General features: G+C 48.1%; 1 protein-coding gene and 1 pseudogene across 3 annotated transcripts; both read left to right on the top strand.

Annotated features, from left to right (window-relative positions):
- The first annotated feature begins 26,105 nt into the window (after positions 1 to 26,105).
- On the top strand, positions 26,106 to 28,750 carry LOC123448342 (annotated as a pseudogene).
- A 21,862-nt stretch (positions 28,751 to 50,612) lies between these two features.
- Positions 50,613 to 107,992, top strand: LOC123448341. Of its 3 annotated transcripts, none has more exons than XM_045125180.1 (9): positions 50,613 to 50,954; positions 61,679 to 61,722; positions 61,872 to 61,935; positions 62,028 to 62,835; positions 89,019 to 89,076; positions 89,149 to 89,267; positions 96,261 to 96,351; positions 106,368 to 106,415; positions 107,404 to 107,992. In XM_045125180.1, exons 1-9 carry the CDS (start codon positions 50,927 to 50,929, stop codon positions 107,443 to 107,445), a joined length of 1,302 nt encoding a protein of 433 aa, XP_044981115.1. In that variant the 5' UTR covers positions 50,613 to 50,926; the 3' UTR covers positions 107,446 to 107,992. The 3 variants fall into 3 exon arrangements, with proteins under 3 accessions (XP_044981115.1, XP_044981116.1, XP_044981117.1); XM_045125181.1 differs by having other exon boundaries at positions 50,614 to 50,954; positions 61,679 to 61,754; positions 89,016 to 89,076; XM_045125182.1 differs by having other exon boundaries at positions 50,614 to 50,954; positions 61,679 to 61,790; positions 89,016 to 89,076.
- Positions 107,993 to 144,179: the final 36,187 nt, after the last annotated feature.

Raw genomic sequence — 144,179 nt, 5'->3', positions numbered from 1 at the left:
ATGGCCTCGGAACACATGAGACCGAAAGGTCGATCATGAATCATATAGATGATATGATTAGCATAGGGATGCTTACCACTGAAACTATACTCAACTCACGTGATGATCGGACTTGAGCTAGTGTAAGTGGATCATGAACCACTCAAATGACTAGAGAGATGTACTTTTTGAGTGGGAGTTTAGCGAATAATTTGATTAAGTTAAACTCTAATTATCTTGAACATAGTCTAAGTCCACTTTGAATATATTTGTGTTGTAGATCATGGCTCACGCGACAGTCACCCTGAATTTTAATACGTTCCTAGAGAAAGCTAAGTTGAAAGATGATGGAAGCAACTTTGTAGACTGGGCTCGTAATCTTAAGCTAATCTTACAAGCTGGGAAGAAGGATTATGTCCTAAATGCTGCGCTAGGAGATGAACCACCCGCTACGGCTGATCAGGATGTTAAGAACGCTTGGTTAGCACGTAAGGAGGACTACTCAGTAGTTCAATGTGCAGTCTTGTATGGCTTAGAACCGGGACTTCAACGTCGCTTTGAGCGTCATGGAGCATTTGAGATGCTCCAGGAGTTGAAGTTTATCTTTCAGAAGAACGCCCGGCTCGAGAGGTATGAGACCTCCGATAAATTCTATGCTTGCAAGATGGAGGAAAACTCGTCTGTCAGTGAACATGTGCTCAAAATGTCTGGGTACTCAAACCGTCTAGCTAAGCTGGGGATTGAACTCCCGCAAGAGGCTATCACTGACAGAATCCTTGAATCACTGCTGCCAAGCTATAAAGGCTTTATGTTGAACTACAACATGCAAGGGATGAACAAGTCTCCCGGCGAGTTGTTTGCGATGCTGAAAGTCGCAGAGTCTGAACTCCGTAAAGAGCATCAAGTGTTGATGGTGAATAAGACCACTAGTTTCAAGAGAAACGGCAAAGGCAAGAAGGGTAATTCAAAGAAGAGCGGCAAGCCTGTTGCCAATCCGACGAAGAAACCCAAAGCTGGACCTAAGCCTGAAACAGAGTGTTACTATTGCAAGGGTATGGGTCACTGGAAGCGCAATTGCCCCAAGTATCTGGCAGATAAGAAGGCGGCCAAAGAAAAATCAGGTATATTTGATATACAAGTTATTGATGTGTACTTAACCGGCTCTCGTAGTAGTGGCTGGGTATTCGATACCGGTTCTGTTGCTCATATTTGCAACTCGAAACAGGAACTGCGGAATAGACGAAGGCTGGCGAAAGATGAAGTGATGATGCGCGTAGGAAATGGTTCCAAGGTTGATGCCATCGCCGTCGGCACAGTTTCACTTTAGTTACCATCAGGATTAGTTATGAACTTAAATCATTGTTATTTAGTGCCTGCGTTGAGCATGAACATTATATCTGGATCTTGTTTATTGCGAGACGGTTACTCTTTTAAGTCAGAGAATAATGGTTGTTCTATTTCTATGAGTAACATCTTTTATGGTCATGCACCCAATGTGAGAGGATTGTTCATATTGAATCTTGATAGCGATACACACATACATAACACTGAGACCAAAAGGGTTAGAGTTAACAATGATAGCTCCATATTTTTGTGGCACTGCCACTTAGGTCATATTGGTGTAAAGCGCATGAAGAAACTCCATGCTCATGGACTTTTGGAGTCACTTGACTTTGATTCACTTGACACGTGCGAACCATGCCTCATGGGCAAGATGACTAAGACTCCGTTCTCCAGAACAATGGAGCGTGCAAGTGACTTGTTGGAAATCATACATACCGATGTGTGTGGTCCGATGAGCATGGAGGCACGCGGCGGATATCGTTATTTTCTCACCTTCACTGACGATTTGAGTAGATATGGTTATGTCTACTTGATGAAGCACAAGTCTGAAACATTTGAAAAGTTCAAGCAATTTCAGAGTGAAGTTGAAAATCATCGTAACAAGAAGATCAAGTTCCTACGGTCTGATCGTGGGGGTGAATATCTGAGTTTCGAGTTTGGTGCTCACTTAAGACAATGTGGAATTGTTTCACAGTTGACACCGCCTGGAACACCACAGCGTAATGGTGTGTCCGAACGTCGTAATCGTACTTTATTAGAGATGGTGTGATCTATGATGTCTCTTACCGATTTGCCGTTATCGTTTTGGGGTTATGCATTAGAAACAGCTGCATTCACTTTAAATAGGGCACCATCAAAATCCGTTGAGACGACACCATACGAACTATGGTATGGCAAAAGGCCAAAGTTGTCGTTTCTTAAAGTTTGGGGATGTGATGCTTATGTCAAAAAGCTTCAGCCTGAAAAGCTGGAACCCAAAGCGGAAAAGTGCGTCTTCATAGGTTACCCAAAAGTGACAGTTGGGTACACCTTCTATCTCAAATCCGAGGGCAAAGTGTTTGTTGCTAAAAACGGAGCTTTTCTCGAGAAGGAGTTTCTCTCGAGAAAATTGAGTGGGAGGAAGATAGAACTTGACGAGGTTGTCGAACCTCTCATCCCTGTGGATGGTGGCGCAGGGCAAGGGGAAACCTCTGTCGTTGCGACGCCGGTTGTGGAGGAAGTTAATGATGATGATCATGAAACTCCGGTTCAAGTTTCTGTCAAACCACGCAGGTCGACGAGACCACGTGCTGCTCCAGAGTGGTACGGTAATCCCGTCTTGCCAATCATGTTGTTGGACAACAATGAGCCTGCAAATTATGAAGAAGCAATGGTGGGCTCAGATTCCAACAAATGGCTAGAAGCCATGAAGTCCGAGATAGGATCCATATATGAGAACAAAGTGTGGACTTTGGAGGTACTTCCTGAGGGCTGCAAGGCTATTCGGAACAAATGGATCTTTAAGAGGAAGACGGACGCTGACGGCAATGTGACCGTTTATAAAGCTCGACTTGTGGCAAAGTGTTTTTCACAAGTTCAAGGAGTTGACTACGATGAGACATTCTCACCCGTAGCAATGCTTAAGTCTGTCAGAATCATGTTAGCAATAGCTGCATTTTTCGATTATGAAATCTGGCAGATGGATGTCAAAACGGCGTTCCTTAACGGTTTCCTTAAGGAAGAATTGTATATGATGCAACCCGAAGGTTTTGTCGATCCTAAGAATGCTAACAAGGTGTGCAAGCTCCAGCGATCCATTTATGGACTGGTGCAAGCATCTCGGAGTTGGAACAAACGTTTTCATGAGGTGATCAAAGCATTTGGGTTTATACAAGTGGTTGGAGAATCTTGTATTTACAAGAAAGTGAGTGGGAGCTCTATGGCGTTTCTAATATTATATGTGGATGACATATTGCTGATTGGAAACAACGTGGAGTTTTTGGAGAGCATAAAGGATTACTTGAATAAAAGTTTCTCTATGAAGGACCTAGGAGAAGCTGCTTACATTCTAGACATTAAGATCTATAGGGATAGATCAAAACGCGTGATAGGACTTTCACAAAGCACATACCTTGATAAAGTTTTGAAGAGGTTCAAAATGGAACAGTCCAAGAAGGGGTTCTTGCCACTTTTACAAGGTACGAGATTGAGTAAGACTCGATGCCCAGCAACTGATGAAGATAGAGAGCATATGCGCTCCGTCCCCTATGCTTCAGCCATAGGTTCTATCATGTATGCAATGTTGTGCACTAGACCGGATGTTAGCCTGGCCATAAGTATGGCAGGTAGGTTCCAGAGTAATCCAGGAGTGGATCACTGGACGGCGGTCAAGAATATCCTGAAGTACCTGAAAAGGACTAAGGAGATGTTTCTCGTATATGGAGGTGACGAAGAGCTCGTCGTAAAAGGTTACGTCGATGCAATCTTTGACACAGATCCGGACGACTCTAAGTCGCAAACCGGATACGTATTGGAGGCGGCTAAGGAGGGTGTCTGGATGAAGCAATTCATGACGGATCTTGGAGTGGTGCCAAGCGCACTGAATCCAATAACCTTGTTCTGTGACAACACGGGTTCCATTGCCTTAGCAAAGGAACCACGGTTTCACAAGAAGTCCAGACACATCAAACGACGCTTCAACCTCATCCGCGACTATGTCGAAGGGGAGGACGTGAATATATGCAAAGTGCACACGGATCTGAATGTAGCAGACCCGCTGACTAAACCTCTTCCACGGACTAAGCTTGATCAACACCAGAACTGTATGGGTGTTAGATTTATTACAATGTAATTCGCATGATGATGTGAGGACTAGATTATTGACTCTAGTGCAAGTGGGAGACTGTTGGAATTATGCCCTAGGGGCAATAATAAATATAGTTATTATTATAATTCCTGTATCAAGATAATCGTTTATTATCCATGCTATAATTGTATTGAATGAAGACTCATTTACATGTGTGGATACATAGACAAAACACTGTCCCTAGCAAGCCTCTAGTTGGCTAGCCAGTTGATCAAAGATAGTCAGTGTCTTCTGATTATGAACAAGGTGTTGTTGCTTGATAACTAGATCACGTCATTAGGAGAATCACGTGATGGACTAGACCCAAACTAATAGACGTAGCATGTTGATCGTGTCATTTTTGTTGCTACTGTTTTCTGCGTGTCAAGTATTTGTTCCTATGACCATGAGATCATATAACTCACTAACACCGGAGGAATACTTTGTGTGTATCAAACATCGCAACGTAACTGGGTGACTATAAAGATGCTCTACAGGTATCTCCGAAGGTGTTCATTGAGTTAGTATGGATCAAGACTGGGATTTGTCACTCCGTGTGACGGAGAGGTATCTCGGGGCCCACTCGGTAATACAACATCACACATAAGCCTTGCAAGCAATGTGACTTAGTGTAAGTTGCGGGATCTTGTATTACGGAACGAGTAAAGAGACTTGCCGGTAAACGAGATCGAAATAGGTATGGGGATACTGACGATCGAATCTCGGGCAAGTAACATACCGAAGGACAAAGGGAATGACATACGGGATTATATGAATCCTTGGCACTAAGGTTCAAACGATAAGATCTTCGTAGAATATGTAGGATCCAATATGGGCATCCAGGTCCCACTATTGGATATTGACCGAGGAGTCTCTCGGGTCATGTCTACATAGTTCTCGAACCCGCAGGGTCTGCACACTTAAGGTTCGACGTTGTTTTATGCGTATTTAAGTTATATGGTTGGTTACCGAATGTTGTTCGGAGTCCCGGATGAGATCATGGATGTCACGAGGGTTTCCGGAATGGTCCGGAAAGGAAGATTGATATATAGGATGACCTCATTTGATTACCGGAAGGTTTTCGGAGTTACCGGGAATGTACCGGGAATGACGAATGGGTTCCGGGAGTTCACTTGGGGGGGGCAACCCACCCCGGGGAAGCCCATAGGCCTTGAGGGTGGCGCACCAGCCCTTAGTGGGCTGGAGGGACAGCCCAAAAGGTCCCTATGCGCATTGGAAGAAAAATCAAAGAGAAAAAAAAAAGGAGGAGGTGGGAAGGGAAGGAAGGACTCCCACCCACCAAACCAAGTCCAACTCGGTTTGGGGGGAGACCTTCCCCCCTTGGCTCGGCCGACCCCCTTGGGGCTCCTTGAGCCCCAAGGCAAGGCCCCCCCTCTCCCACCTATATATACGGAGGTTTTAGGGCTGATTTGAGACGACTTTTCCACGGCATCCCGACCACATACCTCCACGGTTTTTCCTCTAGATCGTGTTTCTACGGAGCTCGGGCGGAGCCCTGCTGAGACGAGATCTTCACCAACCTCCGGAGCGCCGTCACGCTGCCGGAGAACTCTTCTACCTCTCCGTCTCTCTTGCTGGATCAAGAAGGCTGAGATCATCGTCGAGCTGTACGTGTAGTGAACGCGGAGGTGTCGTCCGTTCGGTACTAGATCGTGGGACTGATCGCGGGATTGTTCGCGGGGCGGATCGAGGGACGTGAGGACGTTCCACTACGTCAACCGCGTTCACTAACGCTTCTGTTGCACGGTCTACAAGGGTACGTAGATCACTCATCCCCTCTCATAGATGGACATCACCATGATAGGTCTTCGTGCACGTAGGAAAATTTTTGTTTCCCATGCGACGTTCCCCAACAATAGCATATTTGTTGTCATGGACAAATTTTCAGAAATGGCACACTTTATACCATGCCATACAAGTGATGCTGCTGCTAATGTGGTTGATTTGTTCTTTCGTGAAATTATTCGCTTGCACGATGTGCCAAAATAAATGATAATGTATATAGACTTGAGCTGCTTGCTGATTTTCGGGTTAGTCTCACTTTTAACATTGCAGATTTGAGGACATATTTGGGTGAGGAAGATGAACTTCCGTCGAGGACGACTTCAGTTCAAGAAGGGGCGGATGATGATGACATCAATACCATTGTTACACCCACAGCCCCAGCTGCTATACATACTGGACTAGTTACTAGAGCTCGCGCACGCCAATTCAATTATCGGATACTTTTGTTTCTTGGAAATCCTTCTAATGTTCATGAACATATGATGCTGCCTAAGTTATATACTTTTGTTGTACTTATGAGTGAAGGACCCAACATGGACAAGAAGGATATCCGTTGGAGCGGGATCAAGCATGGAGAAGAAGGTGCATGCGCGGGAAGGAACAATGGAGCTTCTACTCGTGATTTTCGCACTTTGAAGGCACCATAAGGAGAGCATGAAGGTTTGGACGAAATATTCAAGACGCCACTTTATAATTTTCGTCCATAGGCTATTATAGGTACTGCACCACCTTATTTTTGGGCCAAGGAAATATAATTTTGAAATACCATATTATAGGCTATTTTTAGAGTCCGTATGTGTGGGAAAACCGAGTTAGGGTCGGTTTCGGACCCCTCCTCCAAGGAGTCACAAAATTCATCCTCTATTCCCCATATATACAGCTCTTAGGGCGTCGTTTAGATTTGATTTTTTTAGATTACAAGTTCGCCATAGCCGTAACTTCGCGTTCTTCGTTTGTGTTTCACGACCAGACAAATGCGTCACAGAACCATACTTTCATCAATAAAGCTTGCCTCTTATATTCGCAATATCCAGATTGCAATCTTAGTTTCTTGCTTGTTCTTCGTTCGCGTGTAGGAAACAGACCCTCGTGTCCAGGTTGATTGTGCTCCGGCGTGGTCAATAACCTCTCGGAGTTGGTTTAGCGATTGCTAAGACGCGACGTCCTTATACGTTCGTAGTCGGATCGTCAAAGGCTACTCCATCAAAAATAATAACTACCATTTCATCAAAAGAAACACACAACTTCGCCTCTATTAGTGGGCCTGACAGATGACTACTTTAAATTTCATATTGTGGATGTGGCCTAAACAATCAAGGAAGCCACTACATAGCGGCGCCGCATGAGTGCCTTCCCGTGCGGCGGTTTACCGTCATGCATGCAAGCTAATCCATCAACGTGACATTAGCATAGATTATTTTAATGTTGAAATTTTCAAATTTTTTATCTCTTGAACTAAAAATTCAATTGACGATCCATTGTCACCGTTAGTTTTCTCGCAATGAGATTTTCAAAACTAGATTCCATGTCGACATGTTTCGACAACTTTTTTTTCATCGATAGTTGCCAGATTACTATTACTTAGTTGTTAGATTATGAGACACTTAGTAGCCGCATTTAATTAACTTAGTTGTCAACTCGGCAACTGTGTGTATAGATTTTTGTCAACTACACTTGCTTAAATCCGACGACCGTATTTGACAAATGATTGTTGTCATGTAGCAATTTTCATTATACATGATATAAACGCATGTCATAGGTTTGATTTGCCAATTTAAATATGTCAACATGTCATATTTACATACAACTTTGTTAGGATTTTTTTTGTGTTTGCTAGTTTAACTATGCCGACTTGTCATATTTACTAACAATTATAAAAAAAAGATTTCTTATGGTCGTCGATTTTAAATATGCTCAGTTGTCATATTTTTACACGTTATCGTCCTACAAATGTTGTTTGTGCTTGCTCATTCGATTATCTCGAGATGTCATATTTATATGCAATTTCCAAAAAAATATTTATATGCAATTTCCAAAAAAATATAGCGATTATGTCGAGATTTTTTTTTAATTTCGATCATTTATACACGACGAAGAGTGACGCAAGCCGTCACACACTAATAACAAGATACAGCGCAGTTAGTTAGATTTTTCCAACAATCAAACAACTCATTTGCAATCCAGGTGGGCAGTGAACTTTATTTTGAATTTTTTTAGGAGTATTTCGAAAAAAAAATCCATGCACATTCTTGTCCGACGGTTCCGACCCCAACCCAAGCGCACTTCTGCTCGACCTGCAGAAAAGCGATCCCCGCATCATCCGCCCGCCGCCGCGGCGAAGCCCGCCCGTCTTTCCCCGCCTTCCTCCGCCCAAGCGCACCGCTCCCTGCCCGTCGACCTCTCCCTCCGAAACTACCGAGAAGGTCAGCTCCTCCGTCGCCTGGCCTTCGCCCGCACACGCACCGCCGCACATGCCTCCAGTCTCCTTCCACTTTGAAGGAACTCTCTGATCGTCTTCGTCGTGGTTCTCCTGCTCCCCTCTTCTGGTATTGTACTGGCATGGAGCGGAGATCCATCAAGACTCGGGGTTTGTTTCTTTTGCTGTTATTAAGGAACCTGGAACCCTCCCTCGCAAAAAAAACCTAAAAAAAACTGGAACCCTAACTTTCCTGCGAGCAATGATATCAATGCGTGGATCGTTAGGCTATTTCCTTGTGGCCTTAGGGAATCTTTACTTTCTTGTGAGCAATGATATCAATGCGTGGATTCTCTATCTCTATTAGTTAGTTTGGTAGTGGTATCTGACTATCTGGTATGGATGCAGCTATGAGCCATTTCATGGCAGTTGAATCGTTGTTCTTCCTTCTCAGAAATTAAGTGGAGACGAGGACAAGGAACATTCTCGCAGCGCTGTAGTGGTTAGATAGGCCTGCGGCAAGAGATTCACAATTTGTGTGTTGATAACTTCTGTCGTGTTCGTGTCGCAAGCAACACATTCTTTTTGTCAATGGTTATCAGAGCGTGGATGCTTTCCTCTCGCTGATGACAGGTTCACAGCACTATAAAATTTAGATGGAGGGGTGGTAGGCGGCGACAATGACAACCCATTGAAATTAGGGCTACAAGAAAAGCTCGAGGTTTGTGAGACGTTCGAGATCGACTCATTTTTGGCTCAATTCGAGATCGTATCGGAAGGAAATGAGGTGAGTATGAGCGTTTTATGTAGCTCGCTCGATTTTAGCTCGACAACTCGACATAGTATAACTATGGATAATGATCATGGTATATATTAGAAGGAAATAGGATACTTTATTGCCCTATGCTGTGTATGTGTTTTTTCTTCCTAATGTTTGCAAGCAAATATCGAAGGTTAACTGAGAAAATAGCAAATTTAGGCATTAATAGGGTACGTGGTCAAGCCCTGTACTAAATGTTTGTTCTTGTGGTCTACCTAGTTAATTTTTTTTGCCTTAGACTACAGAATTTTCATCGTTTTAGTTGGCTCGAAACTGTCTCGAGATAGTTACAAGGTGAGTGTAAGCCATTTCTACAGCCAGACCTTTAGCTCCACCCAACCTGAGCATGCTCAAATTTTAGTATGAGCTGAGCTGAGCTGAGCCTAGTGTAACCCGCTCGAATTCGAATCATTTGCAGCTCGAGTTGAAACGTTAGGTTGAGCGGGTGCGACGGGTTAGGGTGAGTGGCAGCTACCCTCAGCAGGTGGTTGACGGGAGAAAGGGCATTAAACATATGCACTCGTAATAGGACTCGGCAGTAATTAGAACATGCGGTTGCAGGTCCCTTTTTATAACTTCCTAAGTGTAGGCTGTTTTGGCAAGAATTTATGTGTTACATATGATGCGGGTATCTTACCAAAGAGAACCTGTTTAGCGTCTACCATCTTTGGATTTTTATATCGGGCATTAAATTAGAGAAAATGTTAGGACAACAATTCAGGCTCGTATAACCCTAATCGAGGATAATACCCGGCATATGGAAGTGTTGATAACTTTTTAGTATCAGTATCTTCTGCGAGAATGTTAAGAAAATAAATGACAACTCGTACTTAGAAAATTAAATTGAACAGTTGAGAAGTTAAATTTAACTATGCCTGTGGCAGGCGACTCGTTATTTTGTCCCGATTACTTCAGTCACGTGCAGTCATAAGCGGTATCTTAATTATAGTTGCCAAACAGAAGGAAACTGGACAATATACCATGTCACTATCTAGGATAATAATTGTGTCAAGTTTACATCAAAACTAATTGGACATGTTCTTTTATATTCATGGAACTTTAGCCCAAGAAACCGTGGACCAAAAATGCACAATCATAAATGTTATTTCAAGTTTATTATTGTTTCATTGTCGGTGTTTACTCACAACATAAGCCATGGGCAGGCTAAAGATGGTGGGAACCGAAGTGACACCGGAGGACGCTCTGAACGAGGTTGGTACAAGCATGGAACACACGATGTACCCAGGTTCAGGGCTCTCCGTAGAGATAACACCCCTAATCCTGCCGGAGTGTATGATGTATGAATGGGACTACAAAGTGCTCCTCGAGTTGTATTGTGGAGGAGGAAGAAGGAGCTGCCGGCTCGCGTCTGCCTCTCCTATGTGGTTGGTGTGTGTGCTGAGTTGACCGACCCTCTACATGGAGGGGGGCGGGGAGTTTTATAGACGAACCCACCGACCTACAATATGGATAGAAGGTACAAGGGTGGGACCCTGTTGGCAGCCTCGCTGGCTGGCAGGGGGCCCACGGGGGTCTTGTCTTGTCGCTGGAGGGGCCCGCCGGCTGCGAGGTCCCGTCTGGCTGTGGGACCCGTCGGCTAGCCAATAAGGCTCTCGCGTAAGGTTCACGCAGGACACGTGTGATACGTCCGGCGTCGTCCAGCGAGATTCGTCATGGGCAAACAGTACGGCCGTCTCCACTGTTCCCATGCCGAGTGCTGTAATGCAGTGTGAGTTTGACGGGCCGACACTGTGCAGGGTGATGGATCAGAGCCGGAGGAGGTCAGCGGCGTGGCCGTCGACGCTGGTACTTGTCGTGCACCCCGATCCAGTACCTTTGCCAACGCGTGGCCACCCTTAACCGTAGGGTCTCGTCATGACCTACGGTCTGATGTGACTTGAGATCCCCGGCCGGCTAGCCTGCTTGACTAGCCGGCCTGGGCATGGCCGCCTTGCCCCTAGCCGCCTGGCTTGGCCTAGGTGGCCAGGGGGAGGTAGCCGTCTCGCCTCTAGCCGGCAGGTGCTTCCTGGCCGGCCAGAGAGTTGGCCGCCTCGCCCCCCAGCCGACAGGTGCTTCCTAGCCGGCCAGGGGACTTGGGCTTCGTAGAATTGTTCTGGTTATTCCTTCTTGGTTGAAGGCAAAGGAGCAGGCTCATTGAGCCTACCTCGAGGTTATACCCCCGACAGTAGTCCCCGAAGCTAGGGAGGCCCGTCGCTTTGGAGCGGGTGGCCTCACCGGCTTGATTGTTTGTTGTTGTATTCCTGTCGCCGCCTGCGGCAGGGGACGCCGGCTCAGAAGCCGGCTGGCTTCCAAGCGACGCCTCGGCTTCGTCATAGGCCACGTAAATCGCGTCACGTGCCAGGCCCGGCCTGACGTGATGATGGTTTACGCAGGTGACGGGATTGGGCCTGGGCCCTGGGTCCCGCCACGACGCCCCCTCGGCCTCCGTGCGGAGGATCCTTTGCGGATTTATTCCGCGACGGTTGGGTCTCGGGAAGCGTTACCGCCCGTAATAAACGGGATTAGTGGGGTCTCGCGCGCACCGGATCCCCTCCCCACGATCCTTCGTTGGGTTTAAATGGGGCGCGGGGGTACCGAGGAGGCCATTCGCCCCACTCTCGCTCCGCATCAACGCCCTCTTCCTCCCTGAGCCCAGAGAGAAAGAGACCGTTTGTCTTTTTCTTCATCCTCTCCGTCGCCGTCGCGCTACCTGTCGCCGCCATTCTCCCCAAGCGTCCGTTGCCCGCATTCATGGCGAGCGGCTCCTCCTCGAAGAAGAGCCAGTCCAACGGGGCTTGGCTCGGCAGCGAGATTTGCGACAACCACATCGAGGCGCTCCGCCACCGCCGGATGTTGCCTCCGGCCTCACTTGTGACGGTGCAGACTCCCGAAGCCGAGACCGCCCCGACGCCGCAGGAGGGAGAGATCGTCGTGTTCGACGAGCACTTCTACAGAGGCTTCGGGCTTCCGGCGAGCACTTTCTTCTCCAACTTTCCCACTTTCTTCGGCTTGCAGCCGCACCACCTGGCGCCGAACGCCATTCTCCAACTTGCTTCGTTCGTCATCCTGTGCGAGGGCTTCCTGGGGATCGAGCCCCGCCTCGACCTTTGGCAGAGGTTGTTCTTCCTCAAGCAGCAGTCCAAGAAGATGGACAAGGCCGAGTTGGAGAAACTCGACGGCCCTCGCCCGGTGACGCCGTGCGGAGCCGCACTAGTGCACCATCGGTCGAAATCTGGCTTCCCCCAGTTGCCACTTCAAGAATCCATCAAGCAGTGGCAGAAAGGCTTCTTCTATGTGAAGAAAGCCAGCCCCGCACACGACGCCCTCAACATGCCTCCCTTCGCCATCGAGCCTTCGATGGCGAAGCTGAATTGGCAGGCCAAATATCCGAGGCCAATTCCTGAGGTGGCGCAGATCAGCGCCTACCTTGATAGCCTAAAGAATCGCGGCCTCCAGGGCCGCGACCTGCTTACCACCATGATCACCCGCCGGATCATGTCCCTGCAGAGGCGGCCCCATCTGGTTTGTTAGATGGGCAACCGGTATGACCCCTGCCGGCTCTCCACCAAGAATTTTGCAGCCAGCGCGGTGGCTCGGGGCGTGAACGAGATCTCCACCGCATGCCTGGATGATAATGGAGAATAGGAGTGGGGGCTAGTCCCTTACGATAGGGCCCATCCGCCCCTGATGGTAAGTACTTTTGTCGATGTTGTTCTTGTCGTCTTTGAAGTAGTAGATCTTCTTTTTGAGTCGGCCGCCGACTCCATTGCACAGTTATTCGAGAACTTGCAAGCGCTCAACCCGCCTGCCGCCGACGTAGTGACGTCCGATGCCTCGGAGATCGAGGACGAGGGCATGATCGAGCCGCGCTCTGCCGCCTCCGAGGATTCGGAGGATGCGCTGGAGTCGGAGGCTCCGAGCCGCCTGGTGAGCATCTGAAGCCCTCCATTGTTGATTGGATGGATGATGATGAGACACCGCCCTCCTTATCTGATGCAGCCTTCGAGGAAGACTCCGATGGGGTGGAGGAGGTCACCAGCCCACCCCTGACGCGTGGCCGCCGCCATGCGGCAAGACGGTCGGTCTTGGCGAGGCAGCCAAGAAGAAAGGCAAGGGTGCCACAGCTTCCAGGCCGGCCCCCAAGCGTGTCGCGACAGGACCTCCAACTGGAGGACGAGCAGGCGGCGCTAAGAAGCGTCGTTGTCGTGCCGACAGGAGGCAGGTGCCCATCGTTGCGGGGTAAGGGTTCCTTTGCATTCCCTTTTGCTTTATTTTGCGCAAGGATAGGCTCCTCAACGCGATACTTTGCAGGGAGGCGGAGGACGTAGAGGAAGATACTGCCTCCGCCGCCGAGCGAGCCGGCTGGGTAGCAGCTGAGGCTGGCCCAAAAGGCCCTTGACGATCGGTTCGCCCGCTGCTGGGACGAGGCGGCGAGGAAGATGGCCGTAGGCCAATCTCAGCCCCTCCAGGCTGAGAAGCCCAAGGAGAGGCGTACAAAGGCTAGACATGACCCCTCCACGCGTGCTCGTGTGGAGGAGCCAGCTAGCGAGGCAGCCCCGAGGCGTACCCAGAGGGCCGAGGCGGCCAAGCCGTCCGAGCCGGGCGCCTCTGCGCCAGTGGATCTCGAGGTGATCCCCGAAATGCGGAGGCCGAGGCGGCGGCCGATGCGCCGGAGCTGAACCTGGAGCCGCCAGAGATGGCCATGGATGCGCCGGACGCGGCCACTCCACCCCCTGTTGCGGAGACGACGCCGGCTGGGGCGTCGATGGAGCCGGCCACCAATCAGACGCCTAGAGTCGGCACCATCGTCGTCTCCAGCCGTGGCCCGGCCGCTCCAGGAGCCGGCCCCAGTGCCGGGAGCCGGCCTATGAAGGCTTGGCGGGCGGCCAACCTCGAGCGCCAGACGCTGCCCGCTGGAACCGTGCTCCATGGCATCCCGGAGCTGGTGTCGCTGTTTGCCAGCAGCCGGGACAAGGTGAAGCACGTGGCCCGCGTGGCGGACAACGATCTGGAGCGTCTGTAGGAGTGCACCAGGGTGAGTGCTTTATCTTTTGCGTCTTCCTCGTCTTGGTTTTGATTTTTTCTTCTCTTAAATCAATGGGGGCGCGCAAGCGCACCCACTGGGTGTAGCCCCCAAGAATCGGGCCGACCAAGCATTGGCCAGGCCGAATCTCTTTGAGCTTATTCCTTGTTTTGCTTTTTTAGTGGGGGCGCGCTAGCGCACCCACTGGGTGTAGCCCCCGAGAATCGGGCCGGTTATGATTCAACCGGGCCGAATCTTATTTTGATTCTTCTTTGCTTTGCTTGTAGGAGCTTCACGACGCCCAGGTGCAGGCGTATGACACGCTGCGGGCTCAGAACCTGGCGGTTGACGGCCAGGTTGTCGATCTTCAGGTTCGGCTGGGCGAGACCGTCGCGGAGCGAGACGCCTTGCGCGTGGCGGACCAGCAGCTGGCTCTTCTCTAGACAGAGAAGGAGCTCGAGGCGGCCCGCCGGGATGAGCAGGAGCAGCTGCGCGCCATTCTGCAGGAGAAGGACGATTCCTATGCTGCCGACACGGAGCGTCTCAAAACGGCTCATCTCGAGGAGATGAACCTCAAGGACGCTGCCCTGAAGGAGGAGGAAGTCCTGACCCAAAAGCAGGCGCAGCTGGCCAAGGCGCTGGAGACGGTCGCGGCCCTCCAGGAAGAGATCTCCTGCGCAACTCAAGCGAGCAAGGTGCGGGAGCTCGAGGCCCTCGAGAATGCCCACGAGACTGACAACCATTTCGACCATAAGTCCTTATTTTGTCTTGAATTTTCTTCTTTGTTGCTTCCTCCTCTTATTGTTCTTCGCACCCCTTCCCCTATCCCAGGATTCTTCCCTCAGACACGGGAAGCGGTTGAAACGGCTGTCGAGGTCAGCCGCGAGGAGCGTCGCGTTGCCGGGCAGGAGGTAGACGCCACTGCCGGCTGGAGCGTGGAGGAGATTGGCGTGGGCCTCAGAGCCCGTCTGCGCGCCCTGGCCGAGTCCGTGGAGCGGCTTCAGAGTGCAGGTTCTTCGATGATAAAGGCTCTATGGCCCGACGCCGTGGAGCCGGCGTCGATGAGCCGGCTCTCCCGCGGGCTTGCGGCTGGCGACGATCGCTTTGACGCGTGGCGCGCCTCAGCCGCGTGTGCTGGTGCCTACATGGCCCTGCGCTTGGCCAAGTCCTGGTACCGAAACCTGGACTTGGGCAAGCTCGTTGCGCAGTGCGACGGCTCAGAGGGGTAGCAGGCCATGGAGGAGCAGCTGCGTGTGAGGGCCAGCGACATTGCCTCGTACGCCGCTTGGGATAAGCTCAACTTGGAGCGGGATGAAGACGGCAACGTGGTCCCTGAGGATCTGCACAACTTTCAGCCCTATGACGCCAATGGCAGGTTTGACGAGGCGGCCCATGAGGAGGAAGACGCCGCCTCCAGCGGCGAGGCGTATGCCGACTCCGCCAAGGACGGAGCCAAAAGCTCTCGTGAAGGAGACGACGCCACCGCCTCGGGAGCAGCCGGCGATGGTGAAGCCACCACTTCAAGAGCAGCAGCCGGGGCAACAGACGAGGCCGCCGCCCCTTAGCCGGTCCTGTTTTTGTTTTGGTTGTCTGCAATATATTGTCAGTCCAACAGTTCCACCCACTGGCACGTGTGTAATGAACTTCGGCCATGGGCCAATGCTTTTGAATGTATAAATTCTGCATTAAATTCGTAATGCCATGCGTGCTGTTTTGTGTTTTCATCTTTTGATTCCTGCTTGACTTCTTTTTCTCCAACCCCTTTACTCCCTCTAGCATCTACCCCGACAGCCGGGAGCCGGTCTGTGACTGGATCGAGGTTTCTGCCTTTGGGAATATTGGACTTTGATTTTTCGAAGCCATCAAGACTTAAAGACTCAAACACAAACCAGCAGAGGCCGGCTAGAATAAGATCGCAAAAAAGGATCAAACCAACCCGAGCCGGCAACCCTTTTTGTAGTTTGAACGATGAGACGAAGGAGATTATGCATCAAGTAGGCCTTACCTGGCGCCACCTCGCTAGCCGGACAGCCGGGAGCCGGTCTGTAGCTCTTACGAGACGGCCAAGGTTCGACCCGGCGTACACTATATGTTCTTCTACAACTAAGGTAATCGTTCGGGCGGCTAGCAAGCCACCGAGCCCGTTGGAGCCGGACCAAGGGACTCACAGAATGAGTGAAGACTCTAGTATGAACCCAAAAGAGGCATGCTTCAAGCGTCGGCTTGAAACACCCATTTGTATTCATTGGAAATCCCGAAGAGGGAGGAAGATACATATGTGCATGCTCTTTCCATTTTTGTTACTTGCCTTCTTAGGAATAGAACGAGCGAAGCAACGCCGTGTTCCATGGACGTTCCGTCTCCTCGCCGGAGTCGTCCCTCTTGCGCTTCCTTGGTTTCTGGGCATCGATCAAGTAGTACGCATTGTTATGCAGTGCCCTGCTGATGATGAAGGGTCCCTCCCATGGGGATGAGAGCTTGTGCTGGCCGGCTGTTCGCTGGATTCTTCTGAGTACCAAGTCTCCCTTTCTGAAAAAGAGAGGCTTGATTTTCTTGCTGTGGTAGTATCTCAGCTTCTGTTGATAAATGGCCGTCCGGCTCAAGGCTAGGTCCCGTGCCTCCTCGAGCAGATCGACGCCGTCTTCTCTTGCCTCCTTCGCTTTTGTTTCTGTGTATAGGGTGACCCGAGGCGAGTCGAACTCGACATCCGTAGGGATGATAGCCTCAGACCCATATGTCAGAAAGAATGGGGTGAAGCCGGTTGACCGGTTGGGCGTGGTGCGGAGGCTCCACAGTACTGTCGGCAGCTTTCCGATCCAGCAGCCGGCTGACCTGACGAGCGGTGCCACCACTCTTGGCTTGATGCCGGCCAGGATTAGGCCGTTGGCCCTCTCCACCTGGCCGTTGGACTGGGGGTGTGCCACTGATGCCAAGTCGAGCCGGATGCCTACCTTGGAGCAGTAGAGCGCCAAAGCACCCTTGGCGAAGTTGGTGCCGTTGTCGGTGATGATGCTGTGGGGGACGCCGTATCGGACAGAGATGTCCGTGATGAATCTGACGGCTGTGGGGCCGTCAAGCTTCTTGATGGGTGTAGCCTCGATCCACTTGGTAAATTTATCAATGGCCACCAAGAGATGAGTCATGCCGCCTCGAGCGGTCTTGAATGGTCCCACCATGTCCAACCCCAGACGGCGAAAAGGCCATGACAAGGGGATGGTTTTGAGGGCCGAAGGCGGCATGTGGCTCTACGTGCCGAAGCGTTGGCAGCCCTCGCATTTGTTGACCATGTCCATGGCCTCCTCGAGGGTCGTGGGCCAGTAGAATCCATGGCGGAACGCCTTAGCCATCAGGGTTCTAGAGGCGGCATGATGCCCGCACTCCCCTTGGTGAATGTCTCTGAGGATCTCCTGTCCCTTTTCTGATTCGACGCGGCGCTTGAACACGCCAGGCACGCTATGCCGAACCAGCTCGCAATTGATGATGGCGTAGGCTGCAGATTGACGATGGATCTGCCTTGCCTCCGCCTCCTCTTGAGAAAGCTCGCCGCGAAGAAGGAAAGCCAGGATGGGTTGAGCGCACGACGGAGCCGACACAAGGGCTGGCTCTGTCTTGACCTGAGTGTCGGGGGCTTCTGCAGCCCCCGCGCTTGATGAAGCCCTTCTAGGCTTGAGACTCTCTGTCTCTGATGCCATCATGGCAGCCGGCTCGCCGTCTACCCCCATGACGTCCACCCACTGGGTGTCGAGACGAGAGGATTCGAGGCTTGGCGGAGCCGGATTTGTTGTTGTAGCCGGCGAAGTAGTCGTAGCCGGCGAAGTGGTTGTAGCTGGTGCCACAATTGGAGTCAGCAGAGCCAGTGTAGCTGGCACAGGAGCTGTAGCCGGCGTAGCTGGCGTAGCCGACGACGCTTGCACCGAAGGATCAGCCGGCACAAAAGTTGATGCCGACTCTGGAGACGGCTTGATAGACGGCTTGTGCAGCTGCTTGAGGGAGACGCCGGCTGGAATGGCTCGTCTTGTAGAGCCAATCTTGGCCAATGTATCAGCTGCCTCGTTGTCCGCCCTGGGAACGTGTTGAAACTTGCAACCCTCGAAAGGGCCGCTGAACTGCTGGATGAGGAAGCGGTAGCTCGCCATGTTGGCGTCCCTGACGTCCCATTCGCCAGAGACTTGCTGTACCATGAGGTCCGAGTCGCCGAAGCAAAGGAGCCGCCGGATGCCAATCTCCTTGGCGAGCCGGAGGCCGTGAGCGAGTGCTTCGTACTCGGCGACGCTGTTGGAGGCGGCGAAGTGAATCTGGAGAGCATCTTGAGCTGGTCTCCTTTCGGAGATGTCAAGACAATGCCGGCTCCCAGACCAGTTCGCATCTTCGAGCTGTCGAAATGCATCCGCCAATGAGTGGAATCTGGAGGCGGCAGCTCAAACTGGGTTTTCAGCCCAGTCGACAAGAAAGTCGGCCACTACCTGTGACTTGATGGCAGTGCAGATCTCATAGCGGATGTCATGGTCAGCCATGGAGTTGGACCACTTGGCGATCCGGTCAGTCGCGTCACGGTTGCCCATGATTTCTGAAAGTGGAGCAGTGCTCACCACAGTGATGGCATGCTCTTGGAAGTATTGCTTCAACTTCTTTGCGGCAAGGTAAACACCATAACACATTTTTTTGGTAGTGAGGGTAGTTTTGCTTGGAGGCGGACAAGACCTCGCTGAGGTATTAGATAGGGCATTGCACTAACAGTACCTTGCCCTCCTCCTTGCGCTCAACTACCAGCACTACACTAACCACGCGAGTGGTCGCTGCAATGTATATGAGAATGGGTTCCCTTTCAGCCGGTGCTGCCAAAATTGGCAGGCTCGAGATGACCCGCTTGAGGTCGCGGAAGGCTTCGTCTGCCTGGTCATTTCAGTCGAACTTCGTTGTCTTCTTCATGAGTTGATAGAGTGGAAGGACCTTCTCGCCGAGCCGACTGCCGAACCGGCTAAGGGACGCCAGGCAGCCGGCGAACTTCTGGACGTCTAGGATTTGAGCCGGCTTCACCATCCGCTCGATGGTGCCGATTTACTCAGGGTTCGCCTCGATGCCGTGAGCGGACACGAAGAACCCCAAGAGCTTGCCGCCTGGAACTCCAAAGACGCACTTCTCCGGATCTTGTATTCACGCAGGTTGGCGAACGTCTCCCGCAAGTCGTCGAGGAGACTGAAGTGCTGCTTGGTCTTTACGACGATGTCATCCACATAGACGTGGATGTTTCTGCCAATCTGTGGCAGTAAGCACTGCCGCATGCAGCGTTGGAATGTCGCACCAGCGTTCTTCAGACCGAATGTCATGGTGGTGTAGCAGTAGGTCCCGAAGGGCGTGATGAAGGTTTTCAGGCGATCAGCTGGATCCAGCTTGATTTGATAGTAGCCTGAATAAGCATCCAGAAATGACAGCAGTTCGCAGCCGGTTGTGGAGTCAATCACTTGATCTATCCGGGGCAAGGCGAAAGGGTCTTTCGGGCATGCCTTATTCAGGCTTGTGTACTCGATACACATTTGCCAGGTGTTGTTCTTCTTCAGCACCAGGACTGGATTGGCTAACCAGTCCGAGTGGAAAACCTCCATGATGAAGCCGGCTGCAAGGAGCCGGGCAATCTCTTCTCCGATTGTGCGCCGCTTCCCCTCGGCGAAGCGGCGCAAAGGTTGTTTCACCGGCTTTGCATCCAGTCGCACATGAAGTTTGTGCATGGCGTACTTCCTCGGAACACCAGGCATGTCTTTTGGGGACCATGCAAAGATGTCCCGATTCTCACGGAGGAAGTCGACGAGCTCGTCTTCCTATTTAGGGCTGAGGCCAGCCCCGATGGTGACGCACTGCTTGGGGTTCGCAGGGTCGAGTGGCACCTGCTTGGTTTCTTTAGCCGGCTTGAAGGAGCCTTCGCCGGCCGACTGGGATGGAGGAGTAGGGATTGCCGGCTGCTCGGTAGCCTAAGCCATGAGTCGGTCAATCTGCCTTTTCTCCTCAGCAATCACCATGGCATCGGCCAGGCGGCTGCTGTCCTGTGCACACTCGAGCGACTTCTTGTAGTCGCCAGCAATGGTGATGATGCCCTTTGGACCCGACATCTTCATCTTCAGGTAGGCGTAGTGGGGGATAGCCATGAACTTGGCCAGAGCCGGTCTGCCCAGCAGCGCGTGATACGGGCTGCTGAGATCCACCACCTCGAACCATATGGACTCGCGGTGGAAGTGAGCCTTGTCACCGAAAAGGACGTCCAGCTGGATTTTGCTGATCGGCGAGCATGACTGTCTCGGCACGATGCCGTGGAAGACAGTGCTGGTCGGCCAGACGTCCTTCTCCTTGAGCCCGAGCTTGAGGAGAGTGTTGAGGTAGAGGATGTTGATGTTGCTGCCGCCGTCGACCAACACCCGGGAGAACCGGCAAGTGAGCCTCTGGGAGGCGAAGGTAGGGTCGAGGACGAGCGCGTATGAGCCCGGATTGGGCATCACCGCAGGATGGTCGGCCCGGCTCCATGTGATGAGCTTTTCAGGCCAATGCATGTATTGGGCAACCGGGGGGACCGTGGCGTTCACCTCGTGCCGGCGCTGGTGCTCGCTGTGCTTGTCATCGCCCTCACTGGTGAAGACGACGAATGCTCCGCCTTGATGGGGGTAGTCGTCGTGGAGACGGCCGTCGTCCCGAGGCGGCGGTGGCAGAGCCGGAGCTTGAGGCGCTGCATGTGCACCTGGGGCAGCCGACAGGCCCTCCCCTTGCGACAGTCGTCGTGCAAAGCTGCACTGTCGAAGGGTATGGGTAGAGGGCTTCACCCCAGAATGCATCTTGCAGGGCGCGTCAAGCATCTGCTCGAAGGACTGCTTGGGCTGCCAGTCGTTCTTGTTGGTCCACCTCTGTTGGGAGCCGGCCTGAGTAGCCGGCGCCTCTCCCTCCACGTTGGCTACCAGCTTGTTGTTGGAGCGCGAATCTAGCTGATCCGCCTTGCGCTTGTTGTTGTTCTAGCCACCTCGGTTGTCTTCAGCCGGCTTGGGAGTAGCCGGCGTCGGGACAACCTTGTCCGAGGCGGTCACCTTGACCTGCATTGCGGAGTCGGCCGTGGCGTATTTGTCCGCCTTGGCAATGAGCACCGCCAGAGAGGTGGGCTCAAAGCACATGAGCTTGTGCTTGAGGAGAGTGCCGTCTCGGCAGCCGTCGATGAAGTACTGGATGACCTGTACCTCATGCACTCCCTCGCAGGAGTTGCGAAGCTCCGTCCAACGCGTGACGTAGTCGCGAAGGGGTTCATCGGGCCTCTGGATGCACATGGCCAGCTCGCGAGGCCGGCCAGGGCGCTTGTAGGTGCCAGTGAAGTTGCGGACGAACGCCTTCTCGAAATCAACCCATGAGTTGACGCTGCCGGCTGGAAGGCTGTTAAGCCATGTCCGAGCCGAGCCGGCCAGCATGAATGGCACGTAGCGGACTGCTACGCGCTTGTTGTCCATGGCAATGACAACGGCGGTGGTGTAGTCGATCAGCCAGTCTTCTGGCTTGGCGGTGCCGTTGTACTTGGGAGTGTCCCGAGGCAGAGTGAAGCCTCGGGGAAACGGCTCCCCCCGGATCCGGGGGCCGAAGCACGCCGGACCGATGGGACCGTCCTCCTCTAGAAGAGCTGATTGGGCCAGGGCGTTGAGATGCCTGCGGGCATCGTGGTCGCCCCGGGGGACGCGAGCGTCGATCCGAGCCGCGATCGGAAGGGCACCTTGTGAGCCGGTAGCATGGGTCCTCCCCGGACGAGGAACCTCATATACCAAATCACTCTCATCGTCTCCGCGACGCCGGCTCGAAGTATGCTCGCTCTGGCGCTGAGAACGCCGGTCGTGGTTGCCCTCGCCCTTCTGGCCGGAAGTGCGATGTGAGGAAGATCCTTTGGCTTGTTGATGACCGCTGGGGTTACGACACGCTCCAGGATTGGGTCCCGGAGACTCCGATTGAGCTTGACCGGGGTCAAGCCGTGTCTGCTGCTCGTTGGCGGCGTCAAGGAGATCCTTGACCCGCTTCTCCTGGAAGGCGCGCTCCTCGCCCTCCAAGCTTGGCATTTCTGCCATGGCCGCCTGGGCCGCCCGTAAGTTGGCCGCAGGAGTCTCGTAGATGGGCTGCTTGCCGCCTAGAATCTCGCCGATGACCCGGCCCCGGCCGCGGACCGAGCCGAGCCGGCTAAGGGCCTCGGAAACCGGAGTGAGGCCGTAGGCGGAGTTATACTCGCGCTTCGTGGCCTTCATCCGGTGTTTAGCCGAGGCGATGGCAATGCCCTCCTCCAAGATCTGCCTGTGAGCCTCCTCCAGCGAGGCCCGTGCGTCGGTGGGGTTTGTGGAGGTGGAGATGGGCGTCTTCAGGCCGCAGCCTGAAGAGTGTCAGTGGTGACAGTAGGAGGCTCACCAGCGTCTGCTGACGCCTTGCCATGAGCCGTGCTGGTGCCAGCGCCGATGACCATCACCTCCAGGATGTTGGAGATGGTGGCGACATGATACGGGGTGAAGAACCCCTAGGACGACGGAGGACCGTTGAAGACGAGTACGTTGCTGGGGTACACGTCGAATGTAGGCGTCTCAGCGATAGAGAGCCTACTGAAGCTGGCGCATAATGCCTCGACATCGAAGTCCTCGCCAAAGTAGCGATGACCATCGTTGAGGCGCAGATTGCTAAAGAGAACGCCGAGGTTCTCCATAGCAGCGACGACGATGCTAGGGAGTGACTCGTCATCGGACTCCCTGTCCGAATCCGCATGACGGACACGGACGTCGATCATCATCGGTGAAGCCTCATCGAAGGCAGGCTCCACGGGCATGCAGATCGGTCCGGACGTGATGCATCCGCCGATGTAAGCGCGGGCCCCGTCCAGCGCGTGAAGCCAGACGATACCGTGGACGGCCCCACGATGGACGCCAAATGTCGGTGTTTACTCACAACATAAGCCATGGGTAGGCTAAAGATGGTGGGAACCGAAGTGGCACCAGAGGACGCTGGGAACGAGGTTGGTACAAGCATGGAACACACGATGTACCCAGGTTCAGGGCTCTCCGTAGAGATAACACCCCTAATCCTGCCGGAGTGTATGATCTATGAATGGGACTACAAAGTGCTCCTGGAGCTGTATTGCGGAGGAGGAAGGAGGAGCTGCCGGCTCGCGTCTGCCTCTCCTATGTGGTTGGTGTGTGTGCTGAGTTGACCGACCCTCTGCATGGAGGGGTGCCGGGGGGTTTTATAGACGAACCGACCGACCTACAATATGGATAAAAGGTACAAGAGTGGGACCCGGTTGGCAGCCTCGCCGGCTGGCCAGGGGGCCCACGGGGGTCTTGTCTTGTCGCTGGAGGGGCCCACCGGCTGCGAGGTCCCGTCTGGCTGTGGGACCCGCCGGCTAGCCAAGAAGGCTCTCGCGTAAAGTTGACGGAGGACACGTGTGGTACGTCTGGCGTCGTCCAGCGAGATTTGTCAGTACGGCCGTCTCCACAGTTCCCACACCGAGTGTTGTAATGGAGTGGGAGTTTGACGGACCGACACTGTGCAGGGTGATGGATCAGAGCCGGAGGTCAGCCGCGTGGCCGCCGACGCTCGTACCTGCCGTGCACCCCGATCCAGCACCTTTGCTGACGCGTAGCCACCCCTAACCGTAGGGTCCCGTCATGACGTACGGTCTGATGTGACTTGAGATCCCCGGCCGGCTAGCCTACTTGACTAGCCGGCCTGGGCATGGCCGCCTCGCCCCTAGCCGCCGCCTCGCCCCTAGCCGACTGGCTTGGCCTAGGCGGCCAGGGGGAGGTAGCCGTCTCGCCTCTAGCCGGCAGGTGCTTCCTGGCCGGCTAGAGAGTTGGCCGCCTCGCCCCCTAGCCGGTAGGACGGGGGGGGGGGGGACGAGCAGGGGCCTGCCCCTCCCCCAACAATCGACAAAACCTGAAGTAGTTAGTGTATATTTGACTGATATGCGCTAGTATGTAAGTATTTGCCCCCCCTATCAGCGGCCATATCCAAATCCTGGCTTCGCCACTACGGTCAGGGGACTTGGGTTTCGTAGAATTGTTCTGGTTATTCCTTCTTGGTTGAAGGCAAAGGAGCAGGCTCATTGAGCATACCCCGGGGTTATCCCCCCGACATTCTTTTTTGCAATGATTGAATGGCGCAATCAATTGCAGCTGTTACTATTCATTTTCAGATTTATTTGACCTGATCTTGTAGATGCACCTTGGTGATTTATTGTAATCATGTATGGACAGCTTTGTGGATTTTAGTGCCATATCAGGTATCATGTAAGTTCTTGGTACGCTACAAAAGATGAAATCATGGTTAGCATTAGCACATTTTATGTTTTTGGAGTACGTGACTTCTCTCAAAATTCTTTGCCCTTCTAGAGTCGTAGTATCCCTCTATATTTCCCACCAGGCTCCTTCCTTATTCCCCTAGCAGTTTGTCTTTCTAATCCCCACTCTTTACCCTATGGCCTATCCCTACCATGTTTTATCCAAACATGTCGTTCTTACCCTACCTTCATGCTCCACTATAATTTATTCCAATGTCAGATTAGGGATCTATTCCAGGTAAATGCTTTATTAACGGTGTGGCGTGAGGTCTGAGATCTGCTTTAGACATATAGTTTTGTTGTTACATCTGGGACTATTTCTTGTCGTGATGTTTTCAAATAATCGTGTTGTCTTTGCACCATACTTTGAGCATTTTATGATGGACCTACTGCTACGTCTCTGACGAGTGGCAACCACAGTGTTTCCGATGGGAGTTCGATGATTGGAGGTAGAAATATGTATGTAAGAATTGGGGGTGCCGGTTACATAGGCTACTTTAGGCTAGGGCAATAAGGAAGGGTGAAATGAGTTCAAATTACATGAGGACATCATATTTTACCATTCCTGAGCCCACAAGGTTAGTAGTTGAACTCAATTAGGTGACCTAATCCTCCTGTGCAAGAGCCCCACTTTAGCCTGACTTCCCTCTTATCGCTTGCTACCGCTGCCAGACTGCCACTCTATTACCTGATGTTGAGTAGCATTCATCCCAAATTTGTGTGTTACTTCTTACCATTGCCATAATATTGACTTACCATCCTAAAATCAGTAATAATAGGTGGTTAACCATTGCATCAGGAGCAGGCAAAAACAACGATACCGGATACGTGAAAAATCCTAGCCTCTCGCTCCTAGCCAATGATAGCAACCACTACGGCCCTGGCCTCCACCCAATCTCAATGGCCGCTGCCACTCAGGTACTCAGGTCAAGCCGCTCTGCGCCTCCCCCCTTATGTGGCCTGCAGGGCCGCTTCCGGTGGAGGTCTACCCCGCGAGGCCGGCTGGATGGAGTCCAACCCTTCCTTTGTTGGCTTCGAGGCCCCCGTGGCCTGTCGTTTTGCTAGGTCCTATGCAGAGATGTCTCAAGTCTCCATAGCCAGACTCGCACACCGAGGTCCCTCGCCGCAGCCTTTGCTTTGAGATACATTAATTAGTGAGAAACCATACATGCATGTCTGCATGTGCACTTAGCATTAGTTGGTAAGAAAGCAAAGTCAAGTATTAACGGAGAGAGGACGACTGGACAGGCAATGAGGGAACTAATAGTGGTGGCCTTAGAAATTGAAATTAACCAAATTTGGAGATGAGACCAGAAAACAGATTTGAGGGACCTATCTGCATGCCTCATAGATTTGCTGGTTAAGTTCAATCTTATTAGATGTAGTTCTGACTTTCTGGACCTCACTTACATAGAGTTGTGACCTCACCAGTTATTTGATTTTTTTAATTCATGATCGAGGCTATTCACTGGAATCGGAAGATAGAACTACATCAGATTCGAGGGTCAGCTTTTTAAGCATACCTGCATTAGACCAGTATAATCTCATGACTTCTTATATATGGCTACTTAAGTATGTATTTTCTTCTTAATTCCAGTGTATATATATTTGGCATCCAAATTTATGCTGCATATGGTTGTATTTGGTTAACAGATGACTCCAAAATGGAGCGAGTGCCCTTCAAATAGTCATAGAGAACTATCTTTAAATGAAAATGGTGAGTGCAGTCTATCCTTAACAGAACACCCTTTTTGTCCGCAAGTTATATTAGTTAACTGGCTATCAACAGAATGTGCTCAATATCTGCAGAAAATAAGGATGGCAATGTTTATAAAAGGAGAAAGATGGATCAAGATTCAAATTCCCTTGTAGCAGATGAAGTTAAAGAACTGACAATTCAAAGTTGCACTACATCTGAAGATCACTCTTCACTACTGCTCCCTGTTATTAATCCCTCATATCCAGTATTTTCAAATTTGATAGCAAGTAAGATAGGACCTGTCCTAGAGCTTGAAGAGCCTGCTGGAGTTTCATTGGAGCCAAATTCTGGTGGGAACGAAAGATGTTCAGTGTCAAGTATGCCACCATCTTCCATGATACTAGACAAAAAGGATGTGTCTGAATGGTCCTCATCAAATATACACCCTACAGAACCGATAACAGAGCTCACATCAGCAAGGGATCTATGCATTGCTATATTGAGAAAAGATGGACTCATAACTGAGTCAAAAACTAGAATCATTTCAGAGGAATCCAGTGGTTGTAATGCCAACCACTTGGTGACATGCAATACTTGTGGAAGCTTGGATGTTCCACTAAAGATGTTTATAAGCGATTCTTGTGAAGCAGCATTCCATTTGCCTTGTTGCACCCCTTGTACCGAGGAGATACCAGCTGATGAATGGTATTGTCCGCCATGCTTGAAGAAGAAACCTAAGAGTCTTTATGGTCAACTGTTAGGGGGCAAGGTCAGGTCTTCCAGGAATATGGACCAAAGGCCTCATGGCATGAGTCATATAGAGTACATGCTCAAAGATGTTGAATCATACGTTACCCTGGTTCGACTTGGTGGAGATTTCCAAGCTAAAGTGCCAAAATGGTTTGGTCCCATTTCCAGGTGTGTTGACATAATTGCTTGTAGTTCTAACATTTGCATTGGTTAACTCTAGGAAAACACATTTACATTAGTTAGGAATAGCACCATGTAATTTTGGTGGAGTAAACATAAATTTCTGAAGATAGCTAATTAAATGACTATCCTTTTTCTTCTTACATTCATCATAATCTTTGTAAGATATACTCTTCCTAATCCTTGGATCAAATTCCTAGCTAAACCATCATCTTAGATACTATTTAAACTTTTTAAATTGTGCATGTGCCCAAGTATTTATTTCGTATATTCTAAATTCTAACTTCAGAAGAACATAGTTGAGGCATAACACTTCTAGTGGCGCGCCATATCGGAACCCGAGTGTGGTATTAAATGGGAGGGCCGGGCCATCCACCCCTTGGTGGCGTGCCGTATCTTGATCAAGGTTCGGGTCGTTGTATAGTAACGCGCTATAGCGACGTATGGTGTAGTGAAAACGAGAAAGGGTCTTCGCATTTGACTCGACGAGTGCGAAGGGTAAGGAAGCTAGCCAAGCCAAGTAGAATCCGCTTAGGTTGTTGGAATGTAAGGTCCGTGACGGGTAAGTTATGAGAGTTAGTTGATGCATTCGTTAGGAGACGTGTTGATATCCTATGTGTCCAACAAACCAAATGGAAGGGACATAAGGCAAAGGAGGTGGATGACACTAGCTTCAAGCTGTGGTACACGGGAACAACTACAAGTATGGAGTGGTAGACGCCAGGAGGCAAGGGACCGCTCAAGAGGCAAGGGAACTAGATTATCCTAGTCAAGCTGATCGTCGAGGACTTAGTTCTCAGTGCAATCAGCGTGTATGCCCCACAAATAGGCCACACTGAGAGCACCAATAGGGAGTTCTAGGAAGGCACAGAGGACATGGTTAGGAGTGTACGTATTAGCGACAACCTCTTGACAAGAGTAGACCTCACTGGCCATGCCAGTGCGTCTAACACATGTTTTTAAGGATGCATGGTGGCTTTGGTTATGGCTGCAAGAATCAATGAGAGGATGTCTTAAGCTCCATGACATGATCATAGCTAACACGTTCAGAAAGAGAGAATCCCATCTAGTGAGTTTTAGCAGTGATTAATGCTTTAGCCAGATCGATTCCGCCCTCTTGAGAAGAGAAGACATGCGTGCTTGCCTAGATTGTAAGGTGATATGTGGGGAGAGAATTGTTCCTCAACATAAGCTTGTGGTGGCTTACTTCCAGTTTCGGATTCGTGTGCAGCGGGATAAGCGCACAAAGTCACTAGAACAAAGTGGTGGAAGCTCAAGGATTTCAAGGAGAGGGTTATTAAGGAAGTCTCTTGGGAGGAAGGAGGTGATGCAAACAATATGTGGATGAAGATGGCGACCTGCGTACGGAAGGTGGCTTTAAAGAAAGGAGTCTCAGGTGACCAAGGAAAGTAGTGTTAGAGTACTATATATGTAGCCATGTAACCTTTCGTATTTACCCTATTGTATGAGGGATTTTCTGCATATTACACACCTACACATGTATATATACTGGGCTATGGCCTCCTGGAAATACGAGTTGCATATTTTCTAACATGGTATTAGAGCTAGGTCAATTTTTTTGCACGTCGCAACTCATGCTGTTGATATGCTCCGCGCCGCCACTCTCCTCCGTGGCCGTCGCTCGTCGCCACCCTTCTGTCGTGTGGATCGCAGGACTGGGCCGACTCCTCCTCTCCCTAATCCAGTCCTTGCTGGATCCCGTCGCCAGCCTCCCCGTGCTGGCTCCCGTCATCGTCACCGGACCAAGGTTGTGGACTCGAGCAGCAACTGCACCAACGCCCCCGTCGACAACTCCTCCTCCAGCTCCGTCCAGTCGGCGCAGCCACGACAGGCTTCCCTCGCCGTTCCTCCGCCGCCCCCAGGCCCGCATTGGTCCTCCGCCGCAGCTGTCGATCTCGCCGGATCTCACTACTGCTGCTGCAGCACTCCGCCGTCCCTCCAGGCCAGGTGGTTCCAGATCGAGCAGCCTCCAGGATGGGTTCCACATCGAGCAGAGCAACCTCCAGGCCGGGTTCTGGATTCCCACACAGCAGATCGAGGCGGTTCCAGATTCCGCCCTGCCCGCACGAGCAGGTGTTTCTGCTAGATCGCAGGCTTGGTCCTGGTCTGCTTTTCGTTGACCGAGTTCCTTTGGTAAAAAAAGGAAAAAAAATAAAAAAAAATAAAAGAAAAAAAAATGTCTATGCCAACGTGTAATGTTGCAGTCCTTGCTTCCCGGTGACTCCTGACGGCTGTGCTGGTAGCTCTTATGCTGCTCCTCCTGCGAGTTCCATATATGGTGATTGTCGCGCTACATCGACTACTCTCGCGACTTTCATCGGTGCATGCCGCTCTTCCCCGACACCTCTCTCGACTTTCATCGGTTGTCGTGGTGCCTATGACTCCATGGACTGCGCTTCGTCCACGCGTCTGCCCTTGGCGCTTGGTGCTTGTCTGCACACGGCCTCGTCTTCTCCATCGGCCTTTGCCGACGATACTGGTCATGCTACACCGCCATACTTAGCGGCTTCCACAGGTGGTGGTGGTCGCTTCTCTCCTCGTGCCACTACGCCATCTACTTCAGCAGTGTACTTCACCGAGGACGAGATTGCGTGACTTTGCGCCCTGCTGATTGCCTCCGACTCTCTATTGTCGGGTGCGTCTACATCGACATCTTCAGTTGCACCCCTGGCTGAGTAGGAGATTGGGCGATTTCGATGTCTGCTAGCTCCATCTTTTGGTTCTTCATCGACATGTTCTGTTGGTTCTGATACGGACTCTTCTGGCATTGTGAGACCACCTTCTACACAAGCAGGTACATCTCCGTGGATTCTTGAGCATCTTTTCATATGACTCATGATTCATCAACTCTGTCATATACTCGACCTCTTGATTCTCCTGTTCATGTTCTTACTGTCGATGGTACTTCTCTCATGGTTACTGGCCGAGGCACTCTTAGCACTTCATCTTTTCATGTGCCCGATGTTGCTCATGTTCCTTGGCTTACCAGGCAGCTCATTTCTGGTGGTCAGATTGTTGACTCTGGTTGTCGGGTTATTCTTGACTTTGACTCATGTTCAGTTCTGGACCGTCACACTGGTGCTCTTCTTGGTGCTGGCCCCCGACGCCGTGACTCCCAGGGTCTCTGGGAGTTTGACTGGCTTCACCTTCCATCCGCTGCCACCGCAGCCAGTCTCTCCACCTCTGTTGCCTTGTCTACCAGCTCTTTTCAGCAGTGGCATCATCGTCTGGGTCATTTATGTGGCTCTCGTCTCTCATCCTTAGTTCGACGTGGTCTTTTTGGATCCGTCTCCGATGGTGTATCTTTAGACTGTCAGGGTTGCTGGCTTGGTAAACAGGTTCAGTTACCTTATCCTCATAGCGAGATTGTGTCTCAACGTCCTTTTGACCTTGTTCACTCTGATGTTTGGGGTCCAGCTCCCTTTGCCTTGAAGGGAGGCCATCACTACTATATTATCTTTATAGATGATTTCTCTCGACACACGTGGATCTATTTCATGTCTTCTCGTAGTGAGGTCTTATATCTATCTATAAGCGTTTTGCTGCCATGGTTCACACTCAGTTCTCTATGCCTATTTTGTGTTCTGGGCTGACTCTGCTGGAGAGTATATCTCCAAGATATTGCGTGGATTTCTCGCTGAGCAGGGTACACTTGCTCAGTTCTCTTGTCCTGGTGCTCATTAGAATGGTGTGGCTGATCGCAAGCATCGTCCCCTTCTTGAGACGGCTCGTGCGATGATGATCGCTGCCTCTCTTCCGGCTCACTTTTAGGCTGAGGCTGTCTCCACTTCCATGTATCTCATCAACCTTCAGCCGTCCACTGCCTTGTAGGGTGGCGTTCCTTTCGAGCGCCTCTTTGACCGTTCTCCCGATTACTCGGCGCTTCGTTTGTTTGGTTGTGTTTGCTATGTTCTTCTTGCCCCTCGTGAACGCACCAAACTATCCGCTCAGTCCGTTGAGTGTGTCTTCTTAGGCTATAGTGATGAGCATAAGAGCTATCGTTGTTGGGATCCTATCGGTCGTCGGATGCGTATTTCTCGGGACGTGACTTTTGGTGAGTCTCGTCCCTTCTACCCGCGCCCATCTTCCTCGACCTTTTCAGTGGAAGATATCTCTTTCCTCACTTTTCCTGACACACCTATCACCCCCATCGAGGCTTTGTCTATTCGTTCCGCTACCTCTACTTCTCCACCTTTTGCCGATTTGCTGCCACCACCTCCCACGGTTTCCTCACCTAGCTTGTCACCGGATTCTGAACCTTCATCTTCGATGACTTCTTTGTCTCCACTCCCTGATTCTACCTTGGCGATTCCTCCTTGTATTCTTCCATCTTTTCCTTACTATTTCACTCGTCGTTCACGTAATGTGGATGCCTTTGCGGATGTGTCGTCCTCCTCATCTCAGCCTACCTATGGCTTGCGTCCTCGTTCTCGTCCGCCTCTTGATCGCCTTGGATTTTCCACATCTGGTGCTGTTGTTCTTGAGCCGAATTTTTATCGTGACTCGTGAGGCTGTTGTTCATCCTGAATGGCAGTTTGCGATGGCGGAAGAGATAGTTGCTCTTGAACGCAATGGTACATGGGATCTTGTTTATCTTCCTTCCGGTGTCCGTCCCATCACTTGTAAGTGGGTCTACAAGGTTAAGACTCGCTCTGATGGTTCTCTTGAGCGTTACAAAGCTCGTCTTGTGGCTCGTGGCTTTCAGCAGGAGCATGGTCGTGATTACGACGAGACTTTTGCTCCTGTGGCCCATATGACCACTATTCGTACACATCTTGCCGTGGCCTCTGCACGCCACTGGTCTGTATCTCAGCTTGGTGTTAAGAATGCCTTTCTTAATGGTGAGCTGTGTGAGGAGGTGTACATGCAGCCACCACCTGGGTATTCTGTTTCTGATGGCATGGTATGTCGTCTTCATCGCTCTCTCTATGGCCTTAAGCAAGCCCCCGCGCATGGTTTGAGCGTTTTGCCTCTGTGGTGACCGTCGCTGGTTTTTCAGCAAGTGCTCATGATCCGGCATTGTTTGTCCACCTTCCTCCTCGTGTTCGGACTCTTCTCCTCTATGTTGATGACATGATCATTACTGGTGACGACCCCGAGTATATTGCCTTTGTAAAGGCCCGTCTTAGTGAGCAGTTTCTTATGTCCAATCTTGGACCTCTTCGCTACTTTCTTGGGATTGAAGTCTCTTCTACCTCCAATGGCTTTTTTATATCCCAGGAAAAGCATATCCAGGATCTTCTTGCTCGTGTTGCTCTTACTGACGAGCGAATTGTTGATACTGATGGTGACCCCCTGCCTGATCCGACGTGTTATCGTCATCTTGTTGGCAGTCTTGTCTATCTAGCTGTCACTCGTCCGGATATCTCTTATCCGGTTCATATTTTGAGTCATTTTGTCTCCGCTCCCACCTCGGTTCACTATAGTCACCTCCTTCGTGTTCTCCGATATCTTCGGGGCACGATCTCTCACCGTCTATTCTTTCCTCGCTCCAGTTCTTTATAGCTTTAGGCCTATTTGGATGCTACGTGGGCAACATCGAGAAGTGTGCGGATAGTGGTCATATGGGCCATAGGAGCAAAAGTCTCATTGTAATCACGACCATGCTCCTCCTGAAAGCCACGAGCCACAAGACGAGCTTTATAACGCTCAAGAGAACCATCAGAGCGAGTCTTAATTTTATAGACCCACTTACAAGTGATGGGACGAACACGGGGAGTAAGAGAAACCAGGTAGCACGTGCCATTGCGCTCAAGGGCAGCAATCTCCTTTGCCATCGCAAACTGTCATTCAGGATGAACAATAGCATCTGGATAAGAAGTCGGCTCAAGAGCGGTCGAAAGACCATAGCGAGAAGGAGAATATCGGTCAGGGTGCGGACAAGGCCGAGAGCGAAGACCATAAGTCGGCTGAGAGGAGGAAGACAACACATTAGAAGTAGAGGGCGCATCGATAGACTTGTCCACAACACGTGAGCGACGAGTATAATGGAAAGGAAAGGACTGAAGAGGTGGAATCACTGGAGGTGGAGAAGCGGAAGGTGTCGGTGATGAAGGTGGAGAAGGGGAATGTATCGGTAATGAAGGTGGAGAAGGTGGAGGTATCGGTGATGATGGTGGAGAGTCATGCGATGAGGGGGGGAGAAGAAACCGTAGGAGAGGATGGCGTTGGATTTGCAACAGCGGGATGACGAGTAGGAATACTAGGCACAGAGGGAGTTGTATCCGGAAATGTAAGAAAAGGGATGTCTTCTATGGAAAAGGCCGTGGAGGATGGACGCGGGTAGAAGGGACGGGATTCATCAAAGGTCACATTCCGAGAAATACGCATCCGGCGTCTGACAGGATCCCAACACCGATAGCCCTTGTGCTCATCACTGTATCCATGAAAGACACACTCAACAGACTGCACGGTTAGTTTGGTGCGTTCTCGAGGAGCAAGCGAAACATAGCAAACGCAACCAAACAAACGGAGCGTCGAATAATCAGGAGAATGTCCAGAAAGATGGCTGAATGTTGATGAGATAGGTGGAAGTAGTAACAACATCAGCCTAGAAGTGAGGTGGAAGAGAGACGGCTATCATCACCGCACACGCTGTCTCGAGAAGGTGACGATGCTCATGCTCAGCCAGGCCATTCCGAGCATGAGCACCAGGGCAAGAGAACTGAGCAAGAGTACCCTGCTCCGCAAGAAATCCTCGCAGTGCATGGGAGATATATTCACCAGCTGAATCTACGCGAAAAACACGAATAGGAGTGGAAAACTGGGTATGAACCATCGCAGCAAATTATATATATATAGATAAGACCTCGCTACGAGAAGACATGAAATAGATCCAAGTGTACCGAGAAAAATCATCTATAAAGATAATATAGTAGCGATGTCCTTCTTTTGAAGCGAAGGGAGCAGGACCCCAAAAATCACAGTGAACGAGATCAAAAGGATGGTCGGACACCGACTCACTATGAGGGTAGGGTAGCTGAATCTGCTTACCAAGCCTACAACCCAGACAATCCAACGAAGCGTTACCGGAGACGGACCCTAGAACACCACGATGAACCAAAGAAGAGAGACGAGAACCACATAAATGCCCAAGATGATGATGCCACTACTGAAAAGAGCTAGTAGATGCAGCAACAAGGGCTGCGAGACTGGCGACAGTTGCAACGGAGGGAAGACGAAGCCAGTCATGCTCCTAGAGACCATTAGAGCGTTGAGGGCCATCACCAAGCAGAGTGCCCGTGCGACAATCCTGAACAGAACACGAATCAAAGTCGAGAATGACCCTACAACTAGAGTCAACAATCTGACCACCAGATATGAGTTCATGGTAAGTCGAGGAACATGAGCGACAAAGGGAACATGAAATGAAGAAGTGCTAAGAGTACCTCGACTAGGTACATGAAGTGGAGTGCCATCTGCCGTAAGCACACAAACAGGAGACTCGACAGGTCGAACAGGGGTCAGAGTGGAAGAATCATTATTCATATGAAAAGATGCTCCAGTATCAAGAATCCATGGGGATGTACCTGAATGAGTAGGTGGTTTCTCAGTGCCAGAAGAGTCAGTCACAGAACCTTCAGAAACTGTCGATGAAGAATCCCAAGTATCAAGCAAGCATCTCAGTTGTGCAATCTCACATGCCGACAGGGACACGACAGAATATGTCAAGGTAGAAACACCTGAACGACCAACACCATGAGGTGGTGCAGCTGTCGAAGGAGTCGATGTAGAGCGGCCGGCAGCACTGATGGATGTCGTAGAAGACGTCGAAGTAGAGCGACAACCACCACCTCCAAACGGGCAAGCACCAAGCATGGAGGGAAGGCGTGTGTGCGAGACGGGATCCATGTATGGGATACCGTCGAAAAAGACCGAGTAGCAGCGAGGGAGATGCGTATGTGACGTAAGCATAGTGCCTTTTTTAGGAGCCACACACCCAAAGGCAGGCCAAACGGGCAGAGATCCGCCCACAACCAGCACATGCCAGACGTCACAGGCCGGATGGATCGTTGCACGTCCTTCAGTCAAACTCACGCGAGTGTGAGATGAAACAGTGAGTACCGATCTTGGGTGGTGACCGGCGGACGGCAGCGTGAATCGGCGAATGCAGACAACGGCCGACGGACACGGACGCCGACGGCAGCGGGAACCGGCGGTCGGGGGACGCAGACGGCAGACGTGAACGCCGACGGCAGCGGGAATTGGCGGCCGGGGGACAAAGATGGCGGCCTAAGGCCGATCTTGGACGGAAGCGGAGGGGCGACCTTGAGGAGACGACGGCGGCAGTTGAAGGGATCCGAGCGGGGTCCTTCGGCTCAAACCGCTGCTAGAGTCTGTGTCCAGATCGTGTTGCTACATGAATCACAGAAGAAGTCCTTGTCCAGATTAAGCCCAATCTTGCAGATGACAAGCAGATGATGGAGTTCTTTGGTGACGAAGTCAGATTGAGATCGATCCTTGCAGATCGGGTAGAGCGTAGAGCAGTAGAGAAAACTGCACGCAGGGGAAGGCAGCAGCCAAGCACGACAGTGACACCGAGGCAGGAGGATCGGACGGTGTGGAGCAGCGCAACCATAACGGAGGAACGCGACGACGACGCAATTGGATCTGTGCATGAGTTGCGGCGTGCGAAAAAAAGAACCTAAAGCTCTAATACCATGTTAGGAATAGCAACTTGAATTACTAGGAGGCCAAAGCCACCATATGATGTACATGAGGATGCCAAAAGGCAAGAATAGAAAAGGCCAAAGGCCATCATCAATATAACTCTAACAGATAATAGTGCAAACAACATAGAGAAGTACGAGGTGGCAAAGAAGAACGTGAAACGAGTTGTCAGTGAAGCTAGGGGTCGGGCGTACGGGGATCTCTACCAACGTTTAAACACGAATGAAGGCAAAAGGGACATCCATAAGATGGCCAAGATCTGAGATAGGAAGACGAGGGATGCCAACCAAGTCAAATGCATCAATGACGGAGCAGATCGGCTTCTGGTGGAGGACGAGGAGATCAAGCATAGATAGCGAGAGTACTTTGAAAAATTGTTCAATGGAGAGAATGAGAGCTCTGCCATTAAGTTGGACAACTCCTTTGTTGATATCGACATATGTTTTGTGCGATGAATGCAAGAGTTTGAGGTCAGGGAGGCTTTAAAAAGGATGAAAGGAGACAAGGTGATGGCCCGTGATTGTATATTGTATCCCCATTGAGGTGTGGAGAGGCCTTGGAGACATAGAGATATTATGGCTAATTAAGGCTGTGTTTGGTTGAGCTGCGGATTCTGTAAAAGCTGTTGTGAGCTGTGAAAAAGCTGTTCTGAACTTTCAGCTGTGGAAAAGCTGAAAGCTCTTTGGCTGAAACAACTGTGAAACTGCAGATTTGACTGTGAATTGTCTCTAATGGCCCTGGACAGTGAGTATTTTCTTTATGTGCGACTTGATTGTAAAATGATGTTGTTTACATTGGTAGGCAATAGAACGGCCGTTTTATAAAGAAAAATTATGACGATTGAGATGATTCACAACTAAAATATAGGGATTCAACAATTATACTTTCATGTTGCATATTACATATATAAATAGATCGACCCTGGAGGTGAAGGAGGGCCGGGCTCCAGCTGGATCTGGGCCATAGGCCGGCCGACCCTGGGCGGCACGGGATGAGGAGGGGCGGGCTGTGAGGGAGTTGGGAGGGGCGATGGTGGAGAAGGAGGGAGTAGGGAACGGGGAGGACGGAGCCGGGTACCGTTGCTCCGGCCAGCCGGCGATGCTCCGGCCAGCCGGACAGAGACGAAGGGGGGAGGGAGGAACGAAGGGGATGGAGGGAGGGACGAGGGAGGAGAGAGAAGGTGGTACTACCGGCGGCGGTGGCTGGATGGTTGTCGGAGTCCGGCTGCAGCAGTTGGCGGCGGCGAACCCTACCGAGGAGAGAAGCTCCCGCGACGGCTGGCTCTGTTCGTTCGTGCGAGCCAGGAGTGCTGGGAGAGAATAGATCGAAGGGTTGCTTCACTTCGGAGTGGCAAACACGGGTAAATAATACCCAACTTCCTGGGGACAGCTATTTGGGTTGGTTTTGCAGCTGCGAAAGTTGGATTGGACCAGCTGTCGAAATTACACCGAGAGAATCTGCAGCTTCCCCCAAAGCTGCTTCGATGGAAAACATGTTTGGTTCAGATTTTATCTTTTGGACCTAAAAGCTGGCGGCTGAAGTTGAACCAAACTCAGCCTAAGCTTTTCAACCTCATTTTGGTGAGACAAGATGTTCGAAGAATGAAGGCGGGGTATATTATTTGTACCAATCTTCAAGAACAATGGGGATGTTCAAAGTTGTACAAATACCGTGGTATTAAGCTGATTATCCATACAATGTAGCTGTGGGAGAGACTCATTGAGCACCGCTTAAGAAGAATGACACGTGTGACCAAAAATCTGGTTGGTTTCATGCTTGGGTGGTCGGCCATCAAAGCCATTTTTTGGTACGATAACTTATGAAGAGATACATGGAGCAAAAGAAGGACCTGCATATGGTGTTCATTGGCTTGGAAAATGCCTTCGACAAGATTCCGTCATGTAGAGGGCCTTGGAGATACACAAAGTCCGAGCAAAATATATTACCCTCATCAAAGACATGTATGACAATGTCATGATAAGTGTAAGAACAAATGATGGCAACACAGATGACTTGCAATTAAAATAGAACCGCACCAAGGGTCAACTTTGAGCCAGATCCTTCTGCTTTGGTGATGTATGAGGTCACAAGGGATGTACAAGGAGATATCCAATGGTGTGTGCTCTTTGCGGACGATGTGGTGCTAGTTGACGATAGTCGGGCGGGGGTTAATAGAAAGTTAGAGCCGTGTAGACAAACTTTGGAATCAAAAGGTGGTACCTCAGCAGGACATCTTTTGATATTTGAGGTCAATGCTGCAGAAGGATGATGATATCGATGAAGATGTATGATGTCACACTTTGTTTTTACTGAAGATCAAGTCATTCAGCTTATGATCTCACACTCTGTTTTTACTGAAGATCAAGTCATTCAGCTATTCCTCATCCGACAAGCTTCGCGCACCCTCCGATCAAGATTCGACGCCCTGGAGCCTTCTGCTGAACCGGTACAAGTGGAGCTAGAAGATGAAGCGGAAGATGTAGGATCTTGATCTAACGGCCAGCTTTGAATTACCTTTTTTACCGCGACTTTACACTGTTCCTTGCACAGCTTGTCGCTGCTGCTTTTACTTTCTCGCCAGCTATTTAAACTCCCAGACACCCTGAGAGTTGGACATCGAATTGTAATCGGGTCTAAACCCTAGTCGCCACGAGCTGGCATATTACTTTCCCCTTTCTTGCAATAGAATCGTACCTAGATTCCTCCAAATGCGGGGCTAGCGATGAAGAATTCCCTCTGTTTTCCTGAATTGTGAGCATTGGGCGTGACAATTGATATACAGAGCCATCCATCCTTGGCGGCATGATGGGTTCAACGACGAAACGGAGTTCGGCTTGCCGGTATCCTTCTCTTGTTTCAGTTTTGGCGGCGGAGTACACCGGAGGTGCAGGCGGCGGTAGACTGCTCGAGTGTGAGTTCGGTGCAGGGAGTGGTTGCCAGGAGCGATTCCTTGGTCTTAAAATCCCACCACCCACTCTTTCTGGCACACTTCGGAGGAGGTGATGGCGACGGTGCTTGGCGGCGGAGGATCTAGGTGCTTGGGTCTGGTTGAAGGCGATCATAAAATTCCTTCCCAACCCACCCCGATCTGCTTTCAGGAAGGTCAGAAAGTTCGCTGCTTTCGCTAATTCCTTTCTGTATGGCGCGTCCCAGTGAGTCTACAGACACCATGGAGCTCGAACTCAAGTCCCTGCAGCTAGATGTGCAGTCTCTGCAGCAGCAACGAGCCGTAGATAAGCAAGAGTTCGTTGAGTTTGCAGCATCAGTCAACAAGAATTTTGCAACACTTTAGGGCAGTTTTAGCAAAATACAGTCAAGCTTTGACCGTTTCTTCGCTGAACAGCCACTGTTAGGGAAGCAACGAGTTGAAAACATTGCGCCAGTCTTACCTACAACAGCTGAAAACCCCAACACCACTCGTCAGATAGCTGTATCCCCAGGCCAAGGAAGCATCAATCAGGATGTGCACTTGAACAAACAGCAGGGCCAGGTAACAACAGTGGTACTTGATCCACCAGGTAGAGCAAGCTCACCGCATTCCTTACAGACATCCCAACTATGGCTACCAATAGTCAGGGAACCAGCAGGTACAGCGACAGGACCAGGGTCACTACTACTCTGAAGATGAGGCTTTCGACCCCGGATTGAAACAACACAAGAGCTCCACTCTCAATCCAAACGACAAAAGACATGTTGCAATTGTCAAACCGGCCAAATATAACATTCGAGAGTTTGAAGGTGATGATGCTGATCACTGGATACAAACAATTGAACAATATTTTGACAATGCAAGAACTCCACTGGAACAGAGGACTGCATTTGCAGTATCATATCTCAAAGGAGAAGCTGTACAATGGTGGAGAGGCACTGGATATAACACCCAGACCCTGCCTTGGCACAGGTTTTGCAGGCACTTGGGAGACAGATTTTCAGTAACATCAGTAACTGAAAATGTCAAACTGTTCCATGCTCTAACTCAAACTGGGACAGTAACACAATACATTCAGCTGTTTCAAAAACTGCTTAACATGCTGAGTAGAGACACTCCTTCCTTACCTGAGGATTATTTTGTCACCAGTTCCATCTCAGGCCTATCTGATTATATAAAGGCTCACCTAGAGTGTCACAAACCTAAAGGTCTGCAGACAGCCATGTGGCTAGCCAGAAGAATGGAAGTTGCAGTACCATCAAAGAAGGCACCTTTTGCTCCTTTTGCAGTAAAAAGGCAGGTCAATTTTGACATACAAAAACCAGCAACAGCTAATACAAATCTGGCTCCAAATCAAGCTGTAATTCAGGAAGCCAGACAGAAAGGAGTTTGTTGGAGGTGCAAAGAAGTATGGGCACCTGGTCACAGACAAGTTTGCAAATTAACTCAGTAAAACATGATACAAGCAATGCAAGCTACACCTACTGAAAATCCTGATTTGATTTATATAATTGAAAGTGAGGAGGATCTAATGGAGTTCCAGAAATAACAAGAAGATGAAATTCTCCAGATCTCCATGCATGCTGTTATGGGAACAGGAACTGTCAGAGACACAATTTTTACCAGTAATCTGTGGCAAGCATTATTCAAGCAGTTGGGAGTGAAGCTACACATGAGCACCTCCTACCACCCACAAAACGATGGGCAAACTGAAAGGGTTAACCGATGTTTAGGATCTTACTTGAGATGCATAGCTTTTAAAACTCCAAGAAGTGGCACTCCTGGCTAGCTTTAGCTGAATGGTGGTACAATACTTCCTTCCATACTTCATTAAAATGTCTCCATTCCAAGGCCTATATGGATTTCCTCCACCTCTTATAGCTGAAACCAGTCTGCCTGAATTTATATCTATGGACAGTGCTGAATTAACACAGAACAGATAACTGGGTGCCCAATTGCTCAAGGACAATTTACAGAAAGCTCAATCCAGAATGAAGCAATTTGTTGTCAAGAAACGATTTCCTTGTGAATTTTCAGTTGGCACTATGTACTAGGGTCTTTGTGGGGCTGCAGCACATGGTCCTTGTGGCTGTTAGGATAGAATCCTTGACCATCAAGGACTGGTAGTTAGGATAGCATCTTAGACTAGCATCTTAGTATATGCTTGGCTGGCTAGCAGCCTATAAATATGTATCCCCAACCCCTCAGGTTGGCATGGCATTGTGTGAGAAATAAACCAACGAAAATTGTCCCAACTCTCCTAGTGTCATCCACAACTATCAATGCTCAGGCTGAAAGGTCTAGCAAGTGGTATCAGAGCCTCGTTATCTTGTACCCTGACCATTTCCTGCTCACCTCTCTCACCGGGAGCTGAGCAGCCTAAGCCGGTAGCAGCAGCTGCTCCGACTGCCCCTGGTTACCTCCCTCCCTCCGGACTGTCGAGCAACAGCTCGTCAGCAACAACCTCCTCTTCACGCAACAACCCCCCTGCAGCGAGCCATGTCTGCAGGTCGCTCTCAGCACACGGCTACCTCGAGCATACGGCGCCGCCAGGAGGCCGAGCGTATCGTGGTAGAGGGGCGTGAGCAAGCAGCTGTAGCAGCAGCTGCTGCGGCAGCAAGGGTGTCGAGGTTGGCTGCAGCGGAGCTGGCAGCAGTCAGAGCGGAGGTAGAAGCAGCCAGGGCGGAGGTAGAAGCAGCAGCAGCAGCGGAGGCAGCACGTGAGGCTACGACGGATGTCAAGGCACTCTGCGGCGGCTCCGGCAACTCCAACGGCTCCGCGCCTGCGGACGACGGCGCCGATGCAGACCGCGCCAAAGTGGCGCAAGAGCGGACGGCACAGTGGGCAGCTGAGCACGCCCGCGCTCTAGGTGGAGGTGCGCACGGTGACGGCGGCTGCAACGACTAGGACTGCGGCCTCTACGAGGTCCGGACTGTGGTCAGGGATGTTGGTCCCAGTGTTGGGTGGCCTACCCTCACTAAGATCAACTACGTCGAGTGGGCTGCGATCATGAAGATCAGGCTCCAGGTGCGGCGTCTGTGGGAGGCAGTCCAGGACAGCAACATCAACCACCAAGAGGATCGACAGGCGCTGGACGCCCTCATCGCCTCAGTCCCGCCCGAGATGCAGTTCTCGCTTTCCAACAAGCGGACAGCCAAGGAGGCTTGGGACGCCATCGCCGCGACACGCATCGGCAGCGACCGTGCTCGCAAGTCCACACTGCAGGCACTTCGTAAGGAATGGGAGAGCCTGGCCTTCAAGCCAGGTGAGGACGTTGATGACTTTTCTCTCCGTCTCAACACTCTGCTGCAGAAGATGGTGAAGTTCGGCGATGCCACCTACACCGAGGAGAGAGCTGTCGAGAAGCTTTTCCGGTGCATTCCTAAGAAGTACAAGCAGATGGCTCGCTCGATCGAGTCTTTGCTGGACCTCTCCACGATGACGATCTAGGAGGCGATAGGTCGCCTCAAGGTCGTTGACATAGACGAACCACAGCCTCCCTCGGGGCCCATCACCACCGGCGGGATGCCAGCCTTGGTGACAGGAAGAAGGGAGAGCCTTCTTCCACGACGGGCGGCCGCAAGCGCGGCAAGCAGCGCAAGGCGTGAAGAGGCCCCCCGGGCAATCCACAAGGACGTGCCGAAGGTGACGCCCGCGGAGGCGCCAAGGACGGCGCCGCTGGCAAGCCCAAGCCGGCACAGGACAATAGTTGCCACAACTGTGGCCGGCTTAGCCATTGGGCCAATGAGTGTCGACAAGCACGACAAGGCAAGTCTCACGTCGCACAGGCGGAGGAGGAGGAGACGGCTCTGTTCATGGCGCATGCAAGCATCGAGCTACCTTCAGCGACACCAGTCGCAAAGGCTCTCCTCCACCTCGACGAGCCAAAAGCACACGCTCTTCTCGGCAATGGCTCCGGGAAGGACAAGACTGCGGGGTGGTACCTCGATACCGGCACCACCCACCACATGACCGATCGAAGGGAATTCTTCGCCGAGCTCGACTCTAACGCGCGAGGCTCCGTCAAGTTTGGGGATGCCTCCACTGTGGAAATTAAGGGCGTCGGCTCCGTCATCTTCACCACCAAGACGGGAGAGCACCGGCTGCTCACCGGTGTCTACTACATCCCCGCGCTAAGGAACTCCATCATCAGCATGGGACAGCTGGATGAGAACGGCTCACGCGTGCTGATTGAGCATGGGGTCCTACACATCTGGGATCGCCAGCGTCGCCTTCTCGCCAAGGTACCCAGAGGTGAAAATCGACTCTACGTCCTTGACGTGCAGGTGGCATAGCCGGTCTGTCTCGCTATCCGTCGGGACGACGAGGCATGGCAATGGCATGAGCGCTTTGGGCACCTTCATTTTAAGGCCCTGGAGCGTCTAAGTGCCAAGGAGATGGTGCGAGGCCTGCCATGCCTCGACCATGTGGAGCAGTTCTGCGATATCTGCGTGCTGACGAAGCAGAGACGACTCCCCTTTCCCCAGCAGGCGAGTTTTCGGGCCAAGGAGAGGCTGGAGCTCGTGCACGGAGATCTGTGTGGCCCGGTGACGCCAGCCACACCAGGAGGTCGACGCTACTTCCTGCTTCTCGTCGACGATCTCTCTCGCTACATGTGGGTGATGGTCCTCGGCAGTAAGGGAGAGGCGGCAGACGCCATCAGGCGCGCGCATGTTGCTGTGGAGGCGCAGAGCGGCCGCAAACTGCGTGTGTTGCGCACTGACAACGGCGGCGAATTTACGGCGGCTGAATTCCGCGTCATACTGCGCTGATGAGGGCATCCAGCACCAGTACTCCGCGCCGTACAACCCGCAGCAAAACGGCGTCGTCGAGCGGCGCAACCAGATGGTTGTGGGGATGGCTCGGGCTCTCCTCAAGCAGAGAGGGATGCCGGCTGTTTTCTGGGGAGAGGCGGTGCTAACGGCCGTCTACATCCTCAACCGCTCGCCTACTAAGGCACTCGACGGTAGGACGCCCTACGAGGCCTGGCATGGGCGGAAGCTGGCGGTCTCCCACTTTCGGGTCTTTGGCTGCCTTGCGTTCGCCAAGGAGCTCGGCCACATCGGCAAGCTCGACGACAGGAGTACACCGGGAGTCTTCATCGGCTACGCGGAGGGCTCAAAGGCCTACTGCATCCTTGACCCAAAGACACAGCGTGTGCGCACGGCGCGAGACGTCGTGTTCAACAAGGGCGAGGGTGGAAATGGGACAAGGCGGTGGACGACGGCTCGACACCGATGTATGATGACTTCATTGTCGAGTACGTCCACTTCAAGGAAGCCGGGGGAGCAAGCAACTCCACTTTGCCGAGCACGTCTACCCCAGCCCCCAAAACTACATCGACTCCGGTGCCTGCTACGCTGACAACACCACAACCAGCGACAATGTGGAATTGTTTCACAGTTGACACCGCCTGGAACACCACAGCGTAATGGTGTGTCCGAACGTCGTAATCGTACTTTATTAGAGATGGTGCGATCTATGATGTCTCTTACCGATTTGCCGTTATCGTTTTGGGGTTATGCATTAGAAACAACTGCATTCACTTTAAATAGGGCACCATCAAAATCCGTTGAGACGACACCATACGAACTGTGGTATGGCAAAAGGCCAAAGTTGTTGTTTCTTAAAGTTTGGGGATGTGATGCTTATGTCAAAAAGCTTCAGCCTGAAAAGCTGGAACCCAAAGCGGAAAAGTGCGTCTTCATAGGTTACCCAAAAGAGACAGTTGGGTACACCTTATATCTCAAATCCGAGGGCAAAGTGTTTGTTGCTAAAAACGGAGCTTTTCTCGAGAAGGAGTTTCTCGAGAGAGAATTGAGTAGGAGGAAGATAGAACTTGACGAGGTTGTCGAACCTCTCATCCCTCTGGATGGTGGCGCATGGCAAGGGGAAACCTCCGTCGTTGCGACGCCGGTTGAGGAGGAAGTTAATGATGATGATCATGAAACTCCGGTTCAAGTTTCTGTCGAACCACGCAGGTCGACGAGACCACGTGCTGCTCCAGAGTGGTACGGTAATCCCGTCTTGTCAATCATGTTGTTAGACAACAATGGGCCTGCAAAGTATGAAGAAGCAATGGTGGGCTCAGATTCCAACAAATGGCTAGAAGCCATGAAGTCCGAGATAGGATCCATGTATGAGAACAAAGTGTGAACTTTGGAGGTGCTGCCTGAGGGCCGCAAGGCTATTCAGAACAAATGGATCTTTAAGAGGAAGACGGACGCTGACGGCAATGTGACCGTTTATAAAGCTCGACTTGTGGCAAAGGGTTTTTCACAAGTTCAAGGAGTTGACTACGATGAGACATTCTCACCCGTAGTGATGCTTAAGTCTGTCAGAATCATGTTAGCAATAGCTGCATTTTTCGATTATGAAATCTGGCAGATGGATGTCAAAACGGCGTTCCTTAACGGTTTCCTTAGGGAAGAATTGTATATGATGCAACCCGAAGGTTTTGTCGATCCTAAGAATGCTAACAAGGTGTGCAAGCTCCAGCGATCCATTTATGGACTGGTGCAAGCATCTCGGAGTTGGAACAAACGTTTTGATGAGGTGATCAAAGCATTTGGGTTTATACAAGTGGTTGGAGAATCTTGTATTTACAAGAAAGTGAGTGGGAGCTCTATGGCGTTTCTAATATTATATGTGGATGACATATTGCTGATTGGAAACAACGTGGAGTTTTTGGAGAGCACAAAGGATTACTTGAATAAAAGTTTCTCTATGAAAGACCTAGGAGAAGCTGCTTACATTCTAGGCATTAAGATCTATAGGGATAGATCAAAACGCCTGATAGGACTTTCACAAAGCACATACCTTGATAAAGTTTTGAAGAGGTTCAAAATGGAACAGTCCAAGAAAGGGTTCTTGCCAGTTTTACAAGGTACGAGATTGAGTAAGACTCAGTGCCCAGCAACTGATGAAGATAGAGAGCATATGCGCTCCGTCCCCTATGCTTCAGCCATAGGTTCTATCATGTATGCAATGCTGTGCACTAGACCGGATGTTAGCCTGGCCATAAGTACGGCAGGTAGGTTCCAGAGTAATCCAGGAGTGGATCACTGGACGGTGGTCAAGAATATCCTGAAGTACCTGAAAAGGACTAAGGAGATGTTTCTCGTATATGGAGGTGACGAAGAGCTCGCCGTAAAAGGTTACGTCGATGCAATCTTTGACACAGATCCGGACGACTCTAAGTCGCAAACCGGATACGTATTTATTCTTAATGGGGGTGCGGTAAGCTGGTGCAGTTCCAAGCAAAGCGTCGTAGCAGATTCTGCATGTGAAGCGGAGTACATGGTTGCCTCGGAGGCGGCTAAGGAGGGTGTCTGGATGAAGCAATTCATGACGGATCTCGGAGTGGTGCCAAGCGCACTGAATCCAATAACCTTGTTCTGTGACAACACGGGTGCCATTGCCTTAGCAAAGGAACCACGGTTTCACAAGAAGTCCAGACACTCAAACGACGCTTCAACCTCATCCGCGACTACATCGAAGGGGAGGACGTGAATATATGCAAAGTGCACACGGATCTGAATGTAGCAGACCCGCTGACTAAACCTCTTCCACGGACTAAGCATGATCAACACCAGAACTGTATGGGTGTTAGATTTATTACAATGTAATTCGCATGATGATGTGAGGACTAGATTATTGACTCTAGTGCAAGTGGGAGACTGTTGGAATTATGCCCTAGAGGCAATAATAAATATAGTTATTATTATAATTCCTGTATCAAGATAATCGTTTATTATCCATGCTATAATTGTATTGAATGAAGACTCATTTACATGTGTGGATACATAGACAAAACACTGTCCCTAGCAAGCCTCTAGTTGGCTAGCCAGTTGATCAAAGATAGTCAGTGTCTTCTGATTATGAACAAGGTGTTGTTGCTTGATAACTGGATCACGTCATTAGGAGAATCACGTGATGGACTAGACCCAAACTAATAGACGTAGCATGTTGATCGTGTCATTTTTGTTGCTACTGTTTTCTGCGTGTCAAGTATTTGTTCCTATGACCATGAGATCATATAACTCACTAACATCGGAGTAATACTTTGTGTGTATCAAACGTCGCAACGTAACTGGGTGACTATAAAGATGCTCTACAGGTATCTCCGAAGGTGTTCGTTGAGTTAGTATGGATCAAGACTGGGATTTGTCACTCCGTGTGACGGAGAGGTATCTCGGGGCCCACTCGATAATACAACATCACACATAAGCCTTGCAAGCAATGTGACTTAGTGTAAGTTGCGGGATCTTGTATTACGGAACGAGTAAAGAGACTTGCCAGTAAACGAGATTGAAATAGGTATGGGGATACTGACGATCGAATCTCGGGCAAGTAACATACCGAAGGACAAAGGGAATGACATACGGGATTATGTGAATCCTTGGCACTAAGGTTCAAACGATAAGATCTTCGTAGAATATGTAGGATCCAATATGGGCATCCAGGTCCCGCTATTGGATATTGACCGAGGAGTCTCTTGGGTCATGTCTACATAGTTCTCGAACCCGCAGGGTCTGCACACTTAAGGTTCGACGTTGTTTTATGCGTATTTAAGTTATATGGTTGGTTACCGAATGTTGTTCGGAGTCCCGGATGAGATCATGGATGTCACGAGGGTTTCCGGAATGGTCCGGAAACGAAGATTGATATATAGGATGACCTCATTTGATTACCGGAAGGTTTTCAGAGTTACCGGGAATGTACCCGGAATGACGAATGGGTTCCGGGAGTTCACTGGGGGGGGCAACCCACCCCGGGGAAGCCATAGGCCTTGAGGGTGGCGCACCAGCCCTTAGTGGGCTGGTGGGACAGCCCAAAAGGGCCCTATGCGCATTGGAAGAAAAATCAAAGAGAAAGAAAAAAAGGAGGAGGTGGGAAGGGAAGGAAGGACTCCCACCCACCAAACCAAGTCCAACTCGGTTTGGGGGGAGACCTTCCCCCCTTGGCTCGGCCGACCCCCTTGGGGCTCCTTGAGCCCCAAGGCAAGCCCCCCCCCCTCTCCCACCTATATATACGGAGCTTTTAGGGCTGATTTGAGACGACTTTTCCACGGCAGCCCGACCACATACCTCTACGGTTTTTCCTCTAGATCGCGTTTCTACGGAGCTCGGGCGGAGCCCTGCTGAGACGAGATCATCACCAACCTCCGAAGCGCCGTCACGCTGCCGGAGAACTCTTCTACCTCTCTGTCTCTCTCGCTGGATCAAGAAGGCTGAGATCATCGTCGAGCTGTACGTGTGCTGAACGCGGAGGTGCCGTCCGTTCGGTACTAGATCGTGGGACTGATCACGGGATTGTTCGCGGGGCGGATCGAGGGACGTGAGGACGTTCCACTACATCAACCGCGTTCACTAACGCTTCTGCTGTACGGTCTACACGGGTACGTAGATCACTCATCCCCTCTCGTAGATGGACATCACCATGATAGGTCTTCGTGCGCGTAGGAAAATTTTTGTTTCCCATGCGACGTTCCCCAACAATAGCATATTTGTTGTCATGGACAGATTTTCAAAAATGGCACACTTTATACCATGCCATACAAGTGATGCTGCTGCTAATGTGGTTGATTTGTTCTTTCGTGAAATTATTCGCTTGCACGATGTGCCAAAATAAATGATAATGTATATAGACTTGAGCTGCTTGCTGATTTTCGGGTTAGTCTCACTTTTAACATTGCAGATTTGAGGCCATGTTTGGGTGAGGAAGATGAACTTCCGTCGAGGACGACTTCAGTTCAAGAAGGGGCGGATGATGATGACATCAATACCATTGTTACACCCACAGCCCCAGCTGCTATACATACTGGACTAGTTACTAGAGCTCGCGCACGCCAATTCAATTGTCAGATACTTTTGTTTCTTGGAAATCCTTCTAATGTTCATGAACATATGATGCTGCCTAAGTTATATACTTTTGTTGTACTTATGAATGAAGGACCCAACATGGACAAGAAGGATATCCGTTGGAGCGGGATCAAGCATGGAGAAGAAGGTGCATGCGCGGGAAGGAACAATGAAGCTTCTACTCGTGATTTACGCACTTTGAAGCCACCTTAAGGAGAGCATGAAGGTTTGGACGAAATATTCAAGACGCCACTTTATAATTTTCGTCCATAGGCTATTATAGGTACTGCACCACCTTATTTTTGGGCCAAGCAAATGTAATTTTGAAATACCATATTATAGGCTATTTTTAGAGTCCGTATGTGTGGGAAAACCGAGTTAGGGTCGGTTTCGGACCCCTCCTCCAAGGAGTCACAAAATTCATCCTCTATTCCCCATATATACAGCTCTTAGGGCGTCGTTTAGATTTGATTTTTTTAGATTACAAGTTCGCCATAGCCGTAACTTCGCGTTCTTCGTTTGTGTTTCACGACCAGACAAATGCGTCACAGAACCATACTTTCATCAATAAAGCTTGCCTCTTATATTCGCAATATCCAGATTGCAATCTTAGTTTCTTGCTTGTTCTTCGTTCGCGTGTAGGAAACAGACCCTCGTGGCCAGGTTGATTGTGCTCCGGCGTGGTCAATAACCTCTCGGAGTTGGTTTAGCGATTACTAAGATGCGACGTCCTTATACGTTCGTAGTCGAATCGTCAAAGCCTACTCCATCAAAAATAATAACTACCATTTCATCAAAAGAAACACACAACTTCGCCTCTATTAGTGGGCCTGACAGATGACTACTTTAAATTTCATATTGTGGATGTGGCCTAAACAATCAAGGAAGCCACTACATAGCGGCGCCGCATGAGTGCCTTCCCGTGCGGCAGTTTACCGTCATGCATGCAAGCTAATCCATCAACATGACATTAGCATAGATTATTTTAATGTTGAAATTTTCAATTTTTTTTATCTCTTGAACTATAAATCCAATTGACGATCCATTTTCACCGTTAGTTTTCTCGCAATGAGATTTCCAAAACTAGATTCCATGTGGACATGTTTCGACAACTTTTTTTTCATCGATAGTTACCAGATTACTATTACTTAGTTGTTAGATTATGAGACACTTAGTAGCCGCATTTAATTAACTTAGTTGTCAACTCGGCAACTGTGTGTATAGATTTTTGTCAACTACGCTTGCTTAAATCCGACGACCATATTTGACAAATGATTGTTGTCCTGTAGCAATTTTCATTATACATGATATGAACGCATGTCATAGGTTTGATTTGCCAATTTAAATATGTCAACATGTCATATTTACATACAACTTTGTTAGAATTTTTTTTGTGTTTCCTAGTTTAACTATGCCGACTTGTCATATTTACTAATAATTATAAAAAAAAGATTTCTTGTGGTCGTCGATTTTAAATATGCTGAGTTGTCATATTTTTACACGTTATCGTCCTAAAAATGTTATTTGTGCTTGCTCATTCGATTATGTCGAGATGTCATATTTATATGCAATTTCCAAAAAAATATTGCGATTAAGTTATTTTTTATGACACAAGTAAGTACTTACTAATATGACAAGTACGTACAACAAATGTGGTAAATACGAGAAACAGAAAAGTTGTCAAAACATGTCGACATGGGATCTAGTTTTAAAGATTTCGTCGAAACAAAATTAACGACGAAAACAGATAATCAATCAAATCAATGGTTTCAAAGATTTTTTTTTAATTTCGATCATTTATACACGACGAAGAGTGACGCAAGCCGTCACACACTAATAACAAGATACAGCGCAGTTAGTTAGATTTTTCCAACAATCAAACAACTCATTTGCAATCCAGGTGGGCAGTGAACTTTATTTTGAAATTTTTTAGGAGTATTTCGAAAAAAAAATCCATGCCCATTCTTGTCCGACGGTTCCGACCCCAACCCAAGCGCACGTCTGCTCGACCTGCAGAAAAGTGATCCCCGCATCATCCGCCCGCCGCCGCGGCGAAGCCCGCCCGTCTTTCCCCGCCTTCCTCCGCCCAAGCGCACCGCTCCCTGCCCGCCGACCTCTCCCTCCGAAACTACCGAGCAGGTCAGCTCCTCCGTCGCCTGGCCTTCGCCCGCACACGCACCGCCGCACATGCCTCCAGTCTCCTTCCACTTTGAAGGAACTCTCTGATCGTCTTCGTCGTGGTTCTCCTGCTCCCCTCTTCTGGTATTGTACTGGCATGGAGCGGAGATCCATCAAGACTCGGGGTTTGTTTCTTTTGCTGTTATTAAGGAACCTGGAACCCTCCCTCGCAAAAAAAACCTAAAAAAAACTGGAACCCTAACTTTCCTGCGAGCAATGATATCAATGCGTGGATCGTTAGGCTATTTCCTTGTGGCCTTAGGGAATCTTTACTTTCTTGTGAGCAATGATATCAATGCGTGGCTTCTCTATCTCTATTAGTTAGTTTGGTAGTGGTATCTGACTATCTGGTATGGATGCAGCTATGAGCCATTTCATGGCAGTTGAATCGTTGTTCTTCCTTCTCAGAAATTAAGTGGAGACGAGGACAAGGAACATTCTCGCAGCGCTGTAGTGGTTAGATAGGCCTGCGGCAAGAGATTCACAATTTGTGTGTTGATAACTTCTGTCGTGTTCGTGTCGCAAGCAACACATTCTTTTTGTCAATGGTTATCAGAGCGTGGATGCTTTCCTCTCGCTGATGACAGGTTCACAGCACTATAAAATTTAGATGGAGGGGTGGTAGGCGGCGACAATGACAACCCATTGAAATTAGGGCTACAAGAAAAGCTCGAGGTTTGTGAGACGTCCGAGATCGACTCATTTTTGGCTCAATTCGAGATCGTATCGGAAGGAAATGAGGTGAGTATGAGCGTTTTATGTAGCTCGCTCGATTTTAGCTCGACAACTCGACATAGTATAACTATGGATAATGATCATGGTATATATTAGAAGGAAATAGGATACTTTATTGCCCTATGCTGTGTATGTGTTTTTTCTTCCTAATGTTTGCAAGCAAATATCGAAGGTTAACTGAGAAAATAGCAAATTTAGGCATTAATAGGGTACGTGGTCAAGCCCTGTACTAAATGTTTGTTCTTGTGGTCTACCTAGTTAATTTTTTTTGCCTTAGACTACAGAATTTTCATCGTTTTAGTTGGCTCGAAACTGTCTCGAGATAGTTACAAGGTGAGTATAAGCCATTTCTACAGCCAGACCTTTAGCTCCACCCAACCTGAGCATGCTCAAATTTTAGTATGAGCTGAGCTGAGCTGAGCCTAGTGTAACTCGCTCGAATTCGAATCATTTGCAGCTCGAGTTGAAACGTTAGGTTGAGCGGGTGCGACGGGTTAGGGTGAGTGGCAGCTACCCTCAGCAGGTGGTTGACGGGAGAAAGGGCGTTAAACATATGCACTCGTAATAGGACTCAGCAGTAATTAGAACATGCGCTTGCAGGTCCCTTTTTATAACTTCCTAAGTGTAGGCTGTTTTGGCAAGAACTTATGTGTTACATATGATGCGGGTATCTTACCAAAGAGAACCTGTTTAGCGTCTACCATCTTTGGATTTTTATATCAGGCATTAAATTAGAGAAAATGTTAGGACAACAATTCAGGCTGGTATAACCCTAATCGAGGATAATACCCGGCATCTGGAAGTGTTGATAACTTTTTAGTATCAGTATCTTCTGCGAGAATGTGAAGAAAATAAATGACAACTCGTACTTAGAAAATTAAATTGAACAGTTGAGAATTTAAATTTAACTATGCCTGTGGCAGGCGACTCGTTATTTTGTCCCGGTTACTTCAGTCATGTGCAGTCATAAGCGGTATCTTAATTATAGTTGCCAAACAGAAGGAAACTGGACAATAGACCATGTCACTATCTAGGATAATAATTGTGTCAAGTTTACATCAAAACTAATTGGACATGTTCTTTTATATTCATGGAACTTTTAGCCCAAGAAACCGTGGACCAAAAATGCACAATCATAAATGTTATTTCAAGTTTATTATTGTTTCATTGTCGGTGTTTACTCACAACATAAGCCATGGGTAGGCTAAAGATGGTGGGAACCGAAGTGACACCGGAGGACGCTGTGAACGAGGTTGGTACAAGCATGGAACACACGATGTACCCAGGTTCAGGGCTCTCCGTAGAGATAACACCCCTAATCCTGCCGGAGTGTATGATGTATGAATGGGACTACAAAGTGCTCCTGGAGCTGTATTGTGGAGGAGGAAGAAGGAGCTGTCGGCTCGCGTCTGCCTCTCCTATGTGGTTGGTGTGTGTGCTGAGTTGACCAACCCTCTGCATGGAGGGGGGGCGGGGAGTTTTATAGACGAACCCACCGACCTACAATATGGACAGAAGGTACAAGAGTGGGACCCGGCTGGCAGCCTCGCTGGCTGGCAGGGGGCCCACGGGGGTCTTGTCTTGTCGCTGGAGGGGCCCGCCGGCTGCGAGGTCCCGTCTGGCTGTGGGACCCGTCGGCTAGCCAATAAGGCTCTCGCGTAAGGTTGACGCAGGACACGTGTGATACGTCCGGCGTCGTCCAGCGAGATTCGTCATGGGAAAACAGTACGGCCGTCTCCACTGTTCCCATGCCGAGTGCTGTAATGGAGTGTGAGTTTGACGGGCCGACACTGTGCAGGGTGATGGATCAGAGCCGGAGGAGGTCAGCGGCGTGGCCGTCGATGCTGGTACCTGTCGTGCACCCCGATCCAGTACCTTTGCCGACGCGTGGCCACCCTTAACCGTAGGGTCTCGTCATGACCTACGGTCTGATGTGACTTGAGATCTCCGGCCGGCTAGCCTGCTTGACTAGCCGGCCTGGGCATGGCCGCCTCGCCCCTAGCCGGCTGGCTTGGCCTAGGTGGCCAGGGGGAGGTAGCCGTCTCGCCTCTAGCCGGCAGGTGCTTCCTGGCCGGCCAGAGAGTTGGCCGCCTCGCCCCCCAGCCGACACGTGCTTCCTAGCCGGCCAAGGGACTTGGGCTTCGTAGAATTGTTCTGGTTATTCCTTCTTGGTTGAAGGCAAAGGATTCGAGGCTTGGTGTAGCCGGATTTGTTGTTGTAGCCGGCGAAGTGGTTGTAGCCGGTGTCGCAATTGGAGTCGGCAGAGCCAGTGTAGCCGGCACAGGAGCTGTAGGCGGCGTAGCTAGCGTAGCCGACGGCTCTTGCACCGAAGGATCAGCCGGCACAAAAGTTGATGCCGACTCTGGAGACGGCTTGATAGACGGCTTGTGCAGCTGCTTGAGGGAGACGCCGGCTAGAATGGCTCGTCTTGTAGAGCCAATCTTGGCCAATGTATCAGCCGCCTCGTTGTCCGCCCTGGGAACGTGTTCAAACTTGCAACCCTCGAAAGGGCCGCTGAACTGCTGGATGAGGAAGCGGTAGCTCGCCATGTTGGCGTCCCTGACGTCCCATTCGCCAGAGACTTGCTGTACCACGAGGTCCGAGTCGCCGAAGCAAAGGAGCCGCCGGATGCCAATCTCCTTGGCGAGCCGGAGGCCGTGAGTGAGTGCTTCGTACTCGGCGACGCTGTTGGAGCTGGCGAAGTGAATCTGGAGAGCATACTTGAGCTGGTCTCCTTTCGGAGATGTCAAGACAATGCCGGCTCCCAGACCAGTTCGCATCTTCGAGCTGTCGAAATGCATCCGCCAATGAGTGGAATCTGGAGGCGGCAGCTCAAACTGGGTTTTCAGCCCAGTCGACAAGAAAGTCGGCCACTACCTGTGACTTGATGGCACTGCAGATCTCGTAGCGGATGTCGTGGTCAGCCATGGAGTTGGACCACTTGGCGATCCGGTCAGTCGCGTCACGGTTGCCCATGATTTCTGAAAGTGGAGCAGTGCTCACCACAGTGGTGGCATGCTCTTGGAAGTATTGCTTCAACTTCTTTGCGGCAAGGTAAACACCATAACACATTTTTTGGTAGTGGGGGTAGTTTTGCTTGGAGGCGGACAAGACCTCGCTGAGGTATTAGATAGGGCGTTTCACTAACAGTACCTTGCCCTCCTCCTTGCGCTCAATTACCAGCACTACACTAACCACGCGAGTGGTCGCTGCAATGTATATGAGAATGGGTTCCCTTTCAGCCGGTGCTGCCAAAATTGGCAGGCTCGAGATGACCCGCTTGAGGTCGCGGAAGGCTTCGTCTGCCTGGTCGTTTCAGTCGAACTTCGTTGTCTTCTTCATGAGTTGATAGAGTGGAAGGGCCTTCTCGCCGAGCCGGCTGCCGAACCGGCTAAGGGACGCCAGGCAGCCGGCGAACTTCTGGGCGTCTAGGATTCGAGTCGGCTTCACCATCCGCTCGATGGTGCCGATTTACTCAGGGTTCGCCTCGATGCCGTGAGCGGACACGAAGAACCCCAAGAGCTTGCCGCCTGGAACTCCAAAGACGCACTTCTCCTGATCTTGTATTCGCGCAGGTTGGCGAACGTCTCCCGCAAGTCGTCGAGGAGACTGAAGTGCTGCTTGGTCTTTACGACGATGTCATCCACATAGACGTGGATGTTTCTGCCAATCTATGGCAGTAAGCACTGCCGCATGCAGCGTTGGAATGTCGCACCAGCGTTCTTCAGACCTTATGTCATGGTGGTGTAGCAGTAGGCCCCGAAGGGCGTGATGAAGGTCTTCAGGCGATCGGCTGGATCCAGCTTGATTTGATAGTAGCCTGAATAAGCATCCAGAAATGACAGCAGTTCGCAGCCGGCTGTGGAGTCAATCACTTGATCTATTCGGGGCAAGGCGAAAGGGTCTTTTGGGCATGCCTTATTCAGGCTTGTGTAGTCGATACACATTTGCCAGGTGTTGTTCTTCTTCAGCACCAGGACTGGATTGGCTAACCAGTCCGAGTGGAAAACCTCCATGATGAAGCTGGCTGCAAGGAGCCGGGCAATCTCTTCTCCGATTGTGCGCCGCTTCCCCTCGGCGAAGCGGCGCAAAGGTTGTTTCACCGGCTTTGCATCCGGTCGCACATGAAGTTTGTGCACGACGTACTTCCTCGGAACACCAGGCATGTCTTTTGGGGACCATGCAAAGATGTCCCGATTCTCACGGAGGAAGTCGACGAGCTCGTCTTCCTATTTAGGGCTGAGGCCAGCCCCGATGGTGACGCACTCCTTGGGGTTCGCAGGGTCGAGTGGCACCTGCTTGGTTTCTTTAGCCGGCTTGAAGGAGCCTTCGCCGGCCGACTGGGATGGAGGAGTAGGGATTGCCGGCTGCTCGGTAGCCTAAGCCATGAGCCGGCCAATCTGCCTTTTCTCCTCAGCAATCACCATGGCATCGGCCAGGCGGCTGCTGTCCTGTGCACACTCGAGCGACTTCTTGTAGTCGCCAGCAATGGTGATGATGCCCTTTGGACCCGACATCTTCATCTTCAGGTAGGCGTAGTGGGAGATAGCCATGAACTTGGCCAGAGCCGGTCTGCCCAGCAGCGCGTGATACGGGCTGCTGAGATCCACCACCTCGAACCATATGGACTCGCGGTGGAAGTGAGCCTTGTCACCGAAAAGGACGTCCAGCTGGATTTTGCTGATCGGCGAGCATGACTGTCCCGGCACGATGCCGTGGAAGACAGTGCTGGTCGGCCAGACGTCCTTCTCCTTGAGCCCGAGCTTGAGGAGAGTGTTGAGGTAGAGGATGTTGATGATGCTGCCCCCGTCGACCAACACCCGGGAGAACCGGCAAGTGAGCCTCTGGGAGGCAAAGGTAGGGTCGAGGACGAGCGCGTATGAGCCCGGATTGGGCATCACCGCAGGATGGTCGGCCCGGCTCCATGTGATGGGCTTTTCAGGCCAATGCATGTATTGGGCAACTGGGGGGGCCGTGGCGTTCACCTCGCGCCGGCGCTGGCGCTGGCTGTGCTTGTCATCGCCTTCACTGGTGAAGACGACGAATGCTCTGTCTTGATGGGGGTAGTCGTCGTGGAGACGGCCGTCGTCGCGAGGCGGCGGTGGCGGAACCGGAGCTTGAGGCGCTGCATGTGCACCTGGGGCAGCCGGCAGGCCCTCCCCTTGCGACAGTCGTCGTGCAAAGCTGCACTGTCGAAGGGTATGGGTAGAGGGCTTCACCCCAGAATGCATCTTGCAGGGCGCGTCAAGCATCTGCTCGAAGGACTGCTTGGGTTGCCAGTCGTTCTTGTTGGTCCACCTCCGTTGGGAGCCGGCCTGAGTAGCCGGCGCCTCTCCCTCCACGTTGGCTACCAACTTGTTGTTGGAGCGCGAATCTAGCTGATCCGCCTTGCGCTTGTTGTTGTTCTAGCCACCTCGGTTGTCTTCAGCCGGCTTGGGAGTAGCCGGTGTGGGGACAACCTTGTCCGAGGCGGTCACCTTGACCCGCATTGCGGAGTCGGCTGTGGCGTATTTGTCCGCCTTGGCAATGAGCACCGCCAGACAGGTGGGCTCAAAGCACATGAGCTTGTGCTTGAGGAGAGTGCCGTCTCGGCAGCCGTCGATGAAGTACTGGATGACCTGTACCTCATGCACTCCCTTGCTGGAGTTGCGAAGCTCCGTCCAACGCGTGACGTAGTCGCAAAGGGGTTCATCGGGCCTCTGGATGCACATGGCCAGCTCGCGAGGCCGACCAGGGCGCTTGTAGGTGCCAGTGAAGTTGCGGACGAACGCCTTCTCGAAATCAACCCATGAGTTGACGCTGTCGGCTGGAAGGCTGTTAAGCCATGTCCGAGCCGAGCCGGCCAGCATGAGTGGCACGTAGCGGACTGCTACGCGCTTGTTGTCCATGGCAATGACAACGGCGGTGGTGTAGTCGATCAGCCAGTCTTCTGGCTTGGCGGTGCCGTTGTACTTGGGAGTGTCCCGAGGCAGAGTGAAGCCTCGGGGAAACGGCTCCCCCCGGATCCGGGGGCCGAAGCATGCCGGACCGATGGGACCGTCCTCCTCCAGAAGAGCTGATTGGGCCAGGGCGTTGAGACGCCTGCGGGCGTCGTGGTCGCCCCGGGGGACGCGAGCGTCGATCCGAGCCGCGATCGGAAGGGAACTTTGTGAGCCGGTAGCATGGGTCCTCCCCGGACGAGGAACCTCATATACCGAATCACTCTCATCGTCTCCGCGACGCCGGCTCGAAGTATGCTCGCTCTGGCGCTAAGAACGCCGGTCGTGGTTGCCCTCGCCATTCTGGCCGGAAGTGCGATGTGAGGAAGATCCTTTGGCTTGTTGATGACCGCTAGGGTTACGACACGCTCCAGGATTGGGTCCCGGAGACTCCGATTGAGCTTGACCGGGGTCAAGCCGTGTCTGCTGCTCGTTGGCGGCGTCAAGGAGATCCTTGACCCGCTTCTCCTGGAAGGCGCGCTCCTCGCCCTCCAAGCTTGGCATTTCTTCCATGGCTGCCTGGGCCACCCGTAAGTTGGCCGCAGGAGTCTCGTAGATGGGCTGCTTGCCGCCTAGAATCTTGCCGATGACCCGGCCCCGGCCGCGGACCGAGCCGAGCCGGCTAAGGGCCTCGGAAACCGGAGTGAGGCCGTAGGCGGAGTTATACTCGCGCTTCGTGGCCTTCATCCGGCGTTTAGCCGAGGCGATGGCAATGCCCTCCTCCAAGATCTGCCTGCGAGCCTCCTCCAGCGAGGCCCGTGCGTCGGTGGGGTTTGTGGAGGTGGAGATGGGCGTCTTCAGGCCGCAGCCTGAAGAGTGTCAATGGTGACAGTAGCAGGCTCACCAGCGTCTGCTGACGCCTTGCCATGAGCCGTGCTGGTGCCAGCGCCGATGACCATCACCTCCACGATGTTGGAGACGGTGGCGACATGATACGGGGTGAAGAACCCCTAAGACGACGGAGGACCGTTGAAGACGAGTACGTTGCTGGGGTACACGTCGAATGTAGGCGTCTCAGCGATAGAGAGCCTACTGAAGCTGGCGCATAATGCCTCGACATCGAAGTCCTCGCCAAAGTAGTGATGACCATCGTTGAGGCGCAGATCGCTAAAGAGAACGTTGAGGTTCTCCATAGCAGCGACGACGACGCTAGGGAGCGACTCGTCATCGGACTCCCCGTCCGAATCCACATGACGGACAGGGACGTCGATCATCATCGGTGAAGCCTCATCGAAGGCAGGCTCCACGGGCATGCAGATCGGTCCGGACGTGATGCATCCGGCAATGTAAACGCGGGCCCCGTCCAGCGCGTGAAGCCAGCCGATGCCGCGGACGGCCCCACGATGGACGCCAAATGTCGGTGTTTACTCACAACATAAGCCATGGGTAGGCTAAAGATGGTGGGAACCGAAGTGGCACCGGAGGACGCTGGGAACGAGGTTGGTACAAGCATGGAACACACGATGTACCCAGGTTCAGGGCTCTCCGTAGAGATAACACCCCTAATCCTGTCGGAGTGTATGATGTATGAATGGGACTACAAAGTGCTCCTGGAGCTGTATTGCGGAGGAGGAAGGAGGAGCTGCCGGCTCGCGTCTGCCTCTCCTATGTGGTTGGTGTGTGTGCTGAGTTGACCGACCCTCTGCATGGAGGGGTGCCGGGGGTTTTATAGACGAACCCACCGACCTACAATATGGATAAAAGGTACAAGAGTGGGACCCGGTTGGCAGCCTCGCCGGCTGGCCAGGGGGCCCACGGGGGTCTTGTCTTGTCGCTGGAGGGGCCCGCCGGCTGCGAGGTCCCGTCTGGCTGTGGGACCCGTCGGCTAGCCAAGAAGGCTCTCGCGTAAAGTTGACGCAGGACACGTGTGGAACGTCTGGCGTCGTCCAGCGAGATTCGTCAGTACGGCCGTCTCCTCTGTTCCCACACCGAGTGCTGTAATGGAGTGGGAGTTTGACGGACCGACACTGTGCATGGTGATGGATCAGAGCCGGAGGTCAGCGGCGTGGCCGCCGATGCTGGTACCTGCCGTGCACCCCGATCCAGCACCTTTGCTGACGCGTAGCCACCCCTAACCGTAGGGTCTCGTCATGACGTACGTTCTGATGTGACTTGAGATCCCCGGCCGGCTAGCCTACTTGACTAGCCGGCCTGGGCATGGCCGCCTCGCCCCTAGCCGCCGCCTCACCCCTAGCCGACTGGCTTGGCCTAGGCGGCCAGGGGGAGGTAGCTGTCTCGCCTCTAGCCGGCAGGTGCTTCCTGGCCGGCTAGAGAGTTGGCCGCCTCGCCCCCTAGCCGGCAGGACGGGGGGGACGAGCAGGGGCCTGCCCCTCCCCCAACGATCGACAAAACCTGAAGTAGTTAGTGTATATTTGACTGATATGCGCTAGTATGTAAGTATTTGCCCCCCCCTATCAGCGTCCATATCCAAATCCTGGCTTCGCCACTACGGTCAGGGGACTTGGGTTTCGTAGAATTGTTCTGGTTATTCCTTCTTGGTTGAAGGCAAAGGAGCAGGCTCGTTGAGCATACCCCGGGGTTATCCCCCCCCCCGACATTCATTTTTGCAATGATTGAATGGCGCAATCAATTGCAGCTGTTACTGTTCATTTTCAGATTTATTTGACATGATCTTGTAGATGCACCTTGGTGATTTATTGTAATCATGTATGGACAGCTTTGTGGATTTTAGTGCCATATCAGGTATCATGTAAGTTCCTGGTACGCTATATTTCCCAGCAGGCTCCTTCCTTATTCCCCTAGCAGTTTGTCTTTCTAATCCCCCCTCTTTACCCTCTGGCCTATCCCTACCATGTTTTATCCAAACATGTCGTTCTTACCCTACCTTCATGCTCCACTTTAATTTATTCCAATGTCAGATTAGGGATCTATTCCAGGTAAATGCTTTATTAACGGTGTGGCGTGAGATCTGAGGTCTGCTTTAGACATATAGTTTTGTTGTTACATCTGGGACTATTTCTTGTCCTGATGTTTTCAAATAATCGTGTTGTCTTTGCACCATACTTTGAGCATTTTATGATGGACCTACTGCTACGTCTCTGGCGAGTGGCAACCACAGTGTTTCCGATGGGAGTTCTTTCCGATGGGAGTTCGATGATTGGAGGTAGAAATATGTATGTAAGAATTGGGGGTGCCGGTTACATAGGCTACTTTAGGCTAGGGGAATAAGGAAGGGTGAAATGAGTTCAAATTACATCAGGAGATCATATTTTACCATTCCTGAGCCCACAAGGTTAGTAGTTGAACTCAATTAGGTGACCTAATCCTCCTGTGCAAGAGCCCCACTTTAGCCTGACTTCCCTCTTATCGCTTGCTACCGCTGCCAGACTGCCACTCTATTACCTGATGTTGAGTAGCATTCATGCCAAATTTGTGTGTTACTTCTTACCATTGCCATAATATTGACTTACCATCCTAAAATCAGTAATAATAGGTGGTTAACCATTGCATCAGGAGCAGGCAAAAACGACGATACTGGATACGTGAAAAATCCTAGCCTCTCGCTCCTAGCCAATGCTAGCAACCACTACGGCCCTGGCCTCCACCCAATCTCAATGGCCGCTGCCACTCAGGTACTCAGGTCAAGCCGCTCTGCGCCTCCCCCCTTATGTGGCCTGCAGGGCCGCTTCCGGTGGAGGTCTACCCCGCGAGGCCGGCTGGATGGAGTCCAACCCTTCCTTTGTTGGCTTCGAGGCCCCCGTGGCCTGTCGTTTTGCTAGGTCCTATGCAGAGAGGTCTCAAGTCTCCATAGCCAGACTCGCACACCGAGGTCCCTCGCCGCAGCCTTTGCTTTGAGATACATTAATTAGTGAGAAACCATACATGCATGTCTGCATGTGCACTTAGCATTAGTTGGTAAGAAAGCAAAGTCAAGGATTAACGGAGAGAGGACGACTGGACAGGCAACGAGGGAACTAATAGTGGTGGGCTTAGAAATTGAAATTAACCAAATTTGGAGATGAGACCAGAAAACAGATTTGAGGGACCTATCTGCATGCCCCATAGATTTGCTGGTTAAGTTCGATCTTATTAGATGTAGTTCTGACTTTCTGGACCTCACTTACATAGAGTTGTGACCTCACCAGTTATTTTGATTTTTTTAATTCATGATCCAGGCTATTCACTGGAATCGGAGGATAGAACTACATCATATTCGAGGGTCAGCTTTTTAAGCATACCTGCAGTAGACCAGTATAATCTCATGACTTCTTATATATGGCTACTTAAGTATGTATTTTCTTCTTAATTCCAGTGTATATATATTTGGCATCCAAATTTATGCTGCATATGGTTGTATTTGGTTAACAGATGACTCCAAAATGGAGCGAGTGCCCTTCAAATAGTCACAGAGAACTATCTTTGCATGAAAATGGTGAGTGCAGTCTATCCTTAACAGAACACCCTTTTTGTCCGCAAGTTATATTAGTTAACTGGCTATCAACAGAATGTGCTCAATATCTGCAGAAAATAAGGATGGCAATGTTTATAAAAGGAGAAAGATGGATAAAGATTCAAATTCCCTTGTAGCAGATGAAGTTAAAGAACTGACAATTCAAAGTTGCACTACCTCTGAAGATCACTCTTCACTACTGCTCCCTGTTATTAATCCCTCATATCCAGTATTTTCAAATTTGACAGCAAGTGAGATAGGCCCTGTCCTAGAGCTTGAAGAGCCTGCTGGAGTTTCATTGGAGCCAAATTCTGGTGGGAACGAAAGATGTTCAGTGTCAAGTATGCCACCATCTTCCATGATACTAGACAAAAAGGATGTGTCTGAATGGTCCTCATCAAATATACACCCTACAGAACCGATAACAGAGCTCACATCAGCAAGGGATCTATGCATTGCTATATTGAGAAAAGATGGACTCATAACTGAGTCAAAAACTAGAATCATTTCAGAGGAATCCACTGATTGTAATGCCAACCACTTGGTGACATGCAATACTTGTGGAAGCTTGGATGTTCCACTAAAGATGCTTATATGCGATTCTTGTGAAGCAGCATTCCATTTGCCTTGTTGCACCCCTTGTACCGAGGAGATACCAGCTGATGAATGGTATTGTCCGCCATGCTTGAAGAAGAAACCTAAGAGTCTTTATGGTCAACTGTTAGAGGGCAAGGTCAGGTCTTCCAGGAATATGTACCAAAGGCCTCATGGCATGAGTCATATAGAGTACATGTTCAAAGATGCTGAATCATACGTTACCGTGGTTCGACTTGGTGGAGATTTCCAAGCTGAAGTGCCAAAATGGTTTGGTCCCATTTCCAGGTGTGTTGACATAATTGCTTGTAGTTCTAACATTTGCATTGGTTAACTCTAGGAAAACACATTTACATTAGTTAGGAATAGCACCATGTAATTTTGGTGGAGTAAACATAAATTTCTGAAGATAGCTAATTAAATGACTATCCTTTTTCTTCTTACATTCATCATAATCTTTGTAAGATATACTCTTCCTAATCCTTGGATCAAATTCCTAGCTAAACCATCATCTTAGATACTATTTAAACTTTTTAAATTGTGCATGTGCCCAAGTATTTATTTCGTATATTCTAAATTCTAACTTCAGAAGAACATAGTTGAGGCATAACACTTCTAGTGGCGCGCCATATCGGAACCCGAGTGTGGTATTAAATGGGAGGGCCGGGCCATCCACCCCTTGGTGGCGTGCCGTATCTTGATCAAGGTTCGGGTCGTTGTATAGTAACGCGCTATATCGACGTATGGTGTAGTGAAAATGAGAAAGGGTCTTCGCATTTGACTCGACGAGTGCGAAGGGTAAGGAAGCTAGCCAAGCCAAGTAGAATCCGCTTAGGTAGTTGGAATGTAAGGTCCGTGACGGGTAAGTTATGAGAGTTAGTTGATGCATTCGTTAGGAGACGTGTTGATATCCTATGTGTCCAAGAAACCAAATGGAAGGGACATAAGGCAAAGGAGGTGGATGACACTAGCTTCAAGCTGTGGTACACGGGAACAACTACAAGTATGGAGTGGTAGACGCCAGGAGGCAAGGGACCGCTCAAGAGGCAAGGGAACTAGATTATCCTAGTCAAGCTGGTCGTCGAGGACTTAGTTCTCAGTGCAATCAGCGTGTATGCCCCACAAATAGGCCACACTGAGAGCACCAATAGGGAGTTCTAGGAAGGCATAGAGGACATGGTTAGGAGTGTACGTATTAGCGACAACCTCTTGACAAGAGTAGACCTCACTGGCCATGCCGGTGCGTCTAACACATGTTTTTAAGGATGCATGGTGGCTTTGGTTATGGCTGCAAGAATCAATGAGAGGATGTCTTAAGCTCCATGACATGATCATAGCTAACACGTTCAGAAAGAGAGAATCCCATCTAGTGAGTTTTAGCAGTGATTAATGCTTTAGCCAGATCGATTCCGCCCTCTTGAGAAGAGAAGACATGCGTGCTTGCCTAGATTGTAAGGTGATATGTGGGGAGAGAATTGTTCCTCAACATAAGCTTGTGGTGGCTTACTTCTAGTTTCGGATTCGTGTGCAGCGGGATAAGCGCACAAAGTCACTAGAACAAAGTGGTGGAAGCTCAAGGCTTTCAAGGAGAGGGTTATTAAGGAAGTCTCTTGGGAGGAAGGAGGTGATGCAAACAATATCTGGATGAAGATGGCGACCTGCGTACGGAAGGTGGCTTTAAAGAAAGGAGTCTCAGGTGACCAAGGAAAGTAGTGTTAGAGTACTATATATGTAGCCATGTAACCTTTCGTATTTACCCTATTGTATGAGGGATTTTCTGCATATTACACACCTACACATGTATATATAGTGGGCTATGGCCTCCTGGAAATACAAGTTGCATATTTCCTAACATGGTATTAGAGCTAGGTCAATTTTTTTGCACGTCGCAACTCATGCTGTTGATCCGCTCCGCGCCGCCACTCTCCTCCGTGGCCGTCGATCGTCGCCACCCTTCTGCCGTGTGGATCGCAGGACTGGGCCGACTCCTCCTCTCCCTAATCCAGTCCTTGCTGGATCCCGTCGCCAGCCTCCCCGTGCTGGCTCCCGTCATCGTCGCCAGACCAAGGTGGTGGACTCGAGCAGCAACTGCACCAACGCCCCCGTCGACAACTCCTCCTCCAGCTCCGTCCAGTCGGCGCAGCCACGACAGGCTTCCCTCGCCGGTCCTCCGCCGCCCCCAGGCCCGCATTGGTCCTCGGCCGCAGCTGTCGATCTCGCCGGATCTCACTGCTGCTGCTGCAGCACTCCGCCGTCCCTCCAGGCCAGGTGGTTCCAGATCGAGCAGCCTCCAGGACGGGTTCCAGATTGAGCAGAGCAACCTCCAGGCCGGGTTCTGGATTCCCACACAGCAGATCGAGGCGGTTCCAGATTCCGCCCTGCCCGCACGAGCAGGTGTTTCTGCCAGATCGCAGGCTTGGTCCTGGTCTGCTTTTCGTTGACCGAGTTCCTTTGGTAAAAAAAGGAAAAAAAAGGAAAAAAAAGAAAAGAAAAAAAAATGTCTACGCCAACGTGTAATGTTGCAGTCCTTGCTTCCCGGTGACTCCTGACGGCTGTGCTGGTAGCTCTTCTGCTGCTCCTCCCGCGAGTTCCATATATGGTGATTGTCGCTCTACATCGACTACTCTCGCGACTTTCATCGGTGCATGCCGCTCTTCCCCGACACCTCTCGCGACTTTCATCAGTTGTCGTGGTGCCTATGACTCCATGGACTGCGCTTCGTCCACGCGTCTTCCCTTGGCGCTTGGTGCTTGTCTGCACACGGCCTCGTCTTCTCCATCGGCCTTTGCCGACGATACTGGTCATGCTACACCGCCATACTTAGCGGCTTCCACAGGTGGTGGTGGTCGCTTCTCTCCTCGTGCCACTATGCCGTCTACTTCAGCTGTGTACTTCACCGAGCACGAGATTGCGTGACTTTGCGCCCTGCTGATTGCCTCCGACTCTCTATTGTCGGGTGCGTCTACATCGACATATTCAGTTGCACCCCTGGCTGAGTAGGAGATTGGGCGATTTCGATGTCTGCTAGCTCCATCTTTTGGTTCTTCATCGACATGTTCTGTTGGTTCTGATACGGACTCTTCTGGCATTGTGAGACCACCTTCTACACAAGCAGGTACATCTCCGTGGATTCTTGAGCATCTTTTCATATGACTCATGATTCATCAACTCTGTCATATACTCGACCTCTTGATTCTCATGTTCATGTTCTTACTGTCGATGGTACTTCTCTCATGGTTACTGGCCGAGGCACTCTTAGCACTTCATCTTTTCATGTGCCCGATGTTGCTCATGTTCCTTGGCTTACCAGACAGCTCATTTCTGGTGGTCAGATTGTTGACTCTGGTTGTCGGGTTATTCTTGACTTTGACTCATGTTCAGTTCTGGACCGTCACACTGGTGCTCTTCTTGGTGCTGGCCCCCGACGCCGTGACTCCCAGGGTCTCTGGGAGTTTGACTGGCTTCACCTTCCATCCGCTGCCACCGCAGCCAGTCTCTCCACCTCTGTTGCCTTGTCTACCAGCTCTTTTCAGCAGTGGCATCATCGTCTGGGTCATTTATGTGGCTCTCGTCTCTCATCCTTAGTTCGACGTGGTCTTTTTGGATCCGTCTCCGATGGTGTATCTTTAGACTGTCAGGGTTGCTGGCTTGGTAAACAGGTTCAGTTACCTTATCCTCATAGCGAGATTGTGTCTCAACGTCCTTTTGACCTTGTTCACTCTGATGTTTGGGGTCCAGCTCCCTTTGCCTTGAAGGGAGGCCATCACTGCTATATTATCTTTATAGATGATTTCTCTCGACACACGTGGATCTATTTCATGTCTTCTCGTAGTGAGGTCTTATATCTATCTATAAGCGTTTTGCTGCCATGGTTCACACTCAGTTCTCTATGCCTATTTTGTGTTCTGGGCTGACTCTGCTGGAGAGTATATCTCCAAGATATTGCGTGGATTTCTCGCTGAGCAGGGTACACTTGCTCAGTTCTCTTGTCCTGGTGCTCATTAGAATGGTGTGGTTGATCGCAAGCATCGTCCCCTTCTTGAGACGGCTCGTGCGATGATGATCGCTGCCTCTCTTCCGGCTCACTTTTAGGCTGAGGCTGTCTCCACTTCCATGTATCTCATCAACCTTCAGCCGTCCACTGCCTTGTAGGGTGGCGTTCCTTTCGAGCGCCTCTTTGACCGTTCTCCCGATTACTCGGCGCTTCGTTTGTTTGGTTGTGTTTGCTATGTTCTTCTTGCCCCTCGTGAACGCACCAAACTATCCGCTCAGTCCGTTGAGTGTGTCTTAGGCTATAGTGATGAGCATAAGAGCTATCGTTGTTGGGATCCTATCGGTCGTCGGATGCGTATTTCTCGGGACGTGACTTTTGGTGAGTCTCGTCCCTTCTACCCGCTGTAGATGTTAATCATGTTGCTCATGTAGGATTAGGAAAGAAAGCCAAACCGAGTCCTAGTAGTATTAGGATTCCTAGTCCTAGTCTATTTCCATAGTCCCTTGTGGACGTGTATAAAAGACACCCTAGGGGTGTTGATTGTAACACCAAGAAAAACGAAAAGCAATACAAAGCAAAGGCTCGACACGGGCCTTTAGCCATCAAATCCATCGATCAGTTTTATTCGTGTCGCTAGTTACGCAAGTTCCGTCAAGTAGCCGGCCGAAGCAAGAATCGCGTAGGCACGCCTGTAAACTGCATACGCACGTTCAAAAGCCAACAATTGGTATCTAGAGCCTCGACGATCTACGATCTACGATGACGGACAGCGACGCTGAGTCGGTCAAGTCCGGCAGCGGCGGTGCCAAGGCGAACAAGAACGGCGACAAGGTGAAGAAGGGCGTCAAGTCAGCAACCAGTGGTGGAGGAACGAGCGGCGCTAACGTCCAGGCGCATCGCAACATCCCCATCCAGTACCCGATGCTCATCGACGCCAACTACGGCGTGTGGGCGGTGAAGATGAAGATTATTCTCCGAACCCTTCGAGTGTGGCAGGCATTCACGGACGACGACGTCGATGACGAGTCCGACGAAGGTGCCATGGCCGCCATAGCCCAGTCTGTGCCGGATTCCGTGCTGATGACATTGGCGGAGTTCGAGACGGCAAGAGAGGCGTGGAACGCACTCAAGGAGATGAGGATAGGAGAAGATCGCGTCACCAAGGCAAGGGCACAAGTGCTGAAGCGCAAATTTCACAAGTTGCAGATGGAGGAAACTGAATCGGTGAACGACTATGCCATGCGTCTTACTACTCTGGTGGGAGAGATCCGCGCGCTTGGTTCAAAGCTCGAGGAGACCGAGATCGTGGAGAAGTTTTTCAGTTCAGTGACTGATAAATTCACGTACATCATCGGCACGCTCGAGCAGCTTTACGACATCGACGACATGACCATAACGGAGGCGATCGGACGCCTGCGGACGTGGGAAGAGAATGCTCGTGGTTGTCGAAAAGGCAAAGGAGGAGGTAGTGACCAACTCATGTACTCGCGCGCAGATTGGGAGGCCCCAAGTAGCAAAGGATGGCGTGACGGTGGCGAAGGCTCAAGCAACACGAAGGGCGATGGACAAACCGAAAAAGGCAAAGGAAAAGGCAAACCACAAGGTCGTGGTAAGGCGGGCCAATCTAAAGAGCAGAAACCATGGAACTTGGACTTGTCCGAGGTCAAGTGCTATAACTGCAATAAGATGGGTCACTTTGCGAAGGATTGTCCAAAGCCTAACAAGCGGGAGATCAAGGCAAATTTGGCAAAGCAGGAAGACGAAGGTCCAGGTCTTCTGATGGTCGAAGTTTGTGATCTCGCTGAAACGGTGGTTGTGAAACCAAGCCGGAAGGTGCTACTTCATGAGGAAAAAGTGACACCAAAGTTATCCGGTGATCAGAACGTGTCGTGGTATCTCGACACGGGTGCCAGTAACCACATGACGGGGTGCAAGGAGAAATTCCTCGAGCTGGAATACGATGTTGAAGGCTCGGTCAAGTTCGGTGATGGTTCAGCTGTGGAGATTTGCGGGCAAGGATCTGTCCTCTTTGAGGGTCTCACAGGCGAACAACGCATACTCACCGGAGTGTACTACATCCCACGGTTGCGCAACAACATCATCTCTATTGGGAAGCTTGACGAGAATGGATGCAAGGTGAATATAGAGAGCGGAGTGATGACGATCTTCGACAACCTCCGAAACGTGCTAGCTCGAGTTAATCGCACACGGAATAGGCTCTATATCCTCAACCTTGATCAATCCCAACCGGAGTGTTGGCTTGCCAAGAGTGATGATGATTCGTGGTTATGGCATGCTAGATTTGGACATGTTAACTTCTACGCCTTGAAGAAGATGTCAAAGATGCAGATGGTATCCGGGATGCCAGTTATCGACCATGTTGATCGAGTATGTGACGGGTGCTTGGTTGGAAAACAGCACCGCAGGCCATTCCCTGCTCAGTCTACCTATCGTGCAAGTGATGCACTCGAGCTGCTCCATGGTGATTTATGTGGCCCTATCACCCCGGCAACTCACGCTGGAAAGAAGTATTTCTTCCTTGTGGTAGACGACTACTCGAGATATATGTGGGTCATTCTCCTACGATCTAAAGATGAGGCGTTTGAAGCGTTCAAGAAATTGAAGGCTGCAACAGAGATGGAACACAAGCTGAAGGTTCGCGCTCTACGGACAGATCGCGGCGGAGAGTTTACGTCGAATGAGTTCAACGACTACTGCGAGAAGATTGGCATAAAGAGGTTCCTCACGGCACCTTACACGCCGCAGCAGAATGGGGTCGTTGAAAGGCGCAATCGAACCGTTGTTGACATGGCAAGGAGTTTACTCAAGAGCAAGAACCTGCCAGGGACTTTTTGGGGAGAAGCTGTCTCGACGGCGGTCTATCTTCTCAACCCGGCTCCAACGAAGGCGGTGATCGACAAGACTCCGTATGAAGCAATTTACGAACGTAAGCCGAATGTGTCTCATCTACGGACATTCGGGTGCGTGGCACATGTGAAGACGGCGGAGCCGCACCTCTCAAAGCTTGCCCATCGTAGCACCAAGATGGTGTTCATCGGATACGAGAGCAGTTCTGGCACCAAGGCATACCGTTTCTACGATCCACAAACCAAGCGTCTACGGATTTCACGCGACGTCGTGTTTGAAGAAAACCAAGCGTGGAATTGGAGCGCCGCAGCCGACGATGCTCCAAACAGTAACATATTTGCAGTTGAATTTCCAACTGATGATGATGCAGGGGAGGATGTCCAGGTGATTGGCAAGACACCCAACCAAGGTGACCACAATGGTAGTGATCATCATGGTGCCGACACCGACGATGACGCGCATAGGTCGCAAGGAGATAGCGACAACGCCGCGCACGACACAGGTGGAGATCTCGACGACAACATCGACAACGAGGCGCATAGTGACGACGACAATCAAGATGATGGTCACGGTCACGACGACTGCGCCGACGACACAGATGTCGATGACACACCAAGGTCTCAGCCATCTTCCTCAAGTGCATCAACACCGACACAATTTGTGTCGCCTCCTTCGCAAGCCACAACGTACTCCTCAGGGCCTCGTCGCTACAAGACCCTCAAGAAAGTCTACAAGTACACAAAGCCAGTTACGCTCGAGTACTCCGGACTATGTCTGTTCGGAGTTGAGGAGCCGGCGAACTTCGTAGAGGCGAGAAAAAGTCCTAGCTGGACGCACGCCATGGATGAGGAGATGAAGGCAATTGAGAGCAATGGCACGTGGACTTTGGTAACCCGACCTCCAAACCAAAAGACGATAGGTTTGAAGTGGGTTTACAAGTTAAAGAAGGACACGGAGGGTGCCATTGTGAAGTACAAGGCAAGACTCGTTGCAAAGGGCTACGTTCAACGTCAAGGAGTTGACTATGATGAGGTGTTTGCACCGGTTGCTCGAATCGAGACGGTGAGAGTGCTCCTAGCTTTGACAGCACAAGAGGATTGGAAGGTTCATCATATGGATGTTAAATCCGCTTTCCTCAACGGCGATCTCACAGAAGAAGTGTACGTGGAACAACCCCTCGGCTACGAGAAGAAAGGCGAAGAAGGGAAAGTTTACAAGCTCAAGAAGGCACTTTACGGGTTGAAGCAAGCGCCAAGAGCTTGGAACTCAAAGTTAGACCGAAGTCTGGTCTCGCTCGGGTTCAAGAGATGTCCCCTCGAGCACGCAGTCTATACAAAGAACTCCAAAGGCTCAAACCTGCTAGTTGGAGTTTATGTCGACGATCTGATTATCACCGGAGATAGCGTACAAGAAATTGAACGTTTCAAGGCGCAAATGAAGAACAAGTTTAGCATGAGTGATCTGGGATTACTCAGCTATTACTTGGGCATCGAAGTGAAGCAAAGCTCCGGAGAGATTTCCCTATGTCAATCGGCTTATGCGATCAAGTTATTGGAAAAGTGTGGCATGTCAGATTGCTACGCGACACAAGTTCCAATGGACCAACGTCACAAGTTGAGCAAGCGTAGCTCAAATCCGCCGGTGGACACCACAATGTATCGAAGCGTTGTGGGCAGCCTAAGATATTTGGTGCATACCCGACCTGACTTGGCTTATTCAGTCGGGATCGTGAGTCGTTTCATGGAGAATCCGACAACCGAGCACATGAGCGCGGTCAATCAAATCTTGCGCTATGTGAAAGGCACCATTAATCTTGGTTGCACGTACAGAAAGGGAAAGGAAGGATTGATCCTTCGTGGATATTCAGATAGCGACATGGCAGGTGATGTTGATGACCGAAAGAGCACAACGGGCATGGTTTTCTACCTTGGCCCGAATCCGATTAGCTGGAATTCTCAGAAGCAAAAGGTGGTGGCACTGTCTTCATGCGAGGTAGAATACATAGCGGCAAGCACGGCGGCTTGTCAAGCAGTGTGGCTGAGAAGACTCCTAGCTATTCTTGCAAAGCGGGAGGTGCAGAAGGTGTCACTGAAGATCGATAACCAAGCTGCAATCTCGTTGTGCAAAAATCCGGTTCATCACGAAAGGAGCAAGCACATAGATACCCGGTTCCACCATATCCGGGAGTGCATTGAAGAAGGGTTGATCGAGGTTCAACATGTGAACACGAAAGACCAACTTGCCGATATTTTCACCAAGTCCCTCGGTCGAGAGAAGTTCATCGAGATGAGGAGGAAAGTCGGAGTGCAAGAAGTGAAGTCAAGCAACAAGATTAAGGAGGTGAATGTAGATGTTAATCATGTTGCTCATGTAGGATTAGGAAAGAAAGCCAAACCGAGTCCTAGTAGTATTAGGATTCCTAGTCCTAGTCTATTTCCATAGTCCCTTGTGGACGTGTATAAAAGACACCCTAGGGGTGTTGATTGTAACACCAAGAAAAACGAAAAGCAATACAAAGCAAAGGCTCGACACGGGCCTTTAGCCATCAAATCCATCGATCAGTTTTATTCGTGTCGCTAGTTACGCAAGTTCCGTCAAGTAGCCGGCCGAAGCAAGAATCGCGTAGGCACGCCTGTACAGCTGCATACGCACGTTCAAAAGCCAACACCCGCGCCCATCTTCCTCGACCTTTTCAGTGGAAGATATCTCTTTCCTCACTTTTCCTGACACACCTATCACCCCCATCGAGGCTTTGTCTATTCGTTCCGCTACCTCTACTTCTCCACCTTTTGCCGATTTGCTGCCACCACCTCCCACGGTTTCCTCACCTAGCTTGTCACCGGATTCTGCACCTTCATCTTCGGTGACTTCTTTGTCTCCACTCCCTGATTCTACCTTGGCGATTCCTCCTTGTATTCTTCCATCTTTTCCTTACTATTTCACTCGTCGTTCACGTAATGTGGATGCCTTTGCGGATGTGTCGTCCTCCTCATCTCAGCCTACCTATGGCTTGCGTCCTCGTTCTCGTCCGCCTCTTGATCGCCTTGGATTTTCCACATCTGGTGCTGCTGTTCTTGAGCCGACTTTTTATCGTGACTCGTGAGGCTGTTGTTCAGTTTGCGATGGCGGAAGAGATAGTTGCTCTTGAACGCAATGGTACATGGGATCTTGTTTCTCTTCCTTCCGGTGTCCGTCCCATCACTTGTAAGTGGGTCTACAAGGTTAAGACTCGCTCCGATGGTTCTCTTGAGCGTTACAAAGCTCGTCTTGTGGCTCGTGGCTTTCAGCAGGAGCATGGTCGTGATTACGACGAGACTTTTGCTCCTGTGGCCCATATGACCACTATTCGTACACATCTTGCCGTGGCCTCTGCACGCCACTGGTCTGTATCTCAGCTTGGTGTTAAGAATGCCTTTCTTAATGGTGAGCTGTGTGAGGAGGTGTACATGCAGCCACCACCTGGGTATTCTGTTTCTGATGGCATGGTATGTCGTCTTCATCGCTCTCTCTATGGCCTTAAGCAAGCCCCCGCGCATGATTTGAGCGTTTTGCCTCTATGGTGACCGTCGCTGGTTTTTCAGCAAGTGCTCATGATCCGGCATTGTTTGTCCACCTTCCTCCTCGTGTTCGGACTCTTCTCCTCTATGTTGATGACATGATCATCACTGGTGACGACCCCGAGTATATTGCCTTTGTAAAGGCCCGTCTTAGTGAGCAGTTTCTTATGTCCGATCTTGGACCTCTTCGCTACTTTCTTGGGATTGAAGTCTCTTCTACCTCCAATGGCTTTTTTATATCCGATCTTGGACGAGCGCATTGTTGATACTGATGGTGACCCCCTGCCTGATCCGACGTGTTATCGTCATCTTGTTGGCAGTCTTGTCTATCTAGCTGTCACTCGTCCGGATATCTCTTATCCGGTTCATATTTTGAGTCATTTTGTCTCCGCTCCCACCTCGGTTCACTATAGTCACCTCCTTCGTGTTCTCCGATATCTTCGGGGCACGATCTCTCACCGTCTATTCTTTCCTCGCTCCAGTTCTTTATAGCTTTAGGCCTATTTGGATGCTACGTGGGCAACATCGAGAAGTGTGCGGATAGTGGTCATATGGGCCATAGGAGCAAAAGTCTCATTGTAATCACGACCATGCTCCTCCTGAAAGCCACGAGTCACAAGACGAGCTTTATAACGCTCAAGAGAACCATCAGAGCGAGTCTTAATTTTATAGACCCACTTACAAGTGATGGGACGAACACGGGGAGTAAGAGAAACCAGGTAGCACGTGCCATTGCGCTCAAGGGCAGCAATCTCCTTTGCCATCGCAAACTGTCATTCAGGATGAACAATAGCATCTGGATAAGAAGTCGGCTCAAGAGCGGTCGAAAGACCATAGCGAGAAGGAGAATATCGGTCAGGGTGCGGACAAGGCCGAGAGCGAAGACCATAAGTCGGCTGAGAGGAGGAAGACAACACATTAGAAGTAGAGGGCGCATCGATAGACTTGTCCACAACACGTGAGCGACGAGTATAATGGAAAGGAAAGGACTGAAGAGGTGGAATCACTGGAGGTGGAGAAGCGGAAGGTGTCGGTGATGAAGGTGGAGAAGGGGAATGTATCGGTAATGAAGGTGGAGAAGGTGGAGGTATCGGTGATGATGGTGGAGAGTCATGCGATGAGGGGGGGAGAAGAAACCGTAGGAGAGGATGGCGTTGGATTTGCAACAGCGGGATGACGAGTAGGAATACTAGGCACAGAGGGAGTTGTATCCGGAAATGTAAGAAAAGGGATGTCTTCTATGGAAAAGGCCGTGGAGGATGGACGCGGGTAGAAGGGACGGGATTCATCAAAGGTCACATTCCGAGAAATACGCATCCGGCGTTTGACAGGATCCCAACACCGATAGCCCTTGTGCTCATCACTGTATCCATGAAAGACACACTCAACAGACTGCACGGTTAGTTTGGTGCGTTCTCGAGGAGCAAGCGAAACATAGCAAACGCAACCAAACAAACGGAGCGTCGAATAATCAGGAGAATGTCCAGAAAGATGGCTGAATGTTGATGAGATAGGTGGAAGTAGTAACAACATCAGCCTAGAAGTGAGGTGGAAGAGAGACGGCTATCATCACCGCACACGCTGTCTCGAGAAGGTGACGATGCTCATGCTCAGCCAGGCCATTCCGAGCATGAGCACCAGGGCAAGAGAACTGAGCAAGAGTACCCTGCTCCGCAAGAAATCCTCGCAGTGCATGGGAGATATATTCACCAGCTGAATCTACGCGAAAAACACGAATAGGAGTGGAAAACTGGGTATGAACCATCGCAGCAAATTATATATATATAGATAAGACCTCGCTACGAGAAGACATGAAATAGATCCAAGTGTACCGAGAAAAATCATCTATAAAGATAATATAGTAGCGATGTCCTTCTTTTGAAGCGAAGGGAGCAGGACCCCAAAAATCACAGTGAACGAGATCAAAAGGATGGTCGGACACCGACTCACTATGAGGGTAGGGTAGCTGAATCTGCTTACCAAGCCTACAACCCAGACAATCCAACGAAGCGTTACCGGAGACGGACCCTAGAACACCACGATGAACCAAAGAAGAGAGACGAGAACCACATAAATGCCCAAGATGATGATGCCACTACTGAAAAGAGCTAGTAGATGCAGCAACAAGGGCTGCGAGACTGGCGACAGTTGCAACGGAGGGAAGACGAAGCCAGTCATGCTCCTAGAGACCATTAGAGCGTTGAGGGCCATCACCAAGCAGAGTGCCCGTGCGACAATCCTGAACAGAACACGAATCAAAGTCGAGAATGACCCTACAACTAGAGTCAACAATCTGACCACCAGATATGAGTTCATGGTAAGTCGAGGAACATGAGCGACAAAGGGAACATGAAATGAAGAAGTGCTAAGAGTACCTCGACTAGGTACATGAAGTGGAGTGCCATCTGCCGTAAGCACACAAACAGGAGACTCGACAGGTCGAACAGGGGTCAGAGTGGAAGAATCATTAGTCATATGAAAAGATGCTCCAGTATCAAGAATCCATGGGGATGTACCTGAATGAGTAGGTGGTTTCTCAGTGCCAGAAGAGTCAGTCACAGAACCTTCAGAAACTGTCGATGAAGAATCCCAAGTATCAAGCAAGCATCTCAGTTGTGCAATCTCACATGCCGACAGGGACACGACAGAATATGTCAAGGTAGAAACACCTGAACGACCAACACCATGAGGTGGTGCAGCTGTCGAAGGAGTCGATGTAGAGCGGCCGGCAGCACTGATGGATGTCGTAGAAGACGTCGAAGTAGAGCGACAACCACCACCTCCAAACGGGCAAGCACCAAGCATGGAGGGAAGGCGTGTGTGCGAGACGGGATCCATGTATGGGATACCGTCGAAAAAGACCGAGTAGCAGCGAGGGAGATGCGTATGTGACGTAAGCATAGTGCCTTTTTTAGGAGCCACACACCCAAAGGCAGGCCAAACGGGCAGAGATCCGCCCACAACCAGCACATGCCAGACGTCACAGGCCGGATGGATCGTTGCACGTCCTTCAGTCAAACTCACGCGAGTGTGAGATGAAACAGTGAGTACCGATCTTGGGTGGTGACCGGCGGATGCGGACGGCAGCGTGAATCGGCGAATGCAGACAACGGCCGACGGACACGGACGCCGACGGCAGCGGGAACCGGCGGTCGGGGGACGCAGACGGCAGACGTGAACGCCGACGGCAGCGGGAATTGGCGGCCGGGGGACAAAGATGGCGGCCTAAGGCCGATCTTGGACGGAAGCGGAGGGGCGACCTTGAGGAGACGACGGCGGCAGTTGAAGGGATCCGAGCGGGGTCCTTCGGCTCAAACCGCTGCTAGAGTCTGTGTCCAGATCGTGTTGCTACATGAATCACAGAAGTCCTTGTCCAGATTAAGCCCAATCTTGCAGATGACAAGCAGATGATGGAGTTCTTTGGTGACGAAGTCAGATTGAGATCGATCCTTGCAGATCGGGTAGAGCGTAGAGCAGCAGAGAAAACTGCACGCAGGGGAAGGCAGCAGCCAAGCACGACAGTGACACCGAGGCAGGAGGATCGGACGGTGTGGAGCAGCGCAACCATAACGGAGGAACGCGACGACGACGCAATTGGATCTGTGCATGAGTTGCGGCGTGCGAAAAAAAGAACCTAAAGCTCTAATAACATGTTAGGAATAGCAACTTGAATTACTAGGAGGCCAAAGCCACCATATGATGTACATGAGGATGCCAAAAGGCAAGAATAGAAAAGGCCAAAGGCCATCATCAATATAACTCTAACAGATAATAGTGCAAACAACATAGAGAAGTACGAGGTGGCAAAGAAGAACGTGAAACGAGTTGTCAGTGAAGCTAGGGGTCGGGCGTACGGGGATCTCTACCAACGTTTAAACACGAATGAAGGCAAAAGGGACATCCATAAGATGGCCAAGATCTGAGATAGGAAGACGAGGGATGCCAACCAAGTCAAATGCATCAATGACGGAGCAGATCGGCTTCTGGTGGACGAGGAGATCAAGCATAGATGGCGAGAGTACTTTGACAAATTGTTCAATGGAGAGAATGAGAGCTCTGCCATTAAGTTGGACAACTCCTTTGTTGATATCGACATATGTTTTGTGCGATGAATGCAAGAGTTTGAGGTCAAGGAGACTTTAAAAAGGATGAAAGGAGACAAGGTGATGGCCCGTGATTGTATATTGTATCCCCATTGAGGTGTGGAGAGGCCTTGGAGACATAGAGATATTATGGCTAATTAAGGCTGTGTTTGGTTGAGCTACAGATTCTGTAAAAGCTGTTGTGAGCTGTGAAAAAGCTGTTCTGAACTTTCAGCTGTGGAAAAGCTGAAAGCTCTTTGGCTGAAACAACTGTGAAACTGTAGATTTGACTGTGAATTGTCTGTAATGGCCCTGGACAGTGAGTATTTTCTTTATGTGCGACTTGATTGTAAAATGATGTTGTTTACATTGGTAGGCAATAGAACGGCCGTTTTATAAAGCAAAATTATGACGATTGAGATGATTCACAACTAAAATATAGGGATTCAACAATTATACTTTCATGTTGCATATTACATATATAAATAGATCGACCCTGGGGGTGAAGGAGGGCCAGGCTCCAGCTGGATCTGGGCCATAGGCCGGCCGACCCTGGGCGGCACGGGATGAGGAGGGGCGGGCTGTGAGGGAGTTGGGAGGGGGCGATGGTGGAGAAGGAGGGAGTAGGGAGCGGGGAGGACGGAGCCGGGTACCGTTGCTCCGGCCAGCCGGCGATGCTCCGGCCAGCCGGACAGAGACGAAGGGGGGAGGGAGGAACGAAGGGGATGGAGGGAGGGACGAGGGAGGAGAGAGAAGGTGGTACTACCGGCGGCGGTGGCTGGATGGTTGTCAGAGTCCGGCTGCAGCAGTTGGCGGCGGCGAACCCTACCGAGGAGAGAAGCTCCCGCGACGGCTGGCTCTGTTCGTTCGTGCGAGCCAGGAGTGCTGGGAGAGAATAGATCGAAGGGTTGCTTCACTTCGGAGTGGCAAACACGGGTAAATAATACCCAACTTCCTGGGGACAGCTATTTGGGTTGGTTTTGCAGCTGCGAAAGTTGGGTTGGACCAGCTGTCGAAATTACACCGAGAGAATCTGCAGCTTCCCCCAAAGCTGCTTCGATGGAAAACATGTTTGGTTCAGATTTTATCTTTTGGACCTAAAAGCTGGCGGCTGAAGTTGAACCAAACTCAGCCTAAGCTTTTCAACCTCATTTTGGTGAGACAAGATGTTCGAAGAATGAAGGCGGGGTATATTATTTGTACCAATCTTCAAGAACAATGGGGATGTTCAAAGTTGTACAAATACCGTGGTATTAAGCTGATTATCCATACAATGTAGCTGTGGGAGAGACTCATTGAGCACCGCTTAAGAAGAATGACACGTGTGACCAAAAATCTGGTTGGTTTCATGCTTGGGTGGTCGGCCATCAAAGCCATTTTTTGGTACGATAACTTATGAAGAGATACATGGAGCAAAAGAAGGACCTGCATATGGTGTTCATTGGCTTGGAAAATGCCTTCGACAAGATTCCGTCATGTAGAGGGCCTTGGAGATACACAAAGTCCGAGCAAAATATATTACCCTCATCAAAGACATGTATGACAATGTCATGATAAGTGTAAGAACAAATGATGGCAACACAGATGACTTGCAATTAAAATAGAACCGCACCAAGGGTCAACTTTGAGCCAGATCCTTCTGCTTTGGTGATGTATGAGGTCACAAGGGATGTACAAGGAGATATCCAATGGTGTGTGCTCTTTGCGGACGATGTGGTGCTAGTTGACGATAGTCGGGCGGGGGTTAATAGAAAGTTAGAGCCGTGTAGACAAACTTTGGAATCAAAAGGTGGTACCTCAGCAGGACATCTTTTGATATTTGAGGTCAATGCTGCAGAAGGATGATGATATCGATGAAGATGTATGATGTCACACTTTGTTTTTACTGAAGATCAAGTCATTCAGCTTATGATCTCACACTTTGTTTTTACTGAAGATCAAGTCATTCAGCTATTCCTCATCCGACAAGCTTCGCGCACCCTCCGATCAAGATTCGACGCCCTGGAGCCTTCTGCTGAACCGGTACAAGTGGAGCTAGAAGATGAAGCGGAAGATGTAGGATCTTGATCTAACGGCCAGCTTTGAATTACCTTTTTTACCGCGACTTTACACTGTTCCTTGCACAGCTTGTCGCTGCTGCTTTTACTTTCTCGCCAGCTATTTAAACTCCCAGACACCCTGAGAGTTGGACATCGAATTGTAATCGGGTCTAAACCCTAGTCGCCACGAGCTGGCATATTACTTTCCCCTTTCTTGCAATAGAATCGTACCTAGATTCCTCCAAATGCGGGGCTAGCGATGAAGAATTCCCTCTGTTTTCCTGAATTGTGAGCATTGGGCGTGACAATTGATATACAGAGCCATCCATCCTTGGCGGCATGATGGGTTCAACGACGAAACGGAGTTCGGCTTGCCGGTATCCTTCTCTTGTTTCAGTTTTGGCGGCGGAGTACACCGGAGGTGCAGGCGGCGGTAGACTGCTCGAGTGTGAGTTCGGTGCAGGGAGTGGTTGCCAGGAGCGATTCCTTGGTCTTAAAATCCCACCACCCACTCTTTCTGGCACACTTCGGAGGAGGTGATGGCGACGGTGCTTGGCGGCGGAGGATCTAGGTGCTTGGGTCTGGTTGAAGGCGATCATAAAATTCCTTCCCAACCCACCCCAATCTGCTTTCAGGAAGGTCAGAAAGTTCGCTGCTTTCGCTAATTCCTTTCTGTATGGCGCGTCCCAGTGAGTCTACAGACACCATGGAGCTCGAACTCAAGTCCCTGCAGCTAGATGTGCAGTCTCTGCAGCAGCAACGAGCCGCAGATAAGCAAGAGTTCGTTGAGTTTGCAGCATCAGTCAACAAGAATTTTGCAACACTTTAGGGCAGTTTTAGCAAAATACAGTCAAGCTTTGACCGTTTCTTCGCTGAACAGCCACTGTTAGGGAAGCAACGAGTTGAAAACATTGCGCCAGTCTTACCTACAACAGCTGAAAACCCCAACACCACTCGTCAGATAGCTGTATCCCCAGGCCAAGGAAGCATCAATCAGGATGTGCACTTGAACAAACAGCAGGGCCAGGTAACAACAGTGGTACTTGATCCACCAGGTAGAGCAAGCTCACCGCATTCCTTACAGACATCCCAACTATGGCTACCAATAGTCAGGGAACCAGCAGGTACAGCGACAGGACCAGGGTCACTACTACTCTGAAGATGAGGCTTTCGACCCCGGATTGAAACAACACAAGAGCTCCACTCTCAATCCAAACGACAAAAGACATGTTGCAATTGTCAAACCGGCCAAATATAACATTCGAGAGTTTGAAGGTGATGATGCTGATCACTGGATACAAACAATTGAACAATATTTTGACAATGCAAGAACTCCACTGGAACAGAGGACTGCATTTGCAGTATCATATCTCAAAGGAGAAGCTGTACAATGGTGGAGAGGCACTGGATATAACACCCAGACCCTGCCTTGGCACAGGTTTTGCAGGCACTTGGGAGACAGATTTTCAGTAACATCAGTAACTGAAAATGTCAAACTGTTCCATGCTCTAACTCAAACTGGGACAGTAACACAATACATTCAGCTGTTTCAAAAACTGCTTAACATGCTGAGTAGAGACACTCCTTCCTTACCTGAGGATTATTTTGTCACCAGTTCCATCTCAGGCCTATCTGATTATATAAAGGCTCACCTAGAGTGTCACAAACCTAAAGATCTGCAGACAGCCATGTGGCTAGCCAGAAGAATGGAAGTTGCAGTACCATCAAAGAAGGCACCTTTTGCTCCTTTTGCAGTAAAAAGGCAGGTCAATTTTGACATACAAAAACCAGCAACAGCTAATACAAATCTGGCTCCAAATCAAGCTGTAATTCAGGAAGCCAGACAGAAAGGAGTTTGTTGGAGGTGCAAAGAAGTATGGGCACCTGGTCACAGACAAGTTTGCAAATTAACTCAGTAAAACATGATACAAGCAATGCAAGCTACACCTACTGAAAATCCTGACTTGATTTATATAATTGAAAGTGAGGAGGATCTAATGGAGTTCCAGAAATAACAAGAAGATGAAATTCTCCAGATCTCCATGCATGCTGTTATGGGAACAGGAACTGTCAGAGACACAATTTTTACCAGTAATCTGTGGCAAGCATTATTCAAGCAGTTGGGAGTGAAGCTACACATGAGCACCTCCTACCACCCACAAAACGATGGGCAAACTGAAAGGGTTAACCGATGTTTAGGATCTTACTTGAGATGCATAGCTTTTAAAACTCCAAGAAGTGGCACTCCTGGCTAGCTTTAGCTGAATGGTGGTACAATACTTCCTTCCATACTTCATTAAAATGTCTCCATTCCAAGGCCTATATGGATTTCCTCCACCTCTTATAGCTGAAACCAGTCTGCCTGAATTTATATCTATGGACAGTGCTGAATTAACACAGAACAGATAACTGGGTGCCCAATTGCTCAAGGACAATTTACAGAAAGCTCAATCCAGAATGAAGCAATTTGCTGTCAAGAAACGATTTCCTTGTGAATTTTCAGTTGGCACTATGTACTAGGGCCTTTGTGGGGCTGCAGCACATGGTCCTTGTGGCTGTTAGGATAGAATCCTTGACCATCAAGGACTGGTAGTTAGGATAGCATCTTAGACTAGCATCTTAGACTAGCATCTTAGTATATGCTTGGCTGGCTAGCAGCCTATAAATATGTATCCCCAACCCCTCAGGTTGGCATGGCATTGTGTGAGAAATAAACCAACGAAAATTGTCCCAACTCTCCTAGTGTCATCCACAACTATCAATGCTCAGGCTGAAAGGTCTAGCAAGTGGTATCAGAGCCTCGTTATCTTGTACCCTGACCATTTCCTGCTCACCTCTCTCACCGGGAGCTGAGCAGCCTAAGCCGGTAGCAGCAGCTGCTCCGACTGCCCCTGGTTACCTCCCTCCCTCCGGACTGTCGAGCAACAGCTCGTCAGCAACAACCTCCTCTTCACGCAACAACCCCCCTGCAGCGAGCCATGTCTGCAGGTCGCTCTCAGCACACGGCTACCTCGAGCATACGGCGCCGCCAGGAGGCCGAGCGCGCCGTGGCAGAGGGGCGTGAGCAAGCAGCTGTAGCAGCAGCTGCTGCGGCAGCAATGGTGTCGAGGTTGGCTGCAGCGGAGCTGGCAGCAGCCAGAGCGGAGGTAGAAGCAGCCAGGGCGGAGGTAGAAGCAGCAGCAGCAGCGGAGGCAGCACGTGAGGCTACGACGGATGTCAAGGCACTCTGCGGCGGCTCCGGCAACTCCAACGGCTCCGCGCCTGCGGACGACGGCGCCGACGCAGACCGCGCCAAAGTGGCGCGAGAGCGGACGGCACAGTGGGCAGCTGAGCACGCCCGCGCTCCAGGTGGAGGTGCGCACGGCGACGGCGGCTGCAACGACCAGGACTGCGGCCTCTACGAGGCCCGGACTGTGGTCAGGGATGTTGGTCCCAGTGTTGGGTGGCCTACCCTCACTAAGACCAACTACGTCGAGTGGGCTGCGATCATGAAGATCAGGCTCCAGGTGCGGCGTCTGTGGGAGGCAGTCCAGGACAGCAACATCGACCACCAAGAGGATCGACGGGCGCTGGACGCCCTCATCGCCTCAGTCCCGCCCGAGATGCAGTTCTCGCTTTCCAACAAGCGGACTGCCAAGGAGGCTTGGGACGCCATCGCCGCGACACGCATCGGCAGCGACCGTGCTCGCAAGTCCACACTACAGGCACTTCGTAAGGAGTGGGAGAGCCTGGCCTTCAAGCCAGGTGAGGACGTTGATGACTTTGCTCTCCGTCTCAACACTCTGCTGCAGAAGATGGTGAAGTTCGGCGATGCCACCTACACCGAGGAGAGAGCTGTCGAGAAGCTTTTCCGGTGCATTCCTAAGAAGTACAAGCAGATGGCTCGCTCGATCGAGTCTTTGCTGGACCTCTCCACGATGACGATCTAGGAGGCGATAGGTCGCCTCAAGGTCGTCGACATAGACGAACCACAGCCTCCCTCGGGGCCCATCACCACCGGCGGGATGCCAGCCTTGGTGACAGGAAGAAGGGAGAGCCTTCTTCCACGACGGGCGGCCGCAAGCGCGGCAAGCAGCGCAAGGCGTGAAGAGGCTCCCCGGGCAATCCACAAGGACGTGCCGAAGGTGACGCCCGCGGAGGCGCCAAGGACGGCGCCGCTGGCAAGCCCAAGCCGGCACAGGACAACAGTTGCCACAACTGTGGCTGGCTTGGCCATTGGGCCAATGAGTGTCGACAACCACGACAAGGCCAGGCTCACGTCGCACAGGCGGAGGAGGAGGAGACGGCTTTGTTCATGGCGCATGCAAGCATCGAGCTACCTTCAGCGACACCAGTCGCAAAGGCTCTCCTCCACCTCGACGAGCCAAAAGCACACGCTCTTCTCGGCGATGGCTCGGGGAAGGACAAGACTGCGGGGTGGTACCTCGATACCGGCGCCACCCACCACATGACCGGTCGAAGGGAATTCTTCGCCGAGCTCGACTCTGACGCGCGAGGCTCCGTCAAGTTTGGGGATGCCTGCGCTGTGGAAATTAAGGGCGTCGGCTCCGTCATCTTCACCACCAAGACGGGAGAGCACCGGCTGCTCACCGGTGTCTACTACATCCCCGCGCTAAGGAACTCCATCATCAGCTTGGGACAGCTGGATGAGAACGGCTCACGCGTGCTGATTGAGCATGGGGTCCTACACATCTGGGATCGCCAGCGTCGCCTTCTCGCCAAGGTACCCAGAGGTGAAAATCGACTCTACGTCCTTGACGTGCAGGTGGCATAGCCGGTCTGTCTCGCTGTCCGTCGGGACGACGAGGCGTGGCAATGGCATGAGCGCTTTGGGCACCTTCATTTTAAGGCCCTGAAGCGTCTAAGTGCCAAGGAGATGGTGCGAGGCCTGCCATGCCTCGACCATGTGGAGCAGTTCTGCGATATCTGCGTGCTGACGAAGCAGAGACGACTCCCCTTTCCCCAGCAGGCGAGTTTTTGGGCCAAGGAGAGGCTGGAGCTCGTGCACGGAGATCTGTGTGGCCCGGTGACGCCAGCCACACCAGGAGGTCGACGCTACTTCTTGCTGCTCGTCGACGATCTCTCTCGCTACATGTGGGTGATGGTCCTCGGCAGTAAGGGAGAGGCGGCAGACGCCATCAGGCGCGCGCATGTTGCTGTGGAGGCGCAGAGCGGCCGCAAATTGCGTGTGTTGCGCACTGACAACGGCGACGAATTTACGGCGGCTGAATTCGCGTCGTACTGTGCTGATGAGGGCATCCAGCACCACTACTCCGCGCCGTACAACCCGCAGCAAAACGGCGTCGTCGAGCGGCGCAACCAGACGGTTGTGGGGATGGCTCGGGCTCTCCTCAAGCAGAGAGGGATGCCGGCTGTTTTCTGGGGAGAGGCGGTGCTAACGGCCGTCTACATCCTCAACCGCTCGCCTACTAAGGCACTCGACGGTAGGACGCCGTACGAGGCCTGGCATGGGCGGAAGCTGGCGGTCTCCCACTTCCGGGTCTTTGGCTGCCTTGCGTTCGCCAAGGAGCTCGGCCACATCGGCAAGCTCGACGACAGGAGTACTCCGGGAGTCTTCATCGGCTACGCGGAGGGCTCAAAGGCCTACTGCATCCTTGACCCAAAGACACAGCGTGTGCGCACGGCGCGAGACGTCGTGTTCAACAAGGGCGAGGGTGGAAATGGGACAAGGCGGTGGACGACGGCTCGACACCGATGTATGACGACTTCATTGTCGAGTACGTCCACTTCAAGGAAGCCGGGGGAGCAAGCAACTCCACTTTGCCGAGCACGTCTACCCCAGCCCCCAAAACTACATCGACTCCGGTGCCTGCTACGCTGACAACACCACAACCGGCGACGCCGCATACTCCAGCCCCGGCAGTCACTACTCCGGGCTCGTCTTCATCAGCACCAGCTCATGCAGAGCACCACCTGATGAAGTTCGCTTCCCCGCTCACTCACGACGAGGAGCGCATCGACGCGTATCATGGCGGCGAACCGCTGCAGTATCGTACGATGGATAATCTACTCGGCGACTAGCCGGTGCCGGGATTGGTGCCACGCGACTTGGAGGCGCAGCTACAACTCGCGTGTGAGGACGGCGAACCTCGGTCCTTTGCAGAGGCCGAGAGAGACGCGGCATGGCGCGCCGCGATGCAGTTGGAGATGGATGCGGTCGAGCAGAACCGCACCTGGGAGCTCGCTGACCTCCCTCGTGGTCACCGCGCAATCACCCTTAAGTGGGTGTTCAAGCTGAAGAGGGATGGAGCCGGCGCCATCATCAAGCACAAGGCTCGCTTGGTGGCCTGAGGTTTCTTGCAGCAGGAAGGGGTCGACTTCGACGACGCTTTCGCTCCCGTGGCACGGATGGAGTCCATGCGACTTCTCCTTGCGCTAGCTGCCCAGGAGGGCTGGCGTGTCCATCACATGGATGTCAAGTCGGCATTCCTCAACGACGACTTGAAGGAGGAAGTCTACGTGCATCAGCCACCGGGATTTGCGATCCCCGGCCAGGAGGGCAAGGTACTCCGCCTGCGTAAGGCTCTCTACGGCCTACGGCAGACACCTAGGGCGTGGAACGCCAAGCTGGACTCCACGCTAAAGAAGATGGGCTTCGAGCAAAGCCCGCATGAGGCGGCCGTCTACCGATGGGGAAGTGGAGGAAATGCCCTGCTGGTGGGCGTCTATGTTGACGACTTGGTGATCACCGACATCAAAGATGCAGAGGTGGCGGCGTTCAAGGAAGACATGAAGGCCACCTTCCAGATGAGTGATCTGGGGCTCCTCTCTTTCTATCTAGGGATCGAGGTGCACCAGGATCACTCCGGGATTGCGCTTCGACAGTCCGCCTACGCCAAGCGCATCGTTGAGCTAGCTGGGCTCACCGATTGCCACCCAGCTCTCACTCCGATGGAGGAGAGGCTGAAACTGAGCCGCGACAGCACGACGGAGGAAGTGGACGCTACGCAGTACCGACGCCTTGTGGGGAGCCTTCGCTACCTCGCCCACACACGGCCGGACTTGGCATTCTCCGTCGGCTATGTCAGTCGGTTCATGGAGCGACCGACGTCGGAGCACTAGCAGGCAGTGAAGAGGATCGTCCGCTACGTGGCAGGGACCCTCGACCTACGTGGCAGGGACACCTACGTGGCAGCGACATCGACACCAGCAAGAGCACGAGCGGGATCCTCTTCTTCCTCGGCAAGTGTCTCGTGAGCTGGCAATCGGTCAAGCAGCAGGTGGTGGCCCTGTCCAGCTGTGAGGCCGAGTACATAGCGGCCTCCACCGCCTGCACTCAGGCGCTCTGGCTCGCTCGACTGCTTGGTGATCTCCTCGTCCGAGACACCAGAATGGTGCAACTCCTGGTGGACAGCAAGTCCGCCCTGGCCCTGGCAAAGAACCCCGTTTTCCACGAACGGAGCAAGCACATCCGACTGAGGTATCACTTCATCCGCAGCTGTTTGGAAGAAGGGAGCATCGAGGCGAGCTACATCAACACCACGGACCAGCTCGCAGACCTGCTCACCAAGCCTCTTGGGAGGATCAAGTTCCTCGAACTCTGCTCCAGGATCGGGATGATTCGACTCTCCCACAAGACGACGTACAAGACTTAGGGGGAGAATGATGGATAAGTCTATGTACTAGGGTCTTTGTGGGGCTGCAGCACATAGTCCTTTGTGGGGCTGCAGCACATAGTCCTTTGTGGGGCTGCAGCACATGGTCCTTGTGGCTGTTAGGATAGAATCCTTGACCATCAAGGACTGACAGTTAGGATAGAATCTTAGACTAGCATCTTAGCATATGCTTGGCTGGCTAGCAGCCTATAAATATGTATCCCCGACCCCTCAGGTTGGCATGGCATTGTGTGAGAAATAAACCAACGAAAATTGTCCCAACTCTCCTAGTGTCATCCACAACTATCAATGCTTAGGTTGAAAGGTCTAGCACTATGGTCTATCTCAAGATACAGCCGCACAGGCACATTTCCCTGAGCATATATGGACACTTGAAACTGCATTCAAGTACTATGGGCCTTTCAGAATTTTAGAAAAGATTGGCAAGTGTGCCTACAAGCTACTCCTTCCCGAAGGCTGCAAGCTGCACCCCACCTTCCATGTCATTCAGCTAAAACAACACATTGGACCTGAAGTCGTGCCAAATCCATATCTACCATTAGTAGATGAGCAAGGACAAATCGGAATGGAACCTGAAGCTGATCTTGAAAGGAAGCTTATTCCACGGCCTCAAGGAAACATCGGCAGTCCAATGGTTGATCAAATGGACGCATAAGCAACCTCGGAAGATGCGGCCTTCATTCAAATAGTCTTTCCAGCATTTATGCCTTGAGGACAGGTCGGGTCTTCATCCGGGGGTATTGTCACACTCTGTTTTTACTGAAGATCAAGTCATTCAGCTGTTCCTCATCCACAAGCTTCTCACACCCTCTGATCAAGATCCGACGCCCTGGAGCCTTCTGCCGAACCGGTACGAGTGGAGCTAGAAGATGAAGCGGAACACGTATGATCTTGATCTAACGGCCAGCGTTCAATTACCTTTTTACCACCGCTTTACACTGTTCCTTGCACAGCTTGTCGTTGCTACTTTTACTTTCTCGCTGGCTATTTAAAGTCCCTGACCCCTTGAGAGCTGGGCATCGAATTGTAATCGGGTCTAAACCCTAGCCGCCACGAGCTGGCATACTACTTTCCCCTTTCTTGCAATAGAACACTAGCTAGATTCCCCCAGACGCGGGGCTAGTGATGGAGAATTCCCTCTGTTTTCCTGAATTGAGAGCACTGGGCGTGACAATTGAAAGCTGGATCGATGAAGTCCAAGCTTCTGGTGTTCTCTGTGACAAGGTAGTGCCACAAAAGCTAAAAGGTAGGTTCTATAGGATGGCGATTTGACCTATAATGTTGTATGACGCAGAATGTTGGCCAACTAAAAGGTGACATGTCCAACAGTTAGGTGTAGCAGAGATGCACATGTTGAGATGGATATGTGGCCACACAAGAAAGGATTGGGTCCGGAATGATGATATATGTGATAGAGTTGGGTTAGCACAGATTGAAGAGAATATTGTTCGAACATCGTCCGAGATGGTTTGAGCATATACAACACAGATCTCCAGACGCACCAATGCTTAGCGGACGGATAAAACATGCTAATAATGTCAAGAGAGGTCGGAGTAGACCAAACTTGACATGGGAGGGTCCGTAAGAGAGATCTGGAGGACTTGAATATCACCAAAGAACTAGGCATGGTGATGGACAGAGGTGTGTGGAAGTTAGCTATCCACATGCCAGAACCATGACTTGGTTTTGAGATTTTATGAGTTTCTACTCTAGCCTACCCCACCTTGTTTGGGACTGAAAGGCTTTGTTGTTGTTGTTGGTAGTGGTACTAGGCTGCTACCTGCCATTGGACAACAGGTCTTTTGTGCTTTTAATCTTGACCACTGTGTTTTCCTGGCAAAGTCTGATAATTTCAAAATATTTAACAGTAACACTTATGCTTTTATTGTTATTGATCAGTCAAGTAATAGGAACTTAAAATGTCATAGAATATATGGAAGACCTATACATGTCAGGAAAATAGTAAATTTTGGAAATCCAAAATAAAACTGAAGGTCTGAGAACAAAGTTGCCTGCACTCATGACTGGTTGGTTGGGAATATAGTGCAATCAGATGGCTTCTGTGTTGCCAAACTTATGGTATTATATACCCTAGTTCTGAACTACTATTGAATTTATTCAATGCTTTAGTGTTGGTGTAGTCCAACGAATAAATTTTGTTAAGAACTCATAATGTGTTATCTTGTGGTATTTCTGGTTCCTGTTTAGTTTTGCTTACTTTCTTAATGCTCCTGTGTCATGTTTATTCTGCTTCGGCTTTTAGACAATTTATTCTGCTTCGTTTTGTGTAGTAGCGATGGTTATTTCACAGCGCCCTCTGAATTTGATCCTGCTGAACTCACAAAACTGAATGTAAGATTTGTATTCTTGAGTTAGTAGTACTTCCCACATACAGTTTCTTAAGCTGGTTTCTTGCTTGCATAGTCCTGTAAAAAGAATAATCACAACAAATCTTCAAGCTCAACTGGTAATTGGGTACAATGCCGTGACGTCTTGAGTCCAGGAGATCCTAACAAGCCAGTAATCTGCGGCAAGTGGAGAAGGTAAAGAACTTTGCAGTTTTTTATTTGATAGTTATTTCTACTAATTTTGATTTTATAATAGCTCAATTAGTGGAAATATCAAATTTCAAATTGCCATGTCAGCCTCTCATCTGAGTCACTTCATGCTTGTTAGTGCTTATGATTCGTTTTTGTACAAATTCCCTAAACATTGTTTAGTTTGTAGAAGTTACAAACCTAGAATAACTTCACCATACTACCTCAAGGTTGTTTGTATTGGTTCAACTGTTTGCTAGACATAGCAGCTCATCTGAACTATAAACTCGCCACACTTGCTTGATTTCTGGTCTGAAGCAGGCACACAACACAAAATGTGACATGTTTAAACTTATGATTTGGACCCGACATACATTTTGCTAGAAATAGACCTTATGTAACGGCTAAGATGCGACACTTTCCTTATTTGGGGGCGGGGCCTCAAAAGGGGAAATGGTCGCATCTAAGCGTATCGCAAGCAGGATAACATTGCCATTACATAAATAGAGAGATGATTATAAGATTCGGCTTACACTCGCCACATGTTAGACTACAATCCACACAAGCATTCATTATTCATATATAAGACATGGTCCGACTACGGACAAGATAAACGGCAAAATCATGCTATCCCATCTTGCTAGTCCCACGATCACGACCATGCGCCTCTTGTCCTCGGGATACGTCACATACAGCCTGCCACTGTCTTCGTCGAACTCCCACCTCAGCTGGGTATCCTCGGGAACATCTGCAACGGGGGTACCTGTACCTATGGGTGTTTGTAGTAAACTGTGAGCCAGGAGGACTCAGCAATCTCATGACCTTGGTATCGAGTCTAACTAAGTTAATGGGTGAGGTAGGGTTAAGTGTTTGAGTTTGCAGCATCCTAAGCATATATGGTGGCTAATTTATGAAGAACAGTAAATAAGTTATGGTGGTCTACGTAAGACGGTCGAAGACTAGAATGATCACTAAGTGATCCTGAACACCTACTTACGTCATTCATAACCCCACTGTGTTCTCGATCAGAGAAAGAGCTCCGAAAGAAACAGTCACGGTTACACACACAGTTGGCAAGTTTTATTTGAATTACTTTAAGTTGTCTAGAACCGGATGTTAACAAAATATCCATGTTTGCCACATAACCGCGGGCATGGCTTTCCGAAAGATTAAACCCTGCAAGGGTGCTCCAACTAGTCCATCACAAATTACCACAGGCCGCATAGTAATCCTCTACCACGAAACTCGTGATCTCGTGGATTCCTTAGTGGAAAACCTCAACTCATAGAAGTCGCGTATCTCGTTCTCACGACACGGCGGATTGTCCAAACTTTCGGTAGGCCAATTGCAGAGTTGCCCCTGGTAGCCACCGACGGTTGACAGTTTGGACCAACACTCATGAGGAGCACTGGCCCGGGTTGTAGATTAAATTCCTCGGGGTAGCTATTCCCTATGCTTTTTATTAAGTTGTTAGCAAATTAACACCAAAGTTGGGTCTTGCTAGACACGCCTTAACACTAAACGATTTATCAAGGGGGTCCCCATAACAACCCCGAACGTGTTAGGAGCGCTCAGTTATGGAATAAAACACCGGTAGTCGAAACTAGGCGGCAACAGCGGAACAACTCACCCGGCAAAAGGCTAGGCCTTTCGCTATTTACCAAGTATATAGGTGCATTAATTAAATAACAATTAAATATGATGATATCAAATTGCCCATGTTATCACATGGACCAGCCGGCACCTGCAACTAGCAACGCTAACAATTAGTGGTTGAGCAAGCCTAACTTAGCCAAACAATATTTGCTAGGAGGGGAAGGTGTTTAGGTTTCATGGTAATGTTTGATGGCCTATATATCATGTGGTAGGTAGCGGAGATGTAACGAAAAAAACGTAGCACTAAGCATAACAAAGCTATAAACAGTGTCAAGGTCACGATCATGTTGCCTGAGATTTCTTCAGAGTGGAACTGATCCTGATATTCCTGCACGAACTCACTGGACTCTTCGAACTCGTTTCCGGCCCCAGAAGCTACCGAAAAGAAACAAGCAGGAAATGAATACCAGCAAAATGATGATGCCAAGACATAATGATGCATGCATGCACAACCTCTAACCATGCACATAAACCACCCGACACAGATAAAACTATTGCCACCTCACCACAAGGAGACTTTCTACAGAAATGCCCAAAACCAAATTCCAGTACCACCATTGGATTCCTTGGAATTTTCTACCCCAAATCCATATATCATACTGCCTATGTTGCATACAGAAAAACACCACAAACAATAAAAAAAATGGCACAAAATCAAACTATAGCTATGTCAAGAACATGGCTGTTCTTGAGCCTGCCCTATTTGGCAAGTCCAAATATGGACATATTCCAGAAATGGAAATATTCCTAATATCACAGAAATTAAACACAAACAATAAATAAACAGAAAAATAATAATAAGGGGACCCACCTGGCAGTTGCCAGGGCCCCCTCAGTGGATGACACGTGGGCCCCTGTGGCCCACTGTCAGCCCACACACACACACAACACCAGCACACACACACACACACACACACCACGCAGCACAGTAAAATAAAAAGGGGCCATGGGGATTCGAACCCACAACCCCCTGGTGGAGGCGCGGCGCTGGAGCCAATGGGCTAGGAGGGGGTTGCTGCTCTCCTAGGGAAGGGAAACTCCTAATCCTGTCAATAGAAAGTGCACCGAGGGAAAACCCCAACGAAAAAGAAAAAGGCGCGCTGGGGACTCGAACCCACGCCGAAGCACTGCGCGCTGGGGACTCGAACCCACGCCGAAGCACTGCGCGCTGGGGACTCGAACCCACGCCGAAGCACTGCGCGCTGGCTCTGTTGCCAGTAGACTACGAAGGGGGAATCTGCTCTAAGGGGGGTTCTACACTAGGTATAAGATAAAAAGGGGTCACCTTCATCTGCAAAGCAGAGAGGCGCCGGAGTCACTCGCGGGTGCAGCACTTGCAACACACTGCGGGGAGAGCCGGCTGCTGAACCTGGCGTGTGCCGAACTACCTGCATCTTGCTGTTCTTGCCAGCGCGTCAGCTGCTACCGAACCTACTGCAGCTACTAAACTGCATCTGCTGCTACTGCAGCGGTCGAAGTTGTTGCTGCTGCTCCAACTACCTACTGCTGCTGCTACTCGACAGAGCAACGCCAACGGCTACCACCTTTCGGCACAACTAAGAGAGGCAGAAGGCACACTTACAGAGGGGACGCGCGGAGGCTGCGGATGAGGAGGTCGTACGCAGGGAGGGGGTGGTGACGACGGCCTGCTGCTCTCTGCTATTGCTCGCCGGTGCCCGAAGCAGATGACGTCGTGGACGGCGACGGTGTCTGTCTCCGCGGTTGATCTCCGCGGGGATGGATCCCCACGGACGCCCGCGTGCTCCTGGCAGGGTCGGGGAGGAAGGGGGACGGCCTCTACGTCGGCAACGAGATTGAGCACGCGCCGGTCATGGCACTGCGGTGGTGCTCGGGGGCTGCCCCGACGGCGCTAGGGAGGAAGGGAGGAGGGAAACGGAGAGGGTTAGGGCTGGAGAGGGGCTGGGGCTCCTAAATATCCCAGTCCACGCGTTCCTGGCCGTCTGATGAGGGTTGGAGAGCATCGGCGGTGGAGGAGGAGGTCGTACAGGGGTGACGTAGTCGCGAGGAGGAAGACGGTCGTGGGGTGGGCCGGACCGACCACTCTTCTGGGCCTCTTTCTCTCTCTCAGGGAAAACTCCAGGATGGGCCGAAAAGGGCTACTGGCTTGGCTGCCTCTCTCTCACTCAGAGGAAAGAAATACCTGGGGTTTCTTTTAAAGTAAAACCAACAACCTGTGAAATACAAACCAGGGTGGGAAAAGAGGTAAAGAATAAAATAAAAATAAAACTAAGTTTCTAAAAGGTTCCACCTATTTATAAAAATGGATGGGCATTTTGAGTAAAGAAAATAAATGGTTTTTATTTGAAAATGTCTCTGTTTAAAATAAAAACAAAAGGAAAAACACAAAAATAGAACCAGAGGCTGCCTCCACAATTAACAATAGGATTTTTAAAAGAAGGTGAACATTTTTATTTGGACAAAACTGAAACTTTCAAACAGCCCAAATAATTGGAAGAGAGAGGGTTTTAAGGTGCTATGGTGCAACAAGGGTTTTTTGAGATGCACTTGTTGCACCCACTCTCATGCCAAGATCAACCTCACACATGTACTCACATATCCCACCAAGGTGACACAACAACACAAGGATCAAAACCAAGAAGACCAGGGGCATGGGAATAAAAATCCTACCCAAAATGAGCGTGTGGGGAAAACTGAGTATGACTAAGGAACCAGGGGCATGGGGATAAAAATCCCAATAATATGATGCTATGCATGATGCATGAAGCACATGAAATGATGACACCATTAAGTCTCACATCCATCTCATTAACAATCCAAGGTTGCCATACAAGGAAAGGTTACATAATAGGAAGGGGTGCACTGGGGCTGTCACACCTTAAGATCTGAACCTCACATAAGTTTTGTTAGAAATAGACGTTGGGTCTTCCACAAGAATTACGAGTCGATGAGTCAAGCCGAGATTGAGACTCATAGACTTATTGTGACTACTCTAGACTATTGCCGGACTAGTCGACATGATAAATACGTAGTATGTAGCATATATTATATGGGATATTTACACCCGCCCTAACTTTGTCCCAACCTCATCTTTACCCCTAAATAAAAACAGTGCTCAACTATACTCCTCTTCCGTTAGGTGCCATTATGGAAATACCCTTCCGTGCTGTTTCTGTCTAGTCAACGACCTTTGACGGTCAATGATATGTTCCCTGGACATTTGTACCCCTCGCTTCCTAAGTCACTTACAGGTGGGACCCTTCCGAAGAAAGTAAAAAAAAGAAAAAACTCTCTCACATCTCTACCACTTATGGGACCCAACAAAAAGAAAAAGAAAAATTCTCTCTTTCCTCTCAATCTCTCCGGCGAGCTCTCTCTTCCGTCTCCTCCAGCGAGCTCTTTCTCTCCGGACCCCTCCAGCGAGCTCTCTCAAAAGCAGCAGCGCGGCGACGGCAGGGGGCGTCGCCAGAGCAGCAGGCAGCAACAGGCAGCAGCGGCGCCAAGCAGCAGTACGACGACGGCGTAAGCTGCAACAGCAGCATGACGACAAGCAACAGTTTGACGGTAGCGCAAGCAGCAGCGGCCAGCGGCGCAGGCAGCAGCAACAGGCAGTAGCGGCGGCAAGCAGCAGTGCTGCGGCGGCGCAAGCTACAACGGCGGCTCGACAGCAAGCAGCAGCGGTAGCAGGCGGCGCTAGTAGCAGCGATAACTAGCGGTGCAAGCAGCTGTGCGGCAAGTAGCAATGGCTGCAAGCAACAACAGCACGGCCGACCACCACCATGGCCGGCGCCGCCATGTCCACAAGGACCCGATTGCTTTTTTCCAAAAAATTATAGGGACCCGATTGCTTTTTCTAAAAATGATATAGGGACCTGATTGCTTTTGTTTTCAAAGTTGTAGGGACCTAATTGCTTTGTCTAAACAAGTTACAGGTCCCACCTGTAAGTGACACATAGATCAATGGTAAAAATGTCCAGAGAATGGTTCGAAGACGGTCAAAGGCCCTTGACCGGACGGAAACGGCGCGGTATTTTGCCATCTAACGGAAGAGGGGTATAGTTGAGCACTGTTTTTTCTAGGGGTAAAGATGAGGTCGGGACAAAGTTAGGGGGGGGGGGAATGGATATGGCTGGTCGGGACAAAGTTAGGGGGGGGGGGGAATGGATATGGCCCATATTATATAGTATCGTATAGTACACAATAAAAATTGAATGCATGGGAAGTGAATGAAAAACCTGAGGCTAGGCAATTGTAATATCCAATGGCCAGGGCTGCAGGGGAGAAATCAAACCCAAGAAGGAAGGGAGTGAAGGAAGAAATTACTTGCTACAACAGCAGAGGAGTGTTTGCTTGCCATAATCGACGGATCCAGGAGGAACACAGCGGCAGAGGGGCGGATCCAGGGGAGGAGCATAGCAACAGAGGAGGACAACAAGGGAGGAGCACAATAGCAGAGGGGCGGATCGAGCAGAGGAAGAGGAGACCGGTGGCGGCCTGCTCCCAGGTGAGGCGACTCGTTGTGGAGGAACCTGAAAAGCTAGGGTTGCAATTTTTCCCGTCCGTGGACTGCTCACCTATCCCTTCAAATTCAGTCAGATCGGCTCGTTGTGGAGGAGCCTGAAAAGCTAGGGTTGCAATTTTTCCCTTCAGCATGCTGCTCACTTATCCCTTCAAATTCAGCCAGATCGACTCAAACACGTCGACTAGTCGCTCCACTTCTCGACTCACACAGCTAGCCTACATGAAGAACCTAGCTGATAATCAGATCGAGACTACTAGACTAGTCCACAACTAGTCAAGATTAGTTGTCAGACTCATAATGTTTGGTCTTCCAAGAACATTTTAGAAAGTAAACGATGGGGAACGATGTTTGATGACAGATTTTGGCAGAAGTCTACATCTCAGGAGCGATTGCTGGGGCATTCCTCCGCGTTGTATTAAATCGAGATACACAAAAAGACGAAGTTTGCCGAGGTTCTGATTACCCGCCACGGCTGGTCTAGCTGCCCCTGCCATGCGTGGCCTGTCCGTCCCTCTTGCGATCTTGTGTTTAAACCTATCTATTTTGGCTATGCTGTTTTGGTTACCCTGTGGTGCCTTTATATATTAGGCCCAGGTTACAATTGTTAGACTACAACACCTAACTCCTCGCTTATACCAAGTCCAACTGCTATCCCGTACACATATTTGACACAAAATTAACAAGTTTCGCTTTCCCTTGTTCATATCTTCTGTATCTTTGGAGATATCTCTTACAATTTTTCCCTTGTGATCTCCTCTAGGGCGCCTCTAACTGTCCCTTGTTCATATCTTCTGTATCTTTGGAGATATCTCTTATAATTTTTCCCTTGTGATCTCCTGTAGGGCGCCCCTATCTGTTGGTCAATCAGATGATTGGGATTGTTTTTGTTGTCTTCTCTGGGATCCAGCTCATGCTGATTGTGCTGTTCCACAGGTAACTTTTTCTTGATTTTGAAGTAATGTATAATGCTTAGTGGCAGCTACCGTGATGTAAATTCTAAGCTGTTACTGCACAATATTGTCTTAGTTCCTAGGATATATAAGAAATTACAAACATATTGACAAACGAATATTCTTTATTTATGTAGTTAAGAAGTCATTCATCACCAATCCTAGACTTGTATAGTGTCATCGGGAGTTAAAGGTATAACTATTTTGCATGTAGGATCCAAAATGTCATCAACCTGTTGTATGTAACGGATATTTTAACGATTGAAAGTATCTTCAGAAGAACAACTTTAAGTTCTTAGTCTATAGTCTCTATACTTGTTTTAGGTTTGTGATATTGTAAATTATTACTTAACTCATTGCAAATTACTTCCACAAAGAAAATTATACGTCTGTAGTTCCACTGTATTTCGTGTAATGATTTTATTATTAGAAGGCACTCTACTTTTTCAAGGATGCTCTAGCGGCTGCCTTGTTCTTAAACATGCTGTACAATACTTCCTTTCCTTACAATTCTAGAGCAAAAGAGGCCAATAATTAAGCATGTTAGGAAGTATTAGTATTGGTCTAGGAGTCCTTATTAGTCTATGTTTACTTTCCTTGCACCTCAAGTCTTGTGTAATATATATATGCCCCTTGGGCCTTCAATAAAGATAAGTTGCTTTTCTAACATGGTATCAGAGCTTAGGTTATTTTTTTCTCGCACGCCGCAACTCATGCTCGTACAGATCGATTCCATATTGTTCTTGTATTTTTCTTCGATCCTATCTTCTCGCGAACGTGATCTCCTCACGTCTAGCTGCTGCTAACTTTTCTGCTAGCTTATCTTCTTCTGGCCGTGCCTTGGTTGCAAGTCTCCAGCCGCGTGTGGCGTATGCCCGGTTCTAGTCAGCCGCTCGCCCGAGCTCTGCTACGTGCCTAGCTCCACTTAGATTCGCAGGCGTCCCGTCAGCGTGCTTATGCCTCGTTGATTCCCTGGCTGCTTTGTTCATATTTGCCAGCGTCTCGTCAGTCGTGTTCCACCGCTTCCAGCTGGATCTTGCAGCAGATCGCGGTGTCTCGTCTCCAACAGGATTACAGGCAACGGACAAGGATCTCCCCCGACGATTTTGGACACGACTGACTTTGTTGGGTGTCTAGTACGGGTGTTGTTGCTTCCATCTGCAGCTGGTTTGCCTTGAGTAAAAAAAAATACAGGCACGATGTCGTCGGGCTATGTCGTCGTTCCCCGCTATCCAGTGGTTTTTGATGGTACAAACTACAGTGAGTTTGTTGGCTTCTTCCGCATTCATATGCGTGGCATTAGTCTCTGGGGTGTTCTATCTGGCGAGGTCTCTTGTCCGCCGCGCCCGGTTCCTCCTGTGGCTCCTACTCCGCCAACATCATCGCCCCTTGCTGCGAATGCTCCTCAGGCTGCTAAGGATGCCGCTAAGCTTGCCGATCAGTCTGCAACTCATGCTTATGAGCAACAGGTTTTAATCTATGAGGAGGCTCTTCACTTTTATCGTGATGCTCTATCTGCTTACACTCAGTGGTCTGATGATGATGCTCGTGCTGCAGCTGTTCTCACTTTTAGTGTTTTGCCTCAATTTATCAGTTTATGGGCCTTGCTACCGCATTTGCCATGTGGACTTGTTTTTGCCAGCGCTATGAGCCCTCCGGTGATGCCTTATATCTGTCGGTGGTTCGTCAGGAGCATGCTCTTCAGTAGGGTGACTCCATTGTTGATGATTTCTACGCACAGAGTTCTGTCATTTGGCGCCAGCTTGACTCTCTTCGCACCGCTGGTTGTCGTACTTGTCAGGGTTGCCAAGCTGTGCGGGCTGACTTGGAGTTTCATCGCGTCTACGAGTTGTTGTCTCGACTTCGTCCGGAATTTGGGCCACAACGCGCTCAGTTGTTTACTCGTGGCCGTATTACTCTTATGGAGGCGCTTTCTGAGATTCGGGCTAAAGAGACTCGCGTACGTGGTGTTGGTTTACTTGAAGTTCCCTCTGTGCTTGCTGCTCGCGCTTCTGCGACACCACCTCTTTCACGCTGAAGTGCTCTGCCGCTCCTGCCCACTTCTCCTACCGGTGAGGGCCGTTCTCGTTCTCACTGCAGCTACTGCAACAAGGATGGTCATGCCGAGCCTGAGTGCTTCCTGAAGAAGCGGCACATGCGCCAAGGGCGCACATCTTCAGGGACTTGTGCTTTTATCCCGACCCCTTCAGCGGTGTCCCTCATTGAGCAGGATATTGTGCAACTTAAGCGTCTTCTTGCAGCTTCGGGTTCTTCTTCACCAGGTTCTGTAGGTCTTGCTGTTGACTCTTCTATCTCAGAGAGACCACCCTCTTCACAGCCAGGAGCACAACACGGGAGCTATGCTTGGACTTGGCCCTCGGCACCATGATTTTTCTTCCGTTCATCATATGTAGTTCGTGTGTGCTTTTTAACTTCTTAATTTTCTATATTTTCCGCTGCGTTCACCAATTTCGTTGATATTTTGTGTTTTCTCATGTCATACGAGTCCACCAAGCGTTTGTCCGTCAGCCTTTTTCTGGTCATTGTCCTCTCAATAGGATTTATGTGGCCTCTCTTTGCATTGTTGATCTAAGCCTATTCTCTTGCCGCCGAGCTTCTTTCGCCGTAGGTTTTCATGGGCCATGATTCTTTAAGCAATGCTTCATTCTCTTGATGTGCCATCATCCCTTGACAACCCATCTTCTCTTGATACTTCTCTTGTATCTACTATTGATGTGGTGTCTTCCTCTGATGTGCCATCTCTTCATTATCCCCTTAGGCGACTCGACAAGTTTTGAAGACTCTTCATGCTACGACGACCCTCTCAAGACGCGGATTTGGATTATCAATTTTTTTATTGCACTTCTTCAAATGTAATGCTATTGCATACGCTTTGCATTTGAGAGGGGAGGGGGTAGGAAGTATTAGTATTGGTCTAGGAGTCCTTATTAGTCTATGTTTACTTTCCTTGCACCTCAAGTCTTGTGTAATATATATATACCCCTTGGGCCTTCAATAAAGATAAGTTGCTTTTCTAACAAAGCACACCACCATGCTTCCACTATTTTTGTGGCTGCGATTGTATTGAACAACATTTAGAGTTTACATATTTTCTTATTGCTATACAAATTGAAGTATTTATGCATATATTGCATACTTTCTATATTTATCTCTTATCACTAAAACACTTTGGATGAAGTTTCTTGAATTTCTGTTGGGAACAAAAATACATGTATGCATTTTGCGTATATTGGCTTGAACTAGTATGTTCTCCATGTCAAGTGTAATTGTGTTGCGTAGTTATTCCCTTCCATGGGCTAAATGTGCATATGTACCTTGTATATATCTGGCCTGTTTGGCCCATAGCAATACTAAGGCCCATTTCATCACAAGTCTAACATGATATTAGACATGATAGGGTTTCCTAGCTGCCACCCCTGGGTTCGAGCTGCCCTAGGCATGGCCTGCCCCTCCCCTTCTCGATCCCCATCCAGGACCCCTCCTATCAACTCTTCTCAGTCAGGCCCTCAACAGATCTCCCCCACTAAGCAGGAGATTATTGATTTGTTTCGTCGACTGGTTGCCTCTGCCTCGTCCTTGCCATACGTGTCTGCTTCTATTGGTTCTGGTTCCCCACCACCACCTCCTTGATGTAGGGTAGAGACCCTATGTGGCCAATCTTCACGAATTGGAGGTGGATTCGAGGAGGAACACGAAGAACACGGAGAGAAACGTGGATAAATACAAGAGGAAACACTATTGGACAAGATCCACACCAAGTATTCCTCAAATCACAAGCAATACATGGGATGCATCAAGATCCATGAACAAGGGAAATAAAGATGCAAAGGTAGTTCATCCAAATCTCTAGGAGAGACAGGTCTTGAATTCCATGGGGGAATCTTCCCATGTAGGGGTCTTGTACTCCTTGGAGTCTTCTCTCTAGGAGGCCTTGCATCCACTCATGGATCTACTCCTAAGAGGAATCCCGCAAGGGGAGGTACATGAGCTAAGCTCTATGATTTTTGTTCTATTCATAGCTAACCCTAGAAATGAGGAGGGGGGCTATACATAGTCCAAGGCACGAAGGGGTAAGTGAGGGTGAAAGGGTAAAGTGTGCGGAGGCCCAAAGTATGCGAAGGCATGCTGGACGTCCGGGACTTTGTTGGGGTGCCAGATGTCCAGTCGAGCTGCTCTAGCTTCTGTTGCCCTTTGCTGGATTTCCAGCAGGTGGCCAGATGTCCGGCCCGTCGACGTAGTGCCGGATGTCCTGCCGCTGATGCACTTCGGCTACTCGGGGCGCTGCTTCTTCTCATATCTGCAGGTTGTTAGGAATATGCAACTTGTATTCCATGAGGCCATAGGCCGGTATATATACATGTACAGGTGATGGACTATATGCAGGAAACCCCTTATATATTGGGATAAATACAAAAGGGTACATGACTTATATTATAACTCTAACACAGGTGTCGGATGTCCAGCCACTGTAGCTCAGCAACACTTCCAACTTCTTCTTCCTTCTTCCGTCGTCGCTTCCATTATTCCCTCGTGGATGGTGTAGTCATTCTCTTGTGCTTGCACTCCTCGCCATGTACGAACCCTCTGCTCACACCTATGTATGCATGAGGTAGGAGGGTCAAGTAGTATACATCCTCGGAAGGGCACAAGTAGACACGTGTAAAGGAGAAGATTCACATCTGACCATTAAACTATTGCATAGTACTTATTAATATGGATTTTTAAAGCTACCGCACATTTAAAACCCATTGAGGCTTTATAAAAGACAAGAAAAGAAAGCGAAAAAAGATAAACCGAGCCAATGAACTAAATAAAATTGTGTGTTACGAACACAAACAGAAATGAACCTATCTGTCAGATTTCCATTCTTAGATGTGAATTGTGAAATGATCTCAGGCATATACAGTTCAAAATTTACAAAATATATATGAAACTGAAGAAATACAGAGAAACAAGTGACAGTTAGGCTAGTGCCAAGTACCTTTGGTGGTTTGAAAGGATAATCAAGAGGGAAGATGATAGTAACTAGGAAAACTCCACCAGAATATGGGCTGTCGGTGGGCCCATTATTGTTGCATGCCAGTGGAACATATCTTCATCCGCATGACCTGTAAAACAGTATCATATCATCTTCATCTAGGTATATTCACATTATAACCATCTTATCTGATAGACATGTCGACTAGCTATATTTGACACAGAAATGAACTTGCAAGAAGACTAGGAGTAAACACTGTGAAACAGAACAAATTGATGGGAAAAAAATGACTAAACGTCAGTAACCATCCTTCTAGACAAAATTTATATCAGTGTTGCTTGATTGGCCCAACATGGTGCTAAACTTACAAAGACTCACATATACCTTGCAAATATGTTTCATGTCCACATACAATGATATTTCTCATATAATTTTTGTGCACTCAATGGAATTATGAAATCTTTCACCCTATACATACTAATTATTCCCTCCTCTCCGGTTTTAGACTTATCTTGCCATTCACATCAACCAAAGAGGGCCTAATTAAGTGCTAGAAAACATATTAAGGCTACATGCATGACCCTTTGTATGTATGAAGTAAATGTCACACCTGTCACTTCGCAAAGGGACTCTTCACATGCTGATTTCCATAGGATGCTCCGCATCACTCCTGGTATATCATCTCCATGGTTTCTCGACTGGTGCTTCCTTTCACATGACACCGGACTCTTCATGTCTCACCGGACTCAGTCCTCTTGAAGCATGTCTCTGTGTTCACACAGCCGATGGCACCTCGTTTCCCGTTGTTGGACACGACACTTTTTGTACTTCATTGTTCTCACTATTTCTTATGTTCCCCAATTGACTATGCAGCTTATGCCAGCCGGTCAAATCGTTGATCATGATTGTTGTATTATTCCTAAATCTGACTCTTGTCGTGCTCAAGACCTGCGCATAGGGCTTTCTGGTGGAGACCGGTCTTAGGCGACGTGACTCTCGGGGCCTATGTGAACTTGATTGGTTGTGCCTTCCTTCGACTTCCTCTGCCAACTAGTCGACCAGCTCCACCGCCTCTGATTCAGCCGTTGCATCCACCACTTCTTATGTTCAGTGACATCATCGGTTATGTCATCTCTCGGGTTCTAGGCTATCTGTCGTGTAGGAAGCGGTGTATTAGGTTCTGTTTCTGGAGACACTGCTCTACACTGTACAGGCTGCAAACTAACAATCGCAACTCCCCAATTCATCTAGTGATTCTGAGTCACAATGCCCTTTTGATCTTTTGTTCACTCTGATGTATGGGGCCGGGCTCCCTTTGTTTCGAAAGGGGGTCATTCCTACCATGTGATATTTATTGATGATTCCTCAGTTCTTTTGTCGAAGTGCTCATGCTCAGAAGGTGTTGCTGAACGCAAGCATCGTCATGTTCTTGAGACAGCTCGAGCTCTTACGATTTCATCTCACCTTGGGCCTCGTCTTTGGGCTGATGTTGTCTCCACAACTGTTTTTCTCATCAACCATCAACCCTCTTCTGTCAAACCCTTTTGAGCGTCCCTTTGGAACACCTCCTGGTTATAGTCACCTCCAGAGTGTGGCTCTGTATGTTACTGAAGCAGCATAAGGTTGTGGAGGAGCAACTCCACCTTGCTACGAAGTGTACTACACAAGTGTTGAAGGAACTACTTCAATGTGTTGCGTTAGATGTCGCTCTACAGGCGAATATAGGCCTATATGGCAGCAAGGGTTCAATTCAAAACTCCTAGAGCACAAGATCTAGTCCAAGATCTTAGATAAGAACACCAAGTTACATTCTACTCATAGGTAGTGGGGTACATCGCTGGTTACAAACTAGAGGTGAGTACCTCTATATATAGGGCTTTGGGAAGCCTTCACATCTCACTTCTACTTATAGCTAGAACACTCTAGAAAACATTAATTAACATTCACCATTCTATTCATAGCTTGAACACTCTAGAGAGATAGGGACTAAAGTAAAAGTATCGAGAAGTAGCCAAACAGATTTGACATATGTCCCCCCCGCGCGCGCGAAATTGTTCCTCCTCATTCTCCCTGGTTGTTTGAAACCGGACCTCAAGTTATCTTCATAGAGCGCTTCTTCTGGATGGTATAGTTAAGTCCGCAGCATTGAATTTGTTGGATATCCCTGTCTCGCTTGGAAGATCTATCACATAAGGATTATTATCTTCCTCGTAATGTAGAAGGGCCCATACCTTCGCTTGCCTAAGCTTCCCTTTGACACCTAAATGCAGTCTCTCTTTACGGAGGTGGAACATCACCTTATCACCAACTTGGAATGATTTCAGCCTCCTTTTGCAATCTGCAAGTTGTTTATATTTCTGATTTTGTGCTTCCAAGACACCACAAATTTCTTCAAATAACTTTGTGTAATTATCAGCAAAGGACAATGCTGATTTTGAGTTTCCCTTTGATGGTAGCTTCACCTGGCCCACCACATGTGTTGGAACTTTAGTGTAGACAATGGAAAAAGGAATACTTCCTGTGGACCTATGCTTGGAGTTATTGTAGGAGAACTCTGCAAGAGATAAAGCCAAATCTCATTGTCCCTTTCTTTCTCCACAATGCAACGGATCAGGTTACCCAAACAATTGTTCATCATTTTCGTTTGTCCATCTGTTTAGGATGGAAAGTACTAGAAATTTTTAATTCAGTATTGAATCACTTCCACAAAGTGAGCCAAAATGCAACAAGAAACTTGCTATCACGGTCGGAGACTAGGACCTTGGAACACCATGAAGTCTGACCACTTCTCGAAAGAATAGATTTGCCACTTGATGAGCTTCCGGTGTCTTGCGGCATGGAATGAAATGAGCCATTTTAGAACCCGTCGACAACCACAACCACAACATTGCTCCCTTGTCTCATTATTGGCAAACCCAAGACGAAGTCCATAGAGATGTCCTCCTCCCATGGACCAACAGGAACAGGCAAAGGCATGTATAATCCTGTGTGCTGGACCTGGTCTTTGCATGTTTGACATATTGACATATGGGGCACCGTTGAACAAACCTTCCAGTATCTCTCTTTAGTTGTGGCCAAAAGTAACAAGCATCCAGGTTAGCGATAGTCTTGTCCCTTCCAACATTGCCACTAGGATCACTTGAATGGAGCTCTCTAATCAGTTTGCCACGTAGAGAACTTCTTGGGATGCACAAATGATCATTTTTGAAGAGATAGCCATCTTGCACCAAATAGTAATCACCTAATGGTTGGTCCATGATGTGCTTTACCCAAACGTGTTCAAAGTCTTTGTCATTCTCATACTACTCCTTTATTTGATCCATGCTTGGAAGTTGAGCCCCAGAAGAAGTCAAGAGACATGCATGACGAACCAAAGCATGGGCGGTCTGCTTAGTTGCTCCAGGTTTATGCACAATGAGATATTTAAACCTCTCCAGATATGATGCCCATCTTGCTAGCATGCGATAAACATACTTTTGATTTCTAAAATGCTTCAAGGATTGATTATACACCGATGATCTCTTTAGGCAACAAATTGACTTCCCAAGTTTTTAAAGCTCTGGAGACGACATACAATTCTTGTTGACATGTACTCCATTTCTGCCTAGCTTCGCTTAACTTCTCACTAAAGAAAGCAATGGGCTTCCTTTCTTGAGATAGAACAACTCCAATGCCTACTCCACTTGCATCACACTCCAAACCAGAAGTTTGTTGAAATCAGGTAGCACCAAGACATGAACTTGTGATTGTTTTTGCTTGATCTCATTGAACTAATTTCAACCGCTTCTGTCCATTGGAACTTCCCTTTCGTAATTGGTGCCATGATAGGCTACAATTCTTCATAAATCGCCTACAAAAAGTTGCAAGGTTATGAAAACTTCTTACCTTAGAATCACCAACATGAATACCGTCACATGCTATGACAAATCCTAGGAAAAGAAGTTGTGTTTGCAGGAAAACACATTTCTTCAAGTTGACGTAGAGCTCGTTTTCCATTAGTACTCCCAGCACCTTCCGAACGTGATCAAAATGTTCATCCTCATCCTTACTATAGATCAAGATGTCATTAAAATAAACCACAACAAAGTGGGATAAGAAGGGTCGAAATACTTGATTCATCAAGTGCATAAAGGTACTTGGTGCATTTGACATATGTACTCTTAACACTCTAAACTTCAGTAATAAATCAAGATTTTGAATATACAAAGTACATATGTACAATGAAACTGCTTCTGCTTCTATTGGAGTATATGTACATATGTACTTTGTCTATATCTGCCCTGTTTGCCCATAGCAATACTAAGGTCCATTTCATCATACTAACACTCCAAACTTCATGAAATACTGTGCATAAGTTTGAGGGGGGAAAGGGGGGGGGCAAGTGTAATACTGTGCATATGTTGAAACTGTTTCTGCTTCTATTGGAGTATATGTACATATGTACTTTGTCTATATCTGGCCTGTTTGCCCATAGCAATACTAAGGTCCATTTCATCATACTCTTAACACTCCAAACTTCAGTAATTAAATCAAGATTTTGAATACTCGTTAGAAACTGCTTCTGCTTCTATTGGAGTATATGTACTTTGTCTATATCTGGCCTGTTTGCCCATAGCAATACTAAGGTCCATTTCATCATACTCTTAACACTCCAAACTTCAGTAATTAAATCAAGATTTTGAAACTTGTTAGAAACTGCTTCTGCTTTGAATATACAATTTGCCCATAGCAATACTAAGGTCCATTTCATCATACTCTTAACACTCCAAACTTCAGTAATAAATCGAGATTTTGAATACTCGTTAGAAACTGCTTCTGCTTTAAATATACAATGTATACCAGATAGTTCAGGAAATCCTGCTAGTATCTTGTCATCAACTAGTACACAAAGTTCGGTTAGCCTATTATACGTCCCGAAATGCTGTAGAGTTGATTGTAGATACACATGTTACTTCAAAGTGATGCCTTTTAATTTCTTGAAATATTATTGTTTTCTGCAGGAATTAGATACAGCTGAAGTCTTAAAGCAGCTGAAGTGTGTAAATGCGGTAAAATTTCATCCCTCGAAACTGCTGCATTTTTATAGTTCGATTATGCATTATAAAACTATTTCTTTTTGGTTTTTGGGTACAAGCCTATGCACATTAGAAAGGAGGACAGGAAGTTTCTTGAATCAGGAAAGGGGCGAGCCTCTTTGTTTTGTAGGATTCCCAAAATGTGGGATAGGAAAAAGTTACATAGGATACTAGGATTGCAGTGGTATGCTTTGAATCCTGTAAGATTGAATACACCATAGAAGAACAATAGGAATTTTTCCAGGAGGTACGAGTCAATGAAAGTTTTCCTGTGAAAATTAAAGTCCTATGGGTTATATTCCTACAAATCAAACAACCCACAAAGGAAAAGTTCATAAGGATTAAATCCTCCAGAATTCCTATGGAAATCCTTTAAACTAACAGATCCTGCCATTTGAGAGTAGCACAACTATTTTAGGAGTTGGGACCGACCAGCTTACACTAAGGGGTATTCGGAATAAGATTTAGAGAAACCATTCAAAACGGTTTCAGAGAAGTGCTGAATGGGTGAACTCGAGATGTATATATGTGCATCACCGGTTTGCACTTGGTGGGGTCAACCCGGATGATTGCCCCTCATCTACATCATAAATCTGTGCCTCACTGGCTCTCTGGATGAACCATCCTCAGAGCATGGTACTCTGCTCTAAAGTAGATTGCGTCATTTAGATGTTATCTTTGGTTTAGGAAGCTAAGGTTTATTTTTTCTGTTTAGAACAGGAGATTAATTTGTATTCAAAGACATGTGGAATCTAAATAATATGTTCAGATTCCACTTTCTTTAAATAATATGTCTCCTGGTCTAAAAGAAAGTGCAATCTAAAATGTCTGGAGAATATAGAAAGTGGTGGCCGAAACACAAACAATGTAACGAATATATATCTGAACTTAAAATCATGCAGTGACCCCATTGTTTGAATTTGAACTAACATGTCCTTCTCTCTGTTATCAATATATTCAGGTGAAGAATCGGCTGGCCGACCGAAATCATAAACCTGCTTAAATGCAGGGATGGCACAGTCGTGAAATACCTCACAAAGGGTTATTGTGCATGATGCCATGTAGTGAGCCATTTGTTGTCAACACAATCTGTTGGCGACTCTTCATTTAATCGACCATAGTCGTCCTCCCCCCTTTCAGTTGCCAACATAGGTTTTGATCCAAAAGAATTTTCAACAGAGGGTTTGTTCACACAGTTTTTGAAGCTGTGTACCGCTACTGATTTCAGCCGTCACTGCCAAACAATCTGCACCCAGTTTTGTTCGATTTGACCTCTGGATGAGAGGGAACAATTGCCACTCTACAATTTTACTTGATGATTGTATCTTAAGAGGGGACCAAGTTAGATTCCATTTTGTAATGCCTGTCAGTCATGTGTTTGCAGAATCTGTAGATATTGAGTTCGAAAGTGCCCCAAAGAACTCACATTCTGCATCCACAATCGACATTTCGTACTCGTACAAATGAAATGACCAAACATTAGAATTGATATTTTATAGCTGTTTCTACATTGGATGCATATACTGATATTCAGAAGTGTTCTAGAATTATGTCTTCCAAGTTTTATTTTTGTTGATTATTACGTACGGCAGTACATGCTTGTTGCGTATTAGGTTGCTTGCATGATGAGGTCCCTGAGGTTAAAGTAATCCAGCAAGATGCATCCTTTTTTTTTTTTCTTGCTGTTAGGAAGTACTCCCTCCGTAAATTAATACTCCCTCTGTCCCAAAATAACTGTCTTAATTTTGTACTAGCTCTAATACAAAATTGTACTAAGCTTAAGACACTTATTTTGAAACAGAGGGAGTATAAAAGCATTTAAAATACTACTTTAGTAATCTAAACACTCTTATATTAGTATATAGAGGGAGTATTAGTATTGGTTTAGAAGTCATTAGGTTACTTCAAATCTTGTGTAATATATATGTCCATTGGGTCTTTAATAGAGATAAGTTGCTTTCATGGTATTAGAGTAGAGCTTAGGTTTAGGTCTTCGGACGCTGCAACTCTTTCTTACAATCCAATTTTTTTCTTCCTCTAGAACGATCTGTTCTGGGTTGATCCCGTCTTCCGCTGACACTTGCCATCTAGCTACTTTGCTTGGTACCATGTTAAAGTTCATGCGTTAGCCAATGCAATCGACAATCTGAATTGATGAAAAAAGGTTAGATAATTCACATATATACTTCAATAACCCCTCTCATGTGCGACATGAAAAATCAACACATGGATACTCGGAGGTGTGACTTAAGAGGCCTATACATGGACAAAAGAGGCAACATCAATTTTTGGATAAACTGTGAAAAGCAGGACTTGAATTCAAGACTTTATACTCTTATACTCTTTCCGTCCTAAAATAACTGTCTCAACTTTGTACTAGCTCTAGTACAAAGTAATACTAAAAGACATTTATTTTAGAACGAAGGGAGTACATATTAAGCTTCATGCACTAGCGAACGCAATTAAAAGTCCGAACTGATAGAAAAGGCAGCATATACACTTTAACAACTACTCCATCCGTTCCTAAATATAAATCTTTCTAGAGATTTTACTATTTGACTACATATAGATGTATATATACATATTTTAGAATGTAGATTCATTAATTTTGCTTCGTATGTAGTTTCTTATTAAAAGGTCTGAAAAGACGTATATTTAGGAATGAAGGAAGTACGAGGTTAAATTTATCCTTTCGTTTTTTTACCTTTTATGTTGAACTAATCCAGCAATTTTGCAGGTGGTTAGTTGCCTGCATTTAAACCTGAACTAGGCGATTTACTAAAAACCTTGTACATTATCCGTTTGATTGCCGTAATAACTGCGTGTGAAATTAGCTACATGCCCCTGTGCACTGTCTCTGCTTGTTGCCGTCATGGTGATGTCTCTTTTGGGGCGTTTCCTTCTGTTTGGGAGCCACCACTTTGGCACGTCAATCGTAACGACGATGAGGCTTGTTTGACCCTTTGGTACACACCGTTCAAGAAGGAGCACTAGTAGTTACTGTTGAAGCATAGTTATGTCAATTAAGAGGCCTATTGCACGCAAAGCGCCTGTTACACGTGTCTCGATGTTCATGTGAGACCAAGAGCGACATGCAAAATTACAGAAAAAACCACAGCTATGATAATGTTGTCACAACCCTAGAAATTGATTGTAAATTGTTGCATCAACATTCATAAATCATGATTTATTATTCCAAATGAATTTGAAATTGGGATGGTCAAACCCTAGTACCACATTAATGAACTAGGTTCAATGAAATTTTTTCAATGAACCCAAAATGCCCTTCAAAATGTTCACATTTTTAAAATAATATGAAACACTCAACAAAGTTGGTTTCATAATATTTCGATACATTTTGGGCACTCAATTAACTCACCAAATATATGAATTGGAGCAAATGAATGGCTATTAAAATATTCATAGCTTCAATAATTCTGAAATTTTATGTGCGGGGCTTTGGAATAATCCATTTTGCATCCACAATTATTTTTAGAATTTATAAAAATGATTTAGTGCCTAAACTAAATCAAAATAGAAAACAAAAACAAATAAATAAAAAAAGGCTTACCTGGACATAGGAGGCCCAACCCATAGGGGCAAGTAGGGCTGGGCATTCGGTTTCTATGGTTAATACGGTTCGGTTTATTCGGTTTTATACAATTTTGGTTTTGGAGGAATAGAAACCGAAATAATCATTCAAAATTTAGAAATCAAACCATATTAACCATAATATATCGGTTTGATTTGTTCGGTTAACCGAAAAACCAAAATTCATGCACTTGTGAGTATAAGTGTAATGACTAGAGAGCACTGATTTGGTTTTTATAATATGTAAAAAGATAATCACAAGTTCTAGCAACCTTAATATCATTCTACGGTTTATTCGGTCAAGCAAACTAGTAACCATAACTAAGTAGAAAAAGCAGCACATGGAATGTGAAATGTATTATATACGGAGAAATGTGTGATGCCTCCATACTGTTGCACTTTCGAAAACAAGGTATTACATGGGGTATTTCACATATCGGTTTGTTCGGTCTATTCGGTTTCTGGGCACCAAAAACCGAACAAAAACAAAACACCGAGCAACCTTAAAATTTCCCACCGAACCAAAAATCAAACCACCAAATAAATCGACAAATCGGTTAATACGGTTCGGTTTGGTTTTTCGGTTTTCGGTTTTATAATGCCCACCCCTAGGGGCAAGGTCGTCTTCTACCTCTGCTAGAAGGCAGAGGCGAGGCCGAGCACGGTGATCCCCGCACGCGCGACACGCCGCACCTACTAGCCTGCTTCCCCGGCATCTAGACGCCGCGAATAACCCCTGTGTTGTCATCCCGATCAAGCCTAGCTCTCCATCCCCCTCGTCTCTCCCTTGCCCTCCCACCGCCAAGGCCGAGCCCCGTGCGAGTCCGCCCTCGTGAACCCCGCGACCACAACCACCATCTCGCCATCCATCCATCTCCAAAGGCAACATCGCGACGTCCTCGTCGTCCTCATCGAGCCACCCAAGCTCAAATTCGCCAGGAACCAAATGAGCACCCCAACTCCTCTTGTGTCACACCGCAACGCTGCATTCGTGCGAGCCCGAGCTCCGCCGTCGCTTGACCACTTCGTCAGGCCCAACTCCGGCAACCGCATGGCTTCCTTCTATCATTGTTGGATGCGGCCAAGCGCTAGCTTGCCAACGCAACGAACCCGGTTCCAAACCATTCGCTGTATGTGAAATCAAAGCATCTCCGACGGGACTCCGCCACGGATCTTTGTCGTCAGCGGCGGTGATGATGATGTGGCAATGGTCAAGCTTAGGCTAATTACCCTATTAGTTTAACCCTAGACACTGACTTGTGGGCCCGATCCTGCCGACAATTTTTATTTAGAGGTTAATTAACCATTAATTAGAATTGAGTCACTGACTAACATGTCCCACTGGTCAGGTTTTACTTAGGCTGGCAATTGTTGACTGCTAACGTCACCGTTGACTGGCTGACATAGTATTTTTTCTTCTAAATTTTAAACAATTCTAAATGCTTTATTTAATATCATAAAATGTTCAAAACTTTGAAAAATCATCAAAAATAATCTATAACTCAAATGAAAATATTTTTTATATAAAAAATAATCACAAAAAAATCAATCTTTCCATCTGTACAACTTTCATGCATGTTTGGAAAACATAATATGTTGGATATGACAATTCAAACAAATGGCATTTGGAATGCTTTATGCGGAGTTGGACTAGAACCTTTGGTTCAAATCATCTCCATTTAATCTTTTTGATTGTTGCATTAGCTCTAACCAGCAACATGTTAACATGTCGTATCATTCATTTGGATGCGCATTGCATTGAATGTTGTTTCCTTTTCTGGTTGCAAGTGTTTTCTTTTTCCCGGTAGACATTGTTCTGACATTGTGATCGCCGACACCGATGAAGAGAAGTACTATGATAATGTAGAGGTTGTTGGTATGCTTCACATGAGTACATATGCCATTTTACACCTCTAGGAACTAGATGACACATTCTGCCCTTGGCGCAAAGAGTGATCACAGCTAAGAAACGAAGCAACTCATGAACATCACGCTTTATGAATGGTCCACAAAGGGAATCTGGTGCGTGGAAAAAGAGGGTATCATATAAAAGTTGTTTCACGTTACTTGCCTAACTTATGTGTTACATCTCAGATATAACTCGCTTAACTTACAAAACATTAGAAGCTTTTTATCCGAACCACATGGAAAATACGATGTCTCGCTGCGCCATTGGTATAAGAACCAAAAACCGAGAAGTTAAGGCGGAGCTAGTTGAAAGACTCTATTAGCGTTGGTAACTATTTTACTATTATTTGACTTGACGAAGAACATCTAACTGTGATCGCTAGTGTAAGAAACAAATGCAACCAAAAAAATAATCGAACTATTATGAGCCTTTTCTGCCGAACTATGTATACCCTAGTGCAAAATTTAGACAATGTTGATACAGACAATGATGTAGGGTGGAACCCTAATTAGACCAATCTTTTCACACTTGGGAGGCGGGGAAAGGAAATCAAAAAAGACCACACAAGGTGATGGGGTTATAGTCCTAGGGTAGGGTCATATGCCCGCCCTGTAGGTCCTACCCAAGGACTACCCCTCACGAAGGACAAGGCCCTTTGTCAGCTCCGACTGAATTAAGGAGTCCCCATCATCCAGTCGGTAACAGGTCCTTGATCATCCAGTCGGAGACTAGCATTCGGAGGATATCAAGCTAACCGACTGGATACCACTCGGTACATCGTAACCTCCCTGGAGGGAAACGGTCGTACGTTTCCAGGTGCATTTATTAGCATTTAGGACGTACATTACCTGTAACGTACGCATTCAATCGCCACTACTCCACCCCTGTACCGGAACCGTTGTGGAGGGCAGCGCACTCTATATAAGCCACCCTCCCCCGCTGGTAGAGGGGTTAGCAACTCATTGTATTCCACTCGACAACAAACTCCCAGAGCACTGAGACGTAGGGCTATTACCTCCACCGTAGAGGGGCCTGAACTCATACAACCTCGCCGTAGCTGGGACTCTGCCCATCCTTTTCGTACCCTACACATCTACTGTCAGGCTTATACCCACGACACAAGGAATTCACTCAAACAAGTCCAAATCAAGATCCACTAGTGTAGCACACATGAGATCCACGGGATTACAAGATCAAGTCAAGGGGAAAATACTAGGAAGAGTTCTTCTCAAATCCAAAGGAGATGAGGTCTTGAGATCTAGGAGATCCTTCTCGCATAGGAGGTTATGATGATCCTATGATGGACATCCTTCTCCCATAGGAGTCCTTGTAATCCAAGAGATTCTTCTTCTTTGGAAGGTCTTGACCCCCGTGATGGAGGCACAAGGAGCAAATCTCTCTCTTGCTGTTTGCATATACTTTTCTAACCCAAGAATATAGGTGGGGGTCATCTATTTATAGTGCTACTAAAATTAGGGATGAAAGGAGGGGATACATGGCCACTTGGGCCTACTTGCGTGTAGGGAAGGCCAGACAATCCGATTAGGTACCGAGACGACCAGGGCATCGACCGGATGATCTGAGTATCTACCCAGGTGGTCTAGGCATTGTAGGTTTTCGGGATTAGGGGGTGGTGATCACGTTGACCCCATTTTAGTGGGTCGGGCCGAGGACCCCTGGATCATCAACAAGTGAGCCAAGACTACCATGGCCTTCGACGTGCTAAAGATGGAATGTACCAAAGACTTGGCGCATAGTCTAGGATGCATTTATTTTATCGGCATGTTTATCCCTAGATGCATCCAACTACATGTAAACACTAGATACTCCCGGTCCCTGTATAAGCCGAGGGGTTTTAGTCTTAGGTCAAACAATCATACATTCACGTACAATCTCGAGGTAGATCATCATGTACTTTATACTCTAACACAATCAATACAACAGAAGCAAAACATAGGGTTTTACCTCTTCAAGAGGGCCCGAACCTAGAAACAATCATGTACCTACTTCATCATGTTACCATCTAGCTATAACCACCAGCTCAAGAAGACCTACCCGAGATCTGCGAGTTTGACCCCGGCATTGGTGGCCCATGCACGTGTCATTGCGTGGTCAGAACAGCTCGATGGATCATCTTTGGATCGACAACAACCTTGGTTGTGTGATACGTCCATTTTGCATCATGAATTACTATTGATGTTTGTGCTATTACTGTCCATTATCCTTTATTATCATACAATTCGTATGTTCTTTCTCTCTGAATATGCAAGGTACATCACTGAGAAGAAATATCTGCAAACTGGAATTCTGGACCAGGAAACCGAGAAAAAGGCAAAAAAATCAACCTGCTCCAAATGTCGTGAATCTTTACGGAGAATTTTTCCATATAATTTGAGAAGTACTGGGCCAGAAATAAACTAGAGGGGGGGCACCTGTTGTCCACAAGGCAACATGGCGTGCCGTGATGCCTTGTGGGCCCCCTGCAGGCCCTCTAGCGACCATATTCTCCTATATGACGTGTTTTTCCCTAGAAAAAAAATCCCAAGTTATCTTTCAGGACCAAGCGCCGTCGTCTCGAGGCGGAAACCTGGGCAGGGGACCTTTTGCTCTTCGACCGAGAGATTTTGTTGGGGAAACTTCCCTCGAGGAGGGGGAAATCGAAGCCATCGTCATCACCAACACTCACTCCTTCATGGGAGGACCAATCTTCATCAACATCTTCACTGACACCATCTCATCTCCAACCCTAGTTCATCTCTTGTATTTAATCTCTATCTCAAAACCTTAGATTGGTACCTATGGATAACTAGTTGTGTTGATTATATCTTGTTGTTGATGCTTGTTGGATTACTTGGTGGAAGATATTATGTTCAGTTCCTTAATTATTATTATTACACCTCTGATCTTGAATATGTTGATGAGGTGTGAGTAGTGACTATTGTCCCTTAGGACCTGGTAGAAGTCTTGTTATAAGTAATCATATAAAGTTGGTATTCATTTTATATTTTGATGATATGTATGTCATTCCTTCTCTTAGTGGTGTCATGTTACGGGCCTAAGGGAAGTCATTATGGAGTAACAACTAGATTATGGGTCGCGAGAGTGACAGAAGCCTAAACCATAGTTTATGCGTTGCTTCATGAGGGGCTGATTTGGATCCACACGTTTGATGTTATGGTTAGATTTATCTCAATCCTTATTTCATAGTTGCGGATGCTTGCTAGAGAGGGTAATCACAAGTTGGTTGTTTTTTCAAGTAATAACAGGACCTTAGCACCGGTCCACCCACATTTCAAATTAACAAAGTAGCGAACACGAATCAACTCAATATGATGAACATGACTAGACATAAATTCCTATGTGTCCTCGGGAGCGCTTGCTTTGTATAAGAGTACTTTTAGGCCTGTCATTTTCTATAAAAGGATTGTACTACCTTTTTGCACCTTTGTTACTATTGTTACTTGTCAATTGTTATGAATTATCTTGCTACAGAACTATCTATCACTGTTACTTACAACACTTGCACATAATACCTTGCTGAAAACTGCTTATCATTTCCTTCTTCTCCTCGTTGGATTCGACACTCTTACTTATCAAAAGGACTACGATTGATCCCCTATACTTGTGGATCATCAAGACTCTTTTCTAACACCGTTTACGGGGAGTGAAGCGCCTTTGGTAAGTATAAATTGGTAAGGAAACATTAACAATACATGTTGAAATTTACTGTTGCTTGTCACTATGAACGATCATCCTTTGAGTGGCTTGTTTGGGAAATCTTTGCCTCGAACAGAAGTTAAGGAAATTGTTCCTCAACCTACTAAACCTAGTGAAAATATTTATGAGGAGATTCCTTCTGGTATGGTAGAGAAACTGCTGGCTAATCCTTATGACGGTTCAACTCATCCTAATTACCATTTGATATATGTCGATGAGATTTTTGGATTGTTAAGCTTTCAGGTCTACTAGGAGACAAAGTTAAGAAGAAAATTTCCCCTTTATAATTGGAGGGAAAATCATTAATGTGGTACACACTATTGGATGATATTGGATCATGGGACCGGAATCGCTTGAAGCTGGAATTTCATCAGAAGTTTTATCCTATGCATCTAATCCATCGTGATCGGAATATTATTTATAATTGCTAGCCTCATGAAGGAGAAAGTATCGTTCAAGCTTGGGGCAGTTTTAAATCTATTATTCACACCTACCCCAACCATGATCTCTCGAGATAATTGATTATACAAAAAATTTATGATCGCCTTTCTCATGATGATCGAACGTTACTTGATTCTTGTGGCGTTGGTTCCTATATGATGGAGACTATTGAATTCACATGGGATCTTTTGGAAAAGAAACAAAACTATGAGGATTGGTAACTCAGTGAATGTAAAGAGTCAAGTATAAAGCTTAATTTTGATTGCTTTAAATCTTTCATGGAAACTTCTCCTTTTCATGAGTTTAGCAATAAATATGGTTTTGACTCTGAGATAGTAGGTACTTCTTGTGAATCTTTTGCTACCTATGTTGACCTTCCCATGGAGAAGTTGTTTAAATATCATCCTCCCATTAAAAAATTACTTGAGGAACCTATTAAAATTAAGAAGGAAGAAATAATTGTTAACCATGTTGATCCAATTGGTCCTACTGCTTACATTGAGAAACTTCCTTTTCCTGTCAGGATTAGAGAACATGCTAAGGCTAGAGTAGTGGACTAGTGGTTAATAAAAGTTATGTTAGGACACATAAACCTTTTGAACAAATAAATGTTGAGCCTAATGTTGCTATAGTTAAAGATCACCTATTTGATAATATTGACGGGCAGGTTATTTATCCCTGTGATGAAGCTGCTAGAATTGCAAAACCTATTAGAAACAAACAAGATGAACTTGATAAAAGTAAACCAGTGGTAGGCACACATGTTATCTTAGTTAAAATTGGAGATCATTACTATCATGGACTGTGTGATATTGGTGCTAGTATTAGTGTTATACCTTTTACATTATATCAAGAAATTATGCCTGACATAGCAACCTGTGAAATTAAAGACATTGATGTCACTATAAACTTGCAAACCATGATACTATTTCACCACATGGGATTGTTATAGATGTTGAAGTCTTGTGTAGAAAATTGAAGTACCCCACTGATTTCCTAGTACTTGGTTCGGAACAAGATAACTTTTGTCGCATCATATTTGGTAGACATTTCTTGAATACTATTAACACTGAAATTAATTGTGCTACAGAAAAGGTTAGAGTGAGCTCTGGTGATATGTCTCATGAGTTCAATTTCTCCAAGTTTAGCAGACAACCTCATGAAAAAGAATTGCCTAATAAGGATGAAATAATTGGTCTTGCTTCTATTGCTGTACTTCTTACTACTCCACTAGAGCAATACTTGCTAGACCATGAGAATGACATGCATTTGAATGAAAGGAATGAGGTAGATAGGATAATCCTTGGTCAAAAACCTATACTTAAGCACAACATACCAGTTGAAATTTTAGGTGATCCTCCTCCACCCAAAGGAGACCCCATGTTTGAGATTAAGGCTTTACCCGATACCTTGAAATACTCTTATCTAGATGAAAATAAGATATATCCTGTTATTATCAGTGCTAACCTTTCAGAGCATGAATAAAATAGATTACTTAGAACTATAAGGAAGCACATGGCTGCTATTGGTTATACTCTTGATGATCTTAAGGGCATAAGTCCCACTCTTTGTCAGCATAAGATTAATATGGAACCGGATGCTAAACCAATCATTGATCATCAACGTCGTCTCAACCCTAAGATGAAAGAGGTGGTAAGAACTGAAATACTAAACTTCTCGAAGTAGGTATAATTTATCCTATTGGTGATAGTAGATGGGTGAGTCCTGTTCATTGTGTTCCTAATAAAGGTGGTATTACTATTGTTCCTAATGATAAAAATGAACTTATTCCACAAAAGATAATAACTAGTTATAGGGTGGTAATTGATTTTAGGAAATTGAATAAGGCTACTAGAAAATATCATTACTCCTTGTCCTTTATTGATCAAATGCTAGAAAGATTATCTAAGTATGCACACTTTTGCTTTCTTGACGGATACTCTGGATTTTCGCAAATACCCGTGTCAAAACTGGACCAAGATAAAACTACCTTTACTTGCCCTTTTGGAACTTATGCTTATAGGCGTATGCCTTTTGGTCTATGCAATGCACTTGCTACCTTTCAAAGATGTATGACTACTATATTCTATGACTTTTGTGAAAAGATTGTTGAGGTTTTCATGGATGTTTTTTCCGTTTATGGAACTTATTTTGATGATTGCTTGAGAAACCTTGATCGAGTTTTGCAGAGATGTGAAGAAACTATTCTTGTCTTGAATTGGGAGAAGTGCCATTTTTATGGTGAATGAAGTTATAATGCTTGGGCATAAAATTTCCGAACGAGGTATTGAGGTGGATAATGCCAAAGTTTATGCAATAGAGAAAATGCCATGCCCAAAAGATATCAAAGGTATACGAAGTTTTCTTGGTCATGCTGGTTTCTACAGGCGTTTTTCATTAAAGATTTCTTAAAGATCTCTAGGCCGTTAACCAATATTATCCAAAAAGATGTTCCTTTTGTTTTGGATGATGATTGTGTAGAAGCCTTTGAAATGCTTAAAATTCCTTAATTTCTGCACCTATTGTTCAACCACCTGATTGGAACCCACCCTTTGAAATCGCGTGTGATGCTAGTGATTATGCTGTTGGTGCTGTTCTAGGGCAAAGAGTAGACAAGAAATTGAATGTTATTCATTATACTAGCAAGACCCTAGATACCGCTCAAAGAAATTATGCTACTACCGAAAAGGATTTTTTAGCATTTGTGTTTACATGTGATAAGTTTAGACCTTACATTGTTGATTTTAAAGTAACTATTCACACCGATCATGCTCCTATTAAATACCTTATGGAAAATAAAGATGCTAAACCTACACTTATCACATGGGTGCTATTAGTCCAAGAATTTTACGTGCATATCATTGATAGGAAAGGAGCTGAAAACCCTATAATAGATAACTTGTCCAGGATGGAAGATGTTCTTGATGACCCACTGCCTATTGATGATAATTTTCCTGATGAGCAACTTGGTGCTATAAATACTTCACACAGTACTCCTTGGTATGCGGATTATGATAATTACATTGTTGCTAAATATATTCCGGATAGCTTCACCTATCAACAAAATAAAAAATAATTCTTCTATGATTTATGCCACTACTTTTGGGATGACCCACATATTTGTAAAGAAGGACTAGATCGTGTTTTTAGACATTGTATACCTGAGCATGAACAAGAACGTACCCTAAGGAAGTGTCATTCCGAGGCCTACGGAGGACACCATGCCGGTGACAGAACTGCACACACCGTATTGCAATCCGATTTCTATTGGCCCACTCTTTTTAAAGATGCTCGTAAGTATGTCCTTTCTTGCGATGAATGCCAAAGAGTTGGTAATATTGGTAAACATCAGGAAATGCTTATGAACTATTCACTTGCTATTGAACTGTTTGATGTCTCGGGCGTTCATTTTATGAGACCTTTTCCTTCCTCCAATGGGTATACTCATATTTTAGTTGTTTTTGATTACGTTAATAAATGGGTAGAAGCTATTCCAACTAGTAGTGCTGATCATAACACCTGTATTAAAATGCTTAAAGACATCATCTTCCTGAGGTTTGGAGTCCCTAGATATTTAATGACCGATGGTGGTTCACATTTTATTCATGGCGCTTTCCGTAACCTACTAGCTAAATATGATGTTAACCATAGAATTGCTTCACCCTATCATCCTTAGCCTAGTGGCCAAGTTGAATTGAGCAACCGAGTAATAAAACTAATATTGCAAAAGACTGTCAATAGGTCTAGGAAGAATTGGTCTAAGAAACTTGATGATGCTTTATGGGCTTATAGAACTGCTTATAAAAATCCCATGGGATGTCTCCTTATAAAATGGTCTATGGAAAAGCTTGTCATTTACGTGTTGAGTTAGAACATAAAGCTTATTGGGCAATTAAAGAACTTAACTATGACTTTAAACTTGCTAGTGAAAAGAGGTTATTTGACATTAGCTCACTAGATGAATGGAGGACACAAGCCTATGAAAATGCCAAGTTATTTAAAGAAAAGGTTAACAGATGGCATGATAAGAGAATCCAAAAATGAGAATTCAATGTAGGAGATCAAGTGCTTTTGTACAACTCCCGTTTTAGTTTTTTTGCACGTAAAATCCTCTCCAAATGGGAAGGCCCATATGTTGTCAAGGAGGTCTGTCGCTCTGGTGTTATAAAGATGAATAACTTCGAAGGCAAAAATGAGAGAGTGATATATGGGAAAAGGATTAAGAATTACATCTAAGATACGCCCATTAATGTTGAAACTAACATTGTCCAAATATAACACCGGAGGAACACATAAGAGAGACCTTCTAGAACGCTCCAGAAACATGAAAAGGGACTAGGTACGTGATACAATAAGAAAATGGACTCCAAAAGTTCCAAAAAAATATGTCTCTCAGTTTTGGTATTTTAGAAAAATTACAAAAATAAAAAGGAGCCAGGGGAACCCACGAGGGGTCCACAACGCAACAGGGCGCGACCACCCCATGGGCGTGCCTTGATGCCTTGTGGGCACCTCGTGTGCCTCCTATACTCCGTTTTCTTCCCGACCACATATTCTTACCTGTAAAAAAATCACTATATATACTCTCGACTATTTTGACCACCGCATCATGAGATTTTCTTATGTTCTTGTTTTGGCCTATTTTTCTGACAGATCTAGATCGCCATGACAACACCAAGCTCCTCCAAGGACAAGTTCTTCAAGAAGGTCATCAACCCATACCTCCCGGAGGTGAGGATACACCCTGAAGCCATTGAAATGCATGAGGGGGTGCTTCACATCCGCGACGTCCAAGTACCAAAGAAGGAGGGAAGCGAGAAGGCCGGGCTTGCGGCGGTGGGGCAGGAGATCTTCAAGTGCCAAGGGATGGTTGAACATGGTTTGAGTGATAACCACTCTATGACCACAAACTTCATCCAAGAGAACAAGATGGACACTAAGAACGTGGGAGCAGTTCTCTTCAAGCTTCAGGAGCGGATCAAGCATCTCCAAGCCCAAATCTTTGACCTCAAAAGCCAAAATTGTGAGTAAAGTTGACGTTTAATAGGTTGAGCATCGCTGCTGATTTCAGGGTCCCACAACCAAGGTTTTCTTGCTATGATGGTGACCAATGCCTTGGAAGGCGGAAGACCAACCTGCCGCATCATCACCATCATCACCCGAGAGGGACGCGTGAGTATATGGGTATGGGCACCACCCTTAGCTTGTTCCAAGCTTGGGGGAGGTGTCTGGGTATCGTATCACCATCACTTCCATCATTACCATCTATCTTAGCTCGATCCTTAGTTGTTACGTGATTTAGAGAAATAAATTTCAGATTTTCTTTGCTTAGAATTTTTTGCTTTGACTTCCATCTATCCTTCTAATCGAGCATGAGAGTTATATAATAAATATTAGTTGAGTTTGTGTGCTTTACTTGTGTGCACCCATCATCATAGCATGGCAATAAAAAGAAATATAAATATCATATGCTCATCTCATGAAAAGTAATGACATCACACAAAAGGGTATAAGTGATAAAAGTTGTTGATAGTAAATAAACATAGTATTAGTCATTGATGTAATTAAGAAAGATTATGATAGAGGAGAGAAGACTCACATATAAATACACTATCTTGGACATCTTTCATGATTGTGACCCCCACCAAATATTATATAATGATCAAGTGTTTATATTGGACATGGAAGACAACATAATGGTTATGGTAGTTTACATTCACATAGAAGTTACATGGTTAGATCCTTTAACATGTGGTGCTTACTTTATATCTTTTCTAGCCCAAAAAATCTGCACTAATTAGAGATACTACATGTGCATCCATAACCCTGAAACCCAGTATCTTGCCATGAGAGTACACCATACCTACCTATGGATTGAGTAAGATCCCTCAAGTAAGTTGTGATCGGTTCATCGAGCAACAAAAATTCCTCCTAAAACTAGTGTGATCTTTTATTGTAAGGGACAATAAGCTTTGTACAATCTTGTGATGGTAAAGAAATAAAAGCGACATACTGCATAATAAAGCTTGCTATCATAAGGGGCAATATAAAGTTACGTTCCTTTGCATTAAGAGTTTGCACATCCAACAACTTAAAAGCGCATGAAAACCTCCGCTTCCCTCTGTGAAGGGTCTATCTTTTATCTTCAGGAGTTCAATCCCGTGTCTGAGTCAATAAAGTTTCTTCCTCTTCCTACTTATTAATTCTATAGTGGAAAGCACCACGTGTTGAAGAAAGATTAAGACTTATATATCCAAGTGGATGTAGATAATCATGATTTATTATTTTTGACATTATCATTGAGGTAATTAAGTTGGGTGGAAAATCATTTAAGCCCCTATCTTCCTATGTGTCCTATGGAAACATTAGCTCAAAAAATATGCCTTGAGCGTGATCAATATAGAAGATTAAATGATAGTTGAGTATGTGACCTTGCTAAAAATAAAGCTCTTACATAGACTCTCCTCTAAAATATGATGAATTATAGTTGTCCCAATGACTGAGAACATAATGTGTTGATTGTCAATAAAATATATGCTTATTACCCTAATAGTTGTGAATGGATTGTTACTTGTTTATGAGGAGCTATATGATAAAATACTTGATGCTATGCTAATATTCATGATTCTCTCATGTTCGTATTCTGTTTTTACCGACACCTCTCTCTCAAGTCATGTGGTCATTATTTTCGAGCTCGGCTTTCACTTGAGGACAAGCAAGGTCTAAGCTTGGGGGAGCTGATAAGTCCATTTTGCATCATGAATTACTATTGGTATTTGTGTTATTCCTATCATTATCCCTTATTATCATACAATTCTTATGTTCTTTCACTCTGAATATGCAAGGTACATCATTAAGAGGGATATATTTGGAAACTGGAATACTGGACTGGGAAACCGAGAAAAAGGCAGAAAAATCAAGTTTCTCCAAATGACCTGAAACATTACGAAGAATTTTTCCGGAATATTTGAATTACTGGTCCAGAAATAAATGAGAGGGGGCCACCTACTATATACAAGGCAACGGGGCGCGCCCTAATGCCCTGTGGGCCCCCTACTGGCCCTCTGGCGACCATCTTCTCCTATATGACATGTTTTGACCTACAAAAAATCATAACTTATCTTTCAGGACGAAGTGCCACCATCTCGAGGTGGAAACCTGGGCATAGTCCCTGTTGCTCTCCAGCATAGAGATTGTGCGAGCGAACCTTCCCTCTGGGAGGGGGAAATCGAAGCCATCGTCATCACCAATGCTCCCTCCTTTGTTGGATGACCAATATTCATCAACATCTTCACCAACACGATCTCACCTCCAACCCTAGTTCATCTCTTGTATCCAATCTTTGTCTCAAAACCGTAGATTGGTACCTATGGGTTACTAGTTGTGTTGATTACATCTTGTAGTTGATGCTTCTTGGATTACTTTGTGGAAGATATTATGTTCAGATCCTTAATTATTATTATTACATCTATGATCTTGAACATGTTGATGAGGTGTGAGTAGTAACTATTGTTCCTGAGGAGATGGGAGAAGTATTGTTATAAGTAACCATATAAAGTTGGTATTCGTTCAATATTTTTGTGATATGTATGTTGTTACTTCTCTTAGTGGTGTCATGTGAACGTTGACTACATGACACTTAACCATGTTATGGGCCTAAGGGAAGTCATTGTGGAGTAACAAGTAGATGATGGGTTGCGAAAGTGATAGAAGCTTAAACCTGAGTTTATGCGCTGCTTCATGAGGGGCTAATTTGGATCCACACGTTTAATGCTATGGTTAGATTTATGTTAATTCTTCTTTCATAGTTGCGGATGCTTGCGAGAGAGGGTAATCATAAGTTGTTTGTTTGTTCAAGTAAGAATAACACCTTAGCACCGGTCCACCCTTATATCAAATTATCAAAGTAGCGAACGGGAATCAATTCAATATGATGAACACGACTAGACAGAAATTCCCATGTGTCATTGGGAGAGCTTGCTTTATATAAGAGTACTTTTAGTCCTATCCTTTGTTATAAAAAGGATTGGGCTACCTTGCTGCACCTTTGTTACTATTGTTATTTGTCACTTGTTACGAATTATCTTGCTACAAAACTATCTATCAATCTTACTTCTAGCACTTGCAGAGAATATCTTGCGGAAAACTGCTTATCATTTTCTTCTGCTCCTTGTTGGGTTCGACACTCTTACTTATCGAAAGGACTACGGTTGATCCCCTATACTTGTGGGTCATCACCGCAGGAGGATAACCTTCCTGGGCCGACATCGTCATGCTCTATGTTGATACTGACTGCCTTGGATAGATCGAGAACTTTGGTCCAGACCAGACCATCAGGTTTGGAAACATGGAGTATGTTTTGGATGCCCGCGGTGAACTCACATTCTCAGAATGACTTTCAGACCAGTCCAAGGACCCCGTCGATGACGACGCCAATGTGCCGATGTCATATTCGATCTTTTATCTGTATTATGGCGAGGAGGACTCACTGGATCTAGCTTTGAGCTCGGTGCTGAACATTATCGATCTAGTTCGGACGTCAATTTGTATGGCAACACAACTGAGGGTGTATCATATGGAACTCCTACCAAGCTTCAGTTAAGCCCAACCTTATGTCAGGATATGGGCGAGGCCGATAAGGCACTCCTAAATGAGATGTTAGATCAAATTCCTCTCAAGATGTTTAAACAAATTCCGAGCCTCACTATCTCAAATGATCGGCCAGAGTGTATGATTAGATCTAGAATACACATGGAGAAGCATGAATTTTTAACCCACCCTTCACCCACCTAGTCCCTACCGTCCAAGACCTAACCAAAGTTCTAACATATGTACCCGACTAAGATGCCGACATGGATGACCACATTGATAAGATGTCGGACACTCAATCAATGCCATCAACCACTAACACCGGCAAGTGGGTATCTACCTCCACAAATGACATGTACATGGTTGATACCCCTAAAGATGGAGGAGGCATAAAAAAACATAAGCGTCAAAGGACAGGCCACCATAATGGATGCAATGGTAATGGCAAGGGGAACAACGGTGCCCTTGGAAACGGTGACACCACCCATCACCGACAGTGAAACTCGCGCCAGCAAAAACAACAATGGTGATGATCCGATTAATGGGAACACTAACGATCCCAAGGACGTTAACTACTATATAGAGTCTGAGTAAGGTAGAAGCCTTGGCCCTGATGAGTTTGATGTTCGAGGAGCCTCTAGAGGCACCTCAGCTCGAAACATTCTGCAAGCGACTGATCAGTATGACCATAAGCATTAAGAAAAAATCCTAGCGGCTGAAATACGAACAAGACGAGTCTAATGAAAGATGGGTTGAACTCCTCAGGTACGAACATGATCTTAAGGACAACCTTACCAAAACCTAGGCTAATATATTTTACCCTCGAAGAAATTTGCTTCCAGAGTTTGACAAGGAGGGTGATGACAACGTTTTATGTAAACACGAATGGGACAAACAACCCGACCACCCACCTCGGGTCCAAGATCGGCCAGCCAACGAAAACAAGAGCATTTTCGAAGCTCCTCGGCACCAAGGCGGACAAAACACACCAGGACCCTATAAGAAATACGATCCAAGGGAGAGACTACCTTTAAGGATTGCATGCCCACCAAAGTCTATTTACAAATCTAGGGAACACCCATGCCCACCTATTAGACACGTGATCGAGACATGTCCGAGACGTCACCATGTACGATGTATGTCATGCTACTTACAAGATCTAAGGATAATCCCACCCCATGTGCTTTACAAATGAGGTGATGCAACACCAGTTCCTAGAAGGTTTAAACCCATAAACATTGAGTAATATGACTGCACAACATACCCCGTCATATGGATTGAGAATTTCCTCATGCACATACACATGGATGCTACTTGTAAACTATGCTGGGATTTTCGGTGAAGAGGAGAGGAGATGCATCTCAACGGAGATAAGTATTTCCCTTAGTGAGAACGAATGTTCTCGAACCAATAGGAGAATAACACAAACCTTCTTTAGTAGCACCTACACACACAGAATCCAACACTTGCACCCAACACGGGCAAGAGGGTTGTCAAGCCCCTTGAACTCATTACTTGCAAGGATTAAATACTGGTAGATAGATAAAATAAATATAGAAGTCAATAACAAAAAAAAATTACAGCAATATTTTTGTAGTTTTTGCAATATAATTTGGGTAGACATGGGGCCCATAGTTTTTGCTAGGGGCTTCTCTCTTGAACATAGCATATGGTGGGTAAACAAATTACTACTAGACAATTGATAGAATAGTGCATATTTATGGCATCTTATTCAAGGCAATGATCATGTATATAGGCATCACATCCATAAACAAGTAGACCGCTCCTGCCTCCATCTACTACTATTACTCCACTCATCGACCGCTATCTAGCATGTATGTAGAGTATTAAATATGAAACAAATTAATGCTTGGAGCAAGATGCCATGATGTAGACAAAGTAAACTCAAGCAATATGAATAAACCCCATCATTTTATCCTTAATGGAAGCAATACAATACATGTCATGTACCTCTCTATCCCTGGATTGAGCAACGCAAGATTGAACCCATCACAATGCACCACTCCCATTAAAGGTAAATCAATCCAGTTGGCCAAACCAAAAAAATAGATCGGAGAGAAATAAGAAGCTATAACGATCATGCATAACAGAATTCATAGAAGACTCATTATATATTCATGAATAATATGTTCATAAACCCACAATTCCTCGGATCCCAAAGAACACACCGCAAAGGAGATTACACCGAATAGATCATATCGGGAATGGATGTGAACTTTGTATTGAAGATCAACGAGAGAGAAGAAGCCATCTAGGTACTAGCTATGGACACGTACACTACGGGAATTAAGAAATTTGATTTCAGGCGCTAGCAGACGGCAAAGGCCCGTATATAGACGACAAAGATTTTGCCGTCATCTAGAAGATAGCAAAGCTTGATGGCATACTATGAATGGGCAATTAGATACTTTGCCGTCAGCTTTCCGTTGGACGGACAACAAAGATTTTTCTATTAGTGTAATCTCTTTGCCATCCACAAATTAGGAAAGCCACCAGAAAAAAGAAACTGACGGAACCGGGTACCAAACAGAAGGAGTTAGTTTCTTTGCCGTCAGCCTTCATGTGCACTAGACGGAAAAGAATGAGGTATTTTTTTTAAATAGGGACACGGTATAACAGCCATGGCGTCGTTTATCTCTATTCATTCATCTCTCGTGTCGTGTTCGAGTTCGTCACAACATCAAGTCCAACCGAACGGAGTAGACATTGTCCACCCTACCGCCTCTGACTAGTAGCAGATGGGGGATGGCCGTTGGAGGGTCATCTGGGTGACGACCGCATCGGGATACTGTTGAGGAACGTAGCATAAATTCAAAATTTTTCCTACGCATATTCAGATCTTCCTATGGAGAGACCAACAATGAGAGACGGGTGAGAGCATCTTCATACCTTTGAAGATCGCTAAGCGGAAGCGTTGCTAGAACACGGTTGATGGAGTCGTACTCGCGGCGATTCAGATCGCGGTGCGATTCCGATCTAGTGTCGAACCACGGCACCTCCGCGTTCAACACATGTGCAGCCCGGTGACGTCTCCCGCACCTTGATCCAGCAAGGAGGAGGGAGAGGTTGGGGAAGAACTCCGGCAGCACGACGGCATGGTGTCGATGGAGAGACGAGGTCTCCCAACAGGGCTTCGCCAAGCACCGGCAGAGAGGAGGAGAAAGAAGAGCAGGGCTGTGCCGAGGGAGAGGGAAAACTGTGTGCAAAACAGCCTCGAAACCCGCACTATATATAGGAGGAGGGGAGGGGAGGGGGGTGCCACCCCTAGGGTTCCCACCCTAGGTGGTGCGGCAGCCCCCAGATGGGAGGTGCGGCAGCCACGACAGGGGGAGGGGGTGGCGCACCCCTAGGTGGGCCTTAGGCCCACCAGCGCCTAGGATTCCCCCCCTCTCCACCTCCCGCGCCTTGGGCTGAGTGTGGGGGGCGCACCAGCCCACCTAGGGGCTGGTTCCCTACCGCACATGGCCCATCTAGCCTCCCGGGGTCGTTGCCCCCTTCCGGTGGACCCCCGGGTCCACCTCTGGTGGTCCCGGTGGTACAGATACGTTACTGGTGATGCCCGAAACACTTCCGGTGTCCAAGACCATCCGTCCTATATATCAATCTTTACCTCCGGACCATTCCAGAGCTCCTCGTGACGTCTGGGATCTCATCTCGGACTCCGAACAACTTTCGATAACCTCGTATAACAATTCCCTATAACCCTAGCGTCATCAAACCTTAATTGTGTAGACCCTACGGGTCCGGAAGACAGGCACACATGACCGAGACACCTCTCCGACCAATAACCATCAGCGGGGTCTGGATACCCATGGTGGCTCCCACTTGCTCCACGATGATCTCATTGGATGAACCACAATGTGAAGGATTCAATCAATCCCGTATACAATTTCCTTTGTCTGTCGGTATAGAACTGGCCCGAGATTCGATCGTCGGTATACCTATACCTTGTTCAATCTCATTACTGGTAAGTCTCTTTACTCGATCCGTAGCACGTCATCGTGTGACTAACTCCTTTAGTCACATTGAGCTCATGATGATGTTCTACCGAGTGGGCCCAGAGATACCTCTCCGTCACACGGATTGACAAATCCCGATCTCGATTCGTACCAACCCAACAGACACTTTCAGAGGTACCCGTAGTGCACCTTTATAGTCACCTAGTTACGTTGTGACGTTTGATATACCCAAGGCACTCCTACGGTGTCCGGGAGTTGCAGAATCTCACGGTCGAAGGAAAGACACTTGACATTAGAAAAGCTTTAGCACACGAACAATACGATCTAGTGCTACGCTTAGGATTGGGTCTTGTCCATCACATCATTCTCCCAATGATGTGATCCCGTTATCAATGACATCTAATGCCCATGATCAGGAAACCATGATCATCTATTGATCAACGAGCTAGCCAACTAGAGGCTTGCTAGGGACACATTGTGATCTATTTATTCACACATGTATTACTGTTTCCTATTAATACAATTATAGTATGAACAATAGACGATTATCATGAATAAGGAAATATGATAATAACCATTTTATTATTGCCTCTAGGGCATATTTCCAACAGTCTCCCACTTGCACTAGAGTCAATAATCTAGTTACATTGTGATGTATCGAACACCCATAACATTATGGTGTTGATCATGTTTCGCTCGTGGAAGAGGTTTAGTCAACGGGTCTGCAACATTCAGATCCGTGTGTACTTTACAAATCTCTATCACTCCACTCTGGACATGGTCGTGGATGGAGTTGTAGTGGCGTTTGATGTGCTTCGTCTTCCGGTGAAACCTGGGTCCTTGGCTATGGCAATGGCCCCAGTGTTATCACAGAAGAGTGTCATTGGACCCGACGCGCTTGGAACCACTCCAAGGTTGGTGATGAGCTCCTTCATCCAAATTCCTTCATGAGCCGCTTCTGAAGCAGCTATGTACCCCGCTTCACATGTAGATGCTGCCATGACTTCTTGCTTGCTGCTGCACTAGCTCACTGCCCCACCATTCAAAACATATACGCATCCGGTCTGTGACTTAGAGTCATCTGGATCTGTGTCGAAGCTAGCGTCGACGTAACCCTTTACGACGAGCTCTTCGTCACCTCCATAAACGAGAAAAATTTCCTTAGTACTTTTCAGGTACTTAAGGATATTCTTGACCGCTGTCCAGTGTTCCATACCGGGATCACTTTGGTACCTCCCTACCAAACTTATGGGAAGGTTTATATCAGGTCTGGTACACAGCATGGCATACATAAGAGAGCCTACGACTGAAGCGTAGGGGACATAACTCATCTTCTCTCTATTTGCTGCCGTGGTCGGAGACTGAGTCTTACTCAATCTCATACCTTGCAAAACTGGCAAGAACCCTTTCTTTGAGTTTTCCATATTGAACTTCTTCAATATCTTGTCAAGGTATGTACTTTGCGAAAGACCTATGAGGCGTCTCGATCTATCTCTATAGATCTTGATGCCTAATATGTATGCAGCTTCTCCAAGGTCCTTCATTGAAAAACTCTTGTTCAAATAGGTCTTTATGCTCTCCAACATCTCTATATTATCCCCCTTCAATAATATGTCATCCACATACAGTATGAGGAAAGCTACAGAGCTCCCACTGACTTTCTTGTACAGACAGGCTTCTCCATAAACCTGTATGAACCCAAACGCTTTAATCACCTCATTAAAGCGAATGTTCCTACTCCGAGATGCTTGCACCAGCCCATAGATGGAGTGCTGGAGCTTGCACACTTTATTAGCACCCTTAGGGTCGACAAAACCTTCTGGTTGCATCATATACAACTCTTCCTTAAGGTTCCGTTAAGGAACGCTGTTTTGACGTCCATTTGCCAAATTTCATAATCGTAAAAGGCGGCAATTGCTAACATGATTCGGACTGATTTCAGCTTCGCTATGGGAGAGAAAGTATCTTCGTAGTCAATTCTTTGAATTTGTTGAAAACCCTTTGCGACAAGTCGAGCTTTATAAACGGTTACATTACCGTTTGCATGTGTCTTCTTCTTGAAGATCAATTTATTTTCTATGGATCGCCGGTCATCGGGCAAGTCCACCAAAGTCCATACTTTGTTCTCATACATGGATCCTATCTCGGATTTCATAGCTTCAAGCCATTTGTTGGAATCCGGGCCCGCCATCGCTTCTTCATAGTTCGAAGGTTCACCGTTGTCTAACAACTTGATTTCCATCACAGGGTTGCCGTACACTCTGGTGCGGAGCATGCCCTTGTGGACCTTCGCGGTTCAGTAGTAACTTGATCCGAAGCTTCATGATCATTATCATTAACTTCCTCTTCAGTTGGTGCAGGTGCCACAGGAACAATTTCCCGCGCTGCGCTACTTTCCTGTTCGGGAGGAGGTGTAATTACCTCATCAAGTTCTACCTTCCTCCCACTTACTTCTTTCGAGAGAAACTCTTTCTCTAGAAAGGATCCGTTCTTGGCAACAAAGGTTTTACCTTCGGATCTAAGATAGAAGGTATACCCAATAGTTTCCTTAGGGTATCCTATGAATACGCATTTCTCTGCTTTGGGTTCGAGCTTTTCTGGTTGAAGTTTCTTCACATAAGCATCGCAGCCCCAAACTTTAAGAAACGACAACTTAGGTTTCTTGCCAAACCATAGTTCATATGGTGTCATCTCAACGGATTTAGACGACGCCCTATTTAAAGTGAATGCAGCAGTTTCTAATGCGTATCCCCAAAATGATAGCGGTAAGTCGGTAAGAGACATCATAGATCGTACCATATCTAATAAAGTGCGATTACGACGTTCGGACACTCCTTTGCGTTGCGGTGTGCCAGGCGGCGTCAGTTGTGAAACGATTCCACACTTCCTTGGGTGCGTGCCAAACTCGTGACTCAAATATTCTCCTCCACGATCAGATCGTAGACAATTAATTTTTCTGTCACGTTGATTCTCGACCTCACTCTGAAATTCCTTGAACTTTTCAAACATCTTAGATTTGTGCTTCATTAAGTAGATATACCCATACCTACTCAAATCATCAGTGAGAGTGAGAACATAACGATAGCCACCGCGAGCTTCAACGTTCATTGGACCACACACATCAGTATGTATTATTTCCAATAAGTCAGTTGCTCTCTCCATTATTCCTGAGAATGGAGTCTTAGTCATCTTTCCCATGAGGCACGGTTCGCATGTGTCAAATGATTCAAAGTCAAGAGACTCTAATAGTCCATCAGTATGGAGCTTCTTCATGCGCTTAACGCCGATATGACCAAGGCGGCAGTGCCACAAGTATGTGGGACTATCATTATCAACTTTACATCTTTTGGTACTCACACTATGAATATGCATAACATCACGATCGAGATTCATCAAGAATAAACCATTCACCAGCGGAGCATGACCATAAAACATATCACTCATATAAATAGAACAACCATTATTCTTTGACTTCAATGAGTAGCCGTCTCGCATTAAGCAAGACCCTGATACAATATTCATGCTCAAAGCTGGTACTAAATAACAATTATTAAGGTTTAAAACTAATCCCGACGGTAGATGTAGAGGTAGCGTGCCCACGACGATCACATCGACCTTGGAGCCATTCCCGACGCGCATCGTCACCTCGTCCTTGGCCAGTCTCCGCTTATTCCGCAGTTCCTGCTTTGAGTTGCAAATGTGAGCAACAACACCGGTATCAAATACCCAGGAGCTACTACGAGCGCTGGTAAGGTACACATCAATAACATGTATATCACATATACCTTTAACGTTGCCAGCCTTCTTGTCCTCTAAGTATTTGGGGCAGTTCTACTTCCAGTGATCCTTTCCCATGCAATAGAAGCAGTCAGTCTCAGGCTTGGGTCCATTCATTTTATTCTTCCCGGCATCTGGCTTACCGGGCGCCGCAATGGCTTTGCCGTCTTTCTTGAAGTTCTTCTTACCCTTGCCCTTCTTGAAACTAGTGGTCTTGTTGACCATCAACACTTGATGCTCTTTCTTGATTTCTACTTCTGCAGACTTGAGCATCGAGTACAACTCGGGAATGGTCTTCTCTATCCCTTGCATGTTGTAGTTCAGCAAAAAACCTTTGTAGCTTGGTGGGAGAGACTGGAGGATTCTGTCAATTATAGCATCATCCGGAAGTTCGACTCCAAGTGAAGTCAGACGACCGTGTAACCCAGACATTTTGAGTATGTGCTCACTAACAGAACCGTTCTCCTCCATCTTACAACTAAAGAACTTGTCGGAGACTTCATATCTCTCGACATGGGCATGAGCTTGAAAAACTAGCTTCAGCTCTTGGAACATCTCATATGCACCGTGTTGCTCAAAACGCCTTTGCAGCCCCGTTTCTAAACTATATAGCATGCCACACCTAACCAGAGAGTAGTCATCACTCCGTGTTTGCCAGACGTTCAGAATGTCCTGGGCTGCTGCGAGAGCGGAAGGGTCACCTAGCGGTGCATCAAGGACATAAGCCTTTTTAGCTGCTTCAAGGATGAGCTTCAAGTTGCGAACCCAGTCCGCATAGTTGCTACCATCATCTTTCAGCTTGTTTTTCTCTAAGAATGCGTTGAAATTGAGGTTGATGTTGGCCATCTACAATATTTATAAAGAAAACTTTTAGACTAAGTTCATGACAATTAAGTTCATTTAATCAAATTAAGTATGAACTCCCACTTAAATTGACATCCCTCTAGTCATCTAAGTGATACATGATCCATGTTGACTAACCCGTGTCCGATCATCACGTGAGACGGACTAGTCACCATGGTGAGCAACTTCATGCTGATCGTATTCAACCATATGATTCATGTTCGACCTTTCGGTCTCTTGTATTTGAGGTCATGTCTGTACATGCTAAGCTCGTCGAGTCAACCTAGGTGTTTCGCGTGTGTAAATCTGGCTTACACCCGTTGTATGCCAACGTTAGAATCTATCACACCCGATCATCACGTGGTGCTTCGAGGCAAAGATCCTTCAGAGCGGTGCACACTTAGGGGAATACGTTCTCGAAATTTTAAGAGGGATCATCTTATTATGCTACCGTCGTTCTAAGCAATAAGATGAAAAACATGATAAACATCACAATGCAATCATATGGTGACATGATATGGCCATTATCATCATTGCTCTTTTGATCTCCATCTTCAGGCATCGCATGATCATCATTGTCACCGGCGTGACACCATGATCTCCATCATCGTGTCTCCGTGAAGTCGTCACGCCAACTACTACTATAGCTAACCCTTAGCAATGAAGTAAAAGTAGTAAGCACATGGCGTTGCATCTCATACAATAAATTAAGACAACTCCTATGGCTCCTGCCGATTGTCATACTCATCGACATGCAAGTCGTGAAACCTATTACAATAACATGATCATCTCATACATCATACATGCAACATCACAACTTTGTCCATATCATATCACATGTCAAACCCTGCAAAAACAAGTTAGATGTCCTTTAATTGTTGTTGCAAGTTTTACGTGGCTGATTTGGGTTTCTAGCAACCAAAGCTATTTACCCTTCGTAAGGACCCTTTTCATCAAATCCAATCTGACTAGAGTGGGAGAGACAGACACCCGCTAGCCACCTTTATGCACGGTGTGCATGTCTGTCGGTGGAACCAGTCTCACGTAAGCGTACGTGTAAGGTCGGTCTGGGCCGCTTCATCCCACAATAACGCCGGAAAAGAATAAGACTAGTAGCGGCAAGCAATTGAAAAATCATCGCCCACAACCTTTTGTGTTCTACTCGTGCATAGAATCTACACATAGAAAACCTGGCTCGGATGCCACTGTTGGGGAACGTAGCATAAATTCAAATTTTTTCCTACGCATATTCAGATCTTCCTATGGAGAGACCAGCAACGAGAGAGGGGCGAGAGCATCTTCATACCTTTGAAGATCACTAAGCGGAAGCGTTGCTAGAACGCGGTTGATGGAGTCGTACTCGTGGCGATTCAGATCACGGTGTGATTCCGATCTAGTGCCGAACCACGACACCTCCGCGTTCAACACACGTGCAGCCCGGTGACATCTCCCGCACCTTGATCCAGCAAGGAGGAGGGAGAGGTTGGGGAAGATCTCCGGAAACATGACGGCGTGGTGTCGATGGAGAGACGAGGTCTCCTGGCAGGGCTTCGCCAAGCAACGGCAGAGAGGAGGAGAAAGAAGAGCAGGGCTGCGCCGAGGGAGAGGGAAAACTGTGTGCAAAACAGCCCCGAAACCCCCACTATATATAGGAGGAGGGGAGGTGGGGGGTGCCACCCCTAGGGTTCCCACCCTAGGTGGTGCGGCAGCCCTCCCAGATGGGAGGTGCGGCGGCCAGGGCAGGGGGAGGGGGTGGCGCACCCCTAGGTGGGCCTTAGGCCCACCAACGCCTAGGGTTTCCCCCCCTCTCCACCTCCCGCGCCTTGGGCTGAGTGTGGGGAGCGCACCAGCCCACCTAGGGTCTGGTTCCCTCCCGCATTTGGCCCATCGAGCCTCCCGGGGTCGTTGCCCCCTTCCGGTGGACCCCCGGGGCCACCTTTGGTGGTCCCGGTGGTCCCGGTACGTTATCGGTGATGCCCGAAACACTTCCGGTGTCCAAAACCATCCATCCTATAAATCAGTCTTTACCTCCGGAGCATTCTGGAGCTCCTCGTGACGTCCGGGATCTCATCCGGGACTCCGAACAACTTTCGATAACCTCGTATAACAATTCCCTATAACCCTAGCGTCATTGAACCTTAAGTGTGTAGACCCTACGGGTTCGGGAGACAGGCAGACATGACCGAGACACCTCTCCGGCCAATAACCATCAGCGGGGCCTGGATACCCATGGTGGATCCCACTTGCTCCACGATGATCTCATCGGATTAACCACGATGTCAAGGATTCAATCAATCCTGTATACAATTCCCTTTGTCTGTCGGTATAGAACTTTCCCGAGATTCGATCGTCGGTATACCTATACCTTGTTCAATCTCGTTACCGGTAAGTCTCTTTACTCGATCCGTAGCACGTCATCGTGTGACTAACTCCTTTAGTCACATTGAGCTCATGATGATGTTCTACCGAGTGGGTCCAGAGATACCTCTCCATCACACGGAGTGACAAATCCCGATCTCGATTCGTACCAACCCAACAAACACTTTCAGAGGTACCCGTAGTGCACCTTTATAGTCACCCAGTTACGTTGTGACGTGTGATACACCCAAAGCACTCCTACGGTGTCCAGGAGTTGCACAATCTCATGGTCAAAGGAAAATACACTTGACATTAGAAAAGCTTTAGCACACGAACAATACGATCTAGTGCTACGCTTAGGATTGGGTCTTGTCCATCACATCATTCTCCCAATGACGTGATCCCCTTATCAATGACATCTAATGCCCATGATCAGGAAACCATGATCATCTATCGATCAACGAGCTAGCCAACTAGAGGCTTGCTAGGGACACATTGTGATCTATTTATTCACACATGTATTACTGTCTCCTGTTAATACAATTATAGCATGAATAATAGACGATTATCATGAACAAGTAAATATGATAATAACCATTTATTATTTCCTCTAGGGCATATTTCCAACGGATACAGTGTGTGATGGCCACAGCGAGGTACAGAGAGGAGGACGGCGGGGAGGATTCAGCGCAGTGGGGACCGTCGAGGAGCGACCGCAGTAGAGTGCGGCGAGGAGTGGCAGAACGGGCACAAGGAGGTGTCCTTCTCTGGCGGCGGTGTTCAAAGGTATCCTCTTGGGTGCAACAGAGGCGACAGGAGACATGCCGGTGATGGGAGACGGGCCGGCGACGACGATGGTGACGGGAGATGGGCCGACAATGACAGGGCGACACATGAAGGGGTAGACAACGACGAGGCAACGAGGGAAGGGGCTGGTCATGATGGAGGCGACTGGGGAAGGGGCCGGCGATGGTGGGGGTGACGGGATACATGTCGGTGATGGTGGGGTGATGGGAAGGGGCCGGTGACGGCAGAGGCGATGGGCGATAGGCCGACGATGATGGGGGCAACGGGGGAACGGGCCGGTCGTGTGAAAGGTGTTTGGAGAGGGGCCGGTCACACCGGTTGTGCTGAATGCATGCTCTTGTCGTGTGGTGTGTGCTGTGTGTGGTGGGTGGGGTGGGGGCATGAGTTAGTGGGTTGGTGGGGCTGCATGCGTGTAGTGCGTGTGTCACGATAGGAGGGTGGGGCTGCGTCGGTGTGGGAGGGGCAACCATGTCATCGATCCGCGTTGTGTGCTTCTTCTCTAACGTCTGCATTTTTTACTACACAGATTTTTGCCGTCTGCGTTTTATATTACACACGACAAAGTATGCTATTTACTATCTGTAGCAAAAAATGCACACGACAAAGATCTTTGACGTCTATGTTTGTTTTTGCAGACGGCAAAGTGAGTCCTTTGACATGTTTTTTTCGGCAGACGACAAAGTCTATTTTTTCCTTTAGTTTTTCTTTGCCATCTGTTGATGATGGCAAACCCTTTCTTTGTCGTCTACTTGACCAGAAGCTGACGGCAAAGACGTCCCCTCATGGAAAATTAGCTGTTTCCCGTAGTGGTAGGTCTCTCGTGTACTACTCACACGACATCATGGAGACAAAAAGATTGATGTAGATGGCCTCCGTGATCGATTCCCCTTATGACATGACACCAAAAAAGGTCTCGAGATGGAATTCTATCAGTACAGAGACTTGTGACGATGGAAAAGTGTTTCATTGTGGCTCTTTATTGGTTTCCCGGTATATGAGAATTTATAGGGGTGGAATTAGGACACATGAAGCCATGAGGGGCCCACAAGGCAAGGGGGGCACCTGCCCCCTCCGTGCGCCATGTTGCCTGGCCGTATCCTCGTGTGTGGTCTGGTCTCCCTTTGAAGCTTCCAGGTCTTATTTTGGTCCATAAAAATCATCAAAAAGTTTAATCGCGTTTGGTACTCGTTTCCTAAAAAGCTAAAAACACACAGAAAACAACAAAAGGCACTTGGGTTAAAGAAGATATATATACTCAATCGTTGGGATGCCTTTTAACTAAAGTTGACTCATCTGTTGTCCCATCTTTTTCAAGATTTATACTAGAAAACAAAGATTCAATAGGAGTCACATCAATCACTTTAAGATCTTCATCATTGTTCTCACGAGAAAACACCTTTTCAATCCATTCACGCTTAGCACGTATTCTAGCGGTTCTTTCCTTACACTCATCAATAGAAATTCTCATAGCTTTTAAGGACTCATTAATATCATGCTTGGATAGAATAGATCTAATTTTCAAATAATCAATCTCAACAGAAATTCTATCAATGTTCCTAGCCAAATCATCAATCTTGAGCAATTTTTCTTCAATCATAGCATTGAAGCCTTTTTGAGAGCTAATGACTTCTTTAATATTATTCTCAAGATCAGGGGGCATATTATTATAATTTCCATAAGAACTGTTGTAATAATTACCATAATTGTTAGAGGAATTACTAGGAAATGGCCTAGGATTGAAATTACCTCTATATGCGTTATTGCCAAAATTGTTACTACCAACAAAATTCACATCCATAGATTCATTACTATTTCCAATCAAAGAAGACAAAGGAACATAATTGGTATCAATAGGAGCACTCTTACTAGCAAACAATTTCTAATTCATCCATCCTTCCACTCAAAGTATTTATTTCTTCAATAGCGTGCACTTTTTTACTAGTAGGAGATCTTTCGGTATGCCATTGAGAGTAATTTTCCATAATATTATGTAGGAGTATAGTAGCTTCTCCTAATGTGATTCCCATAAAAGTACCACCCGCGGCGGAATCTAAACAATTTCTAGAAGGAAAATTCAATCCTGCATAAAAAAATTGTGTAATCATCCATAAAATCAAACCATGCGCGGGGCAATTCCTAATCATTAGTTTCATCCCGTCCCAAGATTGTGCAACATGCACATGATCAAGTTGCTTAAAATTCATTACATCATTCCAAAGGGACATAATCTTAGCGGGTGGAAAGTACTTGGAAATAAAAACATCTTTACACTTATTCCATGAGTCAATACTACTTTTATTGCAAAGATGAAAACCAAGTTTTAGCATGATCTCGTAGTGAGAAAGGAAATATCTTCAATTTAACAATTTCATTATACACATCTTTCTTCTTTTGCATATCACAAAACTCAACAAAAGTATTTTGATGGGATGCGACATCTTCACTAGGAAGGCCAGAAAATTGTTCTTTCATAACAAGATTGAGCAAAGTGGCATTAATTTCACAATATTCCGCACTAGTGGCGGGAGAAATCGGAGAACTAATAAAATCATTATTATTAGTAGTGGAAAAATCACATAACTTGGTATTCTCTTGAGTCATTGTGACAAAGCAAGCAATCTAGCACACAAGGAAGCAAACGAAAAGACGAACGGAAGAATGGTGAATAAAAATGCAAATCTTTTTGGTATTTTCTGAAAATCGGTGGGGGAGAGGAAAACGAGAGGCAAATGGCGAATAAAGTAAATGCAAGAGATGAGTTTGTGATGGGTACTTGGTAGGCTTGATCTTGCTATGTATCCTCCCCAACAACGGCGCGAGAAATCCTTCTTGCTACCTCTTGAGCTTGCGTTGGTTTTCCCTTGAAGAGGAAAGGGTGATGCAGCGAAGTAGATAAGTATTTCCCTCAGTTTGTTGGGAACCAAGGTATCAATCCAGTAGGAGGAACAAGCAAGTCCCCAATCGTAGTACCTACACAAACAATCAAACACTTGCACCCAACGCTAAAAAGGGGTTGACAATCCCTTCAGAGTTACTTGCAGGGATGAGATCTGATAGAGATAGATAAAATATTGCTAGAACTCAAAGTAAAACAAAAGTCAATAAGTAGCATAAATATATTTTTGGTATTTTTGTATATAGATCTGAAAGTATAATATGGAAAATAGACCCGGGTGCCATAGGTTTCACTAGAGGCTTCTCTCATGAAGGAAAATAATACGGTGGGTGAATAAATTACTGTCGAGCAATTGATAGAAAAGCGAATAATTATGAAGATATCCAAGGCAATGATTATACATATAGGCATCAAATCCGTGTCGAGTAGACCAAAACGATTGTGCATCTACTACTATTAATCCACACATCGACCAACTCCTGCCTGCATCTAGAGTATTAAGTTCATGAAGAACAGAGTAACACATTAAGTAAGATGATGTGATGTAGAAGGATAAACTCAAGAAATATGATGAAAACCCCATTTTTAATCCTCGATGGCAACAATGCAATACGTGCCTCACTACGCCTACTTTGTCACTGGGTGAGGACGCCGCAAGATTGAACCCAAAACTAAGCACTTCTCCATTGCAAGAATTACCAATCTAGTTGGCCAAACTAAACCAATAACTCGAAGAGACTTGCTAAGATATGAAATCATGCATATAAGAATTCAGAGAAGATTCAAATAATATTCGTAGATAATCTGAACAGAAACCCACAATTCATTGGATCTCGACAAACACACCACAAAAGAGTATTACATTGGATAGATCTCCATGAAGATCATGGAGAACATGATATTGAAGAACAAAGAGAGAGAAGAGGCCATCTAGCTACTAGCTATGGACCCGTAGGTATGTGGTGAACTACTCGCGCATCATCGGAGGGGCAATGGAGTTGATGTAGATGCCCTCCGTGATCAATTCCCTCTCCGACAGATTACCGGAAAAGGCTCCCAGATTGGATCTCACAGGAACAGAGGCTCCTGGTGGCGAAAAAGTATTTTTGTGGCTCTCTTCGGTAATGGGGGAATATTTGGGAATTTATAGGCCAAGGATTAGGGTTAGGAGAGCTGCTGGGGGACCACAAGCCAGGCCCCCTAGGGCGCGCCATGCAGGCTTGTCGCCTCCCGGCAGGTCTGCTGCCCCCTTCTCCAAGTCCGGTAGGTGTCTTCTGGTCCAAGAAAAATATTTCCGGAGATTTTATTCCGTTTGGACTCCGTTTAATATTCCTTATCTGCAATACTCAAAAACATGGAAAAAACAGGAACTCGCACTAGGCTCTAGATTAATAGGTTAGTCCTAAAAATAATATAAAATATCATATTAGTGCATATAAAACATCCAAAATAGATAATATAATAGGATGGAACAATGAAAAATTATACATACGTTGGAGACGTATCAACATAGCGGATTCGGAAGCCTTGGAGGACGATACCTCCGCAACGAGGAGGCGAACCCGGGGAACTAACCCTGGGCCGGTGCCGGACGAGTCGGGCGCGACCGAACGAGTGAAGGGGAAGCATCCGGTCAGGTCCCGACCGGACCGAAGCGCGCGACTAGGGCGTAGCGGGCGGCAGCCTAGAAGCAGGCGAAAAGAAGGCGCATGTTTCCCCTCGTCTTAGTGCCAAGGCATGTGGTTCCCACGACCGTCGGGTGAGTTGCTCATTTCGTTTACTTGGTCTTTGTTAGTCTTGGTTTGGCTCCCCCTACCCTTCCTCTTCTCAACTTGCCCTCTACATTGCACAAGGCCCCATGTGCCCTAGGGAGGATGGTTGAAGCGGGGTAGACTGTTGGCAGTGGCGTCGAGGCATAGGGGAGGAACACATGCAACGAGGGGGAGCAGGAGCGTGTCCCCTCACACGATTTGGAGGCCGCTGATCGGGAGCTGACGACGGAGGTGGGCCGCCATTGGGAGGACACGTCGAAAGGGGGTGAGCCCGCGGTGGCCCATGTTGAAGAGAGGGTGGACGACTGGGCATCGTGTGGAGCTTGCACCCGCGTCACTGCCACACCGGGAGAAGCGCTCAAAGCGGGTGCATGACCCGGAATGATGGGCCAAAGATGACGCTCAAGCCGCAAAGGAGGCGTACGCAGCTGCTGACATGGAGATGACCCAAATAACAATGCACCGGATGCCAAGGCGCCTTTAGAGCCGGAAGTCGACAATGCAGGGGACCCCGACGTGAGCCGGACTGACGATTGCGGAGCCATAGGAGGCAGGGCAGGAGGCGACGGTGTCCCACAGGCTGTGGTCCCTGAGCCGACGGGGGCCCGTCCAACTGATTCCATGCCTACGCCCGCGGGACCCAGTGCCGTGGTCCCGGGGGGCGCACCCCCGCCTGGGACCAGACCTCTTATGGTGGTGCCATGGCGGTCGGCCCGCCCCGAGCGGCGCGAGCACCGGCTCCCAGACCCAGCTGCAAGACTTATGGTCGGTGGCAAGGGACGCCACCAGCGGGGGTGCCCCAAGTTCCCTCGTGGCCGCACTGATCGCGGTCAAGGCCGAGTTTGCCGACTGCCATGTGAAGATGAGGTAGGCCGCCGAGGAGGCACAGAGCCGGATGATCCACCATGCATTTGCTTTGTCTTTGTTTCCTTCAAAATGCTTTTTTGTGGGGGCGGGCTAGCAAACCCACTTGTTGTAGCCCTTGAGGCTCGGGCCAGCTTTGAGGCAGTTGGGTCGGGTCTTTATGGATCTTCCTTCACTGTTATCATCTACAATACATTCACGACCGATGGGTGGTTGCCTTCAACAAGCTGCTGGCCCTGCATCAGGAGGCCGAGAGCCGGCTGGCCACCAAGGAGGCGGACTTGGAGCATGCGCAAGGTATGCAGTTGCTTGCGTTTTCTTCCCTCCTTTTGTTTCGGGAAGCAGAACATGGAGCGCTGGCTTTGTGCAGCCTCTTCTCTTCAGTCGAATGCCCTTTGGCACTAGCTAGCTGTAGCCGGCCAATAGCACGACTACTTGTCCTTGGAGTGCGGCTGGCTGCGTGAGGAGGCGGTCCGCCGGTTGGAGGAGAGGAGGGAGCTGGAGGGGGCCCATCAGGGACAGCTGGACTGACTAGGAGAAGATCATCCCACGCGCCGGCGGACAAGGATGTGGTGCTAGAGAAGACCCTCAAGGAGGCGCGAGTGGTAATGGAGGACTACCACAAGCGAGCGTGCGCCTGGTCGGTCCAGGAGCAAAGCATGTTGCAGGAGGTACGACAGATCGACGAGCTCCTCCACGTGAGTCCTTCCTACTTGTTTGTCTTGCCTTGGTTTTGGACTTGCCTTTTGTCATTACTTCTTTTTCTTCTCCTCCCAGTGGTATTCCCCTAGACGCAGGGAGATGCGGATGTGGCTGTAAAGGCCCATCCAGAGGAACATCACGCACAAGGGGTCCACATTAGGCCGCTTGCCAGCTGGAATGTGGAAGAGGTCGGCATCGCTGCTGAGGACCGTCTCCAAAGGGTGGTGAGCGTCATGCAGTGGCTCCAAATCACTCGCCCAGGTCTGGTGCACACACTTTGTCCGGACGCGGTGCATCCCCACACCGTGAGTCGATGATACGACTCCAACGTATCTACAATTTTCGATTGTTCCATGCTGATATATTATCATTTTAGAATACCTTTGGGGTATTTATTTATCATTTATATTACTTTTGAGCACTAACCTATTGACCCTAGTGTCCAGTTCCAGTTGCTGTTTTCTGCGTGTTTTTAACTTTGCATTTTTTCCATACAAAACGAGGTCCAATTGTGCTGGAACTTTTTGGTAATTTTTTCTGGACCAAAAGAACACCAACGAGCATCGGAGGAAGGCTGTAGGCCTCACGAGGGGCCCACAAGCCAATAGGGCGCATCCTGGGGGAGCGCCCTGATGGCTTGTGCCTCCCTCGTGGCCCTCCCGACTCCATTCTTTAGCTTATAAATTCTCATCTACCCTAAAAACACCACAGGGAGTCCTGAAACACTTTTTCTGCCGCCGTAAGTTTGTGTTCCGACGGGAAGTCATGTGGAGCTCCGTTCTAGCACCCTGTAGGAGGGGGTATCGATCATGGAGGGCCTCTTCATCAACCTTGGTGCCCTCAAAATGATGTGTGAGTAGTTCACCACAAACCTACAGGTCCATTATCAGTACCTAGATGGCAATCTCTCTCTCTCTCTCTCTCTCTCTCTCTCTTTGATCATCAATACAATGATCATCACATCTTCGCTTTCAGCGTTTGTTGGGATCCGATGAATTGTGGCTTTATGTTCATATTATTCATGATAAAATTTGAGTGACCTCTGAATACTTATATGATTCTTGTGAGCATGATTATGATAGCTTTGTAATTCTGTCTGATCTATTGAAATAGTTTGGCCAACTAGATTGATATTTCTTCGGTGAGAGAGGTGCGTTGTGGTAGGTTCAACCTGGCGAATTTCTATATCCCAGTGACAGAAGGGGACAAGATACGTCTTTGTTGCTGCTACTCAGGATAAACAATGGGGTTTACTCATATTGCTTGAGTTCACTTTGTCTACATCGTGGCATTGTTCTCCATGCATTACTCTATTTTACTTAATACTCTAGATGCGTGCTATGTAGTGGTCGATGAGTGGAATAATAGTAATAGGTGCACGCAGGAGTCGGCCTATTTGTTTAGGGACGTGATGCCTATATACACATGATCATTGTCGTGAATATCGCTTAACTCCGCTTTTCTGTCAATTTCCCAAGAGTAATTTGTTTA

This window comes from Hordeum vulgare, chromosome 4H, assembly GCF_904849725.1.
Source record: "Hordeum vulgare subsp. vulgare chromosome 4H, MorexV3_pseudomolecules_assembly, whole genome shotgun sequence".
Classification (NCBI taxonomy): Eukaryota; Viridiplantae; Streptophyta; class Magnoliopsida; order Poales; family Poaceae; genus Hordeum; species Hordeum vulgare.
The sequence above is the reverse complement of the archived record's forward strand: the minus strand, read 5'-3'. Positions and strand labels throughout refer to the sequence as shown.

Bases quoted from the DNA above. Each gene is read 5' to 3' on its own strand.
- LOC123448341 (XM_045125180.1), top strand. From the start codon at position 50,927: ATGGAGCGGAGATCCATCAAGACTCGGG. The intron at 96,352-106,367 runs GTAACTTTTTCT...TGTTTTCTGCAG, and splicing joins CTGATTGTGCTGTTCCACAG to GAATTAGATACAGCTGAAGT. The intron at 106,416-107,403 runs GTAAAATTTCAT...CAATATATTCAG, and splicing joins AGCTGAAGTGTGTAAATGCG to GTGAAGAATCGGCTGGCCGA.